This window comes from Bos javanicus, chromosome 2, assembly GCF_032452875.1.
Source record: "Bos javanicus breed banteng chromosome 2, ARS-OSU_banteng_1.0, whole genome shotgun sequence".
NCBI lineage: Eukaryota > Metazoa > Chordata > Mammalia > Artiodactyla > Bovidae > Bos > Bos javanicus.
The window spans coordinates 89,780,372-89,924,550 of NC_083869.1; the positions used below are offsets into that span (position 1 = coordinate 89,780,372).

The 144,179-nt window shown below is 41.6% G+C and overlaps 2 protein-coding genes across 10 annotated transcripts; both read left to right on the forward strand.

Moving 5' to 3' along the window:
• The first annotated feature begins 9,970 nt into the window (after window positions 1–9,970).
• On the forward strand, window positions 9,971–68,158 carry CFLAR (CASP8 and FADD like apoptosis regulator). Of its 9 annotated transcripts, XM_061381509.1 has the most exons (11): window positions 9,980–10,356; window positions 10,823–10,913; window positions 29,442–30,045; window positions 32,314–32,419; window positions 33,970–34,105; window positions 35,117–35,202; window positions 39,144–39,201; window positions 45,289–45,338; window positions 46,024–46,105; window positions 60,335–60,851; window positions 63,037–68,158. In XM_061381509.1, the coding sequence occupies exons 3-11, from the start codon at window positions 29,684–29,686 to the stop codon at window positions 63,173–63,175; spliced, it is 1,536 nt and encodes a 511-aa protein (XP_061237493.1). In that variant the 5' UTR covers window positions 9,980–10,356; window positions 10,823–10,913; window positions 29,442–29,683; the 3' UTR covers window positions 63,176–68,158. The 9 variants fall into 9 exon arrangements, with proteins under 9 accessions (XP_061237527.1, XP_061237493.1, XP_061237487.1 ...); XM_061381503.1 differs by lacking the exon at window positions 10,823–10,913; XM_061381525.1 differs by lacking the exons at window positions 9,980–10,356; window positions 10,823–10,913 and adding an exon at window positions 10,939–11,143.
• Window positions 68,159–102,067: 33,909 nt separating this feature from the next.
• On the forward strand, window positions 102,068–109,985 carry LOC133227153 (caspase-10-like). Its single transcript, XM_061381623.1, has 5 exons — window positions 102,068–102,209; window positions 104,739–105,092; window positions 106,620–106,713; window positions 108,840–108,973; window positions 109,616–109,985. Exons 2-5 carry the CDS (start codon window positions 104,746–104,748, stop codon window positions 109,698–109,700), a joined length of 660 nt encoding a protein of 219 aa, XP_061237607.1. The 5' UTR covers window positions 102,068–102,209; window positions 104,739–104,745; the 3' UTR covers window positions 109,701–109,985.
• Window positions 109,986–144,179: the final 34,194 nt, after the last annotated feature.

Below are 144,179 nucleotides of genomic sequence, written 5' to 3' on the forward strand. Positions count from 1 at the left end.
GAGCTAGAGGGTTTTCTTTTCAGGGAACATTCTGTGTCTTCAAATATTCCACAGACACAGAGTCTACCTAGTTGATTGTATGGATTTAATCTGCAGTTTGTGCGGCTGATGAAAAGGTTTTTGATCTTCTTCCTTAGGCACTCTGCCCCTGGAGCTCAATTGTGGTTTTATCCCCACATCTACCTGCTGGCCATCCATAAGAGTCTACTCCCAAGGCTGCCCTGGAGGACTTGGGTCCGCCCGAGTGATGACCAGAAGTGGAGATGGCATGGCTGCCTGGATCGTGGAGACTCCCATAGCACCAAGTGCACAGGGAAGCCGGTGGCCATGGGCACAAGAGATACGACTCTATTAGGAGTCTTTTCTAGCTTCTGGCAGCTGGTGTTTGAAGGGCTGCCCTCGCTGGGATCCTTCTCTATTGCTCAGGGGCCAGTGCTGGGGAAGAGAGAGCTACATTGATGGCTCCTCCCCCTGCATGTGAGTCAGCAGTAGCGCCCTGCTTCCAGAGCCGCCCCGTTTCCCTTAAAAGGCATTCCCTGCTGCAGAGTTCCTCCTTTTCTTCAGGTCATCTCCTCGCAATCAGTAGCAGTCCTCACCCTGAGTTTGCTCTCCAGTCTGGCAACCCACTCCACTACTCTTGCCTGGCAAATCCCATGGACGGAGGAGCCAGGTAGGCTGCAGTCCATGGGGTCGCTAGGAGTCGGACACGACTGAGTGACTTCACTTTCGCGCATTGGAGAAGGAAATGGCAACCCACTCCAGTGTTCTTGCCTGGAGAATCCCAGGGACGGGAGAGCCTAGTGGGCTGCCGTCTATGGGGTCGCACAGAGTCGGACACGACTGAAGCGACTTAGCAGCAGCAGCAGCTACATGCTCCAGCTCCCAGCTGCCATGTGCCATCGGTGGACGTGCATCCTGGGACAGGTTATGTAGGGCCGCGGCTCGGATTGTCTGTGTGGTTTTCACTTTATTCAGGCTGTCATGGATCAGCTCCTTCACCCTCTGATAGCCTCAAATGCTTTCCTTTCTGTCCCAACTGATTCCTCTGGATGTGGGAATCTCTCCTCTGCTTCAGCTCGGCCAGTGCTGACTCTCCTCTTCCTTCTTTCTTTCTTTTGTCCTACCCAGATATGCAAGTATCCATATAATTCTTTCCAGTGGTCAGGGACTCCTGCTAGTATTCAGGTCGTATTCTGTGAGAACTGTTGCATCTATAGATGTATTCTTGATACATCCATGGAGAGAGATGTACTCCATGTCCACCTACTCCTCCACCTTCTTGAGCCCCTTCTGTTTCTTCCTTTTTTACTGCTGACTACTGTTCCATTTTATAGATATACTCACATGGTTTATCCATTTGCCTTTAGGCGAGTATTTAAGTTATTCCTAGTTTTGGATTATTATTAGAGGAGCTGCTATAAAAATTAATATGCAAGCCTTTGTATATATATTACATATTATTTCTCTTGAGTAGTGCTTAGGAGGGCTTTTGTTTTATTATATGCTAAGTGCAGCCATGAAATTAAAAGACGCTTACTCCTTGGAAGGAATGTTATGACCAACCTAGATAGCATATTCAAAAGCAGAGACATTACTTTGCCAACAAAGGTCCGTCTAGTCAAGGCTATGGTTTTTCCAGTGGTCATGTATGGATGTGAGAGTTGGACTGTGAAGGAGGCTGAGCGCCAAAGAATTGATGCTTTTGAACTGTGGTTTTGGAGAAGACTCTTGAGAGTCCCTTGGACTGCAAGGAGATCCAACCAGTCCATTCTAAAGGAGATCAGTCTTGGGTGTTCTTTGGAAGGACTGATGCTAAAGCTGAAACTCCAATACTTTGGCCACCTCATGTGAAGAGTTGACTCATTGGAAAAGACTCTGATGCTGGGAGGGACTGGGGGCAGGAGGAGAAGGGGACGACAGAGGATGAGATGGCTGGATGGCATCACCGACTCGACGGACGTGAGTTTGAGTGAACTCCGGGAGATGGTGATGGACAGGGAGGCCTGGCGTGCTGTGGTTCATGGGGTCGCAAAGAGTCGGACAGGACTGAGCGACTGAACTGAACTGAACTGAAGTGTACTTTATAACAAATAGCTAAACTGTTTCCCAAGTTTTATTATGTTACATTTCTGCCAGTAACGTATGTTGTAGTTATTTCACATTCTTACTGATTCTTCGTATTGTCAACTGTTTGGATTTTAGCCATTCCTGTAGGCTTTTAATTTTCATTTCTCTGATAACTAATGATATTGAGTAGTTTCTCATACACTTATTGGCCATTGTGTATCCTATTTTGTGAGGTGTCTGGGCAAAGTTTTTGCCCATTTAAAAAATGAGTCATTTGATTTATTATTCAGAGTAAGAATTCTTCATATATTCAGGCTTTATGTCCTTTGAAGATATATATTGAAGCCCAAATCTATGGTTTGCCTTTTCATTTCTTTAAATAAAACAAAACAAAACATTTATTTATGTATTTGGCTGCTCCAGGCCTTAGTTGTGGCACCCAGGATCTTTAGTTGTAGCATGCAAACTGTTAGTTTTGGTGTTTGAGATCTAGTTCCCCGATCAGGGATCCAAATCCACGCTCCTCAGTGGAAGTGCAGAGTCTTAACCACTGGGCTGCCAGGGAAGTCCTATTTTTATTTTTTTTCAATGAGGATATTTTCAAGGAAAGATTTAAAATTTTTGATTTGTAAATGTTTTCTGCTATGAGTTGTGCTTGTTTGTGCTCTAAGAAATCTCTGCCTACTCCAAAGTTTCAAAGATTTTTCTACTCTGTTTTCTTCTAAGAATTTTATAGTATACAGCAATGAAAATCAATTAACTGTACTGACATACAACACAATAAATCTCAATGAACATAATATTGAGCATAAAAAGAAAGGCACAAATGAATATGGTTTGTTTTCATCTGTATAGAGCGCAAAAATAGTAAAAACTAAGCTATATTGTTTAGAGATGCATATGTAAATGGTAAAACTTATAAAGTCAAGAAAATTCTTATCTCCAAATTTGAGAGAGTGGTTACCTCTTAGGGGAGAACGTGGGTTATGATAAAGGATGGGCACACAGGGGGCTCTGAAATGATCCTATTTTGTGCCTTTGGGTGGCAGTTACATGGATGTTTGATTTACCATTCTTTATTAATGTATGTATTTATGTTTAGTGCACATTTCTGAATTCTTTTGCATTTCACAATCTTTAAACATTCAAGGAGCCTTAACTACATTATTATTCTTAACTCTGGGATTAAAAAAAAGAAAAGAAAACCTTAATAGAAGGGTTGGAAAATAGAAAAACAGAAAAATAAAGATGAAAGACAAAGAAAAAATAGGACAAAAAGTACAGAGCAAGTTCAGGAGGGGCAATGTAAAAAAGAAGGAAAAAATGAAAGGAAGGAAGGAAAATAAAAGAAACAGAGAAAAATGGATAGGACAGATCACCAGCTAAATATTTAAAGTCTCCTAGAACTTAAGGATGTATTTCCAGATTGAAGACTCTGAGTGTGAAGCACAGTGAAGTCAAATAGTGGATGTACAGCATGTACTGTGAAATTTCAGAATACCTAAGAATAATGAAAAGATGCTACATACTTCTTATACTAGTCATAGTCCTCCAGAAAAATAGGACCAATGATGTATAAAGAGATTTAAAGTGATTTATTTTGAGGAATCACCTCATTGGTTATGGAAACTACATCCTATGATTTGCAAGCTAAAAACCCAGGAAAGCCGGTGGTATAAGTCCCAGTTCAAGTCTGAAGGCCCAAGAATTGGGAACACTAACATTCGAAGGCAGTAGAGGATGGGAGAAAATAGTTACAAGTGAAAGTGAAAGTGTTAGTCATTCAGTCATGTCCGGCTTTTTTCAGCCCCATGGACTAGCCCATCGAGCTCCTCTGTCCATGGAATTTTCCAGGCAAGAATACTGGAGTGGGTTGCCATTCCCTTCTCCAGGGAATCTTCCTGACTCAGGGATCAAGCCAGAGTCTCCCACATTGCAGGCAAATTCTTTACCGTTTTCAATAAGGGACTTGTATCCAGAAAATATAAAAAATTCTGACAACTCAATAATAAAGAGACAAATAATTTTTAAATGGGTAAAGGATCTGAATAGACATTCCTCCAAGAAAAATATACAACTGACCAATAAGCTCATGAAAAAATGTTCAACATCATTAGTCATCAAGGAAATGCAAACTAAAACGACAATGAGATACCATTTAATACTCACTAGGTTGGCTAGAATCAAAAAGTCAGATAATAACAAGTGTTGGTATGGATGTGGAGAAATTGGAAACTTCATATACTGTTAGTGGGGATGAGAAATGGAGTGGTCACTTTAGAAAACAGCCTGGAACTTCCACAAATGATTAAATTAGAGTTACTGTATAAACCAGCAATTCTACTCCTAGGTATAAACTCAAAAGAAATGAATGTATGTCCATGAAAATACTTATACACAAATGTTTATAGCAGTATTCTAGCCAAAAACAACCCAAATTCCATCTACTAATGAATGTCTAAACAAAATGTGTTATATTCATACAAAGAAATATTACCCAGCCATAAAAAAGAACAGAGTTACTGATACATGACATAATATGGATGAACCTTGAAAAATCCTGCTAATTTTATGGGTGTGTTAAACCTACCTTGCACCCCTGGGATAAATCCCACTTGGTTGTGGTGGAAACCACACTTATTTTTAAATGTTACTGGATTCAGTTTGCTATTATTTTGTTGAGGACTTTTGCATCCATATACATAAGATACTGCCTGCAGTTTCCTTTGCCGTGATGTCTTTGTCTGTTTTGGGTATTATAGTAATAACGGTCTCATAAACTGAGTTGGAGAGTATTCCTTTCTTTTTATTGGTTAAATCGTGTCCTACACCCTGTCCCTACCCCAGAGCATATATTAAAGCCCTAACTCACATTCTGTAGGTTGTCTTTTCATTTTCCTGATTGTATCATTTGAAGCATGAAAGGTTTTAATTTTGAGGAAGTCACATTTATCTATTTTTTCCTTTGTTGCTAAGTCTTTGGGGTCATATCTAAGAATCCTTTGCCAAATCTAAGATCATTAAGTTTTACCCCTATGTTTTTCCTAAAAATGTATAGTTTTAACTCTAATGCTTAAGTCTTTGATTAATTTCACATTGATTTTTATATATGGTGTGAAATAGTGGTCCAACTTTATTCTTTGACCCATGGAAATATATTTGTCCCAGCACTATTTGTGGAAAAGACTATTTCTCCCATTGGATAATCTCAGCGCTCTTGTCTAAAATCAATTGACCATACATATATGGGTTTATTTCTGGGCTCTTCATTTTGTTTCATTGATCTATGTATCTATCCTTCTGCCAGTACCACACTATTTTATAATTCTTTTTTTTAAACTTATTCCTAAGTTTAGATGCCCTTTATAAAGTTGTGGATTCCCTGGTATCCATAGCCCTAATTCCTAGGACCTCGCAATGTTACTGTAGTCACAGATAAGGTCTTTAAAGAGGTAAAGTTAAAATGAGGCTTTTAGGATGGCCCTAATCCCGTACGACTGGTGTCCTTATAAGAAAACATGCAGAAAGACACCGGCATACAGAGGAAACGGCTTGTTGGGACACAGCGAGAAGACTGCCATCTAAAGTCCAGGACAGAGGCCTCAGAAGTAGCCAACCTTACTGATGTCTTGGCTTCAAATTTCTAACCTCTACAACAGTGAGAAATAATTTTCTGTTGTTTATGTTTCCTAGTCTGTGGTGTTTTTGTTATGGCAACTTGTTTTGCAGTGCATCCACTCCATGTGTGAGACTTCAAATTTTGGGGGGCTCCCACGTATAATCCCAAGCTGCAAACTGATATCATAGTCAGTTTGCATGAAAAAACGCAGTTCTGGCTTTTCTGTAACTTTTACAATGCTGTTTGTTTCACCTTGTGAGCCACAAGATTTTCCAGACCCCAGAGGCTAGACAGGTCCACAGGGCTCAAGAAATTCCAGAACCCACTCCTTTTCTTATCTAAAGTGCCACTTGATTTGGTGGTAACAGTTGGTATGCTTGCAGGCAGGTATGTAGTCCAGGAAGGGTCAGAAGTCGGTCAGAGGCCTGCTCTCCTACTTCTGAAGCCTGAACAAAACTGTTTCCATTTTAATTTGTCTAACACAACCCCAGCAAACTAATACACTCCTCTTCTGTTTTTTGGAAGAGTTTGTAAAGATTATTCTTCCTTAAGAGTTTGGTAGAATTTACAAATGAAACTGAGTCTGAGCTTTTCTTTGTGGGTAGATTTTTAAATTTCTTCACCTTTTAAAAATTAATTAATTATTTTTTTATTTTTGGCAGTACTGAGTCTTCATTGCTGCACAAGGGCTTTCTCTACCTGTGGAGAATGAGGGCTACTCTCTAGTTGTATAGATCTACAAAGTGACAATCTGAGTAATTGTCTATTTCTTCTTGAATCAGTTTTGATAATTTGTGTCTTTCTAGGAATTTGTCCATCTAGGTTGTCTAATTTGTTGTAGTACAATTATTCATAGTGTTCCTTTATAATCCTTTTGATTTCTGTTGGATCAGTAGTAATGTACCCTATTTCATTTCTGAGTAATTTGAAATTTCTTTTCCTCTTGGTCAATGTAGCCAAAGATTTGCAATTTTTTTCACCTTTTCAAAAAATTATTTTTGGGAACTTCCTTGGTGGTCCACTGGTTAAGAATCCACCTGCCAATGCAGTGGACATGGGTTTGAGCCCTCCTCTGGGCTCCACGTGCTTCAGGGCAACTAAGCCCAAGAGCAGCAACTACCGAAGCCCAGGCTCTAGAGCGCGTGCTCGGCAACAAGAGAAACCACTTCAGTGAGAAGTCCACACAACACAGCTAAAGAGTAGCCCCCACTCGCTGCAACTAGAGAAAGCCTGAGCACAGCAATGAAGACCCAGCACAGTTAAAAAATTAATAACTAAATTATTAAAAATCAGCTTTTTGCTTGTTTAATTGATTTTCTCTATTGTTTTTCTATTCCACTTTAATCTGTATTATTTTCTTGCTTCTGGCTGCTTTAGGTTTTGTTTGCTCTTCTTTTACCCATATCTTAAAGTCGAAGTTTAGGTTATTGATTTGAGATCTTTCTTTTTGCTTAATATGGACATTTAAAGTTATAAATGTCTCTCTAAGCACTGCTTTAGCTCTACTTCAAAAGTTTTGAAATGTTGTGCTTGATTTTCATTCACCTCAAAGTATTTTCAGATTTTCCTTTTGATTTCCTTTTTGACCCACTGGTTACTTAGGAGTGTGTTATTTATTTTCCACAGACTTGTAAGTTTTACCCATTTTCCCTGTTATTGGCTTCTAATTTCATTTCACTGTGGCCAGAAAACATACTTTATATTATTTCTGTTCCTTTAAATTTATTGAGGTGTGTTTTAGAGCCTGGCAGATGGTATAGCCTGGATAATATTCCATGTACACTTGAATATATATTCCTATATGGTGATAATGTACATTCTATTGCTGGGTGGAGTGTTCTATGGCTGTCAGTTAGGTCTAGCTGGTTTATGGCATTGCTCAAGCCTTCTATTTTTCTTTTTGACTATCTGTCTCATTCTGTCCATTATTGAAAGTAGAATGTCAAAGTTTTCAACTATCATTGTTGATTCTTCTATGTCTTATTTATTGTTGTAAGAACTGTTGGACCTATGGAAGTCTCCATAGATTTTTTATTTTTTTAAATCCAGCCTAGCAAACTTTCCTTTTGGTTGGATCATTTAATCTATTTTAATTTAATGTTATTATTGTTACTGGATTTGCATGGCTCATTTTTCTTTTGGTTTTCTATTTGTCATATGTCTTTCTTGTCCCTCTGTTCCTCTTTTGTTGCTTTCTTTTACATTAAGGAAATATATTCTAATAAAGCATCTTAATTTCTTTAATTATTTTTCACTATATATTTTTCAAATTGTTTCAGAGGTTGCTCTGAGGTTTACCATATATAGCTTAATTTATCAGAAGCAGCTTTGGATTTACACCAGTTAATTCCAGTTTTATATAGAAACATTACTCGTGTATAGCTGTACTCCCTTCTTCCTGCGTGACCACCACTTTGTGGCATTTTATTATATATATATATATAAAGCATCAATTAATGTTATACAACCAACAATGCATTGTTATTATACTACTTTACAGTCTGTAATCATTTCTTTATCCCAATGTAGCTTTTCTCCCACCCACCTCTTTTGTGCTGTTATTAGCAAATACATTACACGTATTAATTTTATGTTACAGGCACAATCATTCACTATTTTTTTAAATAAAAATTCATTTATACTGTCTCTTCTTATTATACAATTGCCTTTTCTGATGTTTTGTTTTTCTTTTGGTATAAATTTGAATTACTGTCTGGGATTATTGCTTTCAACCTGTTATTTGCTTTTGTCCTTTAGTATTCTTGTAAGACACATCTGCTAGCAAAAATTCTCTCAGTTTTTGTTTGTTTGGGAAACCATTTAACCTTATTTCACCAACTTATTTTCATAAGATTGTTTCTTGGAGCACTTTGAGTATGTTATGATATTGCCTTCTGGTTTCTCTTGTTTTTCCTTAAAAGTCAGTTATTAATCTTACTGGCATTAACTTGTAGGTCATGAGTCGTTTTTCTCTTGCTGATTTCAAGATTTCTTCCTTTGACTTTCAGCATTTTTGCTATGTTGTATTTGTAGATCTCTTGCATTCATCCCATTTGGAATTTGTTGAGTTTCCTAGATATGTGAGATAGCTTTTCAATAAATTTAGAAAGCTTTTAGCCATTAATTTTTGAATATTTTTTCTGTTGCTTCTTCACTCCCCTGTCCTTCTAGTACTCCTACTATGCACATGCTGGTGTTCTTAATGATGTCCACATTTCTCTGAGGCTCTTTTTATTTTTCTCTGTTCTTAGGAACATAATCTCTATCTATCTATCTTCAAGATAGCTTATTCTTTCTTCTGCCAGTTTGAGTTTCCTGTTAAGCCTCTAATAAAGTTATTTTAGTTATTGTACTTTTCAAATTCAGAAATTTGTTTGCTTCATTTCTATAATTACAAAGTCACATCCCTGCTCTAGGGGCTAAATATATCTCTATTGATATTTCTATTTGGTATGACATTATTGTCATACTTTAATCATGCTTTTCTTTAGTTTTGTGAACATGCTTATAATAGCTACTTTGAATTATTTTTCTGATAAATCCAACATCCTGTTGCTCTCAAAGGCATTTCCTGTTCCCTATTTTCCCGATGGTTGGATCGTACTTTCCTGGTTCCTTGCATGCCTCATAATTTTTGTTAGAAACTGGACATTTTATTTTATATTTAAAAAAATTTAAACAGTTTATTTTCTATTGGGATATAGCCAATTAACAGTTTTGTGATAGTTTCAGTTGAAAAGCAAAGGGACACAGGCATACATATACATGTATCCATTCTCCCCCAAACTCCCCTCACATCCAGACTGCCACATAACTTTGATCCACATGCTATACAATAAGTCCTTGCTGGTTATAAGTTTTAGATACAGAAGGGTGTACAGAAAACTGGACATTTTAGATAATATAGCAACTCTGGGTACTTGTTTACTCCTCACTCACCAGCCTCAGCAACCTCTTTTATTTATTATAAGCGTGCATGCTTATTTGTTTAGTGCCTGACTGGATTACTTTAGTGAAGTTTATCCCCTCCCACCTCCAACCCCCACCCCTTAAATTTTGCTAAACCTCTTCTGATGTTGTTATCTGGTATTATAGAAATCCAAGTAGGGCTCTGGGAAATGGAATATTTCCATTTGCAGTTATTTTTGCAACTTTCCTGTAAGTTTAAATATTTTTCAAGAAAAGTTCAGAAACTTAAAAAAAAAATCAGAAGAAAGTAGTTGTGAGCATTAAAGCATATAGCGCTTTTACATTTGCTTTTTATTATTTTCCAGTACATCAGCAACAAAACTGCTAGTGCTTGTTGCTAGAGACAACTAGAACTGCTTGGTAAGCAACCGCCCAGAGTTCATAGCAAACACGTAGAGAAGTAAAAACAGGAAATAGACGACAAGGGGGCTGTGGCCTGGCACCGGTTCTACTGGAAGGGCGGGTGAGTGGGGTCTAACACAGTGAATGTCGGACCATCAGACTTTCATAAAGTGAAAAGTTTTTATAGGATCAGAGACAAGTCCAGGGAGAGGAAGCCCAGAGCGCTTGCGGACTGGACAGGAAAGCCACGTCTGCTTTCAGACTTTCGGTTTCTTTTTCTCCATCTTGCCTGCGGATTTTCAGGCGTCGGAGTGAAGTCTGGGCTGCACCCAGAGGAGAGCCTCACCGCAGGCTGGACGGTAGGTGCACCCCCCCACCCCCACCCCCGACCCTCCCACGTTGCCTCTCGAGTTCACCCGGACTGGCGCTTCCTGGCACTGCGCCTGGGCGGGGGTGTGGGGCAGGGGGCAGGGGAGGGGTGGGACTTCTAGCAGGTGACTCAGTCCTGTAGAGAGAGAGAGAGAGAGATATATATTATGTTCATGAATTTTTAAGTTTTTAATTGGAGGACAGTTGCTTTACAGCGTTGTGTTGGTTTCTGCGGAACAACAACCAAGAATCAGCCATAAGTATAGTACATCCGCTCCCTCTTGAACTTCCCTCCCACCCTCCAGGCCCCCATCCCACCCCTCTAGGTGCTCACGGAGCGTGGGGCTGAGCTCCCTGTGCTATACAGCAGCTTCCCATTAGCTGTTTTACACATCGTAGGGTATAAATGGCAATGCTACTCTCTCAGTTCCTCCCACCCTCTCCTTCCCCTCGTAGATCTGTTATTTTCGGTTTGCCCCCTGGGCCCTAGACCAGCTGGAGCTGCCCCAATTCTCTGGAGGGCCGCCTGAGTCTCTTAGGATCCCAGGTACCCGTTTGGGCGCGGGATCGCCCAGACCCAGAGACTCGCCCAAGAATGAAGCCCCAGGACCGCAACTTTGGTGGCAGATCCCCAGTGTTTTGCAAACTTTGCTTAGGGACATCCCGAGGGTTGCTCCCTTCGGCGTGACCTGATGAAAAGTCTGGCAGCTTTCCTTTGGCAAAGTTGATGAGAACTGGGACTTTCTGTGCTGTAGTGTGTCTCCGCGGAAGCGTCTGGTAGGACGGGAATTTTTACTCTTTTGCAATAGCCTGGTGAAGTAGGTTAGGGCTGCCCTTTCTTAAAGCAGTGTGTGATGTGTGTTTTGGCAAACTGGAAGAACAGCTTCCCTTAGGAAAGTTCGCAATGACTGATGGATAAGACTTTTTGTAGAGCCTTGAAATAAACTTGTTCCTTCCTCCCCCGCTTTTTCCCTTAATAGGACCTGGGGAATGTCTGGTCAGGGCTTTTTTTTTTTTTTTTTTTTAAATATTAACAGTGGAAGGCAACAGAACAAAGGCCACTGAAATTCAGAACAAGTTTTTAGTTGAAGGTTACAGGAAGTAAGTTCAAGGACGCCAAGGTTCTCCAATAGTTTCATTTGTTGACACTTGAAATTTGTTTACACATTGAGACGAAGAGCCAGTAGGGAGCTTGTTGGACACCGACAAAATATGATTTAAAACTAGGATAGAGCTCTCAGGGTTGACCTGCTTCAGGTAAGAGATTTCAGATAAGATAAACGGAGTTCTGGGTAATTTCCCTTCAGTGATTCCCCTGAATAATCTTTAAAAAGTTTCTTTGGGAGAGCCAAAAAAAGAAAAGAAAAGAAAAGAAACTTGGCCTAACTCCAACACTTAGAAAAAAGACTAGGGTTTGTAAGGGAATTTTGAATGTGTTTGCCCTACAGAAGTTGCATTTTTAGTGTTAACACTTTTGTTCTACTTATAGCTTCTGGGTTGGACATCCTGATTAGAATGGTTTTTCCTAAGGACTTCATGTTTTATATTTGAAAGTGACATTTGCACTTCATTTAACACTGTTATTTATCATCTGGCACCCGCTCTCCAAGGTGAATCCACCTGCAGGCCCACAGGGGCCCCTTGCCCCTGCCCCCTGGAAATCTTGCACAACTGGGGAGTTCTGAGGGGATAGTCATGGGTAGTTTTTCTGAGTGGTGGCAGTGGACTTGTTCATAACTGAAAAGGAAGTATAGGTTTGGTCCCTGGGGTGACCTCAAGTCCCATTACCAGCAACGGCCATGCCCACTGCTGTCTTGGCTTGAGACAAGTAATCCCCCCACCCCCTGACCAACTCCAGGTGGGTTCTTTGCCCACACAAGGCAGAGTCTATTGTCTGGAGAGACAGCACGTAATGTGTACCTGTAGAGTTTTTAAGGTGTGGGGGCAAAGCGGTCTGGAGCAGGAAGTTTGTTTTGGGCTGTGGTTTCTGGCAGGCTGCCAGGCAGGAAGCCCACAGGAGCTTAATGCTTGCCTTGGAAGCCACAGCTAGGTGTGTCAGATGTTGTAATCCAGTTTCTGTTCTGTCCGAAGTATAGTAAATCCTCAAAGTTCCATTCAGAGAGAATGTTGGTAAGTCCAGTTTGTTCCTAAGTCCAATAAAGTTAGCCTGGGTACCCAACTAACACAATTGGCTCTACAGTGGTGGTGGTGGTTTAGTCGCTAAGTCGTGTCTGACTCTTGCGAACCCATGGACTGTAGCCTGCCAGGCTCCTCTGTCCATGGGAATTCTCCAGGCAAAAATACTGGAGTGGATTGCCATTTCCTTCTCCATGGCTATACAGTACTGTACTGTAATAGGTGTACAATACTTTTCAAACAAATAATACATAACAAACACAAAACCAAAGCTTTCTGTTTTGTTGTTGCTCTGGGGTAAATGATATAGTCATTAATCTTTTTTCTTCTTTGGTTTTTTTAAATCATCCATTCTTCAGTTTCTTTTTTTAAATTTTAATTTGTATTTTTTATGATAGGTCAAGAATTCTCTTACTTTCTTTTCTTTTTAATTTTGACTGCACCGAATGGCATGTGGGATCTTGTTCCTCAATCAGGGTTGGTATGATCTCAGGTGGCCTCAGCCTGCAGTGACTTGTAGGGGGGCTTCTGTTCTCCAGCCAGAGATTGAGGCTGGGTCACAGCAATGAGAGCACCAAATCCTAGCCACCTGACCAGCGGTCAGTGACAAGGCCCTGGTCCTTTGGTTTTGAGGAAAAGAATTCCCACAAAGACAGAAAGTAATGAAACAAGTTAAATATTTATTAGGAGGAAAAAGAGTACCATATGTGTGAATAGACACACGGGCAGACTCAGAGTGAGAGTCCCTGAATCTTGCCCTTGTGGCAGTTTTAATCACTGTTATGAGACATTTCTTCTGGGTTTCCTTTGGCCAATTATTTTGACTTGCCTGGTTCAGAGTCTGTATTTGGTATATCTCAAGATCCTCCTCCCATGTGTGTGTATGCATTCTTAGGTAAAATAGATTCTATCACAGAGGTGTTTGGGTAGACTATCTCTTGGCCTTCTTCTCTTTTGACCTCTAAGTAGCCTTTCTGCGCAGGGCCCAGCCTCCTCGCTGTCTCTTTTTTTAAGGACTAAGTGATATCATTTATATAGTAAACATATACTAGTCTATTCAGGAGATTTATGTGGGCTGGAATCATTCAGGGAGCCTCAAGGAGTAGAGAAACCTGAATTAGAAACCTGAATTAGGCTTTGAGAAAAGTTTGCCTGCGTGCTCAGTCGTGTCCAGCTCTTTGCGACCCTTTGGACTGTAGCCTGCCAGGCTACTCTGCCCATGGAATTTTCCAAGCAGTAATACTGGCATGGGTTGCCATTTCCTTCTCCAGGGGATATTTCTGGCCCAGGGATGGACCCCATGTCTCTTGAGTCTCCTGCATTGGCAGGTGGATTCTTTACCACTATGTCACCTGGGAAGCTGGAGAAAGGTTTAGATATTAATTTAGAGGTGGAGAGTAAAGAGGACATTCCAGATGGAGGAAAATATTCTTGCAAAGTTACAGAGTTAGGACAGAGATTAAAGTATTAGGGAAGGAGTGGGGGACAGTCCAGCTACATTTAGGAGTTTACCTGCTATGTAAGTTTTCTGTGGCTGCCCTCAGTCTTCCTTTCTTAATTGTCCTGCTATTCTTGTCTTAGAGTTTCTGTTCACAGGGAATGACTCTCCTATCACTTTACTCATCTTCCTCCTGCTTCAGAACCCAAGCCTCTTGCACTGAAAGCACAGAGTCGTAAACAGTGGACTTTCAGTGATGTTCCAAGAAAACATTTTAAAGCTTACAGTACAGTACTTTGAAAGTACAGTAGTCCAGTAAATAGTTGGCCTACGGGGGCTGGCATCAAGTGAACGTCCTGGGCTTGTGATACTGCACTACCGTATTCGATACAGTGTGTGCCCTCAGTCACTCAGTCATGTCCGACTGTTTGTGACACCATCGGCTGTAGCCACCAGGCTCCACTATCCATGGACTTTTCCAGGCAAGGATACTGGAGCAGGTTGCCATTTCCTACTCCAGGGAAGCTTCTCAAACCAAGGAATTGAACCTGCATCTCCTGCATTGGTTGGCAGATTCTTTACCACTGAGCCAACAGTGAAGCCCCCATTGAGCCTCTCCTAGTTCTTAAACAACAACATTGTTACCCCATAGAATTGCAAAATCTTCCTTTCACAAGCTCTGTCTCCTGGATCTGACAACCAGGTTCTAAGCTTGTTTCTCATTCTACCACCATCTTCATCTTGCTTCCTTGTAGATGATGTAAGGATGAGTAGGCATGACCCAAGTGCCCGCCTGCTGGGGCCCTGTGATGATGACCAGTCTGTTCAAGGCCTAGGAGGGTGAACTTGGCAGTCCTGGCCAGGACTCCTCTACAACTTAATGTAGATGAGTGGGAGCTTACCACATATGACAATACTCAAGAAGAAAGTAGGTAAGGGAGGGGAGATAATTTTGGGTGCTTGCGCTCTCTAGGGGAAGTTTGCCCTAGTGAAAATTTGCTTTGATTCAGGAGGAGTGGGGCCACTGCATTAAGTAGTTTTCCCTAGTGACTCTGCTCATGTTTCAGTATGGTTAGATGACTCACCATCTCCTTTTGGTCTAGATTCTTTCTCCTTCTGGGATTCTTTCATTCCCGCATTTTCTGCAGCCTGTATCCAGCTATTGTGAATCAGAGACGTGATGTGAGGTAATGTTATGTTGAAATTTGTAGGAGTTTCCATGAGAGTCATGGGGCTGAGCTTCATCAAAGAACTTTATAAGATATACCTTCTAATTTTATGTCATTTTATAATTGAGATCAACTATAATTTCTGGGCAATTTGCTATAATTAAAATGTATGATTGGGAAGCCAAATATAATAATTTTTTAATGCATCCTCTTAGTCACTGATGGGCTTCCCTGGTGACTCAGTTGGTAAAGAACCTGCCTTCAATGTGGGAGACTCGGGTTCAATCCCTGGGTTGGTAAGATTCCCTGGAGAAGGGCATGGCAACCCACTTCAGTATTCTTGCCTGAAGAATCCCCTTGGACAGAGGGGCCTGGTGGGCTACAGTCTGCAGGGGTTGCAAAGAGTCGACACAACTGAGCGACTAAGCACAGCACAGCCACTGATACATTATGTATTTTCATATACATAATGTATCAGTGGGTAAAAGTATGCATTAAATATTAAATTTAAAAAATGAAACATATGAAAAATTTAAAATGCGCAATAAATAATTCCAAAGTGGAATGCATTTATGCTTCTGCTTTAATACATGGTCTTCTAGACCGTTTCTGCAGCATTCCAGAAATCAGGACCCACGTGACGATCTGTTACTAAGCATGTTATTTTAAATAGTGGGCACAAAATGCCATCTTGTGTACTATCTTAGGGTTAAAATGCCTATGGATGGAGAAAAGCTGCTTTTGTTATATTGGCTGCTCAAATTGCCACACACAGAGCCCACATCCACAGGTTCTGTACACAAATGGAGGAGGAGGAGCATGGGTCCTGTGACGTTCAGCGTGGATGCACTGAACTCCCATAACGTGGTCAGGATCATGTAACCCTTTCTTCCTTTATCTCTTTAGAAGCTTCTGGATGACTCTCTCAGGCACTTCATCTTCATATCTCAGTGGGGATTCCCAGACACCTGAAAGTTCCAGGTTTACATGCTGCTTTCTGCAGCTGGGAAGGCAGGCTTCTCCACATTGCTACTCAGTTGTTTTGTATTGCTGGGAAATTACATCTGCTTGCATGCTGTGGGTCAGTGAACATGACTTGCTCTCCTGCCTCAGTGAACATGACCTGCCATGCCATGAGCAAAGCTGTACAAAGAAGGGAATACTAAGTGTATCTGTCCTGGAATAGGTTTAAGTATGCCGGGGACCAGTCATACTGGCAGTTATGCTACTGGGAACGTTACGTGCTTTTGATACCAGATGGTTTGCTGGCAAAGCTGGCATTCTGTGAGAAACATTGAAAAGCCTGATAAAGTGACATTTTACTGTCACCTACTGGGGCTATGCTGGGTGCCACAAAGCTTTATATACATAATATGGTGATGGAACAAAGGAGCTACTGACCAAGTCTGGGTGAGTTCTTCCCAGAAAAGCTTTACATGTAGGAAACACTTCAGCTGGCCCTGCAAGCTGAGCATGGTTTTGCCAGGTAATCCAGGCAAAGGTGCAAAGGTGTGGGTAAGAACTCCTTGTTGAGGTTGGTTTGAAGCCAAATGTGCGAGGTGTGTGTTAATGAGAGGTAGAGGCAGGTGCCAGACCTGGAAGAGTCTTGAATGCAAAGGAAATTGGAACCTGCGATGGGAGATAGGAGTCATTGAAAGGTCTGAAGTTAGGACAGTGCTTTGGTCCAAGCATGAACTTCAGAAAGTTCATTCTGATAGATCTCTTTGGAGATGGGGAGGCCACAGGCAGGAGGAACAGACAGGCCAGCGAGAAAGATGGATGCTAGGGCACCCCCTCATTTAAGAAGCAGGTACAGAAAGAGTGCTGAGGGGTTGGAGAAGGTTAGAGGGAAACAGTGTAAAATGTAGTCAGCCAAGGGAGAAGAGTTTCAAGGAAGAGTATCTAAATGCTTGGGTAAAAAATGACTTCCCTGTGACCATGGATTTGGCCACTAGGAGGCCACCAAGGCCTCTAGAAGAGCACCATCAGGTGAGGACACTCGGGTGAGGCGAGTGAGGCACTCATTTCAGGCCCATCATTTAAGGGGGTGTGAAAAATCGAGATAAATAATATTTTAATGCAAGATTTTGAAAAAATTGACATGAATGCCAAAAATCCATGATGAAGAAAATATCAGAATTCTCACTAAAGACAGTATCCACATTAATGAAGTTTCCTTTGTTTCAGGTTCCAGTATGGCACTGAGTCTCACTGTGTAAAGGGTGTGGGGTGGAGGGGACACCTGTGGAGGCATCTTGAGTTAATTGAGACACTGAAGGACCTGAAGCACGTGTTGCAGTCTCTCCCTTTCTGAAATCCCAGCTTCACATGAAAGGAGAAAGAGCGAAAGACTGGTTAAGTCCAGGGGATCTCAGGCGGAACGGGTTTTTTTGTTTTCTTTATTTTTAAGATGGAAGAGAATGAACATGTTTACAAGCTGAAGGAGGAGGAGTCCCTGAAGGTAGAGAGAGGTTGATGAAAGGGTGGAGACAAGAGGGCAAATGGGGAGTGGATGGCCCAGGAAGGTGTGGGACAGCAGGGGAAGGTGGAAGGTTGCAAGAGATCACTCAATCAACTGCAAGGTCAGTCGATGAGAAGTGGCTCCAGTGTGGTGTTTGGATAGAAGAAAGCTGTGAGGGTGGAAAGGGTGAAGGGGCTTTTGAAAGGAACTGACCGCAGTCCTGAAATAGCATGCCAAGCAGCAGTAAGGGGCCAGCTGATGTTGAAAACCACAAGAGTGTGGGATGATTTTTCCCATCCATTCAGCACGACTTCTACTCTAAATCTGTGAGTGGTGGACGCTCACCATCTGAGGATGGGATGCTGGCGTGACCATCCCGGTTTGCTGATGAGGAGTTTCGTGGACAGTGGAAATTTTAGTGCTCAAACTGGAAAGTTCTGGCATACCAAGGTATTGCAGAGCTGGTGGTGAGGAGGCAAAAGGGCAAGAGAATTGAGCTGCTAGCCAGAAAAGGGTTTGTAGCCCTTGCTTCTAGGTCCTATTTGGGGAGCTAAGAAAGTGAGGCCGTTGCCTTGAAGCAAATTCTGAAACTCTTTTCACTCATTCAAATACTAATTGAGTGCTTACTAGGAGTCAGGCACTGGGGTCTGTGCAGAAGATCTAACCACAAAGAAGACAACAGTGTTCTCTTGGAATATCCTTCTGTCAGTTGGTGTCAGTTGGTGCTCAGGACCGTTCTCACTTAGGTCTAAAGAGTGGAAAACCACAAACTGCATTTCCCAGACTCCTTTATAACGTACATGTGGGCAGGATCTGTAACCAAGTGGAGGAGAGACCAAGTAGCTGGTTGCTCTTGTTGGTTTCCCTGCTGGCAAGCAGGGCGGTGGTGATGGGGTTCAAGCAGCACATTGTTAAGTCCAGTCACCAGCTGTGGGGACAGAGGAGGCAGATGGGGGGCTGATTGACCCTCTGATCTTGGGATCATTGACTGAGCTGTTCTTTTTTTTTTTTTTTTTAAGATTTCTTTATTTTTGGCTGTGCTGGGTCTTCCTTGCTGGATGCGGGCTTTCTCTAGTTGTGGTGGGTGGGGGCTACTCTTTGTTGTGGTGTGCAGGCTTCTCATTGCAGTGGCTTTTCTTGTTGCAGAGCACAGGCTGTAGGGCACATAAGCTTTAGTAGTTACAGCACATGGGATTAGTTGCTCCTTGTGGGATCTTCCTGGACCAGGGATCGAATCTGTGTTCTCTCCATTGGCAGGAGGATTCTTAACCACTAGGCCACCAGGGGAGCCCCGAGGTGTTCTTCAGCTCTGTGCTACTGTTGACAGCCTCCTGCGTCCCCACTGCCTTGGCCAAGACGAGGTCTTTCTGGGAGCCCTGGGAATCTTTCTCAGAAGCTCAGTTAGGAGACCATTCCTCAAGTCCTTACAGCACTTTTGTAAGCTCCTGTATCCACCTATATCAATGTTTTTCAAAACACCTGGAGTGGTTTCTTCTTCTAGAAGCTGACACCCTTCCCTTTCCATTAACCAGTGGAAAGGAACCCTTATGACTTACATCTGCTTTATTTGGTGTATTCAGTGATCATTCGCAACTATTGAGAAGTGAAACTGGAACTGCTCTGACTCTGAAGGTGGGGGACAGTTTGTACCATTGTGGAAATTTTGTGTGGGTGAGGAAACGAAGGAGAGACAGTCATTAAATTAAAATTTGCCAGAGAGGGGGTGCCAGAAAGGGGAATTCCTTAAAAATTCTAGAAACACACACAGCTGCCAGTTTTGCCCTGCTGGGAAAGGTGAATGACTTAAGACAGTGGGTGTGAAAGAACACTAACAGAAGTCTCAGTCACTCGGAGGGCTGGGTTTTTGAAAGAAGGAAGGAGAAAGAATTGGGCTTGGACAGCTCCTTTGTCTCTGAGTGAGGTGAAGCCGTTGACTTCAGAGGAGGTGTGTGGTGCTGAACTAGGCAGCTCAGGCAGGACAGGGCTGGTAAGTAATGAGCACTCTCCTTTCCCCAAACTCTAAACAACTCATTCTACCTGCCACCCACCTCCGCATCCCTTCTACCCTATCTTTTTAAAATATATATTTATTTGTTTTTGGCTGTGCTGGGTCTTCATTGCTGACTTTTCTCTTGTTTCGGAGAGCAGGGACTATTCTTTAATTGCTGTGCCTGGGCCTCTCATTGAGGTGGCTTCTCCTACTGCAGAGCATGGGCTCTCGGGCACTTGGGCTTCAGTAGCTGGGACATGTGGACTCGGTACTTGCAGCTCCCAGGCTCTAGAGCACAGGCTCAATAGTTGTGGCCCAGTGGCTCAGTTGCTTTGTGGTATGTGGGGTCGTCCCAGATCGGGGATCAAACCCAAGCCTCCTGCATTGGCAGCTGGATTCTTTATCACTGAGAAACCAGGGAAGCCCCCCTTCTACCCTATCTCTTGAATCATGTTAAATAAAATTGGACTTGTTCTTTTTGATGGTAACTTTGGGATGCTTCTAGGCTTTCTTGTTCTAAGGATTGTCTATGTATACACCAAAAAAGCTCTGAAGCATTTTCAATGCTATGAGATAGTTTCTATATGGCATGCTCTGGTTGTTTCTATGCAGTACTTGTTAACTGAACTGGTAAGGGCTACATGCAGTAGAGAGAAAGAGAAACTCCTTTTTTTAGTTCAAGAACATATAGGGTTTCCTTTTAGCTAATTATTGTCTTCTAATTTTATTGCACTGTGGTCAGAGAATGTGGTCAGAGGTGTATTTATTTTACTGTCTGTATATCTATTGCTGAGCATATGTAGTAAAATATTACAAATTTAGTCACTTCCCCTCTGAATTTTTATCTAGTGATGTTTTGTTAATCCCACAACAGAAACCACTTTTCTGTGTTAATTATTCATTATTATTATATGTTTTAATATTTTTAATACACATATCCCTAAACAATATATGGTATTGTTACTAACATTTAGGGTCTTATGTAAGTTGAGAGTGCTCAGCATGTGTGCATGCTCAGCTGCTCAGTCGTGTCCAGCTCTTTTGCGACCCCCATGGACTGTAGCCTACCAGGCTCCTCTGTTCATGGGATTTCTGAGGCAAGAATACTGGTGTGGGTTGCCAATTCCTTCTTCAGGGGATCTTCCCGACCCAGGGATTGAACCTGCATCTCTTGTGGCTCCTGCATTGACAGGTGGATTCTTTACCGCTGCGCCACCTGGAAAGCCCCAAATTATTACTAACATTAAAGATCTTCAGTTCAGTTCAGTCACTCAGTCGTGTCCGACTCTTTGCAACCCCATGAACCGCAGATGCCAGGCCTCCCTGTCCATCACCAATTACCGGAGTTTACCCAAACTTATGTCCATTGAGTTGGTGATGCCATCTAACCATCTCATCCTCTGTCATCCCCTTCTCCTCCTGCCTTCAATCGTTCCCAACATCAGGGTCTTTTCAAATGAGTCAGCTCTTTGCATCAGGTGGCCAAAATTTTGGAGTTTCAGCTGCAACATCAGTTCTTCCAATGAACACCCAGGACTGATTTCCTTTAGGATGGACTGGTTGGATCTCCTTGTAGTCCAAGGGACTTTCAAGAGTCTTCTCCAACACCACAGTTCAAAAGCATCAATTCTTCTGTGCTCAGCTTTCTTCATAGTCCAACTCTCACATCCATACATGACTACTGGAAAAACCATAACCTTGACTAGATGGACCTTTGTTGGCAAAGTAATGTCTCTGCTTTTTAATATGCTCCCTAGGTTGGTCATAACTTCCCTTCTAAGGAGTAAGCGTCTTTTAATTTCATGGCTGCAATCACCATCTGCAGTCATTTTGGAGCCCAAAAAATAAAGTCTGACACTGTTTCCCCATCTATTTCCCATGAAGTGATGGGACCAGATGCCATGATCTTCGTTTTCTGAATGTTGAGCTTTAAGCCAACTTTTTCACTCTCCTCTTTCACTTTCATCAAGAGGCTCTTTAGTTCTTCTTCACTTTTGGTGTCATCTGCATATCTGAGGTTATTGATATTTCTCCCGGCAATCTTGATTCCAGCTTGTGTTTCTTCCAGCCCAGCGTTTCTCATGATGTACTCTGCATAGAAGTTAAATAAGCAGGGTGACAATATACAGCCTTGATGTACTCCTTTTCCTATTTGGAACCAGTCTGTTGTTCCATGTCCAGTTCTAACTGTTGCTTCCTGACCTGCATATAGGTTTCTCAAGAGGCAGGTCAGGTGGTCTGGTATTCCCATTTCTTGAAGAATTTTCCACAGTTTATTGTGATCCACACAGTCAAAGGCTTTAGCATAGTCAGTAAAGCAGAAATAGATGTTTTTTTCTGGAACTCTCTTGCTTTTTTGATGATCCAGTGGATGTTGGCAATTTGATCTCTGGTTCCTCTGCCTTTTCTAAAACCAGCTTGAACATCAGGAAGTTCACGGTTCACATATTGCTGAAGCCTGGCTTGGAGAATTTTGAGCGTTACTTTACTAGTGTGTGAGATGAGTGCAATTGTGTGGTAGTTTGAACATTCTTTGGCATTGCCTTTCTTTGGGATTGGAATGAAAACTGACCTTTTCCAGTCCTATGGACACTGCTGAGTTTTCCAAATTTGCTGACATATTGAATGCAGCACTTTCACAGCATCATCTTTTAGATTTGAAATAGCTCAACTGGAATTCCATCACCTCCACTAACTTTGTTCATAGTGATGCTTCCTAAGGCCCACTGGACTTCACATTCCAGGATGTCTGGCTCTAGGTGAGTGATCACATGATATGATATGCATGCTTTAGCAACTTTTTGCTTTAGCAGAAATATTTGTTTTATTTTTTGTCTGTTTGTGAGATTCATTCATAGTTCCTCATTTTTCATGGCTGTATTGTATTTTACAAAGGAGTGGGACATTTTATTCAGTCTCTTTTAGTAGACTTGTAGGTGGTTACCATTATTGTGTGCTAAGATTTACTGATGCTTGGAACATTATGTACACGTCTTGGTATTCTAAGAATTTTAAAAGCATATTCATTTAGGAATAAAATTTTCATGTCATAGAGTAACATATGCTTTCATCTTTATCAGGTATTGCAACTTGTTCTTTAAAGTGGCCAAATCAATTTATAATTCCTCTAGCAATGTGTAAAGTTTCTAATTTCACTATATTTTCTCTGACATGTAGTAACAGATTTGACCAATGTGAAATAATATCTCACTGTAGTTTAAATTTGCATTTCTCTGAATACTATTTTGCCTTCAATATCTTTTCATATGGTTTGTGGCTGTTTGGGGTTTCTTCTTCTGGGAATTGCCTATTGCCTATTTTCTCCTTGGGTTGCTTGTCATATGCTTATTGATTTGCAGAAATGCTTTCCATATTCTGGCTACATCTACAAAATCACTTTTGTATTTGTAGGTTATAATAATGTTCTTGGAGAATCTTTTCTAGACATTTTATGTCCAGGACTTTAGTACTTGTGGAATTGGCTTGTATATGGTATGAGCAAAGGATCCCAGTTTATCCTTTTTGTATGTATGGAAAACTGTTGTCTCAGCACCCTTTCTGGACATTAATATTCTTTCCCTCTTGATTTACAGGACCACCTTAGTTGTCAGTGTGTGGATTTATTTCTGAGTTCTCATCTGTGTATTGGTTGTTTTATTACCTATTCCTGTGTCATATTACTATACATTTATAATAAATCTTGATATCTGGTAAGGCAGCTTCATTCAACTGGTTGTCCTTAAAGCTTGTACTGGCTATTCTTGGCCCTTCTTCTCCATATAAGCTTAAAAATCAGCTTGCCATGGTCCATGGCAAAATTTTTTCAGTGTTTGATTGGACTTAAATTTGTATAAATTCATTTGGGAATTGATATCCTCATGATATTGAATCTTCTGTCCATGATTATCATACATTTCTTCAGTTATCTTTGTCTTAACTGAAGTCTTCCTTAAAGTTTTATAATTTCTTCTTTAATGTCTTGTGTATCTTTTGAAAGTTTTTTTTTTGTATACCATATAACTTTTGCTGCTTTTGTAGATAGTATCTTTTTTAAAAAATTTACATTTTCTTCCTATTTTTTTGCTAATGGATAGAGATATAATTGACTTTCATTTATTAATCATATAATCCAAGCCTTAACCTCTTATGAATTCTAGCATTTTGTCTGTTGGTATACTTGGGTTTCCTATGTAGAAAGTCTTACTGCTTGTGAAGATTGGTATTTGGTTCTCTGGTTCCTATACTAATGCTCTAATTAAGGTTTTTTCTTATTTTAGTGCTAAGCTCTGTCCTCTAGTACAGTGTTGAATAGAAGGGTGATCATTCTTGTCTTGAGCCTCGTTTTTAAGGGAATGTTGCTAACATGTCACCACTAAGTATAATATTTGCTGCTGACTTTTATTTTTCTCGTATTAATAATTACTATTAAACTAGTTATAAATTGCTGCCTCATAAGTCCCTTGCTTTAGATCCATAGATCACTGATTTTAGAGAATTCACATGTTTATTATATTCAGTCTCCATACTCACAAGCAAGGTAAAACTGTCCATTTATCTAGGTCTTTATTAATGTCTTTCCAATAATGTTTTATAGTTTTTTTTCTGTTAATGTTTTGCGTATCTTTGTTAGACTCATTCCTACATATTCTCTGTTTTTATACTATGTATGTGGCACATCTTAAACAGCTTATCACTGGTTTTTAGCTGTTTTATCCTTTTGCTTTCCTACAAGTTTGCTTTCTTACATGCTCAACTGTATATTTGAGCAAACATTTTTTATGTTTTCTTTAGCATTTCGGTGTGTATTATAGTCATTTTTTCCATATTATCTAGTGCAGTTTCTCAGTTTTGGCACTGTTTTATTTAGGGCTGAATAATTCTTTGTTGAGGGGAATATCATTGTGTAATATTCAACAGCATCCCTAGCCTCTGTCTTGTAGATGCCAATAGCCCCACCTGGTTATGATGACCAAAAATGTCTCAAATTGAGTAAAAATTGTCAAATGTCCCTGAAGAGCAAAACTGCCCCTGATTAAGAACCATTAAGTTGGCCTGTCAAATTTCAAAAATTGCCCTTATCTTCTTGAACCTTTGAAAATACTTATTTTTTGTTTTTATTTTTTAAATTAATTAATTTATTTTAATTGGAGGCTAATTACTTTACAGTATTGTGGTGGTTTTTGCCATATATTGACAGGAATCAACCATGGATATACATGTGGCCCCCATCCTGAACCCCCCTCCCTCCTCTCTCCCCATCCCATCCCTCTGGGTTGTGCCAGTGCACTGGCTTTGAGTGCCCTGTTTCATGCATTGAACTTGGACTGGTCATCTATTTCACATATGGTAATATACATGTTTCAATGCTATTCTCTCAAATCATCCCACCTTCACCTTCTCCCATAGAGTCCAAAAGTCTGTTCTTTATATCTGTGTCTCTTGCTGTCTTGCATACAGGGTCATTGTTACCATCTTTCTAAATTCCATATATATGCATTAATATACTGTATTAGTATTTTTCTTTCTGACTTACTTTGCTCTGTATGATAAGCTCCAGTTTCATCCACCTCATTAGAACTGATTCAAATGTATTCTTTTTAATGGCTGAGCAATACTCCATTGTGTATATGTACCACAGCTTTCTTATCCATTCATCTGCAGATGGACATCTAGGTTGCTTCCATGTCCTGCCTATTGTAAACAGTGCTGTGATGAACATTGGGGTACATGTGTCTCTTTCAATTCTGGTTTCCTCATTGTGTATGCCCAGCAGTGGGATTGCTGGGTCGTATGGCAGTTCTCTTTCCAGTTTTTTAAGGAATCTCCACACTGTTCTCCATAGTGACTGTACTAGTTTGCATTCCACCAATAGCATAAGAGGGTTCCCTTTTCTCTGCACCCTCTTCAGCATTTATTGTTTGTAGACTTTTTGATAGCAGCCATTCTGACTAGCGTGAGATGGTACCTCATTGTGGTTTTGATTTGCATTTCTCTGATAATGAGTGATGTTGAGCAGAAGATACTTATTTTTAAACTCTTTCAGACACAGGTTCCTAGTATGTGAGTTTTACTTTGTCTACTGTCATGGTGCTTTTTAGTTTATGCAGGTGATTTTTAATCATAGACTCACCTTCAGCAGAATGTATGTCTCATATCCTCTGGGTTGGGAAGGTGACCTTATGGGGGTGGCTTGGGTTTTGCCTCTCAAGACCTTACTGAACTTCCTTAGTCTGAAAGTAGTTTTTATGTTAATTTCTTGGTTTGGGATTAAAAGAAACTGTAACAAAGTAGTGAGTATTTGGACTGTAGCCCCACTTCTCCCTTTCATGCTCCCTTCTTTCAAGTGCCAATCGCTGCTGGCCTCAGTTCACTGTCCCCAGCGCCGCCCCAACACATAAGCACTGGTATTTTGCTGCATCTGGTTGGCCTGGGTCAGCACAGGATCTGTAGTTTTCCTTTTGATATTTTCTTTGACTATGCCAGATGCTACCACTGAGTAATTTGGATTTTGCTGCCAAACTATACTTCCATTAGTACAGAGGGAAGACAGCACGCCAGTTCTCTTGCTGAGTGTGCGTGACTGGCAGAAGGCAGCCTTGGGTGTAATGGCTAGAGGAAACGAACTGAGCTGATCATATTTTAAGAAGCAATTATCTAATTTTGTTAACTCTTAATGGTATTATTATATCATTGATGGTTATGAATTATAAAAATTACTGTGTTTAAAAAGGGAATTGAACATTTCTTTTCTAATAGCTCTGTTTGATTCTTTTTCAGTATGTCTAGTGAATGTACATAACATCTCATTCCTTTTTTAAAAAAATAGTTTTGTTTACTTTTGGCTGTGCTGACTTTTCTCTAGTGGCAGCATGAGGGAGCTATTAGTGGCTTCCCATGGCAGTGGCTTCTCTTGTAGTGGAGCACAGGCTCTAGGGCTCACAGGCTTCAGTAGTTGCAGGGCATGGGCTCAGGAGTTGCGACTCCCAGGCTCTAGAGCACAGGCTCCATAGTTGTGGTGCATGGGCTTAGTTGCTCCACAGCATGTGGAATCTTCCTGCAGCTGCTGCTGCTAAGTTGCTTTAGTTGTGTCTGACTCTGTGTGACCCAATAGACGGCAGCCCACCAGGCTCCCCGTCCCTGGGATTCTCCAGGTAAGAACACTGGAGTGGATTGCCATTTCCTTCTCCAATGCATAAAAGTGAAAAGTGAAAGTGAAGTCACTCAGTCGTGTCCGACTCTTCGCGACCCCATGGACTGCAGCCTACCAGGCTCCTCTGTCCATGGGATTTTCCAGGCAAGAGTACTGGAGTCGGGTGCCATCGCCTTCTCCGGAATCTTCCTATCAGGGATCAAGCCTGTGTCTTGGATTCTTTACCAGTGAGCCACCAGGAAAGCCCCTCATTTCTTCTTGTGTTTACTTATTTTATACTTTCTAGTGTGTATAAGTATTTTACAGATTAATTTATAATAATAGCAACTGCAGAATTATGACTTTTAATGAATAGAAAAAGAACTTGCCTTCCTTTTTTGGAAACTAATAGGTAGGTTTAAAGTCTTGTTAGCCTGTGAGTAGAGTACAGATTTAGCCTCTGCAAAACACATAAAATTAGCATTAAGCTTTCAGATTAGAAAAATAATGAAGTAGTCTGAGTACCAGTTTTTCTACTTTGAGTAAACAATCATTTTAAATTTCATTTCTCCAGTTATTCAGAATGGCTGTGTTTAAGTGAGGCTTGGATGAATGAACATGGGATTGGCATAGACACATTAATACTTATTAACAAGCCTACATTAACTGAAGTGTCTATTTTATTAAAAACTAACCCTTTTAGACTATCAAGAGGAAGGCTAGTGTGAATGGTGTGCATGAATGGCTTATTTTAAAATAAGATATTTAAAATTTTTTTTTAATCAAATTTTAAATAAACATAATTTTGTTAATTTCAGACACTAAAGTACTCCTTAATATTTCCATTGGTGGGGAACTCCGGAACTCTAGGGAAATTGTGCTTCCTCTAAGAATCTTTCAGTTTTTCTTATTTTTGACAGCAAGGGCTATTTAACATCCCATATATCCCTTTTTGCTTTGATTACCAGGAAGCTCAGGACACATTCAGGGTCTGCTAAAATCTGTTTAGGCCTTTCTGGCCTGCATATTTGCATTGTATTCTTTATCCCTCCACCTCATTTTGACTTTCTAATCTAATTATTTTCCTCCTTGTTCTCATATAAATTTTTTTTCTACTTATGTGTTTGTTGTAAGATGCTTCATCTTTTGTAACCCGAGATTGTATATTAATAAATAAAATAGAATCGGTGTTCCTTTCAGTAAATCCTGCTAGTTTAATACACGTGTACACAAATATGCAGCAACAGTTATCAACCTACAGTTAGGTTATTTCCCAATTATTTTTTGCTAAGATTAGCTTTTAATCTGAAATGTTCTCTGCTAGAAACCAACAGGGTATTGTACCAGAACATAAGAGCTTATTTATTTATTTATTTAAAAATTTTTTTATTTTATTTTTTAACTTTACAATATTGTATTGGTTTTGCCATATATCAAAATGAATCCACCACACGTATACACGTGTTCCCCATCCTGAACCCTCTTCGCTCCTCCCTCCCCATACCATCCCTCTGGGTCATCCCAGTGCACCAGCCCCAAGCATCCAGTATCGTGCATGGAACCTGGACTGGCGACTCGTTTCATATATGATATTATACATGTTTCAGTGCCATTCTCCCAAATCATCCCACCCTCTCCCTCTCCCACAGAGTCCAAAAGACTGTTCTATACATCAGTGTCTCTTTTGCTGTCTCGTATACAGGGTTATTGTTACCATCTTTCTAAATTCCATATATATGCGTTAGTATACTGTATTGGTTAGTATACTGTTTTTCTTTCTGGTTACTTCACTCTGTATAATAGGCTCCAGTTTCATCCACCTCATTAGAACGGATTCAAATGTATTCTTTTTAATGGCTGAGTAATACTCCATTGTGTATATGTACCATAGCTTTCTTATCCATTCATCTGCTGATGGACATCTAGGTTGCTTCCATGTCCTGGCTATTATAAACAGTGCTGCGATGAACATTGGAGTACATGTGTCGTAAGAGCTTATTTAAAATAAAATATAGCTATGAAACTTTAAACAGTGATCCCCATTTATAACTTAAATTTTGAAAGAAAATAGGTTGAGTTCCAATGGAAGAAGTTAAGAATACACCCATGGCATGAACATCCCACCATTCCCACCCAGTTCCTGCATCTTTCTGCAGATCTGTTCAACCTCCTTTTTTCTACTGATGCACTCAGCAATGCTAGTGACAATTGCTGTCCAGCAATGTGTTGTGAGTATGGGATTCTGACCCTCCTAAGGGGCTCAGGGTCCAAAGAGGTGATCAAAACTTGGCAAGGCTCATGTTCAGCCATGGTGGCAGGTCCTGTGAGCAGTCATGGTGACACTGTGTAAAGTGCCTGTGACTTTGGGAGGATGGCAGCAGGTGTGAATGAGGGGTTTTCAAGTAGAACAACTGGGAAAAAAGGGTGAGGTAGAGACAGAAACCGGTTTTCTCCCATCATTTTTGACACCTTGCAGAGTCCCCTTTGCTAAGATTTGTGTTTGTTCAAGCCTACTGGGAGTTCACCAAAAAGGGGTTAACCCCCGTGACCTCAGTTTCTGTGGTCTAGAGAGCAGCCTAGTCATTGGGCTCTTCCTCTGCCCCTCACCATTCATCTGTCACTTCGTCATTAATTCCTTAGTAGTGATTTTCCACTTACCACACTTTATACTCTGATAAATTCTGATAAAGCACGTGGGATTTTTTTTTTTTTTTGAAATAATGTCTCTGGTTTCATTTCTTTTAAAATGTAGGTTATCTTCTTTGTCTGTCCTGATTTTGGGATCAGTTGCTTTGTCTCCGGAAAGGATCACTTCTGCAGACTTAACAACATGAGTTTAATCTGCTAAATTAGACCAGCAAGAAAAGAAGAGCCTATACCTGGACTTTGAGGCATATGTTATTTTGCTTGGAGGATTAAAAAAAAAGTTCCCTTTTAACCACAGAACTCCTCCATTGGAAAGGATTTTGAAAGAAATGAAGAAAACCACCAGAAATGAAATCAGTAGCTTCATGGCCTTCTATTGACTGGACTAGACTTTTCTTCCTGCCATTCCTTGGAATGACACTGTACAGGATGTCTGCTGAAGTCATCCATCAGGTAGAAGAAGCACTTGATGAAGAGGAGAAGGATACACTCCTTTTTTTGTGCCGAGATGTTGCTGCAGATGTGGTTCCACTGAATGTCAGGGATCTTCTGGATATTTTAAGAGAGAGAGGAAAGCTGTCTTCTGTGAGCTTGGCTGAGCTGCTCTACAGAGTGAGGCGGTTTGACTTGCTCAAGAGGGTCTTGAATATGGATACCCCGACAGTGGAGGCCCTCCTGCGCAGGCACCCACATCTGATTTCAGACTATAGGTAATTCATCAGCCCCTCCCGAGGCTGCACCAGTAGAAGGGAGGGAGGGAAGAAGATCTAGACTTCAGAACCATAGAAACATAGAGGACATTAAGCAGGTTCATCCCTTTATCTACCCACCGATCTTATTGCCCTGTTGATGTTCATTCTTCTGAAATGTTTGAATCCTTAGTACATGTTTGCTTAAAGTAACTGTGTAGAAGGTCAGATTGAAACTGGAAAGGACAGATGGTATGTGTTTGCCTGATGGGTAGAATGGTAGAGAGACAAATGACTAAGATGAGATCTGCTGTGTTCTTTGCTAGCCTGTGATGTCAGAGCTGGGCAATTTCCTGTTCTGAGAAAAGAAAACAACAAGCCTGACAGTAATCTTCCTGACCTTTGAGAGCTTTGTGATCCTTCCTGAATTTCCTCCGGTCTTTCCCCTGCCAAGGAAGTTAGTGGGTGAGCTAGCTTTCAGTGAGTTTCTGTGAGGTTCCTACTCCCGGAGGCTCTGGAGAGCCCAGATTGAAGGTTTCTTCAATTAACCACATCTAGACTCCCTTAAGTTCAGAGAGGAATGGCCATTGGAGCTCCCTTTAGTTCAGACAGCCTTTGAATTGTTCCTTCCTCCTGGTCTGTCTACAATGCAGAAGATCCGGGTTCGATCCCTGGGTCGGGAAGATCCCCTGGAGAAGGAAATGGCAATCCACTGCAATAGTATTGCCTGGAAAATCCCATGGACAGAGGAGCCTGGTAGGCTACAGTCCATGGGGTTACAAAGAGTCGGACACGACTGAGCGACTTCACTTTTACTTTTCTGGTCACAGAACATTCTCTTGAAGGCTCAGAGGAGCACAGAAAGGACAGGAAAGGCTGCATTTCTGGGGAAAGAAAGATAGTTTGTAACCTTAAATTTGTGATTCTTTTTTTCTCTGGACCACTGGGTCTTTAGTTATATCATTATTTGGAGATATCATCATTTGGAGATGATATACATGATTAAAAACTGTATTAAAGAGAGTTGCAATCAGTGTGGCCCTTGGAACGTGGATGAGACTTGAGATTAAAGGTCTGTTTGAAGCCTCAGAACCAATAGCCTCAGCCACATAGTCTGAGCCGGCCACTGCCATCAGTTGGGCCTTCATTTTCCTACTTGTGAAACCAAGAATAATATCTGATTTCACAAGTGTGTTTGTAAGGATTGATTGTGATAATTTAGTTTGTGAAGTACTTTTAAAAATTATTATATTTTAAATTATGTAAAGAACTTTTTAAAACCAGGTAGCACTCTACCAATATAAGGGTTAATTATCGTTGTTGCTGTTTTTCTTAATCATCTTCCATTTCTCCAACCATTATATGATGTCAGAAATCTTAAAACTTTTCAGGAGGCACTGACTGGGTTTTTGTGAAAAAAGTCAGGCGACTCTCTCCATCTTCTGTTTCCTTGCTGTAGTGAATGGAGGCAGTTTGGGGACCTTTGAGTAGAGAGGCCAGGGAATGCTAGATTCATTTATTCATCTATTGAGTGGGCTTTATTGTGGGTTGACATATGCAAGGTTTTTGGTAAGCGCTAAAGCAAAATGAAGAATCTTCCATCCTCAAGAATCTGAGAGTCTAATTGGGAAAATGGGCTTCTAAGCAGTGATGACAATGACCAGGCACTAATGACAATCATGAGATGTCCTTGGGAGCCCCGATAAAGCTTGCTGGTACTCCAGCTGTAACAGAGGTGACTAAGTGAGGAGGGGCTTTCTACACAGTCACAGTCTCCAGGATATAGATGCCTTTTACCTTTTGAGTTCTGGAGCAAGCCAGGACAGCTTACACGTTACTTTGATTCATGATCTTGTGATTCAAAGTATTGTCCCTGTATTAGCAGCTTCAGCATCACCTGGGAATTTGTTAAACTGAGGGGATGAGATCATTTTGAATTCTATTTACGTCTTTCATCTTAGTCATTTAGGTTCTTCATTTATTTCACTTATAACTTCTGGGAGAGCTAGGGGATTCTTTGGGGAAGTTTTTATTCTCTTGTTCTTTTCATAGCAGATGGAAAAAGAGGTACCATGTTCTACTGAAAACTCAGAAGGGATAAGTTTCCTTTTTGAATTTGCTTAAGATCTCCTGGGGTGATCTATGCTTTCTGTTTTCTGGGGGACACATTCAAAATAGGGGCAAGAATTAGTCTTTTAACCAGTTTTTGGCCTAGAGGAGACCTACGCTCTTAGTATTCTCACTAGGACTTGTGTCTGAATTTACTAAAGAACCTTGTCTGGTTTTCAGGGTGCTGATGATGGAGATTGGTGAGGATTTGGATAAATCTGACGTGTCCTCATTAATGTTCCTCATGAGAGATTATACGGGTCGAAGCAAGATAGCCAAGGATAAGGTGAGTTTTCTTTCTTTTTCTTGATTCATGTTCCCAAGAGTCTTATCAGAGGTTGGGAGTTGTTCTCTATGGTATGAAGAGAGGGAATCAGGCACTTAAGCAAGGAGGCCCAAATTGAGGGTGAAGGTGGGAAGGGAGAAGAATATGAAGGTTTTTTCATAGTAACACTGATGGGAAGAAAATTGGTTCCTGAATTGAGAGGCAATAGAGTGATGTTGGCTGGTGTGGCCCTGGGTGTGTGTTTCCTCCTTGTATTTTATCCTTTATTTGTATAAAATCATAGGCCTGGCTTATCCTTCAGCTTCTCTCCCTGGTTTGGCAGATCATCTGGGAAGGTTAGGAAGTCCCATCTGTTCACACTGAGCGGAAACAGATGGGAAGTGCTGGCCCGTTGCCATCTTGCTCTCTGCTGTTCCCCTCTCCTCAGCCAGTTCAGGGTCAGTGTGGAGTCATCAGGCTTTGGGGGAGATGGGCAGGGGAAGGTCCTTGAGACTGATGAATCCACAGAGTGGCAGAAGTATAGATTTGCAGTTCAAAATGAGCTAGGGGTGAAATCTCAGGGATGCTATGGTCACTGGAAAAGTAGATCCCAGCTGGCCTGATATGTACTTCCAACCTGTGGACAGGCCAGGAAAAGCTCGGGTCTCTAGTATCAAGGATCTGCTTCTGAGGACTTTGGTAAATCATTGCTTAAGAATCTCCTCATGTTTCTTAATGATTGTTGTTTCATTTCTGAGATCTAGGAATATAGGGCAACTGTGTGCCCCTATTATCAAATGCAAAATGGAAAGTAAAATAAAAAAAAAAAAAAACTCATTTTTTGGCGTCCCCTAGTCCACTTGTTTCTCAATCATTTATGTAGATTTAATTATGATTATTAATTGAAAAATAAAGATAGCACATTAGTAACCAAATGTTAAACAGAAAGAAAGTAAAACCAAAAGTGATGCCTATTTCTGAAATGTAGTTCTTTCACAATCCCTATGTTCCAGGCTGAACAAATAGCAAAATACCCTCACCTTGTAATTTTACCACCTCATGTCTGTCCACTGTATCAGAATGAACTGGAATTTCCAGCATTGATTAAAATATTTCAGGAACTTCAGGGCTATATCATTTAGAATTTTTCTAGTAAAAACATTTCCCCAGCTACCGTCTCACTTCCCTTTTTCAGTAAATCCCTTAGAGTTTTTCAGTATGACACCAGCCTGACTTTTGGGAAGAGAATTAACACAGGAGGATTTTATTTTCAGGCCTGCTTTCTTAATCCTTCATGCAAAAAATGACTCATGCATCTATTCCCAACCTAGGTGCAGGTTGGCCCCCTCAAAGACTTACCTCTTTTCTGGGTAAATTCCAGGATTGTAATTTGCTCATGGTCTTGGAGAGACAATAAAACAAAGCACTCTGGTTTAGGATCCTTGAAGGTCACTCAGAGGACTCCTCTGGTCACATTTTCTTATTGTTATAAATTATGCAGCCTGAGGTTTGCATATGAGGCCTGATGGTCAGCCGTACTGACATTTGTTTTTTGTTGATGGTTCTCTTAGAGTTTCTTGGATCTTGTGGTTGAATTGGAGAAGCTAAATCTGGTTGCTCCAGATCAACTGAATTTATTAGAAGAAAGCCTAAGGAACATCAACAGGATAGACCTGAAGACAAAAATACAGAAATACAAGCAGTCAGGTGAGCAGCATTTTGGCCCTCTCTGTGGCCTAATGAAGTACCTATGTGTAGTGGGTTAGGTTGGTAGAGATTCATGTGTACAGTGGGTGGATGGAACAGAACCCGAATGTCCATGGCCCTCACCAGCCTGAGGCTAGCAATCAGAATCCTTTATATCCTCTATACCCTATATCTGTCTGCTAACTTCATCAGCAAGCACCCCTGACCACAGAGTCTTGGCCCTCTGCAAAATGCCACCAAGCAGTTCTTAACAGTCTGGTCTTTAAGAAGGAGTCTGCACCCCAACTTTCTGCACTGGCTGGTGGCACTGTGTGTACTCAGGGCTTCTGAGTCTATGCCAAGCCCTGCTGCCTTGCCTGACCACCATCCAAGCTCTGGAGACATCCTGTCCCTGGGGTCCTGTAACTGCCTTGCATATAACCTCCTCATGGAAAGGGGCATCTTTTCTGCTGAACCCCTTCCATAAAGGGGACCAGCACACATTGGCCTTCTCTCTCACAGCACCCCTTCCCATGTCTTTTATTTATTTATTATTTTATTTTATTTTTAAATTGGGGGCTAATTACTTGACAATATTGTGGTGGTTTTTGCCATACATTCACATGAATCAGCCATGGATGTATGTGTCCCCCATCCTGACCCTCTGTCTCACCTCCCTCCCCATCCCATCCCTCAATTCCCCTGTCTTTTAGACTCACACTCAGTATGGGCTCTGCTAGCAGTCTACCACCACCATAGAGCCTGAGGGCATGACTGATACCCAGTGATCTGCACACAGCCCTCCCCCATGCCCATGAATGATTCAAGATCAAGAATAGGAGTAGCACTTTTAGTCTGTTCTTAATGACATTGGGAGAAGAGTCATCTGATCTGACATTTTGAGTTCAGTAAGTGGCTGGAAAGTTTTGGGTATTTTGAAAGATCATGACTGACTCTGAACTGAGCCATTGTTGAAGATTCATTTGATGATAATTTGTCAGTCTTAACTCAGTGCCTCTCTTCTGCTTGCAGCTCAAGGAGCGGAAACAAATTATGTAAATGCTCGCCAGGCATCTCTGCCAAACTTGAGTGTTAAAGATCCTTCATATAACCTAAGGGTGAGTCTGGAGCAAATGTGTGGAATCCTGGCATGAAACAGTTTCAGAACTTTGACAAAAATGTACATATTCTCCTAGCATGTATTTCATTTAACATCTGAAAAAAATTGTGACAAATACGCATTTGTTTATAAAATATGTATAAATTCTTATAATTTCAAAGCTAATGTGTTTATTGAGATAACTTGGAAAATACAGAGAACTATATATAAAGGAAAGAAGATAAATCACCTCCATGTTAACAGTTGTTCCCCTCTAGTCTTTTTTCCCTGTGTGTTTATGTATCCCCATACACAAACATTTTTTCCATTGTTTGTGTGTTCCTTTGAAAATTTACATTTTTATTTTTTAATATTTATTTGTTATTCACTTGGCTGCACCAGGTCTTGGTTGTAGCATGTGAACTCTTTGTTGTGGCATGTGAGATCTAGCTCCCTGACTGGGGATCAAACTTGTGTCCCCTGCACTGCAAGACAGATTCGTAACCACTGGACCACCAAGGAAGTCTAGAGAATTTAACTTTTGAAATAAAAATAGGTAGGACATGCCCATGGACAAAAAACTCAAAAGGTGCTAAAATGATTTTTAAAGTCCGTTTCCTCTTACCCAGTTCCTTTCCCCAGAGGCAGCTGTTGTTATCCATTTTCTTCTCTGACCATTTGGAGGTAGTCTATGCACATATCATATTAATTTTTACTTTTTTTCTTCTGTACAAATGGTAGCATGCTATGCCCACTGTCCTGACCTGAGAATTCTTAGAAATTTTTTCGTATGAATCATATGGGACTGCCTCTATTTAATCATTGTTTTTAGAGATTGGACATAGTTTCCAAGTGATACTTTCTAGCTGTATCGCAATATGTTTTATAAATATGGATGTAGATTTTTTCTAATCTTTTGTTATATGACAATACTTCAAAATAAATATCCTTGTGTTTACCTCTTTGTGCATTTGCTTTTCATTGAGCTTATTTTAGTGATTTCAACAAAAGTGTAAAAGTGTTTTTGTCACTGAGTGACTGATTTGTGACCGTAAATAACAGATAGTCACTTCTGGTGATTGTGTTAGTCAGTGGTGCAAGGTCATCATCAGAAAAATTGTTTGGTTAATCTTTTATACTGAGGATTTAATCTCATTGTAATCTCATCCTCATGCACATATAAGGATATATGGAATGTGTAGTCAGGACCACAGTTTATCATTTGTGATTAAATCATAAGTACTTTCATAAAAGTATGTGATGAAAATATTGACTATACCTATAATAAAAATAGTTTTGTGGAGGAGATAAGTTGTAAGACAGCATTAGGCAATAGAATTTCTGAACTCAGATGGATGGTGGTAGGGATTAACTGCCCAACCCTCTCATTAAATAAATAAGGACATTTAGGCCTAAGTAACCTAAGGGCCTCCTTTGAAGTTGAACTGATAAAAGAATCGGCCTGTAATGCGAGAGACCAGGGTTCAATCCCCGGGTTGGGAAGACCCCCTGGAGAAGGGAAAGGCTACCCACTCCAGTATTCTGGCCTGGAGAATTCCATGGACTATATAGTTCATGGGGTTGCAAAGAGTCAGACACGACTGAGCAACTTTCACTCAGGCCTAAGGAACATTGATTGCCCACCGTACCTGCCGCCAGACCTAGGCCCATCCATACTTCTTCTACACCATGGTGCATTTTTTCCAGAATTAAATATGCTTTTCTTCGTCCTTCTGAACCTCTGTGATACCAAATCATGAGAGAAGACTGATTTAGGATTCAGATCCCGATTTTCTGAACTTTCTTTGCTATGGCGTATCTAACAGAAATTATACTGTCATTCTTAGTTAAAAGTCTGCTGTATTTTTATTATTGCCTTTCTACTTTGTTAATGCAAGTAATTGGATTCACTGTCTTTGTGGCTTTTTAGGAACCCACATGCTCTGTAAATTTTGCCTTAAATTTGCTATATTAATCTGTGGCCTTGGTCATTCATTCATTTAGTTAGCAGGCACCATGGCATATGAATTCCGTGAATTCCTCACAAGATTTAGGAGCCTGGATGTTAACTCATACAAGTTTGCAAAGGTGCTTTTAAAATTTCAGTAGCATTTGCCATCCCAAGTTCCAAAGATTCCTGAGTGCCCTTAGAGAAGTCTTACCCGCTTATCCCACCCTCAGTGTCCTATCTCTTTATTCTAAATGCCCCATCTCTTTATAAATTTTGTCCAAATTTAGCCCCTGAGTTCAAATACTTCCCTTTATGTGACAAAATACCTTTGGAAGTGTTAAAGTTGATTTCCAGAGATATAAACATTTCCTTGTTATTATTGATTGATTTATTTATTTTTTATTTTATTTTATTTTTAAACTTTACATAATTGTATTAGTTTTGCCAAATATCAAAATGAATCCACCACAGGTATACATGTGTTCCCCATCCTGAACCCTCCTCCCTCCTCCCTCCCCATACCATCCCTATTTATAATTTAATTCTGTTTTGGTCAAATAATTGCTCTGAATGATTTCTGTCCTTTAGAACTTATGGCACATTATACAGTCTACTTTGGTGAATGCTATATGCACTTTGTAAAAAAAAAAGAATGTTCTCAACTATTGAGTGAAATGTTTGATACATTTCAGTTAGTTCAAGCTGGCTGAATGGTTTTCAAATACATTCTTTATCATTATTATTAAAAAAATTACAGTGGCATTGTAGGATACGTGATACCAACAGATGAATTAACAAATTGTGGGACTTTTCTGGCTGTCTAGTGGTTAGGACTCTGTGCTTCCACTGCAGAGGGCACAGGTTTGAGCCCATGTTGGGGAGCTAAGATCTTGCAAGCCACGCGGTGCAGCCAAAAAAAAAAGTTGTAACTCTGTACTGTAATGTTTTTTATATTTATCTAGAGTAAATCTAGCTTTGATTTGATGTTATATTTCTTTAATCGTATGTAAAAGTGAATGCACACCCATGTGGGGTTTCAAATTCTAACATCATTATCCTCTGGCTAAGTCATTGGTTATTACTAATAAAAGCAATTTATGTGTTTTCTTTGATTTAGATGCACAGACTTAGCTATAGACACAGCTTAACAAATAGTGTACTTCTCTCTTTTGGCTAGGATAGCTTCAGAGGAGAGCTGTCATTTGAAAGCTGAGCGTATCAGATGGTTGACAGTGTGTGTTATGTGTGCCTTACACAGGACCTGTCATCTGGGAAGAGAAAGGGTCTGTTCAATCTTTCATTCTCTGATTCATCCCATTCTGGCCCTAAGAGAGGGTGGCTAATGTTCAAGAGCCACACCCACATGTGGCTTATGCATAGCTAGGCATTATAGAAAAATAAAAACTGGACATTTATTAAGCACTTCCATATGCTTAAAAGTCACTGTGCTGAGTGTCTTGTATACATTTAATCCTGAAAAATATTTATAAGGTAGGTACTATTATTGTCCTCATTTTGAAGATAAAGAAACAGACATATAGTTAAAGAATTTGCTCAAAGTTACATAGCTAATAAGTGGCAGAATTCTACCCCCACTCTTAATCATACCTGTACCTTGCCTCTGTGTTAAAGATCAGGCTGAATGATGTGATCTTTAACACAGAATTTTGAACGTTGCAAGTTCCAACAGCTTGTTCTAACTTTGAGTTATTGTGGCAACTCTCCTGTACCATGACGTCTGACTTTATTGAGCTGTTTTTGAAACATTCTAATATGCTAGTTGAATATATTTACACATTTATTGTATTTTCACTTTGAATTGCTGCTTTGGTCATAGACTATAGTTTTATGGAATTAATGTCTCTTGCTAGTTTTCTTTAGATAATTTAACAGTGAATGTGATACTTTAATTTATTCCTAAGAATCCTATCAAGATATTTAAAGAGGTGTAATATAATATGCCTCTGAAAAATGAACGGGGAGTGTGACCTTGTTTTTTATGTTTGAAGCTCCAGAATGGCAGGAGTAAAGAACAAAGGCTTATGATGGGACCACCTGACATTCAAAGTAAGACCAGCTTTTCTTTATATTCACTTTTAAAAATGCTTGATAATTCAAGTACAAAATGTTGCATGTTTAGAGTTGGCCATTCCTTTATCTACATATTTTAATTAAGGTCTCAAAATGAACAGTTAAACTCTTAAAATATATTCATTGGCATTTCTAGTTATCCATCAAATTAGCTTCAGTTCAGTTCAGTTCAGTTCAGTCCCTCAGTCGTGTCCGACTCTCTGCGACCCCATGAATCGCAGCACGCCAGGCCTCCCTGTCCATCACCAACTCCCAGAGTTCACCCAGACTCACGTCCATCGAGTCAGTGATGCCATCCAGCCATCTCATCCTCTGTCATCCCCTTCTCCTCCTGCCCCCAATCCCTCCCAGCATCAGAGTCTTCCAAGGAGTCAACTCTTGGCATGAGGTGGCCAAAGTACTGGAGTTTCAGCTTTAGCATCATTCCTTCCAAAGAAATCCCAGGGCTGATCTCCTTCAGAATGGACTGGTTGGATCTCCTCGCAGTCCAAGGGACTCTCAAGTGTCTTCTCCAACACCACAGTTCAAAAGCATCAATTCTAAGGCGCTCAGCCTTCTTCACAGTCCAACTCTCCCATTCATACATGACCACAGGAAAAACCACAGCCTTGACTAGACGGACCTTTGTTGGCAAAGTAATGTCTCTGCTTTTCAATATGCTATCTAGGTTGGTCATAACTTTCCTTCCAAGGAGTAAGCGTCTTTTAATTTCATGGCTGCAGTCACCATCTGCAGTGATTTTGGAGCCCAAAAAAACAAAGTCTGACACTGTTTTCACTGTTTCCCCATCTATTTCCCATGAAGTGATGGGACCAGATGCCATGATCTTCGTTTTCTGAATGTTGAGCTTTAAGCCAACTTTTCGCTCTCCTCTTTCACTTCCACCAAGAGGCTTTTGAGTTCCTCTTCACTTTCTGCCATAAGGGTGGTGTCATCTGCATATCTGAGGTTATTGATATTTCTCCCGGCAATCTTGATTCTACCTTGTGCTTCTTCCAGCCCAGCGTTTCTCATGATGTACTCTGCATATAAGTTAAATAAACAGGGTGACAATATACAGTCTTGGCGTACTCCTTTTCCTATTTGGAACCAGTCTGTTGTTCCATGTCCAGTTCTAACTGTTGCTTCCTGACCTGCATACAGATTTCTCAAGAGGCAGATCAGGTGGTCTGGTATTCCCATCTCTTTCAGAATTTTCCACAGTTCATTGTGATCCACACAGTCATAGGCTTTGGCGTAGTCAATAAAGCAAAAATAGATGTTTTTCTGGAACTCTCTTGCTTTTTCCATGATCACATTAGCTTATTTGAATGTAAATACCTCTGACTTCATTGTTTTGGCTATATATTTTAAGGCATGTGACATTTATGCCTCAAACAGAACTCTAACAAGGCCATGTTAAACATTAATCTAGCCATGGTCATAAGCCATGTTAAACCAATTACATAGGAGCAGAAAGAAAAAAGGTTACTAGGATCTTGTTTTCGGAGAAGGCAATGGCAACCCACTCCAGTACTCTTGCCTGGAAAATCCCATGGACGGAGGGGCCTGGTGGGCTGCAGTCCATGGGGTCGCTAGGAGTCAGACACGACTGAGCAACTTCACTTTATTATTTCACTTTCATGCATTGGAGAAGGAAATGGCACCCCACTCCAGTGTTCTTGCCTGGAGAATCCCAGGGACAGGGGAGCCTGGTGGGCTGCCGTCTACGGGGTCGCACAGAGTCGGACATGACTGAACTGATGCAGCAGCAGCAGGCTCTTGTTTTATAGCGCATTTAATAAATGTAGATTCTGTAAGATGACATTCTCCACCTCTACAAATAAAAGAATTAAAAAAAAACCCTAGTCATCTGGCCCTATCACTTCGTGGCAAATATATGGGAAACAATGAAAACAGTGACGGACTATTTTCCTGGGCTCCAAAATCACTGCTGATGGTGAGTACAGCCATGAAATTAAAAGATGCTTGCTCCTTGGAAGAAAAGCTCTGACCAACCTAGACAGCATATTAAAAAGCAGAGATATTACTTTGCCGACAAAGGTCCATCTAGTCAAAGCTATGGTTTTTCTAGTAGTCGTGTATGGATGTTAAGAGTTGGACCATAAAGAAAGCTGAGGGCTGAAGAATTGATGCTTTTGAACTGTGCTGTTGGAGAAAACTCTTGAGAGTCCCTTGGACTGCAAGGAGATCCAATCAGTCCATTCTAAAGGAAATCAGTCCTGAATATTCATAGGAAGGACTGACGCTGAAGCTGAAACTCCAGTACTTTGGCCACGTGATGGGAAGAACTGACTCATTTGAAAAGACCCTGATGCTGGGAAAGATTGAAGTCAGGAGGAGAAGGGGATGACAGAGGATAAGATGGTTGGGTGGGATTACCGACTTGATGGACATGAGTTTGAGCAAGCTCTGGGTGTTGGTGATGGACAGGGAAGCCTGGAGTACTTCAGTCCATGGGGTCACAAAGAGTCGAACGTGACTGAGTGAGTGAACTGAGTCAACCAAAAGATTTAAGGGATGTAAGATCTCTCTCATCACTCTTAAAACATCAGCTCTTGATGCTATCATTTTCAAGAAGGGTGCTTTTTGCTTGTCTTGAGTTCTCCTTGAAAAGAGGGCTGAGTCTTACTGTAGTGGATATAATTGTACTTAAGATGCGGGGCTGCTTAGACAGGTAAGGAGGGCTCAGTCTTCCCTGAGGAGCTTGGAATTTGTCCTATGTGCAGTGGCGATCCTGAGTGTACCGAGCAGGGTGGTGGCCTGATGGAAGCTTCCTTTATGTGGCAGGCCCCTTGCCAACATCCCCTGACTCAGCCCATATACTGTCTGTGTGCACCTCCAAACATTCTGCCCACATCAGCCAGATGGAGCAGGTCATGCCCATCATTCCATGCATAAAAGTCGGCCCTCCAGCCAGAGCTGTTGAAGAATGAGTTAATTTCTGACAGCATGTTTCTTAAAACACCGGTGAGGTGGTAAGAGTTAGCTGTTTAAATTGGGAGAACTGGTAGATTTGGATAGGAGTTTAAAATAATCAGAGCTCTTTCCACTGGGCTCTGTGATGGCTGGTTTATCCTTGATGGTAATTATACAGGTGAGGTAGATGAAGCTCTCAATAGCCCTGAAGATCCTTAGGAGAGCTGGTTGCCTGCTCTTGCCTGGATATGGTTCATTTGCTGGTAAAAGAGAAAAGCATCCTGATAACTTGCCCTCAATCTAATAGAAGTTTAATCAAACCAAGTGTTCCTATTATTTCGGACTTCCAAATAGATTTCAACTGGATGATGATTACAATAACTGCAATTTATTAACACTTTTAGTAAGTGCTAAATACCCTGAGAAGTTTCCTAAAAAAAGGCAATGCCAAAGAATGCTCAAACTACCGCACAGTTGCTCTCATCTCACACGCTAGTAAAATAATGCTCAAAATTCTCCAAGCCAGGCTTCAGCAATATGTGAACCGTGAACTTCCAGATGTTCAGGCTGGTTTTAGAAAAGGCAGAGAAACCAGAGATCAAATTGCCAACATCTACTGGATCATCGAAAAAGCAAGAGAGTTCCAGAAAAACATCTATTTCTGCTTTATTGACTATGCCAACGCCTTTGACTGTGTGGATCACAATAAACTGGAAAATTCTGGAAGAGATGGGAATACCAGACCACCTGACCTGCCTCTTGAGAAACCTATGTGCAGGTCAGAAAGCAATAGTTAGAACTGGACATGGAACAACAGACTGGTTCCAAATAGGAAAAGGAGTATGTCAAGGCTGTATATTGTCTCCCTGCTTACTTAACTTAGATGCAGAGTACATCATGAGAAACGCTGGACTGGAGGAAACACAAGCTGGAATCAAGATTGCCAGGAGAAATATCAATCACCTCAGATATGCAGATGCCACCACCCTTATGGCAGAAAGTGAAGAGGAACTCAAAAGCCTCTTGATGAAAGTGAAAGAGGAGAGTGAAAAAGTTGGCTTAAAGCTCAACATTCAGAAAACTAAGATCGTGGCATCTAGTCCCATCACTTCATGGGAAATAGATGGGGAAACAGTGAAAACAGTGTCAGACTTTATTTTTTTGGACTCCAAAATGACTGCAGATGGTGACTGCAGCCATGAAATTAAAAGACGCTTACTCCTTGGAAGGAAAGTTATGACCAACCTAGATAGCATATTCAAAAGCAGAGACATTACTTTGCCAACAAAGGTCTGTCTAGTCAAGGCTGTGGTTTTTCCAATGGTCATTTATGGATGTGAGAGTTGGACTGTTGAAGAAAGCTGAGCACTGAAGAATTGATGCTTTTGAGCTGTGGTGTTGGAGAAGACTCTTGAGAGTCCCTTGGACTGCAAGGAGATCCAACCAGTCCTTCCTAAAGGAGATCAGTCCTGGGTGTTCATTGGAAAGACTGATGCTGAAGTTGAAACTCCAATACTTTGGCCGCCTCATGTGAAGAGTTGACTCATTGGAAAAGACCCTGATGCTGGGAGGGATTGGGGGCAGGAGGAGAAGGGGACAACAGAGGATGAGATGGCTGGATGGCATCACCGACTCAATGGACATGAGTTTGGGTAAACTCTTGTAGTTGGTCATGGACGGGGAGGCCTGGCGTGCTGTGGTTCGTGGGGTCGCAAAGAGTCGGACACGACTGAGCGACTGAACTGAACTGACCTGAAGTACCCTGAACTAAGATGGACATATTACATAGATTATTTTGTGTGTTTTCTTTTAATTCTGTTAAGCCATGATTATTAAAATATAAAAAAGTGAAAATTTCCTCTTAATTCTGAGTATCAGACATAACCACTATTAATGTTTGATCTATGTACCTCTAGTAAGTATATGGAATATACACACACACATACATGATTTTAAGTACATTGGCTCAATATTAAACATATTATTCAGTAATCTGTTTTTCACTTAATATATCCTGCATATCTTTTCATGTCAAGAACATAAAATCTCTGTTATCTATTTTAACATTGCATAGTATTCTATGTACCATTATTTATTTAACCAGTTTCTTGTTAGTAGACTTTCAGGCTCTTTCTAGCTTAGGGCCGTTACAAACAGTCCTTCAGTACCTCTCCATGACATTTTTGCACACTTTTTCTGTTATTTCTTATGATAAACTTCTAGAAGCAGAACATTAGTTTAAAGGGTATTGCTAATTGTCCCTTAAAAAGTCTGTTTCAGCTTATACAGCATTACCATTTGAAAGTGCTCATTTCCCAAACTTGACCAACACTGGCATTTTCTTTGCCTGTCTTTAGATATTATTACTCATTTGTGCAGCAATCTTATAAATTAGGTGCTTATCTCAGAGATGAACAAAACAAGACAAAACAAAACCCCAAGAAACCCCAAGACTTCAGGAAGAAACTTGCCCCAGATCACAGAGCTTACTAGTGATGGTGCTAGGGTTTCAGCCAGCCCTTCATGGCTTTAAAATGGGTGGCTTCTCCACTTCCCTGGGACTAGTAAAGTCATTTTTTATCTACTTTGCTTTAAGCTCATCTACATTTGCTAAGCCCACTGTCTGATATCTTGCCGTTGACATTTTATTTTACAATCTTCCATTGACACTGGATTAAGAAAACGTGGCCATCTCTTCCATTAAGTGGTAAACTCACAAAAGCTTTTCCTTCTCTGAGTCTCTAAGGCTGCTCCCTTGAGGCATTGTGTGCAATTTCAGCACATGCAGTAAAGTTATTGATATATTAATTGGGAAGTAAGTTTATCAGATTCTCCCTATCAGGTTAAAAACTCCCCGTCACTGGGTTCTTACCTGGAAGAGGGCAAGGGAGAACCTTCTTTACTTCTATTTAGGTGGTTTTTCTACACAACCCGTTTGGCATGGGGACTTGTGTTTTGTTCTCAGTTAGTTAAGTGTTTCAGTGTGAGGTTAGAAGCTTGGGGCTGAGTATAGCTGGGGAAAGAAGAGATAGTAGTGGGGAAGAAAATCGGGAAAGAGAACAGGTGTGACATAAAAGCTAGCAGGGACTAGGAACAGCCTTAGTTCTCCTTCAGTTTTGTAAATGATTTCTCTCTCACCCCCAGGAGAACCAGTGAAGAGACCCATTCAGGAATCAGGAGCATTTTTGCCTCAGGTACAGAATAAATAATCTGACTTGGTAGTGTAAGCACAGTATCTGTGGAGAACACTGATGGCTTTACAAATATCTGTCTATTAAGAATTCTTTGTGACAGTAGGATGCTGAGGATGCTATTCTGAGAGCGCTTCTGTTCTAAAGGGGAACCTTGGATGTAGCAAAGAAAAAGATGTTGAAGTGGATTGCATTAGTGAACTTTGGAATACAGGAAAATTCCAAGTGGCATTTCTCTTCTCAGCTGAGTGATTGCTGAGTAAATAAGTAAGCAATGACTCCAAACCTTGACTTGTTATGACTTTTTCTATGCTGGTACGTCTTCTCCATAACAGAAGGCAATAAAAGGCCTCCTTTTGTGTTGGTTTGGAAAAATATCACTTGTATAAACGCAGGTTGCTGTGGAAACTTATGACCAATCTTTTCTCTGTGTTTTATGTTATCTTTATCTCACAAAGCTAATGCGTAAAGGGACTGCAGGTTTCATTAAAGTTAATTAGAAACTAAAATAACTGGTTGATGTTGAAGGGAAATGTCAGTCATGGTGACTTCAGCCTGTGCCTATTGAGTAACTCATCTGCCAAAAGGAAATTTAAGGAAATCCAAAAGAAAAGATAGTATGGGGGGAGGACCTTGAGGTAAGAGAACAATGTTTAGCTTCTTTGACAATCCCTGCTTTCCTTTCCAGCACATAGTAGAAGAGAGATATAAGATGCAGAGCAAGCCCCTGGGAATCTGCCTGATAATTGACTGCATTGGCAATGACACAGGTAGGTGTGAAGGCTTCAGATGAATTGATGCTCCATAGTGAGATTGAGGCACACACAAGCAGTATTCATCAGAGGCATCAACACTAGCTGCTGTTTAACAAACCACTGCCCAAAAATGTGGTTTCACACAGGAAGGGTAGTTTCTTACTCATGTCTGGTGGGGATGGGGCTGGGGAGCTTCGTTGCAGGTGTACATCAGTGGTGTCATTGTCTGAGGGCTTGGAGTTGTCTTTGGAACCTCTATATATGGCTGGTGGATGACGGAAGTGAATGGAGAAGCTCAGAAGGACCTTAGGGACAGGCTTGAAAGTGATATGTATCATTTCTACCCACAATCCTTTGGTTAGAACTCATGGCCCCATCCAACCACAGTAGACAAGGAACTGAGTCTAGCTGTGTGTCAGGAGGAAAATGAAAGGGAGTTGGAGGAACCCATAGTGCTGTCTCTGGCACAAAGGCAAATTTTGTGAAAGTTGGGGAGGTCTTTTCTTTTCATGCTAGATGCTGCGGCAGGAAGGAGTCCTGAAATCCAAGGAGGGGTTAAAAATGGAAGGTTTTTCTGGGCTTCAGTATTATCAGATGCCCCATCATTTCACCTAGATAGGTCTTTAAAGCTTTTCTGGGGAATATTAAAAATAGGATAAATTTGTGCTCATTTAGAGGCACTGTGTCTACCATCCTGAACTTTGGTTATTGGCCTGAGTCTATACTGCCTGTTTATCCTTGTTTGGATCTGAATGGATTTTTTTTGCTTAGCTGTTGGATGTCTGACTCGAACTGAATCAATCACTGGTGATGCATCAAAAAATAATGAGAAGAGCTTATATAAGTGCAATAAAATTTGGTTCCATTTTTTATCTCTTTCTTGAAAGGATTGATCGTTTTATTTCCAGTTTTCCAGCTTCTCAACATTCTCTTGGAATGAGTCAGAACTGTGTTTTTTTAGGCTCACTTAAAATGTTACCATGGTGGAACTTGCCTGGTGGTCCAGTGGCTATGACTCTGCTCCCAGATCAGGGGGCCTGGGTTCGATCCCTGATTGGGAAACCAGGTCCACTTGCCGTAACTAAAGATCCTGCATGCCCCCCGAAGATCAAAGATCCTGTGTGCCACCACTAAGACATGGTGTGGCCAAATAAGTAAAAATAAATACGTATATATTTAAATATTACCATGGTGAGTTTTATGGGAAGAGAATCCAAGAAAGGTCCAATTAGCAACTATTACACTGAATTTCCTGGGATTTCAGATATGATCTTACTTTCTCCTGTCCTGTATTTAGTTAGATGTGAGAAATGCTGTCTCTTGAGCTATAGATGGGTCCTGTACTTATTTATTTTATTTTTCTTAAATTGAGGTGTATTTGATGTACAAGATTTGTTCTTTCTGTTTTAGCCCTTGCTGCTGCTGCTAAGTCGCTTCAGTCGTGTCCGACTCTGTGCGACCCCATAGACAGCAGCCCACCAGGCTCCCCCGTCCCTGGGATTCTCCAGGCAAGAACACTGGAGTGGGGTGCCATTTCCTTCTCCAATGCACAAAAGTGAAAAAATAAAGTGAAGTCGCTCAGTCATGTCCGACTCCTAGCGACCCCATGGACTGCAGCCCACCAGGCCCCTCTGTCCATGGGATTTTCCAGGCAAGAGTACTGGAGTGGGTTGCCATTGCCTTCTCCAGTTTTAGCCCTTCAGTTCAGTTCAGTTCAGTTGCTCAGTCGTGTCTGACTCTTTGCGACCCCATGAATCGCAGCACGCCAGGCCTCCCTGTCCATCACCAACTCCCAGAGTTCACTCAGACTCACGTCCATCCAGTCAGTGATGCCATCCAGCCATCTCATCCTCTGTCACCCCCTTCTCCTCCTGCCCCCAATCCCTCCCAGCATCAGGGTCTTTCCAATGAATCAGCTCTTCGCATGAGGTGGCCAAACTACTGGAGTTTCAGCTTCAGCATCATTCCTTCCAAAGAAATCCCATGGCTGATCTCCTTCAGAATGGACTGGTTGGATCTCCTTGCAGTCCAAGGGACTCTCAAGAGCCTTCTCCAACACCACAGTTCAAAAGCATCAATTCTAAGGCGCTCAGCCTTCTTCACAGTCCAACTCTCCCATTCATACATGACCACAGGAAAAACCATAGCCTTGACTAGACGGACCTTTGTTGGCAAAGTAATGTCTCTGCTTTTGAATATGCTATCTAGGTTGGTCATAACTTTCCTTCCAAGGAGTAAGCGTCTTTTAATTTCATGGTTGCAGTCACCATCTGCAGTGATTTTGGAGCCCCAAAAAATAAAGTCTGACACTGTTTCCACTGTTTCCCCATCTATTTGCCATGAAGTGATGGGACCAGATGCTATGATCTTCGTTTTCTGAATGTTGAGCTTTAAGCCAACTTTTTCACTCTCCACTTTCACTTTCATCAAGAGGCTTTTGAGTTCCTCTTCACTTTCTGCCATAAGGGTGGTGTCATCTGCATATCTGAGGTTGTTGATATTTCTCCCGGCAATCTTGATGCCAGCTTGTGTTTCCTCCAGTCCAGCGTTTCTCATGATGTACTCTGCATAGAAGTTAAATAAACAGGGTGACAGTATACAGCCTTGACGTACTCCTTTTCCTATTTGGAACCAGTCTGTTGTTCCATGTCCAGTTCTAACTGTTGCTTCCTGACCTGCATACAGATTTCTCAAGAGGCAGATCAGGTGGTCTGGTATTCCCTTAGTATTCACTTAAGAATAAGGAAATGCTTTCTCAGAAAGAGATTGTGTGATCGTCCTCCCATTTTGGTTGTAACCAGTTTTGTTTCATTCATTAGCAAGAAGTTCCCAACTGGACTTGGTGCAGAATGTATAGCTGTTGTATGAGGAGAATCACAAAGATAAAGCCATGACTTGTGATTTTCATGGCTAAATTCCAGTGTCTACCTCCCTTGTTGAGTTATGAACCTCTTGTGGGCCGGGACTGAGTGTGTATTTGTATTTTTCTGTGTTATAGAGATGTGATCAGAGTTGAGCCCTGGGATACCACCATGTAGGTGGGAATCATGGCTTTGCCGTGTCCTAGTTTGTTACCTGGGGCACTTTTTCTAGCCTCTCTGTAGCTCCATTTTCCTTCTGTAAACTGAGTTCATAACAGGACACACCTCATAGGGAGATTAGGAAGAGTGAGTGAGTCGTACTTGTAAAGAACTTAGGGCAGTGCCTTAAACACACACACACATACATTTAGCAGGCATTAAAATATCCATTTTGTGGACATTAGTTAATGTTACTTGTCCATTTTGTTTGTTTAATTTTAGTTGTAAATTGCTGGGCTAGAACTTGCCGTGGCTTTGAGCTTAGCACATGGAGCCTGACCCCAGATCAGTGAGGGACCAGAGAACTGGGATCCAGAGGCCTGTATCAGTATCTGCAAAATAGCTCAAAGATATTGTCTGTTGATGGGTACACAGGACTTTGCCCCAACACTGTTCTTGACTTTGTTTCTCCCTGGTCTCACATTCCCTCCATTCCTTCCTTTCCTGATTAACAGCTGCTTGAATCTGCCCATTGGAACTCAGGGAGGGTCATGGAAACTGGGTGAAGGCTGTTTTCTGTAATCAAAGAAATGCAGGGCCCCACAGGGCCCTGCACAGTATCACTCCTATCCCCATTTTCAAGATGAGCAACCAGAGCACAATAAACTCCCTTTCTAGCTTTTCTCATTAAGTAATAGAGCTGGGATTTGAAAGCTTGACTGCAAAGCCTCTGTTTTTAGCTACTCTGCTGTAAGTGCCATGAGGGTGGTAAGCTTCTGCTGTGTGTCTTCAGAACCTGAAACTGGGTGGCACATTAGAGTTCAGTAAATATTTGTTGGGTGAGTGAACGAAGGAATAAGCTCTATTGGTCGTGGTATGTTTCTAAAACCATTCCTTTGTACCTGTAGAATTTAGCAGACTCCCTTACACCTATCTGTTCCTGTCCTCACAAAAAAGTGAGACTTCTATCCAGAGTATGTGATTTCCCCAAAGCTTTATAGATTTATTCTTCCTTTATTCCATAAGCGTTTATTGAGCACCTACTATGTGCAAATCACCACGCTTGGCCCTATGTGAAGCAGGTATAGAGGCCACAGGTAGAGACTGGCCTCAGAGCCATATTGTGAACAAAGATAAGGTTATCATTTGGCGGCTCATTCTTTTTAAAAATTTTTTTAACTTTTTTTTTGTTTTTAAGTGGCTCATCCTTGAGAAGAATCTTTAGAGAAGTCAGTAGCCTCTTCTTGGAGCAGATGTAGAGGCTTAAGGATTTGGGCTAATCATCTCCGTTCAGTGGCTTTGTGCTTGGTGTCCTCAGGGTTGTGTCACCTGTGTCAGAGACCTAGCAAAGCTGGACTTACACGAGCTCCTGCTTCAAGGTGCCCTGACAGAGCATCTTGTTAAGGAGGGGAGAAGTGAAAGCCCCAAATCACAGACACGTGGACTCTGGACCTTGACCTTGGGCTCTGGCTGGGGTTTTTAGGCTGAATGAAAGATGGTGTTTGCAGATTTTAAGAGGATGTATTTATTCATCTTTTCTCCCTCACTGTTTCTGAAAAGCTTGAAGATTTTTGTGTGCTCTTTTAACTAGGCTAAGATGTAGATTTCTCTAACAGATGCTGCACATTTTTCTGGGAAATTTGCGCAAGTAAACTTTCTCTTCTAACAGAGCAGCAGTGGTTCTGAAAGCCGAAAGTTGATCACAGAGAGAGCTTCGCAAGGGTGTTGACTGGAGCTTGGCTGCTCCTTGGGGTTATGCAGCCCCTTTCCTCGATTTCACTTAATGGAATGGGTGACAACCCAAATCAGCAGCATTTTCCTGTACTGATAGATATAAACAAATCTCAGCAAGGGGAATCGGAGCAGCCATGGTGGCCTCTGCTGCTGAGCTTTGAAAACATGTGGAAGTCTGACACCTGAGATGGTGATGGAGGCTACATTCCCTTAGAGCAGCCACTGTTGCCTGCCAGCTTGAATGCCAAGGAAGAGAAGCCTCGCCCTCTTAACTCCCATGGCATTAGCAGACTATTAAAGATCCTTCCCTGGGAATTGGGCAGGGGGAGAGTGTATGGAACCAGGAAGTCTGTGGTGTATGCTTTTTTTTCCTGGGCATTCTTTTTTAGTGTGGCTGTGCTGGGTCTTTGTTCCTGGGCAGGCTTTTCTCTAGTTGCAGTGAGCAGAGGCTACACTCTAGTTGCAGTGCATGGCCTTCTCATGGCAGTGGCTTCTCTTCGTGAGGAGCATGGGCTCTAGGGCATGTGGGCTTCAGTAGTTGCAGCTCCTAGGTCTAGAGCACAGGCTTAATAGTTGTAGCACATGGGCTTACTTGCTCTGCGGCACGTGGGATCTTTCCAGATCAGGGATCGATCCTGTGTCTCCTGCATTGGCAGGCAGGTTCTTTACTACTGAGCCACCAGGGAAGCCCTTTCTGAGCATTCTTATCCTCTGAGACTTAAGCAACCATTCAGTTGGAAACCTAGAATCACTAATGAAATTTCCCTTTAAATCAATGTGTGTGTGCGTGCATGTGTGCCCTCAGCCATGTCCGACTCTTTGCGAACCCCTGATCTGCAGCCCTCCAGGCTTCTTTGTCCATGAATTCTCCAGGCAAGAATTCTGGAGTGGGTTGCCATTCCCTTCTCCAAGGGATCTTCCAGACCCAGAGATCGAACCTGCGTCTCCTGAATTGGTAGGCAGGTTCCTTACCACTGAGTTACCTGGGAAGCCCTTTAAATCAGTGCTACAAAGCAAACCCTTTTTTCACAGACAGCACAAATCTAGGATATAAAGAAGAATTTTAGGTCCACAAGCCCTTATTGGAGACCCTTGTATTTCAAAATTTAAAAGTTCAGAATGATGATATGGTACATATACTGCAATTTATAGAACATTCCAGTGGGGTCTAGGGTAGTGCCCCATAATCTGTGATTATTTCTACAGCAAAAGAAATGAATATTTGCGCTAAGTGGAATAAAGGCTATAAATAGCTTTTCATTAGTTCAGGAAAGATTTTGTTACAAAACAAGTTAGGGAAAAGAACTTAAGTTCTTCAGAGCTTCTGGAGTTTTGGGATCGTGGAAAAGGTGTGGTGGGTATGTGGAAAAGCAGAGGACTTTAAGGCTGCCTAAGGAACCACAGAAGCCTCTCTTGACATGCACTTGACATGTTTATTATTAATATTGTTTTCTCCTAAGAAAAGCTAATCCTGAAGGAATTACTAGTCATCATTTGTAGCTTAAAAAAAACGTTTGTAAAGTAGCTTATAATTTTGTGTGTCCAGTAAATGGATTGTCCAGTAAAACCCCTGATCGGTGTATCTGAACAAATGGAAAGTCAGGTTTATGCAAGCCCTACCCCCCTTCACTCCCCACTTCCTTTCTCACTCTTCTGTCTTTATTCACCATTTTCCTTCCACTTGGAGGCCTGTCCTTTGCCCTGCTGTTTTTTTGGGGGGAACCACAGCTGAATTACATCTTTCCCATAATTTCCTCTTCAGGTGTCTTGGACCACACTGACTTTCCCTACTCTGATCTCTTATTTTACCTAAACTCCTGCTGCTCTATGTGACATGTCAGTCATTGTTTTATGCACATTTATACACATCCGAGCACTCTGAGTCCAGCCTCCCAGCACCCGGCTCACTGCCACCCCCTCTCCTATGTGATCATTCTGCTCCATGCCCTGACACACGTGGGGTGGCCACCAACCACGGCCGCAAGCACCTTCGTCCCACACTGTCCACGATCCACACTGATGCCCAAGGCCCCGGCAGAGCTGTCGAGGAAACCTCCTGCGGCAATGGCAAGCACCCTTTGGCCCATGGGGGCTCCTTTTCCGCAGGGGATTCCGCCGTTACCCCATGTTGGTGCACTTCACTGGCCGTCCACTTCACCTCCGAAGAAAACAGTCTGTAAACAGACGTGAAACCCTTTGGTGATAGAGGAGCCCAAGATTGGGCTAAAAGGAGACTGTGGTGTGCGATTACCCCTGGGGAGAATTCCTAAGGGAAGTTGATGACAGGTTGGGGAGAGGGGATGGAGTGTATCCTGGATAGATAGTTTGGAGGGAATGGGAAACTGTTGGATGTCATAACTAGGTGAGGTGTGTGTAGAACAGGGAGCTGTGTGTGTGTGTGTGTGTGCCCACGTGCCCACCTTTGGTTAGGAGTTGGGGAGGGAGGTCTTCTGGGTAAATCTTGCATCACTGTCGTAGGACTGAGAGCCGTGGTCAGGCAGGTGGAATACCGTGTTGGTTGGGTAGTCCACCCTGGCAGGCATCTCTGCCTAGAGCATACCTACAGCCTCCCATCTGGTTGGCAAGGTTTTCCCTGCTGGCCCCACTGGTATCTGCGTGCTCTCTCACTTCCACTGCGCTGTGGTGTAACTACCAGCACAGGTCCACATTCATCTTCACTCCTATGCCTCCTGGGTGCCTTGGTCTGCCTCCCAGAGCCCACTTAAGACCAGGACCCTCTTGGAGCCACCACCAGTGCACGAGAGTCACAGCCAGCCCAGGACCTGGCACAATGTCTAAGCCTCCCATAGCAGTTGCTGGCATGAGGCACGTGGTAAGGAAGGTGTGCTCATGGCCACTGGCCCCACTCGTAGATGTAGATACCCCTCCTGCACCTCCTGCTGTGGCCACCATCGTGCAGCTGCTCACACCCACGGCGACCACCCCAGCCCACACCTAACCCCACCCTATCCAACCCCACCTCCTTACCACCACCAACAGCAGGAGCCCTAGCACAAGCCCAGGAGCATCACTGCAGCCACGAGGGGCACCAGCCACAGCCCCTCAGCAGGGAGGAGGGCAGGCACTGGGAGGCCCCAGGTGGGTCATGGTGGAAGCAGTGCTGCTGAGAGGCCAAGCAGTGGTGAGGGCATCCAAGACGGAAGAAGCTGGTGGTAGACAGCTTGGAGTGGGCAAGGTTGCCACTGTGGCCAAAAGGCGTGTCCTGGGGACAGTGGAGGTGGCCTGATCATGCTTGGGCTAGAGCTGCAGGGCCCCAGGGGGCTGCTGTCACAGAGCTGAGGCTGGCGGAGCAAGCGTGAGCTAAAAGGGTGGTAGGGTTGTGCCAGGGAGATCAGTAGGTGGCAGGGGGAGAAGAAGAAAGGCTTCCTTGACCGGGAATCAAACCTAGGCTGCAGTGAATCCTAACCACTGTACCACCAGGGAGCATCAGGGGTTTGTCCCTGGCCTGCTCCTGCTGAACCCAGCACCTCCATGCCACCCGCTCTGTGCCACCTTGGTGCCCACACCTGGCCCAAATGAAGTAGGACAAAGGCCAACAGAGTTTTGCCAAGAAAACCCACTGGTCATAGCAAACACCCTCTTCCAACAACACAAGAGAAGACTCTACACATGGACATCACCAGATGGTCAACACCGAAATCAGATTGGTTATATTCTTTGCAGCCAAAGATGGAGAAGCTTTATACAGTCAACAAAAACAAGACTGGGAGCTGACTGTGGCTCAGGTCATGAACTCCTTATTGCCAAATTCAGACTTAAGTTGAAGAAAGTAGGGAAAACCACTAGACCATTCAGGTATGACCTAAATCAAACCCCTTATGATTATACAGTGGAAATGACAAATAGATTCAAGGGGTTAGATCTGATAGAGTGCCTGAAGAACTATGGACAGAGGTTCATGACATTGTACAGGAGACAGGAATCAAGACCATCCCAAAGAAAAAGAAATGCAAAAAGGCAAAAGATTGTCTGAGGAGACCTTACAAATAGCTGAGAAAAGAAGAAACGCCAAAGGCAAAGAAGAAAAGGAAAGATACATCCATTTGAATGCAGAGCTCCAACGAATAGCAAGGAGAGATAGGAAAACCTTCCTCAGTGATCACTGCAAAGAAATAGAGGAAAACAATAGAATGGGAAAGACTAGAGTCTCTTCAAGAAAATTAGAGATACCAAGGGAACATTTCATGCAAAGATGGGCACAATAAAAGGACAGAAATGGTATGGACCTAACAGAAGCAGAAGATATTAAGAAGAGATGGCAAGAATACATAGAATAACTATACAAAAAAGATCTTCATGACCCAGATAATCACAATGGTGTGATCACTCACCTAGAGCCAGATATCCTGGAATGTGAAGTCAAGTGGCCTTAGGAAACATCACTATGAACAAAGCTAGTGGAGGTGATGGAATTCCAGTTGAGCTATTTCAAATCCTGAAAGATGATGCTGTGAAAGTGCTGCACTCAAATATACCAGCAAATTTGGAAAACTCAGCAGTGGCCACAGGACTGGAAAAGGTCAATATTCATTCCAATCCCAAAGAAAGGAAATGCCAAGCAACGTTCAAACTACCACACAATTGCACTCATCTCACATGCTAGCAAAGTAATGCTCAAAATTCTCCAAGCCAGGCTTCAACAGTATGTGAACCAAGAATTTCCAGATGTTCAAGCTGGATTTAGAAAAGGCAGAGAAACCAGAGGTCAAATTGCCAACATCCTTTGGCAATTATAGAAAAAGCAAGAGAATTCTAGAAAAATATCTATTTCTGCTTTATTGACTATGCCAAAACTTTTGACTGTGTGGATCACAACAAACTGTGGAAAATTCTTAAAGAGATGGGAATAGCAGACCACCTGACCTGCCTCCTGAGAAATCTGTATGCAGGTCAGGAAGCAACAGTTAGAACTGGACATAGAACAACAGACTGGTTCCAAATTGGGAAAGGTATACCTCAAGGCTGTATATTGTCACCCTGCTTATTTAACTTATATGCAGAGTACATCATGAGAAATGCCAGGCTGGATGAAGCACAAACTGGAATCAAGATTGCCAGGAAAAATATCAATAACCTCAGATATGCAGATGACACCACCCTTATGGCAGATACTAAAGGGGAACTAAAGAGCCTCTTGATGAAAATGAAAGAGGAGAGTGAAAAAGCTGACTTAAAACTCAACATTCAGAAAACTAAGATCATGGTATCTGGTCCCATCACTTCATGGCAAATAGATGGGGAAACAGTGGAGACAGTGACAGACTTTATTTTCTTGGGCTCCAGCATCACTGCAGATGGTGACTGCAGCCATGAAATTAAAAGACACTTGTTCCTTGGAAGAAAAGCAATGACCAACCTAGATAGCATATTAAAAAGCAGAGACGTTACTTTGCCGACAAATGTCCGTCTAGCCAAGGCTATGGTTTTTCCAGTAGTCTTGTATGGATGTGAAAGTTAGACTATAAATAAAGCTGAGTGCTGAAATATTGATGCTTTTGAACTATGGTGTTGGAGAAGACTCTTGAGAGTCCCTTGGACTGCAAGGACATCCAACCAGTCCATCCTAAAGGAAATCAGTCCTTAATATTCTTTGGAAGGACTGATGCTAAAGCTGAAAGTCCAATACTTTGGCTACCTGATGCGACCCTTGATGCTGGGAAAGATTGAAAGCAGGAGGAGAAAGGGGACGATAGATGATGAGATGGATGGCATCACTGACTCGATGGACATGAGTTTGAGCAAGCTCCAGGAGTTGGTGATGGACAGGGAAGCCTGACGTGCTGCAGTCCATGGAGTTGCAAAGAGTTGATCACAACTGAGCAACTGAAATGACTGATATTCTTTGCTTCTCCAACAAGGGTGTGGGCTTCTTGAAGAATAGGAACTACATGGTTTACTTCATCTGTATCCTGTAACCATAGTGTTTCTCTAACACAGGAAGAGGAACTTTGTAAAGCATGAGTTTTGAGGTCAAGCAAGTTTTAATAGATGAGAATAATTTGTTCCCCTTTAGGAGCTTTGTGATGCATGTTGGCCTTAAAGCTTCTGAGCAGTCTTTACTTCTGAGTAAAGAAACCTGGTTAAGTCTTGTCAATCTTGCATTTGTCCTTCATGTTTGACCTCAAAACTCCCCTTTCCACTAAGAATATAATGCACACTTGTGTTGCATTCATCTGCTTTGTAATAACTTGAGCTTGGTTTATTAAAGTTACTCAGTAAGTGATTGTAAATAGACTGGTGAAGCAGCCACCCTTTCTTTTATATTCTATACATTTATTTAATGAATCCCAGTTTGTAGGTAGTATTAAGATAAATGTGAGCTCATTTCAGTCAAAACACATTCTAACTGAATGGAGTCATGACATTTTACTGTATTTGATTTTTTGGATTTCATCTCAGTAGTCCCCAAACTGGTGGGCAGTGCTGATTCTAGCTTTTCCCTAATAGCCCTGTACTGTCAGGCCAGAAGAAACCCCTTTCAGGAAGTTAATAAAGGAACAGCTGAATTTTACAGAGCTAGGGCTGGGTCAGGTGTGGAGTTTCCAAGATGAGTAGGAGAAGTGGGACTTCTGCAGTCGGTTGAAGTTTTATTTTCCAAACTCAACACCCACATTTTTCTTCCTCTAGTTGCAAAGAAGGACAGGGAAGTTACTGTTGATGCATGGGGGTGCAGAATCTGAATCTGGCTACTGAGTCCCTTTTAGTTAGCTTTCACCCTAAGGGGCTTCCCAGGTGGCACTAGTGTTAAAAGAACCTGCCTGCCAATGCAGGAGACATAAGAAACATGGGTTTGATCCCTGAGTTGGGAAGATCTCCTGGAGGAGGAAATAGCAACCCACTCCAGTATTCTTGCTTGTGCAACCCTATGGGCTGTAGCCTGCCGGGTTCCTCTGTCCATGGAGTTGCACAGAGTCAGACACGACTGAAGTGACTTGGCACACTGGTTTCTAAGGAAGTAGATTTCATGCAAGAGAGGCATTGCAGGCAGGCTCTATGATTTGTGGTGAAGTGGCTGCCTTTATATTCTTTAAAACTAATATCTTAAAAATTTTTTTATTTTCTTACTTTATATTTATTTTTGACTGTACTGGGTCCTTGTTGCTGCACATGGGCTTTCTCTGATTGTGGTGAGCAGGGGCTGCCCTGTTGTGGAGTGCTGGCTTCCCGCTGCAGTGGCTTCTCTTGTTGCGGAGCACAGGCTCTAGGCACACAGGGTTTGGTAGTTGCAGCACGTGGGGTTACCTGCCCCATGGCATGTGGGATCTTCCTGGACCAGGGACCGAACCCATGTCCCCTGCATTGGCAAGTGAATTCTTAACCTCAGGACCACAAGGGAAGTCCCCAAACTAATATCTTATATTTGAATAAGCACTCACAGTTTGCAAAGCATCTTGACAGAAATGTCAGTGAATCCTTACAGCCACCCTCTGGAGGACATGGTTTAGTCACTGATCCATTTTATAGATGAGTAAGTTACAGATGTCATTTCTTCAAAGTCACACTATCATGAACTTCATCCTGTATACACTGGCTTATATCCATGTTCTTGCTGGGTCAAGAAAACACAACAGCTAGCCTCAGTCCTCCCGGAGAAGGCAATGGCAACCCACTCCAGTACTCTTGCCTGGAAAATCCCATGGACGGAGGAGCCTGGTAGGCTGCAGTCCATGGGGTCGCTAAGAGTCGGACACGACTAAGCGACTTCACTTTCACTTTTCACTTCTGTGCATTGGAGAAGGAAATGGCAACCCACTCCAGTGTTCTTGCCTGGAGAATCCCAGGGATGGGGGAGCCTGGTGGGCTGCCATCTGTAGGGTCGCACAGAGTCGGACACGACTGAAGTGACTTAGCAGTAGCAGCCTCAGTCCTCATCATCTGATAGAGAAAAAGGTGTGTTATTAATGGGAAATGCCAGCTGGGATCTCTTCAGACTGTGTCCATTGGGTGAGTGTTGCCTGAATATTTTAAGGATCCTCTGTCTTTGTCTGAGGCCCATCCAGGTCTGGTGTTCTGATTGGCCTTATGCTTGGCCTTGAGGACCTGTATGGCTTTTGGATCCACTTCCAGCTTTATTCTTTTTCCTTCTCTTCTAGACCGCAGATTCCCATCTCCTTCTTAGCTCTTCTGTTAGTGTAAGTTAGCCTTCTTTCAGGACCAGACAAGGTTTAGACCCGTATGTGGGTGGAAGAGTCAGGACTGAAACTCAGACCTTGTGATTCCAAGGCTTTCTCTTTTACCCAGTTTCATGCAGTGGCCTGCTGACTGCCTTGCGACAGCCCAGCCAGAGCCTGCAGGCAGCCCAGATCAAAGCAAGAAATTAAGTAAGGTGCAGGATAGCATGGGTTCTGTTCAGCCCCTGCATACAAGGATGGAAAGGGAGGAAGTGGCTTTCTTTCAAGGGCTTTGATAATGGAGTCAATCTATCAGTGAAAAGAGGCTTTTGAGGAGACTAACAAGTAAACAAAAGAGTTTTGAGTCTGGTGTTTCTCTGTTTGCTTCTGCCCCCTAGAGGAGAGAATGCTCCATGATTGGAGAGTGACTCCTGAAAGGGAGAGTTTGGAATAAAGCAGAGGGGATAGCACTGGGGTCCCTGTCCAGGTTCTCTCATGGTACAGCCCCACCTGAGCACAGAACTGGGCACTGAAGCCTTGCCTACACCCTCAGAAACCTTGCCTAGCGAGAGGTGCTGCTGCGCCTTGTCTACCACTCCGGGACCCTATGTAGACAAGTGAGGTTGCTTGTCATAGGATTTTAAAGAGATTGGCACCTTCTTTATATCTCTTCATTATGGCGTTTTGTACACACACACACACACACACACACACACACACACATATATACATATAATTCATTGGTTTTTTTGCCCTTAACTCCTGGTCTGGCAGAAGAACAACAGTGAATAGCTTAACTACATTCTTGCTGCTACTACTGCTGCTAAGTCACTTCAGTCGTGTCCAACTCTGTGCGACCCCATAGACAGCAGCCCACCAGGCTCCCCCGTCCCTGGGATTCTCCAGGCAAGAACACTGGAGTGGGTTGCCATTTCCTTCTCCAATGCATGAAAGTGAAAAGTGAAAGTGAAGTCGCTCAGTCGTGTCCGACTCCTAGCGACCCCATGGACTGCAGCCTACCTTCTCTGCTCAGGACCTTTAAAGCCTCAGAAAAGAAAATGTTAGTTGCTCAATCGTGTCCAACTCTTTGCAACTCCATGGACTGTAGCCCTCCAGGCTCCTTTGTCCCTGAAATTCTCCAGGCAGGAATACTGGAGTGGGTAGCCATTTGCTTCTCCAGGAGATCTTCCCAACCCAGGAATAGAACCTTCACTGCAGATAGATTCTTTACCGTCTGAGCCACCAGGGTAAAGCCTCAAACTATGACACAAAAAGCAGAAACAGACCATGTTTAGAATTGTGATCCAGTGTCTCTTGAGCTTTCCTTACTCCTGTGTTTTTCATCTTTCTTTTTCCAGACATTCTTCGGGACACCTTCACTTCCCTGGGCTATGAAGTCAAGCATTTCTTATATCTCACTGTGAAAGATATAACCAACATTCTACGCCAAGTTGCCCAGATGCCCCAGCACCAAGACTCTGACAGCTTTGCTTGTATCCTGGTGAGCCGAGGGGGCTCCCAGAGCGTGTTTGGCGTGGATCAGACTCACTCTGGGGTCCCTTTGGATCATATCAGAAGAATGTTCATGGCAGACACGTGCCCCTCTCTCTCAGGGAAGCCAAAGCTCTTTTTTATTCAGAGCTATGTGAAATCAGAGGGCCAGCTGGAGGACAGCAGCTTCCTGGAGGTGGACGGGCCGTCAGTGAAAAGTGCAGACTCCAAGGCCAGACAGCCTGGGCCCTACCAAGATTTGATTCACCGAGAAGCTGACTTCTTCTGGAGCCTGTGCAAAGCAGATGTGTCCCTGCTGGAGGGGCCCTCCAGCTCACCCTCATTGTACCTGAAGTGCCTCTCCCAGAAACTGTGGAAAGAAAGGTGAGCCGCCCAATCTGTGATGGATCCTGGCCCCAATTGTTTATTTTCTGCTGCCAAGATGGAAGGGCCTTCCCAAGTGGTGCTAGTGGTAAAAAAAACCCACCTGCCAACACAGGAGGCATAAGAGATGTGGGTTCGATCCCTGGGTTGGGAAGATCCCCTGGAGGAGGGCATGGCAACCCACTTCAGTATTCTTGCCTGGAGAATCCCGTGGACAGAGGAGCCCGGCAGGCTACAGTCTTTAGGGTCGCAAAGAGACGGACATGACTAAAGCGACTTAGCACGCACACATGCGCCAAGATGGAAGTGCCGCTGTTTGATGCCCTTCTCTTCAGGGGGATTTTTTTCATTCCTTGTTGCGGTTGCCTTAAGAGTCTGAGATAGATTCTGCACAGTTTATGAATTTATGCTTCTTACTGGGAAGAAAACCACCACCACCACCACCACCACCAAACCATGAGATATAGATGCTGAAAGCAGAACATAACAAGCAGTTTTAATCCATCTTACCAGAACCAACCTGTTAACCAAATCTCAATATATTACCTTCCAGATCTTTTTTGGATCCCATACAATTATACATAAGCATGTGTTTTAAGCCAAAATGAAATCATAATCTACTGTTACTTTATAACATGCTTTTAGTTTGTGTAACAGCTTATTTTTACATGTCAGGAATCACATTTCTATAGCATTTTACTACCTGCAGAGTAGTCCATAATATGGTTACAGCATAATTTCCTTGGCCAGTCTTTAGTCTTTGCGCAATATTTTGCATTGGGCAATGTTTTTACATCTTTTTAGGTCAGTATTTGTGCTTATTCTTAATTGTTTTATTGAAGGGAAAATTCCAAGAAGTGGAATTACTGTATCAAATGACAAGATGTTTTTACATCTTTTTAGGTCAGTATTTGTGCTTATTCTAAATTGTTTTATTGAAGGGAAAATTCCAAGAAGTGGAATTACTATGTCAAATGACAAGCATTAAATTATTAAATTACTGTGTCAAATGACAAGCATTAAAAAATATGTTTATTTATTTATGACCTCACTGGGTCTTCCTTGCTGCACTCAGGCTTTTCTTTAGTTGCAGAGAGTGATGGCTGCTCTTCCTTGCAGTCTGCGGACTTCTCATTGCAGTGATTTCTCTTGTTGCAGAGCACAGGCTCTAGAGTACGGGCTCAGTAATTGTAGCACACAAGCTTAGTTACCCTCTGGCATGTGAAATCTTCCCAGATCAAAGGCTTGTCCCCGGCATTGGCAGGCAGACTCTTAACCATTGGACCACCAGGGAAGTCCAATAAGCATGTTAAAAACCTTTGATACATCTTATCAGATTGTCTTCTAGGACAGTTAGACCAGCTTTTAAAAAAATTTTGGCCATGCCATGTGGCTTGAGGGACTTTAGTTTCTCAATCAGAGATTGAACCCAGAACCCTGGTAGTGAGAGCATTGAGTCCTAACCACCAGACTGCAGGGAATTCCCATAGGGCTGCTTTTATGAGACTGTCTACATCCCTGAGTTTTCACTAATACTGTGTGCTCTTTTATTTCCCCACGTCTTGACAATTTGATGGGTAAAAAATGGTACCAGATAGTACAGGTTTGCAAGTCTTTGTTGCTTGGACATTTTTGATGATTATTGGCAAGAATACTTTTCTAAGGGAACCATCAGCGGTCTGGTGTTCCTTTAGGGGGAAGCAAGCCTCACTGTGCCTCAAATGAAGATTAGTAGTCCCTTTTCAGTTGCCCACTAATTACAATTTAGAGTATCTCCAAGTCACTTGTGAAAGGCATCTTTCGTCGCTTGGGGGACCCCAGGAATAAATCTCAGGGCCTGGGACACCTAGCCTCCTCAAGGATGGCTCAACAGTAAAGGGAGGGCTAGAGCAGGGGTGACTCAGCCTTCTAAGTGGAAATGCCATGGGCCAGCCACATCGTTGGCCTGTCCTTTTACATTCATCCTGCATTTGCACAGAGTTGCCTCTTGGGGGAGGGGACTGTGGTCGTCAAACCAGACTGCTGCAAACCTATTTAGATCATTTGCTAAGCAGCTTGTAGACTATTTAGAAAGGGACAGTTTTACAGCACTTTCATATCTGTGAGTTGATTTCATTCTGATGATAATCTGTCTCCTCATTGATAATTGCATGGGATTAATTTTTGCCTTCTACGTTCCCTCCAGAAAGCACTCGCTCCTGGAACTCCACACTGAACTCAACCGCCTGGTGTATGATTGGAACAGCAAAGTGTCTGCTAAGGAGCGATACTACGTCTGGCTGCAGCACACTTTGAGAAAGAATCTCTTCCTCTCTCACAAATAAAAAGTCAACATCACGGCGGGTGAGAACCTGCTTCCTGTTGTATCTCCATATGGCAGAAAGTGCAGAGAACAGGCTGTCTTGTGTCTCTTTCCTTGGGCTTCCCTGGTGGCTCAGTGGTAAAGAATTCACCTGCAATGCAGGAGTGAGTCACAGGAGACGCAGGTTCAATCCCTGGGTCAGGAAGATCCCCTTTGAGGACGCATGGCAACCCACTCCAGTATTCATGCATAGAGAATCCCATGGACAGAGGAGCCCAGCAGGCTACAGTCCATGGGGTCCCAAGAGTTGGACACAACTTAGCAACTAAACTACCACCATCCAAAAACAGTAGAGCATTTTTTGCAAATGTTCATGAAACATTTACCACAACAGACTATATTCTGGGCCATAAAATAATATATTTAAGAGGATTGAAACCACACAAAATATATTCTCAGACTATGAAGAAATTAGCCTAAAAATAGCATCTGAAAAATCTACAAATATTTGGAAATCAGACAGCACACTTATAAATACCCCTGTTCAAAAAAGTCTAGGGAAATTGGAAAATGTCTTTAATTGAATACAATGAAAATACAAATAGCAAAATTTGTGGCATACAGCTAGTAAGATTGATCTCTAGTTCGGCAGAGTTGGAAAGAATCAGACACGACTGAGCTACTGTGCATTCTAGCACACATGCACTAGAATGATAAGGGAAAAGGCACACAAATTAGGAGTGTTAGTAAGGAAAGACACCACTACAGATTCCATAGGGACATTAAAGCTGAAATATTTATTGGCAGATTTATGCTGATAAACTTTTATGAAATTGACTATATCCTTAAGAGACAAACTGCCAAAGCTCACTCAAGGTGCAAAGAATCACATGGACAGAGGAGCGTGGCAGGCTACATGGGATCTCAAAGAGTTGGACATGGCACATATGCATACCTTTCCTCCTTGGATTGGAGAGCATGACCTGGAAGAGTATTATTGCTTAAAATATCCCGAAAGGGGGACCTCCCTGGCAGTTCAGAGATTAAGACTCTGTACTTCCGCTGCAGGGGACTTGAGTCTGATCCTTTGTTGGGAAACTGATCCCATGTGCCACTTGCCACTTGGAGGGAAAAAAAAAAAATACAAAGCAAAAAACAAAACAGCAATAAAAGTTATTTATTAAATTATATTAAATTATATTATGTTGTCTGTTTACTTTTGTCACTTTTGTTAATACCATTTGTCAGCTCACAGATTTCAAGGAGAAGAGCGTTAAGGGTTTGCTTGTGTGTTTTGCTCACTGGCAAGGGTTATGGAGTGGAGTAGAGGTACTTTGATTCCAGGAGCAGGCCTTCAAGATGAGAGGAATAAGGACTTGCCATCCCTTGCCTACTTCACAGAATTGTTCCAAGGATGAAATGAGAGAGCCTTTATGATCATACCCAATGGCTGCACTGCTGATGCCATGCGCACATAGCTGTTATTATTAATAGCACACTGTGGAGGAGTTATTTTGAAAACGTTGAATCAAAGCTTGAAAACTGGTAAGGATTTTGGCAGGTTGAGATGGAGAAGAGAATACGTTGCAGAAGAAACAGATCAAATGAAGGAGCAGGGGAAATGCAAGGCATGTTTTAAAAACCATGAGTGTAACTTTTAGCTGGAGTGTAGAATGTGAACAATGGTGACAAGCCAGGAGATGCCTGGCATGTGGTTGGCATGTGAAAAGCTGAAAAGACTAAAAGAGCTGTCTTTTAGTCAGCTCTCATGTAAGTTATTTTTCCTTACTTTAATGGTGGAGTTTGAACTACTTTGACACTTTTGTTTATAAACATTTGATTATTAAATGCCTTATTTCATTGAGTATAGTTTTTAAGTAAAGTTTTTTAGGCATGCTAAAAGAGAATTATATTAGGAGAATATAATTATATTAGAGAATTATATCAATATAATGGATATTCATGTACCCACAACCCAGCTTAAAGGAAATGTTCTAAAATCTTCAGAGAAGACTCTGAAGATATTGCTTAAGTAATAGCCCTAAATATAAAAGAGATAAATATATTAAAATACTTCAAACTTTATAATAATCCCCCAACTGAAAATTCATCCAGTGTTCAGTAATAGGGGCATAATTATGCTGAAAAGTCCAGTGGTTGGAATTCTATATAACTGTTAAAATTATATATACAAATAATAAAGGCTTACATAAGTTGTTCTTAGCTCATCACACAAATTATCTCATTTAATCCTCAGAACAGCTCAATGAGGTAGGTATTTTTGTCCCCTTTATTATTTATTCCCACTTTATAGATGAGGAGAGTGAACACAGTAATATTAAGTAGATTATCCGTGGTCACCCTAGCTGAGGATATAAACTCAAGCCATAATCAGAGCATTTAAAAAAGTATTTATTTATTTATTTGGCTGTGCCAGGTCTTAGTTGCAGCACATGGGATCTTCAGGCTTCATTGTGGCATGCAGGGTCTTAGTTGCAGCATGCAGGAATTTTTAGGTGTGATATGTGGGATCTAGCTCCCTGACCAGGGATTGAATCTGGGCCCCCTTGGGAGTGTGGGGTCCTAGCCACTGGGCCAGCAGGGAAATCCCAACAGAGCCTTTACTTTTATAGTAAGTATATTTAAAGCAAAAACAAACAAACAAATGTCTCAGGAAAACAAAAGCCCAGAAAGAAATATTCCAAAAGTGGTATACTGATGACAGGACTATGGCTGATATTTTTTGTTTTCCAAACCCTCATCTCTACATATTTGAGAATACTGCTTTCTAGAGTAAAGACTAGGTAATTCTTTCAACTTTTGACTCATTGGTTCTTCGGTGCTAAAGAAACAACTCTTCTCTAGTTCTGTCTTCACTTCTCTGTCTGGTCTTTAGTCTTTTTCAGTAGCAGGATGCCTATTCTCAGGGCTGCTGTTCTAGGCCACTGGCTAGAAGGACTGACTCATCAACCTCAGTTCCATTGCAGCCCCCAACCCCTTCCATCCTTTTCCATGAATGAGCCATGGTTGGTGTCACTTGACACCTTCTGTCTGCAGTTTGAAATGGGGATCTCTTTGCTAAGATTCTAGGAGCAAGTTTTCAGGATTGAGGTCAGCCTTGTCAGTTTGTCTGTGTAGCAGACCCTGCTTACTGTCCCAAATACCATTCTCTTTATCCCTAGTAATAGAAGTCTTAATTTGATACTGAGCACAAAGCCTCACAGAATACAGCCTAGATGTCCAGGTTGTGCTACCATTAAAGAGTTCAGTTCAGTTCAGTTTAGTCGCTCAGTCGTGTCCGACTCTTTGAGATCCCATGAATCGCAGCATGCCAGGCCTCCCTGTCCATCACCAACTCCCAGAGTTCACTCAGACTCACGTCCATCGAGTCAGTGATGCCATCCAGCCATCTCATCCTCTGTTGTCCCCGTCTCCTCCCACCTTCAATCTTTCCCAACATCAGGGTCTTTTCAAATGAGTCAGCTCTTTGCATCAGGTGGCCAAAATATTGGAGTTTCAGCTTCAGCATCAGTCCTTCCAATGAACACCCAGGACTGATCTCCTTTAGGATGGACTGGTTGGATCTCCTTGCAGTCCAAGGGACTCTCAAGAGTCTTCTCCAACACCACAGTTCAAAAGCATCAATTCTTCGGCGCTCAGCTTTCTTCACAGTCCAACTCTTGCATCCATACATGACCACAGGAAAAACCATAGCCTTGACTAGATGAACCTTTGTTGACAAAGTAATGTCTCTGCTTTTTAATATGCTGTCTAGGTTGGTCATAACTTTCCTTCCAAGGAGTAAGTGTCTTTTAATTTCATGGCTGCAATCACCATCTGCAGTGATTTTGGAGCCCCAAAAATAAAGTCTGACACTATTTCCCCTGTTTCCCCATCTAATTGACATGAAGTGATGGGACCAGATGCCATGATCTTAGTTTTCTGAATGTTGAGCTTTAAGCCAACTTTTTCACTCTCCATTTTCACCTTCATCAAGAGGCTCTTTAATTCTTCTTCACTTTCTGCCATAAAGGTGGTGTCATCTGCATATCTGAGGTGATTGATATTTCTCCTGGCAATCTTGATTCCAGCTTGTGCTTCCTCTAAACCAGCGTTTCTCATGATGTACTCTGCGTATAAGTTAAATAAGCAGGGTGACAATATACAGCCTTGACGTACTCCTTTTCCTATTTGGAGCCAGTCTGTTGTTCCATGTCCAGTTCTAACTGCTGCTTCCTGACCTGCATATAGGTTTCTCAAGAGGCAGGTCAGGTGGTCTGGTATTCCCATTTCTTGAAGAATTTTCCACAGTTTATTGTGATCCACACAGTCAAAGGCTTTGGCATAGTCAATAAAGCAGAAATAGATGTTTTTCTGGAACTCTCGCTTTTTCAAGGATCCAGCAGATGTTGGCAATTTGGTCTCTGGTTCCTCTGCCTTTTCTAAAACCAGCTTGAACATCTGGAAGTTCACAGTTCATGTATTGCTGAAGCCTAACCCTCCTACAAATGCTGTAGACCTGAGTTCAGTCCCTGGGTCTGGAAGATCCCCTGGAGGAGGGCATAGTGACCCACTCCAGTATTCTTGCCTGGAGAATCCCAATGGACAGAAGAGCTGGTGGGCTATAGTCCATGGGATCACCAACAGTAGGACACGACTGAAGTGATGTAGCACACATACACACGGTTTGGCTTATACCTTGTTATTTGATTAAAATATTTATGCCTGTTTTAAGTTTAAAATAAAAGTTTGCTTAGATCATTTTAATTTGTAATTATTGTTTTAAAATGTATGTATGGTTAAAAATGTAATGTTAAAACCTGAACTGATCAGCCTGATATTCTGTGATGACCTCAAGGGGTAGGATGGTAAGAGGAGATGGAAGTTAAGAGGGAGGAGTTATGTATATACACTATGACTGATTCATTTTGTATGGCACAAGTCAACATTGTAAAGCAATTATCCTCTAATTGAAAATAAATAAAAATAAAATTTAAAAACCTGAGCTGACCTAAGTTTTTGATATGTCTGGTGGTGTCATTTATTTTCTTTTATATTTTTGTGTTAGAGAGATGGAGATGCTTTCTTTGTTAAGACATTAGTAGGACTTGGACACTGTCCTCATAGGAGAGGTAATCCTCATAACAGATGTAATCCACAAGGAAGAGTTCTAACTGAATTATTAATATAGACCACCTTTTGGACCTGGTTTACAGTGGGTAAGAGTTTGAAAAATACATACACAGAACTGGGTATAAAAAAGAAATAGTAAATCTGCACATATGTTTAGGATTACCAAAGATAATGACTGCAAAGGACCCACTGTTTGTAAATCCACAATTTCTTGTTTCCCAGCCAGACCCTTTCTTGTCTACAGCATCCCCAGAGGCGGAAATGTAGTACTCAATCAAGACCATTAAATGAAATGTCTGATTTTTCAAGAATTTATTCTCTCCTCTATTCCAAGAAACACTTACACTAAACATCTTCTTGTGCCATACCAAAGCTACCAGACCCATGCATTCAAATTTTTCCACTTTGGCTCTATCAAATACTTGATAAGCAAACATTCAAGAAATACAAATTCTCTTCAACAAATTCCTCTGCAATATCAGCTGGTATATACCAAGGACCACGGATTAATTGAACTCCCCACTAGATACATGGAGGGTCACCTAAAACATAGGTTACAGGTGAACAAGTACTTGTATATAGGTGTTCATAGCAGTAAATTCACAGCAGTTGGAAGCAACTCGAATGTACATCAGCAGATGAATGGATTAAGCATACGTGGTATATCCATAAAATACAGTTATTTATCCATAAGAAAAAATTAAGTACTGATCAATGCTACAACACAGATGAACCTTGAAAACATTATGCTAAGTAAAAGAAGTCAGGAACAAAAGGTCACATATTGTATGATAGCATTTATGTGAAATACCCAGAATAGGTAAATCCATAGAGAAAAATAGCAGATTAGCAGTTGCCAGAGACTGGGGTAAGGGGGTATTGGGGAAAGACTGCTTACGCGGGGACAAGGTCTCCTCTGAGGTTCTTAAAATGTTTGGAACTAGATAGAGGTAATGGTCGCATTAACACTGTAAATGTGCTAAATGTCACTGAATTGTACACTTTAAAATAGTATATTGTATGTGAATTTCACCTCAAATTTTTGAAAAAATGGGAAAAAAAGAAGATTAAGATAATTTATTAGTTGTTCCACAAACATTTCTCCCCAACTTTTTTTCTTTTTTAAGACAACTTATTTTTTAGAATAATTTTAGGATTACAGAAAATTTGTACAGAAAGTACAAAGTTTCCATATACTCTCCCACTCCCCACAATTCTCCTCTATTAACACCTTGCATTATTGTAGTACAGTTGTTACAATTGAGGAACAATATTGATACATTTGTATTAAACTAAAGTCTACTAGCATTTATATTAGGGTTCACTCAGTGTTGTACAGCTCCTGGTTTTGACAACTGCGTATCAGGTATGTACCATTAATGTACCATACGGAACATTTTCACTGCCCTAAAAATACTTTGTGCTCCACTTACTCATCCTTCTCTCCCTCTACCTTCTCTCCCTGACTACCACTGATCTTTTTACTTTCTTTATAATTTTGCCATTTATAGAATGCCATACAGTACAATAGCCTTTTCAGACTGACTTCTTTCACTCAATAAAATGCATTTAAAATTTCTCCGTGTCTTTTCACAACTTGATAACTCAGTTCTTTTTACTTCTGAATAATACTTCATTGTTTAGATATACCAGAGATTGTTCACTCACTTACGGAAGGATATCTTGGTTGCTTCTAAGCTTTGGCATTATGAATAAAGCTGTTAGAAACATTCGTGTGCTGATTTTTGTGTGAATGTAGGTGCTCAACTTATTTGAGTGAATACGCAGGAGAGAAATTGCTGTATTGTCTGGTAACCCTATGTTTAACTTCCGAAAAAATGAAAAGACTGTATTCCTAAGTGGCTGTACTATTTGGCAGAGTTCTTTTGCTCCACATCCTTGCCAGCATTTGGTGGTGTTAGTGGTTTGCATTTCAGCTATTTTAGTAGATCTGTAGACTCTTGCCTGGAAAATCCCATGGACGGAGGAGCCAGGTAGGCTGCAGTCCATGGGGTTGCACTGAGCGACTTCCCTTTCACTTTTCACTTTCATACATTGGAGAAGGAAATGGCAACCCACTCCAGTATTCTTGCCTGGAGAATCCCAGGGACAGAGGAGCCTGGTGGGCTGCTGTCTATGGGGTTGCACAGAGTCGGACATGACTGAAGCGACTTAGCAGCAGCAGCAGTGATATTATATGTATATATATATATTTTTTTAATTGAAATATAGTTGATTTACATGTTATATTCATATTCTTTTAATTTGCAATTATTTAATAACAAGATGATGAGTACTTTTTTAATCCTTATTTGACATCCGTATATCTTCTTCCAACCAGGAACTGAACCTGGGCCCTTGGCCCAGTGAAAGTATGGAGTCCTAACTACTAGACTAACAGGAAATTCCCCATATATCTTCTTTGTTGAGATATATATCAAAATCTTTTGCCCGTTATTTTTATTTTTAATTGGAAGATAATTGCTTTGCAGTGTTGTGTTGATTTCTGCCATATGACAATGCAAATCAGTCATAAGTATACATATAACCCCTCCTTGAGTCTCCCTCACACCCTCCCATCCCACCCCTCTAGTTGGTCATAGACCACCAGGCTGAGCTCCTTGTGTTATACAGCAACTTCCCACTTGCTATCTATTTTACGCATGGTAATATATATATGTGTATATATATGTATATATATAACATATATACATATAATATGGATTCTTTACTGTCTGAGCCACCAGGGAAGCCTGTGTGTGTGTGTGTGTGTGTGTGTGTGTGTGTATACGCATACATATATTTCAATGCTATTCACTCAACTCATCCCACCCTCTCCTTCCCCTCTCAGGTCCATAAGTCTGTTCTCTATGTCTGCCTCCATTGCTGCCCTGCAGATAGGCTCATCAGTACCATCTTTCTAGATTCCATATATATGTGTTCATATATGATATTTGTTTTTCTCTTTCTGACTTACTTCACTCTGTATAACAGGCTCTAAGCTCATTCAGATCAGTTCAACTGACTCATACTTGTTCCTTTTTATGGCTGAATAATATTCCATTGTATATATGTACTACAACTTTATCTATTCATCTGTCGATAGATGTCTAGGTTGCTTCCATGTCTGGGCTATTGTAAATAATACTGCAATAAACACTGGGGTACATGTGTCTTTTAGAATTATAGTTTTCTCAGGGTATATGCCAAGGAGTGGGATTGCTGGGTCATATGGTAGTTTTATTTCTAGTTTTTAAAGGTCTCTGCACACTGTTCTCCATAGGGGCTGTATCAATTTACATTCACACCAAAAGTGGAAGAATTATCCCTTTTCTCCACATCCTCTCCAGCATTTATTGTTTGTAGATTTTTGGTGGTGGCCATTCTGATCAATGTGAGGTGATACCTCATTGTAGTTTTGATTTGCATTTCTTTAATAAGGAGCAATTTGAGCCTCTTTTCATGTGTTGGCCATCAGTAAGTCTTCTTTGGAGAAATGTCTGTTTAGGTCTTCTGCCTATTTTTTAATCAGGTTGTTTGTATTTCTAATATTGAATTCCTTCTATATTTTGGAGATTAATCCTTTGTCAATTGCTTCATTTGTAATTATTTTCTCCCATTCTGAGTGTTGTCTTTTCATTGTTTGTTGTTTCCTTTGCTGTGTAAAAGCTCTTAAGTTTAATTAGCTCCCACGTGTTTGTTTTTGTTTCTATTTCTAATATGCTAGGAGGGGAGTCAAAGATTTTACTGCAATTTATGTTAAAAAGTGTTCTGCCTATGTTCTCTTCTAAGCATTTTATAGTTTCCGGCCTTACATTTAGGTCTTTAATCCATTTTGAGTTTATTTTTGTATATGGTGTTAGGAAGTTTATGCATCAGTTCAGTTCAATTCAGTCGCTCAGTCATGTCTGACTCTGTGACCCCATGAATCGCAGCACGCCAGGCCTCCCTGTCCATCACCAACTCCCGGAGTTCACTCAGACTCATGTCCATTGAGTCGGTGATGCCATCCAACCATCTCATCTTCTGTCGTCCCCTTCTCCTCCTGCCCTCAATCTTTTCCAACATCAGGGTCTTTTCAAATGAGTCAACTCTTCGCATGAGGTGGCCAAAGTATTGGAGTTTCAGCTTCAACATCAGTCCTTCCAATGAATACCCAGGATTGATCTCCTTTAGGATGGACTTATTGGATCTCCTTGCTGTCCAAGGGACTCTCAAGAGTCTTCTCCAACACCACAGTTCAAAAGCATCAATTCTTCAGCGCTCAGCTTTCTTTATAGTCCAACTCTCACATCCATACATGACCACAGGTAAAACCATAGCCTTGACTAGATGGACCTTTGTTGACAAAGTGATCTCTCTGCTTTATAATATGCTGTCTAGGTTGATCATGACTTTTCTTCTAAGGAGTAAGGTCTTTAAATTTCATGGCTGCAATCACCATCTGCAGTGATTTTGGAGCCCAGAAAAATAAAGTCCAGTTTTCCCAGCACCACTTATTGAAGAGGCTGTCTTTTCTCCATTATGTATTTTTGCCTCCTTTGTCAAAGATAAAGTGCCCATAGGTGCATGGGTTTATCTCTGGGCTTTCTGTCTTGTTCCATTGATCTATATTTCTGTTTCTGTGCTAGTACCATACTGTCTTGGTTGCTGTAGTGTTGTAGTATAGTCTGAAGTCAAGAAGGTTGATTCTTCTAGCTCCCTTGTTTCTCAAGATTGCTTTAGCTATTGGGGGTCTTTTGTGTTTCCATACAAACTGTAAAAATTTTTATTCTAGTTCAGTGAAATACGCCATTGGTAATTTGATAGAGACTGCACTGAATCTGTAGATTGCTTTGGGTAGTATAGTCATTTCACAACATTGATTCTTCCAGTCCAAGGACATGATACATCACTCCATCTGTTTGTGTCATTTTTTATTTCTTTCATCAGTGTCTTATGGTTTTCTGCATACAGTTCTTTCATTTCATTAGGTAGGTTTATTCCTAGGTATTTTATTCTTTCTGTTGCAGTGGTGAATGGGATTATTTCCTTAATTTTTCTTTCTGAGTTTTCTTTGTTAGTGTATAGGAATGAGAGGGATTTCTGTGCATTAATTTTGTATCCTGGGAATTCATTAAATTCATTGATTAGCTCTAGTAATTTTCTGGTGGTATCTTTAGGTTTTTCTATCTATGATATCATGTCATCTGCAAACACTGAGAGTTTTACTTCTTTTCTAATCTGTATTTTTTTCTTTTCTTCTCTGATTGCTGTGGCTAGGACTAGTGGCAAGAGTGGGCACCCTTGTCTTCTTCCTGATCTTAGAGGAAATACTTTAAGTTTTTCACCATTGAGGATAATGTTTGCTGTGGGTTTTTCTTACATGGGCTTTTTATTGAGGTCAGTTCCTTCTATACCCATTTTCTTCAGAGTTTTTAATCATAAATGGGTGTTGAAATTTGTCAAAAGATTTTTCTGCATCTATTGAGATTATCATATGGTTTTTATCTTTCAGTTTGTTAATATGGTTTGTCACATTGATTGATTTGCATATATTGAAGAATTCTTTTTTTTTTAAATTTTATTTTACTTTTAAACTTTACATAATTGTATTAGTTTTGCCAAATATCAAAATGAATCCATCACAGGTATACATGTGCTCCCCATCCTGAACCCTCCTCCCTCCTCCCTCCCCATACCATCCCTCTGGGTCTTCCCAGTGCACTAGCCCCAAGCATCCAGTATCGTGCATTGAACCTGGACTGGCATCTCGTTTCATACATGATAGTTTACATGTTTAAATGCCATTCTCCCAAATCTTCCCACCCTCTCCCTCTCCCACAGAGTCCATAAGACTGTTCCATACACCAGCGTCACTTTTGCTGTCTCGTACACAGGGTTGTTGTTATCATCTTTCTAAATTCCATATATATGCGTTAGTATACTGTATTGGTGTTTTTCCTTCTGGCTTACTTCACTCTGTATAATAGGTTCCAGTTTCATCCACCTCATTAGAACTGATTTAAATGCATTCTTTTTAATGGCTGAGTAATACTCCATTGTGTATATGTACCACAGCTTTCTTATCCATTCATCTGCTGATGGACATCTAGGTTGCTTCCATGTCCTGGCTATTATAAACAGTGCTGCGATGAACATTGGGGTACACGTGTCTCTTTCCCTTCTGGTTTCCTCAGTGTGTATGCCCAGCAGTGGGATTGCTGGATCATAAGGCAGTTCTATTTCCAGTTTTTTAAGGAATCTCCACACTGTTCTCCACAGTGGCTGTACTAGTTTGCATTCCCACCAACAGTGTAAGAGGGTTCCCTTTCCTCCACACCCTCTCCAACATTTATTATTTGTTGGAGATCGCAGCCATTCTGACTAGGGTGAAATGGTACCTCATAGTGGTCTTGATTTGCATTTCTCTGATAATGAGTGATGTTGAGCATCTTTTCATGTGTTTGTTAGCCATCTGTATGTCTTCTTTGGAGAAATGTCTATTTAGTTCTTTGGCCCATTTTTTGATTGGGTCATTTATTTTTCTGGAGTTGAGCTGTAGGAGTTGCTTGTATATTTTTGAGATTAGTTGTTTGTCAGTTGCTTCATTTGCTATTATTTTCTCCCATTCTGAAGGCTGTCTTTTCACCTTGCTGATAGTTTCCTTTGATGTGCAGAAGCTTTTAAGGTTAATTAGGTCCCATTTGTTTATTTTTGCTTTTATTTCTGATATTCTGGGAGGTGGGTCATAGAGGATCCTGCTGTGATGTATGTCAGAGAGTGTTTTGCTTATGTTCTCCTCTAGGAGTTTTATAGTTTCTGGTCTTATGTTTAGATCTTTAATCCATTTTGAGTTTATTTTTGTGTATGGTGTTAGAAAGTGTTCTAGTTTCATTCTTTTACAAGTGGTTGACCAGTTTTCCCAGCACCACTTGTTAAAGAGATTGTCTTTAATCCATTGTATATTCTTGCCTCCTTTGTCAAAGATAAGGTGTCCATATATGCGTGGATTTATCTCTGGGCTTTCTATTTTGTTCCATTGATCTATATTTCTGTCTTTGTGCCAGTACCATACTGTCTTGATAACTGTGGCTTTGTAGTAGAGCCTGAAGTCAGGTAGGTTGATTCCTCCAGTTCCATTCTTCTTTCTCAAGATCGCTTTGGCTATTCGAGGTTTTTTGTATTTCCATACAAATTGTGAAATTCTTTGTTTTAGCTCTGTGAAGAATACTGTTGGTAGCTTGATAGGGATTGCATTGAATCTATAGATTGCTTTGGGTAGTATATTCATTTTCACTATATTGATTCTTCCAATCCATGAACATGGTATATTTCTCCATCTATTAGTGTCCTCATTGATTTCTTTCACCAGTGTTTTATAGTTTTCTATATATAGGTCTTTAGTTTCTTTAGGTAGATATATTCCTAAGTATTTTATTCTTTCCGTTGCAATGGTGAATGGAATTGTTTCCTTAATTTCTCTTTCTGTTTTCTCATTATTAGTGTATAGGAATGCAAGGGATTTCTGTGTGTTGATTTTATATCCTGCACCTTTACTATAATCATTGATTAGTTCTAGTAATTTTCTGGTGGAGTCTTTAGGGTTTTCTATGTAGAGGATCATGTCATCTGCAAATAGTGAGAGTTTTACTTCTTCTTTTCCAATTTGGATTCCTTTTATTTCTTTTTCTGCTCTGATTGCTGTGGCCAAAACTTCCAAAACTATGTTGAATAGTAATGGTGAAAGTGAGCATCCTTGTCTTGTTCCTGACTTCAGAGGAAATGCTTTCAATTTTTCACCATTGAGGATAATGTTTGCTGTGGGTTTGTCATATATAGCTTTTATTATGTTGAGGTATGTTCCTTCTATTCCTGCTTTCTGGAGAGTTTTTATCATAAATGGGTGTTGAATTTTGTCAAAGGCTTTCTCTGCATCTATTGAGATAATCATATGGTTTTTATTTTTCAATTTGTTAATGTGGTGTATTACATTGATTGATTTGCAGATATTGAAGAATCCTGCATCCCTGGGATAAAGCCCACTTGGTCATGGTGTATGATCCTCTTAATGTGTTGCTGGAGTCTGTTTGCTAGTATTTTGTTGAGGATTTTTGCATCTGTGTTCATCAGTGACATTGGCCTGTAAATTTCTTTTTTTATGTGTGATGTCTTTGTCTGGTTTTTGTATCAGGGTGATGGTGGCCTCGTAGAATGAGTTCAGGAGTGTTCCTCTTTCTACAATGCTTTTGGAAGAGTTTGAGAAGGATAGGTGTCAGTTCTTCTCTAAACATATGATAGAATTCACCTGTGAAGCCATCTGGCTCTGGGCTCTTGTTTGTTGGAAGATTTTTTATCACAGTTTCAATTTCAGTGCTTGTGATTGGTCTGTTGATAATTTCTATTTCTTCTTGGTTCAGTCTTGGAAGGTTTTACTTTTCTAAGAATTTGTTCACTTCCTCCAAGTTGTCTATTTTACTTGCATATACTGCAAGGAGATCCAACCAGTCCATCCTAAAGGAAATCAGTCCTGAATATTCATTGGAAGGACTGATGTTGAAGCTGAAATTCCAATAGTTTGGTCACCTGATGGAAAGAACTGACTCATTTGAAAAGACCCTGATACTGGGAAAGGTTGAAGGTGGGAGGAGAAGGGGATGACAGAGGATAAGATGGTTGGATGGCATCACTGACTCAATAGACACGAGTCTGAGTAAACTCCGAGAGTTGGTGATGGACAGGGCATGCTGCAGTCCAAGGGGTCAGAAAGAGTCAGAACGAGTGAGTGACTGAACTGAACTGATTTGCTCTTAGTAGTCTCTCATGATCTTTTGTTTTGATTGATTTGAGCCTTCTCCCTTTCTTTCTTGATGAGTCTGGCTAATGGTTGGTCAATTTTATCTTCTCAAAGAACTAGCTTTTAGTTTTTGATCTTTGCTATTGTTTGCTTCATTTCTTTTTTATTTATTTCTGCTCTGATCTTTTATGATTTCTTTTCTTCTATTAACTAGGTGGGAGGTTTTTTGTTGCTGTTCTTGCTTTAGTGTAAAGTTGCCTTGAGAACCCCATGAACAGTATGAAAAGGCAAAATGATAGGATACTGAAAGAGGAACTCCCCAGGTCGGTAGGTGCCCAATTGGCTACTGGAGATCAGTGGAGAAATAATTCCAGAAAGAATGAAGGGATGGAGCCAAAGCAAAAACAATACCCAGCTGTGGATGTGACTGGTGATAGAAGCAAGGTCCAATGCTGTAAAGAGCTATATTGCATAGGAACCTGGAATGTCAGGTCCATGAATCAAGGCAAATTGGAAGTGGTCAAACAGGAGATGGAAAGAGTGAACGTCGACATTCTAGGAATCAGCGAACTAAAATGGACTGGAATGGGTGAATTTAACTCAGATGACCATTATATCTACTACTTCGGGCAGGAATCCCTCAGAAGAAATGGAGTAGCCATCATGGTCAACAAAAGAGTTCAAAATGTAGTACTTGGATGCAATCTCAAAAACAACAGAATGATCTCTGTTCATTTCCAAGGCAAACCATTCAATATCACAGTAAACCAAGTCTATGCCCCAACCAGTAATGCTGAAGAAACCGAAGTTGAACGGTTCTATGAAGACCTACAAGACCTTTTAGAACTAACACCCAAAAAAGATGTCCTTTTCATTATAGGGGACTGGAATGCAAAAGTAGGAAGTCAAGAAACACCTGGAGTAACAGGCAAATTTGGCCTTGGAATATGGAATGAAGCAGGGCAAAGACTAATAGAGTTTTGCCAAGAAAATGCACTGGTCATAGCAAACATCCTCTTCCAACAACACAAGAGAAGACTCTACACATGGACATCACCAGATGGTCAACACCGAAATCAGATTGACTATATTCTTTGCAGCCAAAGATGGAGAAGCTCTATACAGTCAACAAAAACAAAACCAGGAGCTGACTGTGGCTCAGATCATGAACTCCTTATTGCCAAATTCAGACTTAAATTGAAGAAAGTAGGGAAAACCACTAGACCATTCAGGTATGACCTAAATCAAATCCCTTATGATTATACAGTGGAAGTGAGAAATAGATTTAATGCCTAGATTTGATAGATACAGTGCCTGATGAACTATGGATGGAGGTTCGTGACATTGTACAGGAGCCAGGGATCAAGATCATCCCCATAGAAAAGAAATGCAAAAAGGCCAAATGGCTGTCTGAGGAGGCCTTACAAAGAGCTGTGAAAAGAAGAGAAATGAAAGCAAAGGAGAAAAGGAAAGATATAAGCATCTGAATGCAGAGTTCCAAACAATAGCAAGAAGAGATAAGAAAGCCTTCCTCAGCGATCAATGCAAAGAAATAGAGGAAAACAACAGAATGGGAAAGACTAGAGATCTCTTCAAGAAAATTAGAGATACCAAGGGAACATTTCATGCAAAGATGGGCTCGATAAAGGACAGAAATGGTATGGACCTAACAGAAGCAGAAGATATTAAGAAGAGGTGGCAAGAATACACAGAAGAACTGTACAAAAAAGAGCTTCACGACCCAGATAATCACGATGGTGTGATCACTCACCTAGAGCCAGATATCCTGGAATGTGAAGTCAGGTGGGCCTTAGGAAGCATCACTACGAACAAAGTTAGGGGAGGTGATGGAATTCCAGTTGAGTTATTTCAAATCCTGAAAGATGATGCTGTGAAAATACTGCACTCAATATGCCAGCAAATCTGGAAAACTCAGCAGTGGCCACAGGACTGGAAAAGGTCAGTTTTCATTCCAGTCCCAAAGAAAGGCAATGCCAAAGAGTGCTCAAACTACAATACAATTGCACTCGTCTCACAAGCTAATAAAGTAATGCTCAAAATTCTCCAAGCCAGGCTTCAGCAATACGTGAACCGTGAACTTCCAGATGTTCAAGCTGGTTTTAGAAAAGGCAGAGGAACCAGAGACCAAATTGCCGACATCCTTTGGGTCATAGAAAAAGCAAGAGAGTTCCAGAAAAACATCTATTTCTGCTTTATTGACTATGCCAAAGCCTTTGACTTTGTGAATCACAATAAACTGTGGAAAATTCTGAAAGAGATGGGAATACCAGACCACCTAACTTGCCTCTTGAGAAATCTGTATGCATGTCAGGAAGCAACAGTTAGAACTGGACATGGAACAACAGACTGGTTCCAAATAGGAAAAGGAGTACGTCAAGGCTGTATATTGCCACCCTGCTTATTTAACTTATATGCAGAGTACATCATGAGAAACACTGGACTGGAAGAAACACAAGCTGGAATCAAGATTGCCAGGAGAAATATCAATAACCTCAGATATGCAGATGACACCACCCTTATGGCAGAAAGTGAAGAGGAACTAAAAAGCCTTTTGATGAAAGTGAAAGAAGAGAGTGAAAAAGTTGGCTTAAAACTCAACATTCAGAAAACTAAGATCATGGCATCTGGTCCCATCACTTCATGGGAAATAGATGGGGAAACAGTGGAAACAGTGTCAGACTTTATTTTGGGGGGCTCCAAAATCACTGCAGATGGTGATTGCAGCCATGAAATTAAAAGATGCTTGCTCCTTGGAAGGAAAGTTATGACCAACCTAGATAGCATATTCAAAAGCAGAGACATTACTTTGCCAACAAAGGTCCATCTAGTCAAGGCTATGGTTTTTCCAGTGGTCATGTATGGATGTGAGAGTTGGACTATAAAGAAAGCTGAGCGCTGAAGAATTGATGCTTTTGAACTGTGGTGTTGGAGAAGACTCTTGAGAGTCCCTTGGACTGCAAGGAGATCCAACCAGTCCATTCTGAAGGAGATCAGTCCTGGGATTTCTTTGGAAGGAATGATGCTAAAGCTGAAACTCCAGTACTTTGGCCACCTTATGTGAAGAGTTGACTCATTGGAAAAGACCCTGATGCTGGGAGGGATTGGGGGCAGGAGGAGAAGGGGACGACAGAGGATGAGATGGCTGGATGACATCACAGACTCGATGGATGTGAGTCTGAGTGAACTCCGGGAGTTGGTGATGGACAGGGAGGCCTGGCATGCTGCAATTCATGGGGTCGCAAAGAGTCGGACATGACTGAGCGACTGAACTGAACTGAACTGAACTGAAGTTGTTTATTTGATGTTTTTCTCATTTCTTGAAGTAGGATTGTATTGCTATAAATGTCACTGTCAAAACTGCTTTTGCTGCATTCCATAGGCTTTGGGTCATCGTGTTTTTGTTGTCATTTGTTTCAAGGCATTTTTTTTTTTTTACTTCCTCTTTGATTTCTTCAGTGACTTTGGTTATTTAGAAGCATATGGCTTAACATTCATGTTTTTGTAATTTTTACAGTTTGTTTTCCTGTAATTGATATCTAACTTCATAGCATTGTGGTCAGAAAAGATGCTTGATTGATTTTAGTTTTCTTAAATGTACCAAGGCTTGATTTGTGACCCAAGATGTGATGTACCTTGGAGAATGTTCCGTGTGTATTTGAGAAAAAGTGTATTCTGCTGCCTTTGGATAGAATTTCCTGTGGATAGCAATTAGGTCTATATGTGTTATTCAATGTGTCATTTAAGGTTTGTGTTTCCTTATTAATTTTCTGTCTGGATGATCTGTCCATTGGAATAAATGTGTCTTAAATTCTGCTATTATTGTGTTGCTATCACTTTCCCCTTCTATAGTTGTGCATTTGCCTTAAGTATTGAGATGTTTCTATGTTGGGTGCATACATATTTATATAATTGTTATATCTTTTTGGATTGATCCTTTGATCATTATGTAGTGTCCTTCCTTATCTTTTGCAGCAGTTATTTTAAAGTCTATTTTGCCTAATATAAGTATTACTACTTCAGCTTTCTTTTGATTTCCATTTACATGGAATATCTTTTTCCATCCCTTTATTTTCAGTCTCTATGTGTCCCTAGGTCTGAAGTGGGTCTCTTGTAGGCAGCATATACACAGTCTTATTTTGTTATCTATTCATCCAGTCTGTGTCTTTTGGTTGGGGCATTTAATCCATTTACATTTAACAAAGCTATTGATATGTATGTTTCTATGGCCATTTTCTTAATTGTTTTAGGTTTGTTTTTTGTGAGTTTTTTCCTTCTCTTATGTTTCCTGCCTAAAGAAGTTCCTTTAGCATTTGTTGTGAAGCTGATACTGTGGTGCTGAATTCTCTTAGCCTTTGCTTGTCTGTAAAGCTTTTGATTTCTCCATCAATTCTAAATAAGATCTTTGCAGGATAGAATAATCTTAGTTGTAGGTTTCCCCCCTTTCATCACTTTAAATATATCCTACCACTCCCTTCTGGACTGTAGAGTTTCTGCTGAAAAATCAGCTGATAGCCTTATGGGGATTCCTTTTATGTTATTTTTTACTTTTTTACTTTCCTCTTGATGTTTTTAATATTTTTTCTTTGTATTTAGTTTTTGTTAGTTTGATTAATATGTGTCTAGTGTTGTTGCTTGGAGAATCCCAGGGATGGGGGAGCCTGGTGGGCTGTGATCTATGGGGTCGCATAGAGTCAGACACTGAAGTGACTTAGCAGCAGCAGCAGCAGCAGTGTGTTTCTCCTAGGGCTTATCCTCTATGGGACTCTCTGTGTTTCCTGTCCTTGGGTGACTATTTCCTTTCCCATGTTAGGGAAATTTTTGACTATACTCTCTTCAAATATTTTCTCAGACCGTTTCTCTTTCTCTTCTTCTGGGACCCCTATAATTTGAATGTTGGTGCATTAAATCTTGTCCCAAAGGTCTCTGAGACTGTCCTCAATTCTTTTCATTCTTTTTTCTTTATTCTGCCCCTTCACGGTTATTTCCACCATTCTATCTTCCAGCTCACTTATTCATTCTTCTGCCTCAGTTATTCTGTTACTGATTCCTTCTAGAGTATTTTTAATTTCAGTAATTGTGTTGTTTATCACTGTTTGTTTATTCTTTATGTCTTCTTGATCCTTGTTAAATACATTTAATACATTCAAATAAAATAAATACATTAAATAAAACACATTTAATACATTATGTGTTAATAGTTTAGTCATGTCTGACTCTTTGCAACCCCATGGAGTGGTAGCCTGCCAAGTTCCTCTGTCCACGGAATTTTCCAGGCAAGAATACTGGAGTGAGTTGCCATTTCCTTCTACAGGGGATCTTCCTGACTCAGGGATCAAACCCAGGCCTCCTACATTGCAGGCAGATTCTTTACCATCTGAGCTACCACAGAAGCCCATTAATACATTAAATAGAATAAAATCCATTCTGCTTTCAAGATTTTGGAACTTCTTTATTATAATTACTCTAAATTCTTTTTCAGATGGGTTTCCTATTTCCTCTTCATTTATTTGGCCTTGTAGGTATTTACCTTGCTCCTTCAGCTGTAACATATTTTTTTGTCATCTCATTTTTTTTTTTTAATGAGTGGGACTGTGTTCCTCTCTTATTAATTGTTGGCTTAAGCTTTCCAGCACTGGAGTTTGTAGGCAGTTGGGTAGAGCTAGGCCTTGGTGTTGAGATGTGGACCTCTTGGATAACTCAGTGTAGTTAACATTCCCTGGGGCCTGATGTTCTTTGTTAGTCCAGCAGTTTGAACTTGGTGTTCCCACCACAGGAGCTCAGGACTGATCACTGGACTGTGAACCACAATCCCACAAGCCGTAGTTCAGTTTAACTCAGTTCAGTTGCTCAGTCATGTCCACCTCTTTGCAACCCTGTGGACTGCAGCATGCCAGGCTTCCCTGGCCATCACCAACTCTTGGAGTTTATTCAAACTCATGTCCATCAAGCCAGTGATCTTATCCAACCATCTCATCCTCTGTCATCCCCTTCTCCTGCCTTCAATCTTTCCCAGCATCAGGGTCTTTTCCAATGAGTCAGTTCTTTGCATCAGGTGGCCAAAGTATTTGAGCTTTAGTTTCAGCATCAGTCCTTCCAATGAGTATTCAAGACTGATTTCCTTGAGGACTGACTGGTTTGATCTCCTCATAGTCCAGAGGATTCTCAAGAGTCTTCTCCAACACCATCGTTCAAAAGCATCAATTCTTTGGTGCTCAGCTCTCTTCATGGTTCAACCTTTACATCCACACATGACTAATGGAAAAACCACAGGCCAAGGCAAAAAAAAAAAAAAAAAGGAAAGGATCAGAATAATAACAAAGAATAAAAAAATTATAAATTTAGAAAACTAACAGATATATTAGAGAAAATATGACTCTATAAGAAACAGGTACTGGAGGGTAAAACCAAACTTCAGTGGCAAAGAGAAAAAAATAATAACAAAAAAACAAAAGGAAGTACAGCAATAGCAAAGAGTTGAAAATAAAATTGATTTGGAAAACCAGCAGATATATTAAAAAAATTAAGAGCATATGTATGAAACAATCATTGGAGGGTAAAATCGGAGTCTGATAGTAAAGACAGAAAAAAATACTAAAAAAAAGAGAGTAGAACAATCATAAAGAATAAAAACATGTTTCAAAAACTAACAGAAATAATAGAAAAATAAGAATATATATGAAATAGCCACTGGAGGGTAAACTCCACTGTGTGTCTGCATGCTCAGTATTGTCTGACTCTTTGGACCCCATGGGCTGTAGCCTGTCAGGCTGCTTTGTCTGTAGAATTTTCCAGGCGAGAATACTGGACTGGGTTGCCATTTACTCCTCCAGGGGATCTACCCAAAGATTGAATCCACATCTCCTGTGTCTCCTGCACTGGCAGGCAGATTCTTTACCAGCTGAGCCACTGGGGAAGCCCAAACTCCACTGGCAAACAACAACAACAAACCCTGAACAAAACACACATGGAAGCAACCTAGATGTGCATTGACAGATGAATGGATAAAAAGTTGTGGTACATGTATACACCATGGACTCAGCCATAAAAAGAAACCCATTTGAGGAGGTTCTAATGAGGTAGATGAATCCAGAGCCTGTTATAGGGTAAAGTAAGCCAGAAAGAGAAAAACAAATATCGTTTATTAATATATATATATGGAATCTAGAAAGATGGTACCGATGAACCCATTTGCAAGACAGCAAAGGGCTTCCCTGGGGGCTCAAATGGTAAAGAATCTGCCTGCAATGGAGGAGACCCAGGTTAGATCCCTGAGTTGGGAAGATCCCCTGGAGAAGGAAATGGCAACCCACTTCAGTATTCCTGCTTGGAGAATTCCATGCACAGAGGAGCCTGGTGGGCTACAGTTCATGGGGTTGCAAAGAGTCAGAAATGACTGAGCGACTAACACTTTCACACTTTCAGTAGAGAAGTAGACATAGAGAACAGACTTGTGGACACAGTTGGGGAAGGAGAGGGTTGGACAAATCGAGAACGCAGCATTGAAACACATACATTACCATATGCAAAATAGAGAGCCAGCGGGCATTTGCTCTGTGAAGCAGGGAACTCAAACCTTGTGCTCTGTGACAACCTAGAGGGGTGGGATGGGGTGGGACGCAAGACGGAGGTTCAAGAAGGAGGGGGCACAAGCGTGCTGATGTGTGTGCTAAGTCGCTTCACTCATGTCTGACTCTTTGCCACCCTATGGACTGCAGCCCACCAGGCTCCTGTGCCCATCGGATTCTCCAGGCAAGAATACTGGAGGGGGCTGCCATGCCCTCCTCCAGAACATATGTATACTTATGGCAGATTCCTGTTGCTGCATGGCAGAAACCGACACAATATTAGAAAGCAAGTATCCTCCCATTAAAAATAAATAAATAAATGATTTAAAAGGCAGAAAAATATCTTGGTTGTGGGGAGCAGGGCTTAGGTAGGGAAAGGCTAAGCAGTGGTGGGGCTTAGTCAGAGGTGGGGTTTAGGTGGGGGTGGGGTCACACCAGGAAGCTTCCCTCCCGAACCCTGAAGCACTCCCCTCAGCTGGCTTGGCGTTTTCTCCTCCCTTTTCCCTGTCATATCCAGAGAACGTACCCAGGCAGAGAGGGGCCCTCGGAGTGGGCACCAGAGGGCAGAGGGAGTCCCAGATGGTGGAGGGCTTTTGGAAGGTGGAGGGGGGCCCCTGAGGATGTGGGGGTGCCCTGGAGGCTCCCTGGGGCTGAGTGTATGGGGAATGCCAGGTGCTTCCCCCAGTGGCTTCTCAGACCTGGGGATCCCTCCCCTTCCCTCTGATCTCCAGGGTGGCTAAACCACGCTTCTTCCGTCCCCTTTCCTAACTTCCCCTCAGCCACTATGTTAACCTCCAGCCTGGACTTCTCTTCCCTTCCTGGCTCCCCCTACACTGTGCCTGGTCATGGGGCAGGGGGGCGGTCCTCCTGTTCCCCTGGTTGTTGAATGTTCCCTGCCAGCATCTGGTGAGTATCATAGGTATGAGGAGACATGGAAATCTGTGTCTGCTGCCTCTGCCATCTTGGCTCCACTCCTTTTGCCCATTTTTAAATGGTAGTTTCTTGCTGTTGTGTTTTAAGAGTTCTTTATATATTTTGGATGTAAGTCTTTTATCAGATGTACGTTCTGCAAATATTTTCTTCCAATCTGTGGTGTGTCTATTCATTTTCTTAGTAGTGTCTTTCACAGAGAGAAGTTTTATTGAAGTCCAGTGTACCAAATATTTTTTCATGGATTGTGCTTTTGGTGTTGTATATAAGAAATCACCAAATCTAAGGTCACCTAGGTTGTCTGTTAGTTTTATTCTACATATTGTAGAGCTCTGCCTTTTACATATAAGTTATGATCCAGTTTGAATTAATTTTTATGAAAAGTGTAAGATCTGTATCTATATTAATTTTTGCATGTACAGTTGTTCCAGTACAAAAACACGTTTCTCCACTGAATTACCTTTGTTTCTTTGTTGAAGATTGGTTGGTTATATTTCTATGGGTCAGTTTCTGGGCTCTTTATTCTGTTCCACTGATCTATTTGTCTATTGTTTCTCTAATATGTCTACTGTAGTTCTATATTAAGTCTTTTTTTAAAAAAACTTTTAATTTTATACTGGAGTATAGCCAATTAACAATGTTGTAGCAGTTTCATGGCATGGCAGAGCATCTCAGCCATAAACATACGTGTAGCCATTCTCCCCCAAACTTCCCTCCCATGCAGGCTTCCACATAACATTGGTAGAGTCCTCTGTGCTCTACAGTAGGTCCTTGTTGGTTATACATTTTAAATATGGCAGTGTGTAAAACTGTTTCATACTGTTTTTTGACTATGCCAAAGCCTTTGACTGTGGATCACAATAAATTGTGGAAAATTCTGAAAGAGATGGGAGTATCAGACCACCTGACCTGCCTCTTGACAAACCTGTATGCAGGTCAGGAAGCAGCAGTTAGAACTGGACATGGAACAACAGACTGGTTCCAAATAGGAAAAGGAGTATGTCAAGGCTGTATATTGTCACCCTGCTTATTTAATTTATATGCAGAGTACATCATGAGAAACGCTGGTTTGGGGGAAGCACAAGCTGGAATCAAGATTGCTGGGAGAAATATCAATAACCTCAGATATGCAGATGATACCACCCTTATGGCAGAAAGTGAAGAAGAACTAAAGAGCCTCTTGTTGAAAGTGAAAGAGGAGAGTGAAAAAGTTGGCTTAAAGCTCAACATTCAGAAAACTAAGATCATGGCATCTGGTCCCATCACTTCATGGCAAATAGATGGGGAAACAGTGGCTGACTCATTTTCTTGGGCTCCAAAATCACTGCAGATGGTGACTGCAGCCATGAAATTAAAAAATGCTTACTCCTTTGGAGAAAAGTTATGACCAACCTAGACAGCATATTAAAAAGCAGAGACATTACTTTGTCAACAAAGGTCCATCTAGTCAACACTATGGTTTTTCTAGTAGTCACGTATGGATGTGAGAGTTGGACTATAAAGAAAGCTGAGCATCGAAGAATTGATGCTTTTGAACTGTGGTGTTGGAGAAGACTCTTGAGAGTCCCTTGGACTGCAAAGAGATCCAATCAGTCCATCCTAAAGCAAATCAGTCCTGGGTGTTCGTTGGAAGGACTGATGTTGAAGCTGAAACTCCAGTACTTTGGCCACCTGATGCAAAGAGCTGACTCATTTAAAAAGACCCTGATGCTGGGGAAGATTGAGGGCAGGAGGAGAAGGGGACAACAGAGGATGAGATGGTTGGATGGCATCACTGACTCAATGGACATGAGTTTGGGTGAACTCTGGGAGTTGGTGATGGGCAGGGAGGCCTGGGGTGCTGCAGTCCATGGTATTGCAAAGAGTCAGACGAGACTGAGCGACTGAACTGCACTGACATGTCCACCCCAAACTCCTTTATTATCCCTTCCCTGCCTCTCAGTACCGTAAGTTTATCTCTAAGTCTCTGAATCTGTTTCTGTTTTGTAAATCATTTCATTTGTGTAATTTCTTTTCAGATTTCCCGTATGAGGATATCATATTGTATTTCTTTTTCTGTCTGACTTCACTCAGTACAACAATCTCTAGGTCCATCCATGTTGCTACAAATGACATTTTTTCACTATTTTCAATGGCTGAGTAATATTTCATTGTATAGGTATATACCACATCTTCCTTATCCATTCCTCTTTTGGTGGACATTTAGGCTGCTTGTCACATTGTAACTCAATTTTTAGTTTTTTAAAGAACTTGTATACTGTTCTCCATAATGACTGTACGAATTTACATTCCCACCAACAGTGCAGAAGGGTTCCCCTTCTCTCCACACCCCCTCCAGCATTTATTTTTTGTGGATTTTTGGATGATAGCCATTTTGACTTGTGTGAGGTGATATCTCATGGTACCTTTGATTTGTATTTCTCTAATAATTAGTGATGTTGCACATCTTTTCATATGCTTCTCTTGGCCATCTGTATGTCTTCTTTGGAAAACTGCTATTTAGGTCTTCTGCTCATTTTTTGATTGGATTGTTTGTTTGGACATTAAGCCTCATGAGCCGTTTGTAAATTTTGGAGACTAATCCCTTGTAAGTCACATCACTTGCAAGTATTTTCTCCTAGTCTATAGACTGTCTTTTCATTTTTTTTATGATTTCCTATTGTTATTCAAAACTTTCTTGAGTTTGGATTTCCCTGGTGGTCCAGTGGTTAAGAATTTACCTGCCAATGCAGGGGACACGGGTTCTGTCCCTGAGCATGGAATATTCCATGTGACGAGGGGCAAATAAGCCTGCACTCTAGAGCCCTTGCTATGCAACTGCTGAGCCTGTGTGCCCCAGAGCCCATACTCTGCAACAAGGGAAGGCACCACAAGAAGCCCACATACTGCACTGGAGAGTAGCCCCTACTTGCCGCAACTAGAGAAAGCCCACACACAGCAACAAAGACCCAACACACATCAGATCAGATCAGATCAGTCGCTCAGTCGTGTCCGACTCTTTGCGACCCCGTGAATCGCAGCACGCCAGGCCTCCCTGTCCATCACCAACTCCCGGAGTTCACCCAGACTCACGTCCATCAAGTCAGTGATGCCATCCGGCCATCTCATCCTCTGTCGTCCCCTTCTCCTCTTGCCCCCAATCCCTCCCAAATAAAATTTTTTTTAAAAAAAGCTTGATTTTGACTAGGTCCCATTTGCTTTTGTTTGTTTTATTTCCATCATTCTGGGAGACAGATCTAAAAAGATACTGCTGCAATTTATGTCAGAGAGTATTCTATCTGTATTTTCCTCTAGGAGGAAAATAGTATCTGGCTTACATTTAGGTCTTTAATCCATTTTGAGCTTACTTTTGTGCCTTAGTGTTAAAGAATGACCGAATTTTTCTTTCTTTTTTTTTACATACAGCTGTCCAGTTTTCCCAGCACCACTTGTTGAAGAGACTGTCTTTCCACCTTTGTGTAGCCATGCCCCCTTTGTCAGACTAATTGACCATATGTGCATGGGTTTATTTCTGTGCTTTCTATCCTGTTCCATTGATCTCTGTTTTTATTTTTGTGCAAGTACCATACCATATTTTGTTGACTGTAACTTTGTACTGTTGTCTGAATCTGATCCTGATTCCTCCAACTTTGATTTTCTTTCTAAAGATTGCTTTGGCCTATATTAAGCTTGATGTGCCTGGTGGGTAAGTTGGGAATTTTGAGTAAATACATCTGTATTTTTTGTTTCATTTTATACAGAGCACATATTATTGTAACTTCAAAATATAAGATAATTGCTTTTTGCTAAAAACATCTTTTAATATATATAAACACAATGTATTCACTTTAAACATAAATGACATAATATTTTAACACTGTTCACTTTTTATTTATGCAGTCATTCCTATACCTATATGTCTCAGTGTGATATTTGAGTCATTTCCAGTTTTTCACTGTTTGTATGATGATACAAGAAATATCTTTTCCTCCTTAGTTGGTAAGGACTTCCTGCCCCAGACCTAGGATTCGTACTCCCTCTGCTGGCGTAGGTAAGTCCTCTTTCAAGACTGAGCATTATTATGTCTCTTGTATCTTCAATCTCTTACTTTCTTCTTTGATTCTTCAGTCTGAAAACAAACTTTGCTTTCCCCTTCAAATAAACTCCCTTTCTTTCAAGCCACTGCCTTCTATGAAGTTTGGTGGTGGTGGTTTAGTTGCTAAGTCATGTCCAACTCTTGCAACCCTATGGACTGTAGCCCACCAGGCTCCTCTGTCCATGGGATTTTCCAGGTAAGAATACCGGAGTGGGTTGCCATTTCCTTCTTCATCTATGAAGTTTAGGTTAATCTATATTCTCCATTTCACCTTTCCCATTTATTCCATACTCCCCTGCAATCAGGATTTCACATTACTCATTTAAACAAACCTACAAGATCCATGAGTCACACTAACCATACTTACCAAACCAGTGGTCCTTAGATTCTATGGGGTACTTAAATGTGTATATCCCCAAAGATCACTCTCTTGTTTTTTCTCTATTTTTCTTTTGACAATGTTGTAGCTTCAATGACTACTCCTATGCCAATAACAAGATGGATATTTAAGCTTAGACTCTTCAAGTTCAAATCTCACCTTTTAACTTCCTGGTAGACTTTCCCACTTGATTTTCCCTCTGGTACCTCAAACTCGGGCTTCCCAGGTGGCTCAGTGGGTAAAGTATCCACCTGCAATGCAGGAGATGCAGGTAGACGTGAGTTCAATCCCTGGGTCAGGAAGATCCCCTGGAGAAGGGCATGGCAACCCATTCCAGTATTCTTGCTTGGAGAATCCCATGGACAGAGGAGCCTGGTGGGCTACAGCCCATGAGGTCACAAAGAGTCACACTTGACTGAAGCAACTGAGCAGGCATGCATGGACCTCAAACTCAGTATATTCCAAACATAAAAAAATCTCCATTCCAAAACTGCTCTTCTACCTGCATCTCCAGTTTTAGGTAACAGCATCATCCCAACATCATTTTCATCCCAGTCTACCCTCTCATATGTTTCTATATCTGGCTAGTAACTAAATCAGGTTGGTTTTGCATCTACAATGTCTTTTCCATCTGGCCACATCATTACACTTCCTCTGCCTTCATTACTCCATTGAACTATAATAGCTTTCTCACTGAAATTGCCCCCAGTATCTCAATCCTATGATCACATGTTAGGGAAATTAAAATGCAGATAGTCTTATTCAGGCTTTGGAAATAGAGGAGCAGGCCTCTGACTAACTTCTGAATTGCCTGGAACCTACCACCTGCATGCAAGCATAACAATTGTTACCATAAAGTCAAGTGGCACTTTAGATAATGAAGGGTATAATATTTAGATAATAAAGGTCTTAGAATTTTTTAAGCCCTGGGGATCTAGCCAACATCATCCCCAAACACCAGCACCACCACCAGAATCTAAGGAATCTTCTGACACAAGGTGAATTAAATAGCGCTGTAAAAGTTAAAGGAAAACCAGAGTTGCGCTTTTTTGCACCGACAGATAATCACATCAATTTTCGGACCGAGGCTATAAGTAGGAACTCCCAAAGCCACAATGCAGACTCTCACCCGTGGGTTGGACGCTGTGTCTGAGACCCTTCTCAGTTCAGACTCCAGATTGCTGTTACTTCGGACATTTCCAGCGCTGTTCAAGTCTAGATGTAAGTTTCTGTGTAATTTGGTGCTGTATATGCTGTTAGTTCTCTCTATTGTTTCTATTTCTTTTCTTCTAATGACTGTGTATTGAAATTTAAACTTCTATTAAAAATTGAAATTATTTATTTGTTTGTAAACTAGAGGTCTCTTTTTATAATGAATTCTTCTAACCTAAAACGAAAGTAAAACTTTTGGCAAAACATCATGTCATACATAGCAACCAAAAAAATCTTTCTCGATATGTCTTTGTCATTTTTCCTCCTTAAAAGCCTTCAAGATTCTCCACTGCATACACAATAAGACTATGGCTGGAGGTTGGGATGAGGGACAGGATGGGAGAGTAGGGTGCTGCTGGTTTTAAATCTTGGAGTCTAAATGTCCCGAGAACTCCAGTGTCCAAGAGGAGAAGAGAAAATCTTGGCTCAAGAAGAGAGAGGGAGAATTCACCCTTTCTTCTCCTTTTTTTGTTCTGTTTGGACCCTCAATGGCTTGGATGATGCCCACCTACTTTGGTGAGGGCACAATTTTTTTTTTCTTAGTCTATTGATTCAAATGTTAATCTCTTCTGAAAAACATCCTTATAGACACACCCCAAAACAAGATTCACTTGATCTCTGGGCATCAAGTGCAATCTAGTTGACACATAAAATCAACTATAACAAGGCTGTTTGTGACCTGGGATTTTGACATATCTTAGATCTTCCTTTTTTTTTCTCTCTCTCTATTGAGCTATAATTCACATTTTATAAACTTCATCCTTTTAAAGCATACAATTCTGTGGGTTTTAGTATACTCATGGCTGTGCACTCATCACCAGGACCTAATTTCAGAATATTTTCATCTACCAAAAAGAACCCATACCTGTTAGCTACTATTCCTTATTTCTCCCTGCCTCCTAGTCCCTGGATTACCACTTTCTGTTTCTACACACTTTCTTATTCTGAATATTTCATATAAACAGATCATTCAATATGCGGCCTTCTGACTTCTTTGACTTAGCATGTTTTCAAGGTTCATTTTTTTGTAGAATATATAAAAGGACTTCATTTGCTTTTATGCCTGCATAGTATTTCAATGTATGGATATACCACATTTTGTGTGTCTATTTATCAATCGACGAGCATTTAGATAGTTTCCACATTTTGGCTGTTATGAACAATGCTTCTATGAGTATTCATGTGTAAGTTTTTGTGTGGATATATATTTGTAATTCTCAGGTATAGACATGAAAGTGGAATTGTTGGGCTATAAGGTCAGAGTTGAATTGCTAGTAACTCTTATGTTTGCCTTTTTGAGGACTGCCAAACTATTTTTCAAAGTGGCTATACAACTTTACATTCCCACCAGCAGGGTATGAGGGTTTCACACAATCACCCCTCTGTAGCTTGGTTCAAATATTTCCCTTGAGTACTTAGGGTACTAGGATAAACTTTTTAAAATTTTCCTTCAGGTGTCTCTATTCTACTTCTGCCTTTCAGGCTTAGCTTAAATACCTCCTCCTACAAGGCATCCCCATCTGGATTCTTGCCTTGTTTTGCAGGGCTCCAATAGCACTTAGATGAGCTCCTTTTGTGGCATTACCTGCCCAGGTGTTACAGAAATTACATGACCTCATACGGAGTTAGTGGCAGTAGTAGCCTTGGGATCCAGAACATAGGATTTGGAGTTAGAGAGGCCTAAGTGTCAGTTCTGAATTTCCAACGCTTCTTAGGATTGGGATGATGGCAAAGTACTTTTTCTCTCTGAACTTTGACTTCCTCATCTATTGAATGTGGATAATAACACCTTAGAGAATTCATGCTTTACACACAGGAAGAACTTGCTAAATATTTAATATTATTGAACAAAAGTTGGGAAAGTAATGTATTTCATGGACCAGGTGAGAAGCGATAGTTTAATCAAGTTGCCTCCCCAAATGGTAAAATATGTTCAATTGAAGAAATGAATAGAAGACCAACACTTAGACCTTGTCTGTCTTTTGGTTATCTTTTTTTAAAAATTGTAGTAAAATATACATAGCATAACATTTATCATTTTAACCATTTTCAGGTGTACAATTCAGTGGCATTAGTATAGTCACATGGTTATGCAATCACCTCCACTCAGTCTTGTCTTTCTTAGACACAGAAGTTCTTCAGATCATGCCTAGGATTTGGAAATGGCACTCTAATAATTTATTTCAGAGATAAAATATCTTTCTAAACTTTTCTATTTGGAGCTCTGTGCATTTGATTTAGCTGAACTATTGTGTGGTGTCTTAAAGCCAAACTCCCTGGTTTAAATCTTGGCTCTCTCACCAGCTCCTTTTGTGATCTTGGGCAAATTGCTTAATTGTGTCTTAATTTTCATGTCTTAAAAGAGGAATCGCAGTATTTATTTTAGAGAGTTGTTGGGATAATTAAATGAGTAAATAGTTGTCTGGCACATAGCAGTTGGGATACAAGTGTTGGGTACTGTTTTCACAATGTGATATAATGCCTTTGAAGTCTTTTTCCTGCTGAACTGAAAGTGCTGGAAGGGCATAGACATCACCAACTTCACCTACTATTAATTGAGTTCCTTGCAAATACTTCCAAAAACGCTTTTAGTCCAGCCCCTGACCCCTCCGTGTTTTTTTTTTTTTAACCTTAAATTTTTTTGTTGTTTATTTGCACATGTCCTAAGATGGCTGACAACTATTTCATGAGCTATTTGAGTTTTAGTGCATTTGGGGAAGGAATGGTTAGGAAAAACCAATACTTCCTTTTTTGACTCATTGTGGTGGTGGGGGGAGTGACCCCACGGAAAGGCTAGAGCATTAAGTGCCTTCCAGAAATTCATCTGTGGGGGCTCTTGGCTTTCCCTGGGAAAATCCCCAGCTCTACAATGGGAAGGTTGTACATCTGCCATTAGGAGACGCTATTTAAGTATCCTAACCCCAGGAAAGGGGAGGAAGCAAGGCAAGTGAATTAGAGATGACAACAGCAATGCATAAAAGTTACCAAAATTAAATGATCCAGTTTTCATTTGCTGGGTCAGAAACTAGTTGAATTCTCTTTCCATACAAAGGGGAGCTTCCTGGAACTTGGAGCATGAAGAGGATTCTGATTTCTTAAGTTCTGTTTTCAGAAAATTGTTCCACGAATTTTTAATCTCCAGAGGTTCAGTGAAATTTGATCAGAAGTTACACTGTCAACGCGCCACCCCCACCCCACCCCGGGCTGCGTCTCATACGTCAGCCTTTTCCCTTGCTTGATGTCTTAGAAACTTGCAAAAACTTCCATATTGTCAGCAAAGGCAGTATTTTTGCCTGGATTTACTAACTGTACCAGGGGGAAAAAAGTTTAGAAAACCCCTGGAAGGCTCCAACACAGCCCTTTCCTGGTTGAGATTTGCTAGTTCATAAACGGAGATAAAGTCTGGCAGACTCGCCAGAGCCAGAGATCAGAATCTTTAGGAAACTGCAGAACAAATTTACCGTGTTAGAATACATCTCCAGGAATCCAGCCATATTGCTTCTAGTATCAGAGTGTTACAACAGGGGAAGACCCTATGGATGATCACATTAAAAATGCCTCTTTTTTTGTTTGTTTTTAACAATAAAAGTAATATATACTCACTGCATAAAATTTGAGAAACTCAAACAAGAGCCAAGAATAACATTTATATTGTCTGTAATTATACTGCTGCTGCTGCTGCTAAGTCGCTTCAGTCATGTCCGACTCTGTGCGACCCCATAGACCACAGGCCACCAGGCTCCCCCGTCCCTGGGATTCTCCAGGCAAGAACACTGGAGCAGGTTGCCATTTCCTTCTCCAATGCATGAAAGTGAAAAGTGAAAGTGAAGTCGTTCAGACCTGTCTGACTCTTAGCGACCCCATGGACTGTAGCCCACTAGGCTCCTCCATCCATGGGATTTTCCAGGCAAGAGTACTGGAGTGGGGTGCCATTGCCTTCTCCGGTAATTATGCTACTCTTTGTTACTGATTTTTTTCCTATGTTCTTCCTTTAGAAAGCCTTTTCTTATTTTGAAATACTGTTGCATAATGAATATATACCTCAAGTTCTTAAAGAATGAATAACTACATGGAAAGTTTTGTCAATTCACTGTTGCTCTTATTAGAATGATGTTATGACATTTACTGCAGAAAATACCATAGTTGATGAACTAGCCATCATGGAAATACTGACTTCCATAATTTGTCATTTCCTGATACATGCATTTCCCATACATAGAATAGTGCTCAATCCATTAATATGAGGTAACTGGTTTTCCTTAACAAACAGTAAACTTTTAATATTCAGATTACCTGTCCCTTGCTGCAAACCTCTGTATAGCCTTGCTCTCCCTCTCTCCCATCATCCTCTTCTGCTTCCTTGGAAGTTCTCACATGGTCACCTGAGATGCTATCTCCCAGGCTTGAAATCCTAGTAATTCCCACCAAATAAACCTAACTCTCAACTTTTAGGTCGTGTGTATGTTTTTTTCAGTTGACAGTTTTGGCTGACTGATGAAGGGACCAGAGCAGATTCCTCTCCTTTGCCTGAACTCTTTGAGGACCTGGAAGCTTGTGCCCACCAGCCTCCTCAGGAGTCCAGGGAATTCTGAGTCTCTCTTGGTTCTAGGATCTCCCATCTTTGGTCTCTGATCCTAAGTTGTATTCAGTGGGGGAAAATGTTACCTTGAAACTTGGTTTCAAGAAGAGGTACCTGGGTCACTCAGTTTTAACACTGAGTGGGAATACCCTCAGTCGGAGGTCTAGGAAGATTTTGCTCGAGCAGGGAACCCTCAGTGTTAAGGCACTGGGAAGACCAGCTTGGATACTGAGTGGTGGATACTCTCAGTTTAGAGACTAGGAAGACAGCTCAGTTAAACTCTGAATAAGGTAGGACTGGGATATTGGGAGGAAGACTTGGACTGTCATTTTTCATTGAAATGGCTACCTTACTAGAGTTTGTCGAAATAAAACCAAAATTTATGAGAGCTTTTGAGCTCCAAAGAAGGGACTCTTTCCTCCTGGCTGGCCTTTCTCAGACAACTGAGAAACTTGCAGGAGTGGTGGAGGCAGGTTGGCCCTATAGGGAAATGCACTCACATAATTAACAATCTGCTCAACCAGGGACGCAAATAATCTGAGATCTGAGCACCCATGGAAGTCTTATACACCACTGGGATACCCGAGGCATGAAAGAGGTGACAGAAAAACTCTGGGGCTAAACCAGAGGAGCAAGCCCCTAAACAGCACACTGGGCCCACCACATGGTCGTCAACAGCAATTTTATGTCAACAAACTGATTTCAGAATGGGAAACAAGGTTTTCAAAACAAAAGAAAAAAGAATGAAAGATCACCAGCCTCCAACTAATACCCCAGCCAGGTTCCTGTACAATACATCTGGAGATTATACTTCCAAGTATCTAATTGGCTGGGGAAATTATACTAAAGGAGACATCAACTTAAAATGGCCAAATTAGGGTTCTTTTCACATTCCAAAACTGATTTTTTGCATACGCAGTCAGAAAAAGCCAGCCGTAAAATCAAACAGACTGAATGGAATGCTTATTTTGATTGGTATTTAGAAGCTTCTAAAAGAGGAAATGATACAGTAACTTCTTTGGAGGAAACCAAAGAAAGGTTGTTTGAAACTATATCAGAATTTTAAAAAGTTTCTAGGGTTAATCCTATCTCTCGCTCTGTTCCTCCTTTGGCTGTTGTTGTTCAGTCACTAAATCTCGTCTGACTCTTTGAGACCCCGTGGACTGCACCATGCCAGTCTCCCCTGTCCTTCACTATCTCCCAGAGTTTGCTCAAACTCATGTCCTTTGAGTCGGTGATGCCATCCAACCATCTTATCCTCTGTCGTCCCCTTCTCCTCCTGTCCTCAATCTTTCCCAGCATCAGGGTCTTTTCCAGTGAGTTGGCCCTTCTCATCAAGTGGCCAAAGTATTGGAGCTTCAGCTTCAGCATCAGTCCTTCCCATGAATATTCAGGGTTGATTTCCTTTAGGATTGACTGGTTTGATCTTGCTGTCCAAGCGACTCTAAAGACTCTTCTCCAGCTCCACAATTCAAAAGCATCAATTATTTTGTGCTCTGTCTTCTTTATGGTCCAACTCTCACATCTGTCCATGACTACTAGAAAATTATAGCTTTGATTATACTGAGTTTTGTAAGCAAAGTGAAGTCTCTGCTCCTCCTTTATCTGAACTGCCTAACCAAGAAGCTTTCTCTCTCTCTCTCTCTCTTTCTCTCCCCTGTTAACTCCACCTCCTATCATTTCTCCTTCCCCAGTAAAGGAAGGCAGAAAATCAGAAGTAATCATAGCTCCCTTCAGGGAGAAACCTATTACTGGAAGAGGCGAGCCGTCCTCAGTGTTTACTTGTACACCTTGGACCCAAACAAAACTTAGAGCTCTAGCTAAGGAATTTTCTAAACCTAGTCAAGATCCAGCAGGATTTGCTAAGGAACTTGAGCTAACCATTTGAATCTATAAGCTGGTGTATTTAGAGCTGTATCAGTTAATACATCTATTGGTTTCTGAAAGTACAGCAAAGGAATGGATAGAGAGAACAGGGTGGAAAGACTAGCAGATTTTGATTTACATACCTCATAGGATTGAGATAACTGCAAAAGGAATTAGTTCATTAATAACTCAAGTGTATTCCAGAGCTTTTCCCACAAGCAGTGAATTGATGACAAATTCAACAATGTAAACAAAGACCAGATGAATTATTCCAGATTACTAAGAGAGGTTTGAGAAAACTTTTAAACAGTATTCAGGCATGACACCTGAATCATTCTCTAACCACCAAAACAATCCTTTATTCCACTCTGACTTTCTAGAAGGTTTGACGAAGAAGTGGCTACTTGAATTGAGACATAATTTAGGTTGGTCTGCATTATAGACAAACACCCTTGCCACGCTGGCAGACAAACTTTTCAAAACCACTAAAAAGAAAAAGACACCTTTATAAAAATTATGAAACTTCAGTTGTGCCAATTAAGTAAACCAGGACAGTTGGTGGTTAACAAATCTGTTTGATCCACAACTGACAAAGAAAGCTTTTACTGCAACTGGCCTGGTCACCTAAAAAGGGACTGCAGCAAATTTAAAAGAAAATTTGAGGACAGACTAAATTGGGCTACTCTGAGTGGAGGACAAGGGGGGTCTTTCCCCTCCTCCTTTCTAATACCCTTGGGGAAGTGGAAATTAATATTCAAGGAAAATCGATTAAAGCCCTAATAGATTCTGGAGCCATCTCTTCAGTTTTGTGTGTGCCTAGTTGTTCAGTGGTGTCCAACTCTTTGCAACCCCAAGGACTGTAGCCAGCCGGGATCCTCTGTCCATGGGGATTCTCCAGGCAAGAATACTGGAGTGGGTTGCCATGCCCTCCTCCAGGGGATCTTCCCAACCCAGGGATTAGACCCAGGTCTCCTGCGTCGCAGGTGGATTCTTTACTGTCTGAGTCACCAGGGAAGCTGTACCAAAATCAAAGGCTCCCTTCCTTGGAGTAATACTTCAGTGCAAATGGTGGGGGTTTCCAATGCCTCCAGCAAGGCTTTTAAAGCACTGCCTTTAGAATTTTACTTATGAGAACTTAAATAGAAAACACTCTTTTTTCCCAGTAGAAATTGCCCCTATTCACCTGATAGTTTATTAGAAACTTATGAAGCCCAGATTTTGTTTACTGCTAAGGGAGAAACGTTTTTAGACCTAAAAGATCAATCAGATTTCTCTCATCACTTAATGTTCATGGTCCATGATAAAGGTGCTGCAGAAAAAGAAAAATTGCTAGCCTTGGTACCTAAAGAATTATGGGCATGTAATTCCACTAAGATAGGGAGAATACATTCTACATCACCCGTTAAAACTACCATGGACCAAAATAAACCCCTGCCCAATATTCGCTAATATCCATTGAAGCAGAAAGTTATAGAGAGAATGAAAGCCTTGACATCAGCTCACATTAATAAAGGACTTATTGTGCCTCGCACTTGTCCTTGTAACACTCCCATTGTGCCAGTTGAAAAACCTAATGGCAAGGGTTGGGGATTTGCACAAGATCTAAGATCTATCAATGCTATTGTTATTCCTTGCCACTCTGTGGTTGGTACCTAACCCCTACACCTTACTATCCTGTATCCCTAAAAATAGTGACTTCTTTTCAGTGACAGATCTCTGCAGTGCATTCTTTAGTAGCCCTGTACATCCTGATAATCAATATCTTTTTGCCTTTGCTTGGAATGAATGGCAATATACGTGGACTGTGGTGTCACAGGGCTACACTGACAGCCCCACTTACTTTTCTCAGGTATTAAAAGCAGATTTAGAAGTTCTAGTTGTTCCTCATAAATCAGTCTTAATACAATATGTAGATGGCTCTCTGTTGTGTTTAAGTTCCTTAATAGTCAGTGAGACAGGCTGTACTTGCTCTAGAAGGTAGCTTCAAAAGGACATAAAGTGTCTATAGAGAATTTATAGTTTTGTAAAGCTAATGTAAAGTATCTAGGGCATGTGATATTTAAAAATGGGCTTTTAATTGATCTAGACAAAGTAATGGGCATTTTGGCCTTCCCCGCTCTGAGAAAAAAAGACAACTAAAGAGGATTTCTAGGTCTTGCGGTCTACTGCAGGACTTGGATTCCAAATTTAATAGCTCAACCTTTATATGATTTACTTAAACAAGATCAAACCGAACCTGTTTACTGGAACAGAACACTCTAAAGCCATGGAGACCCTAAAGGGCTTCCTGGCAAAGACCCCAGCCTTAGGGCATTTACCCTTTTTCCTCTTTGTCCATGGAAACAAGGGAACTGCACTAGGAGTATTAACCCAACAGCACCGTGGCCACTGTCGACAAATAGGATGCACAGCTAGATGCAGCAGCCAAGGGCCTTTCTCCTTATCTCTGAGCTATCACTGCAACAGCTCTGATCTGTCAAACCACAGAGGAGATAGTTATGAATCACCCTCTCACTGTCTTTGTTCCACACTCTGTGGAAGCCTGACTAAACTCTCATCACACACAGCATTATTCAGCAAGTCGATTAATCTCTCATGAGATTGTCCTGCTCTCACCAAATATAACTCTCCACAGGTGTAACAAACAATGCAGCTACCTTGCTCCCAGAAAAATTGGATAATGCAAAGCATGATTGTATTGCCTTAACTGACAATCTTTTATACCCTAGGATTGACTTTCAAGAGAGTCCAATGGATAATCCTCATTTTATATTATTCACTGACAGTTTATATTTACAAGGGCCTCATGGAAACTACCAGGTTGGCTATGCTGTTGTTTCCCCAGTGTCTGTCTATCTTTGAAAATGGTCATTTGCCTAATGTCTCTTCCGCTCGACAGGCTGAGTTAATAGCACTAACCAGAGCCTGTCAGTTGGCAAAAGGAAGATCTGTCAATATCTACAAGGAGAGCCACTATGCTTTTGGAATGGCATATGATTTTGGTATACTTCGGAAACAAAGAGGGTTTCTAACATCCTCAGGACAGCCTATCAAAAATGGGAAACAAGTAGTGGAGTTATGAGACGCAATTCCGCTACCAAATGTGCTTGATATTATTAAGGTGTCAGGCCATTCAAGGACCGACACTGCCCAGGCAAAAAGAAACTTTAGCTAATCACGCCGGCAAGGCAGCAGCCTCTCAAATTGTTCATGACCAACTAACTACTGCCTTTCCCTTTCAGTCTCCCAGTAACCTCTCTAGCATGTTATTAAGATTTCGGAGAACAGCACCAGACAAGGAAAAATACACCTAGATACAGAAAGGGGGAAGATTCAACCCTAAAAGAGAGCTGTGGATAGGTCCAAACAGGAAGCCTGTCCTTCTGTTTGGAGCTTAGTATCCTGTTTTACAATATATTCATGAGTTAACTCATTGGAACCCAAATAAGATGGTGTTATGGGGTAAACAATATTTTTGGAAACCTTCTTCTACTACGGCTTGGGAAGATCTATTCAGGATGCAGTGCATGTCCAAAATATAATCCAGGAGAGCCATTGCATAAGTTCTCAGGGGAGTTTTCCATTACCTACAGGCCCTTTGGAAATGTGGCAGGATAGGTTTTATACAGATGCCTCCCCTGCAAGGTTATCAACATGTTCTTGTTATGATCTGTATGTTTTCATACTGGGTCGAGGCATTCCCAAGGAGAAGGGCCATGGCACAATTGGCAGAGAAGCGGCTTTTAGAAAGAGTGGTTCCCATCTGGGGAATCCCTCGGAACTACATAGTGACAGAGGAACTCATTTTACTGGACAAATTGTCAAGGAAGCTTGCAAAATTTGGCCAATTATGCAATACTTCCATTGTACCTATCACCCCCTGTTTTCTGGGTTAATAGAAATGCAAATGGAACAATTAAAAATCAGTTGGCTAAAATTACAGATGCTTATTCCTTATGCTCACCTAAGGCTCTTCCATTGGTCGTCCTCAACCTCAAATCCACTAATTTTGGCAAACATCATTTCTCTCCCCTTGAGATTGTTACAGGGAGACAAATGAGATTGGATGAAGGATCATATGATCCTACATTACTAAAGGCAGATATATTACAATATTGCAAGTGTTTAATCAAATTATTGGCAGATCCTTCCAAACTTGTTTCTGAAGCTTATCACAGTAATCTATCTTCGAATGAAAATCAGATGTCCTATGACTTACAACCAGGAGATTCTGTATATTGGAAAAGATGTCATTTAAAGGACTCCCTCCAACCTAGATGGAAGGGCCCTTATCAGGTTCTTTTAACAAGCTTATGTACAGCAAAACTGAAGTAAATTGACACTTGGATTCATCTTTCTCCCCTAAAAAGGGCTTCTGTACCAGACTGGCTTGTAGAGAGAGTTGGTGAGCTCAGACTCATCTCAAAGCAGTGCTCTGATAATAATAAAGTACCAATGCCAGAATGATCAGAAGGCAACGTCAGAAGCAGACAGCTGTGCCAAGATGCTAGACCTGACAGGTAGGATTGTTCATTACGTTTTCTTCTTGATTTCTTGGATTTGCACATGAATCAAATCTTTTTGCATCATGGGCCCTCTCTTATGAAAATTTTAGAAATCAATTAAATTGTTGGGTTTGTGGTCAATTACCTGCATCCAGTACCTCTGGTTTATCTTGGTGGGTTTCTCCCCACAAGGCTCTGACTGGATGGCTCTTAGAAAGTTTATTTTAGAAAAAAAGAATTATAGTTTGATCTGGGCTACTACTGATATCACTCAATGGGACCCACTCACTTGGCCAAACTAACATGCATATTCTGACCCTGGCCATAAATATGAATTTTCCCTTAAGGTTACTCAAGCTCAACTGGAAGAAGAAGCTACATTTCAGTCAAAAAATGTTAACTCTAGACTGTTAGGAAGGACACTTCCTCAGTTATGGGTTGGGTTTATCTGGCTAATACCAGGCTCTGGTCATCTAAGCCTAAAGGCCCCCCAATCTGGGAACAATTAAATCATACTAAAGATAATCAGCATTATAACACTAAAAAATTCGGCTGGATGCCTTATGAAAATTGCCAGTGTATCATATATTATTTCCCTTAAAGATAGTGATTGGTTCGGAACAGATTGGATCAGACGACCAGAAATATACTGGGTGGCGGCTAATGGGACTTAGTGGCTTTGTGCGACAAATCTCTGGCCCTGGCTTCCAACAGGATGGCTAGAAAGGTGTACTTTAGGATTCCCTTGGGCTCAAGTCCACTTACGTACAAATTTAGATGTTACTCCAGCAAATTTACCATCAATATGAGCCTGATGGCCCAAGAGATCTGTATTTCACTTAGCAGCTGTTTTTGTGCTCTCAGTAGGATTGGAAAAAGTTATTTCTCACACTAAAGCCTTAACAGAATTCACTTAAAAGGCCTTAAATGATAGCAACCAGTTTATTAGCTTTCTAAATTTTGAGGTATCTATGATGAGTGAAGCTGTCTTATAAAATTGTGTGGCCCTTGATAAACTTAACAGCATCTCAAGGGAGCACTTGTGCCATCATTCAAACTAGTGTTGTGTTTGCATACCAGGTGAATCTTCTAAGGTAACACATTTAATGAGTCACATGAAAAATCAGATTACTGCCTTAGATGATCCACTTTCTAACCTTGGTAATCTTTTAGGAAGATAGTTTGGTTCTGGAAGCTCATGGCTTAAATCCCCACTTGTAACTTTAATAACTTTATTAGCTGTATTACTTGTAATCTGTCTACTTTATAAGGGTCTTCTTGCATTATACACTGTGTAACCAGGCTAGGCCAAATTAATGATAGCTAAACATCTTAAAGAAATAGTTACATTTATAACATAGAATAATTGTAATAGTGTGATTCTAGGTATGGGAAGAAGCAACGAGGGAAATATCTCCTGGATCCTAATAGGTTAGAAGATAGAGGATCCAGAGAATCTTTTATTATCTATCAATGGGTCTAATCCAGAAACTAACACCTGGAGTGACATATCAATAAGAATTTTCACCTGATCTGGGATGAGCCTCCCAGCACAGTGGGACAAAAAGATGGTCTTGAAATGTCTCCCAATATGGTCGAATTTCCCACCATGGAGAGGGACTGTGAAATGAAATATTATTATTTCCTGCTATACCAGGAAACAATATCACAGCCATCGGGGATTTCAATCTTCCACATGTAAATTTCTGAGCCCAAGTAGAACAATACCTCTATTTGGCAGCCATCAGCCACTTCCCCAGTAAGCGCTGAGGAGCTGGATGTGTGGGTGTGTGTCGGGGGATGTGTGGGAGAAAGTTTGCCACCCCTTATGGTGAATGAAGAATTAAGGATGTGAACAATTAAGAAGCAGGATTTGGCCCCAGATAGCTGAGATGTATATGAAAGTAATGAATTCAGTGAACCCAGATGCTTGCATATTCCTATACATAGAAGGGCACTAAATCCTTTAATGAAAAATAACTGGTTTTCCTTAATTAATAATAATCTTTTAATATTCAGATTACCTGTCCCTTGCTGCAAACTTCTATTATATAATAGAATATTATGGAATATATAATATATATAGCCTATATGTATATTATATATATATATATAGTAATATATAACCTGGCTCATTCCCTACTCAACCCACCCCCCACCCCCCACCAACCCCCACCTACTCCTCAAACGGTTCTCTCAGGGTCACCTGAGATGCTGTCTCCTGGGCTTGAAGTCCTAATAATTCCCACCAAATAGACCTAACTCTCCCTGTGGGGACATTTTGATTTGGGAGAACTCAGGGTCAACTGAGTTCCAATGAAAACTCTCTCCAGACTTCCTAAAAGGGTTAACAGTGTTTGAATCAAGTTTTCTGGGCTATAGGTTTTTGAAGTGACCTCCCAGTGAATTTCATCTTTCAACACTTCTAGAGAAATCTAAGGTCTGGAACAGAGAAGGTTAAAACTGAGGGAGGGCCTGGGAAGTTGGGGTGCTATGTTATCCTCATTCTCTAACCTGTGACCCCCACCTCATTATATCTTTCAGGCAGGTCATGGCATCACCAAGCCAAAGTTTGAATTCCACTTTAGATGATAACCGGCAAGTGAACTTTCGAGAGAAGCTTCTGATTATTGACTTGTCCCTGGAGAATCGAGACGTGGAGTGCTTGAAGTTTCTCTGCCAAGACTACATCACCCTCGGAAAACTGGAAAAGTGCAGAAGAGCCTTGGATATTTTTGAGTACCTGCTGCAACAGGAGCTGCTGAGTGAGGAAGACCCCTTCTTCCTAGCAGAGCTCCTCTACATCATAGAGCAGAAGATCCTGCTGAAGCACCTTGACTACACCAAGGAGCAGGTGGAATGTTGGCTGCAAACCCGCCGCAGGGTCTCCCACTTCAGGTGATCAAGATCAACATGGCAGGGCCATTGGGCTTTGAAAGGCAGGGGTTAAGGTCTTTAATCTTAAGATTAAAAATGAATTCGATTTGAAGCTTTTTTTCCCCCTTATCTACCTCCTTGGATGGTATGGTGATTCTAAACCAGGAGATTTCTCAGCTTCAGGTGCTGATGAGAAGGGAGGCTGGGAGGGCAACAAAGCTTTGAAACCCAGCTCAGGGCCTGAGAGGGGCCTCCTTTTGTTTTGCTTCTCACTGAGGAAGGAGGCCCAGCTCCAGGCAGCAGGCCCCACCTCCAGCCTTCCTCTTTGTCAACGTGGGTGCTCTCAGCCTCCTCCCTCCTGTGAGTCACTGGTATGTCCGCCATTCGAAAAGAGAGTAATACATGTGCTTAGTCGCTCAGTCATGTCCTACTCTTATTGACCCCGTGGACCGTAGCCCGCCTGGCTCCTTTGTCCATGGGGATTCCCTATGTAAGAATACAAAAGCAGGTTGCCATGCCCTCTTCCAGGGGATCTTCCCAACTCAGGGACTGAACCCAGGTCTCCCACATTGCAGGCAGATTCTTTACAAGCTGAGCTACCAGGGAAGCACACTTGAAGCCAAATTGACAAAATGAAAAAGGAGATGTGTCTCTAGGGTAGGGAGGGACGTCATTTATGCCATGTCCAATTTCCCCAATTTGGGGGTGAAACCTGGACAGGTAAAATATAGGCATTTTGCCCAAAGAGGTAAAATAAAGGCAACAGACCTGAGGCAACACGTTATAAACTGTCCACTGACATAGTATCTACATCAAACAACCTCACAAGGAGGAGCCTTTGTGATATTATTTTATAGCTTGGACGATTAGAATGCTTCAGGTCTTAACGCTTGAACTGACTCCTAGAACCTGAGCGACCCTTGGGTCAGTGAGAGAATTCTGGAAATTATTATCTCCATTCTGTTGGTTAAAAAGCTGAGGAATGGTCTTGGGCATACAGAACTGTTAATATGTGAATGAAGTATTCAGTTTTTCTTTTTTTTGGCCACACGGCCAGGTAGGTAGGCTCTTAGTTCCTCCACCAGGGATTATACCTATGCCCAACACTGGACTGCCAGGGAAGTTCCTAAATTCAGTTTTTCCAATTGTTGAGTGTATGGCTTTCCAGAAGCTGGGATAGTTTCCTTTCTGTAAGTGAACTTCATATTCACTGGCATTGGGTGCTCCCTGATGAGAGCCTATAAAGAAAGCCTGATTTCTGGAATGGAGTCTGGAGAAGGGTGGGCATGCCACAGTGGTGTTCTACACCTTCTTAGTGGGATGTGAATCAGCACTGGACCTGGAATCAACAAGGCTCAGAGTCGAATAGGTCAAATGGAAATACTAAAAGTTTCTGTTTTTAAATCTATAAAATGAGATTAATAGTTGTCTACTCACAGGGCTGTGATTATTCAGATGAGAGATAACGTTTGATAAAAGCTCTCCATTTTCTGCCTGTCCTCTGCAAGTGTGAGGCTTTAATTTGTTTTTTTTTGGTCTATGTCTTAGAAACCTGCTCTACGAACAGTCAGAAGGCATCAGCTCAGAGAACCTCCAGAGCATGATCTTCCTTCTGAATGAGTCAATTCCAAATGTCCAGATGGTGAGTGAGCCATACCCGATGGGATCTTTGTGAACATTGCCTTAATCAGTGCTTGGGATGATGTTGGAAAGGGAGACAGTATTAAACAAGGGTTAGAAACATGGATTGTGATGTGCCTGGAGTCTAGTTCTAGACTAACTCCTGAATGTAGGGCAAGTGACTGAACGTTTCTGAGTCTCCATTTTCTAATACAGCCTATTATAGACAATTATACTACTTCCTTCCAGGACTGTGAAGAGGATTAGATGAAATAATGTACATAAACTATTAGTGGGGGCCTATATTTTGCACATAGTGCGTGTGTGCATGCTAAGTCCCTTCAGTCATGTCCAACTCTTTGCCAGCCTTTGTACTGTAGCCTGCCAGGCTCCTCTGTCCATGGGATTCTCCAAGGAAGAAAACTAGAGTGTGTTGTCATGCCTTCCTCCAGGGGATCTTCCCAAACCAGGCAGGCTCCTACGTTGCAGGCAGATTCTTTAGCACTACGCCATCAGCGAAGCCCTTTGCATGTAGTAACCATTCAGTAAATGATTGACTGCTATGGGCATTCACTGTGTCTTATGACACAGAACTGTGCAGGGCACCACAGAGGAATGAGGAGGTGGTAGCTAATGGCAGAGTGGGATTCTGTTGTTCATCACCTCCATTTGTTGAGGTTTTCGAGGGAGACTATGCTCTTCAGTGGACTCTTCAGTGTCTTCCATGAAGAGTTTTGTGAAAATCAAGTGAGATGAATGTTTGAGGGTGTTCTTTCTACATGGTTGTACAGGAGCTTGGAGCCAATAGTAATTTTTAAAATATTAACATAATGCTGTCTGCTGATATTCTTGTTAGGTTGATCATAATTAAGGGCTGGAAAATAACTGTACATATCTCTTCCAGGCCACAGAACTTTTTATTTTTTGAGTTTCTAATAGCTTGTGACAAGCCAGTTATTTAATTTGGGAAGGGGCCAATTTTCAAATTTTACCCTATAACATTAATTTTGTCATTCAGCTGTTATTTTCATTAGGTTTTAAGTTATATAATATTTGATTAACACCCAAAAAAGATGTGTAAAATGTATGGAAGTTATAAAATGTAGAACCAAGTGAGCAGCCATGGATTCCCTGTCCAACTCAGAAATGAGCACATCACCCATGCGAAAAGCCTGAGTGTAGCCCTCCCATATCACATTCTTTCCAGACTAACTGGTTATTATGGACAAATTTCTTCTCTCTTTTTTTTTTTTAAACTTTTTGGCTGTGCTGTGTGGCATGTGGGATCTTAGTTCGCCTGACCAGGGATCAAATTCTTGCCCCCTGCCTTGGGAGGGAAAAGTCTTAACCACTCTTCCCTGGGACTGCCAGGGAAATCCCAATAATTTCTTTTTTAAAGAAAAATCATTGAGGAGTGGAAGCTGTTTTACATGTAACAAGGCCCATGTTTCCTGGTGTCAGACCTGTAGGTTAACTAATCTGCAGTTTAATTCTCTGTTTTGGCTATACTCTTTGAGTCCCTCCCCCACCTCCCACCCCCCACCACCACCTTTTCAGGGGCCTCAGGGATTTTAGCCTCTTGTGACTTTCCATTGTTTCTCTCTTCAGTCTTTATCCCAAAGATGGGCTGTGGGATCCTCGGGAATGGGGACTGAGTCTTACTCATTGTTAGAGCTACAAAACATTGCATAATTAGTGCTCTGCCACTTACTGGCTCTTGACCTTGGACAAGTTACTGAATTTCTCTGTGCCTCAGTTATTTTATCTTTAAAATGGAGATAATAATAGCATCTACTCATCAAATTGTTTCTGAGTAGTTAGTGAGTTGTGTATATTTGGTATGTGGTATCCCTGGGTCAGGAAGATCCCCTAGGGAGGAAATGGCACCCCACTCCAGTATTCTTGCATGGGAAATGCCATGGGCAGGAGCCTGGAGGGTTACAGTCCACGGGCTCCCAAAAAGTTGGACATGACTGAGTGACTAACACGCATACACACATTGATATAGATTGTATAGAGACTTACAGTTTCTATACTGTCTCTTTCCCTATATTATTTAGGTCCTCCTGGATATATACTCTGCCTTATTTATTAATGCAATGGATAATCAGTAGGCAAGTAAAAGTGACTTCATTGATTCTCTTGCAGACCTCTAGAAGTTTCTTGACGTGTCTGGAGAAACAAGCTAAAATAGATGAAGATAATGTGACATTACTGGAGAATCTCTGCCAAAAAATTGTGCCAAACCTTATGGAAAAGCTACATAAATACAAAAGAGAGAGGTAACTAGCTTATGCTTGCTTGCTTGTTTGTACCAAACCATAAGAATTCTCAAATCAATTGGCCATGTATGATGTTTACACATCACTCTGATAATATTCTCTTGAAATCTATTTGCTCATTCAGCACATGTTTATTGAATGCATATTTTGTACTAGGCACAGTTTTAGAAGTTGGAGCTACAGCAAGGTATAGAGCAAAGCTCCTATCCTCTTAGCTCTTATATTCTAGTGGGAGAAAGTGGTTTTAGACAAATGTCTTCTTCTGATTCTTAAATAGAAATGAAAATAACAGAATGGTTTTGAATGAAATGACATAAAATAGGAGGCAGAATGGCACAGGAATTAAAAGTGGAACGCATGGAGTCAGATTGCCAGAATTCCACTTATTAATGGTTCAGAGGCCCTTTCCTCAGCTCCTCTGTGTCTCACTTTTCCCATCTGTAAAGTGAGGACAATAATTGTACTTGATTTGTGATTTTTTTTTTTTTTTTTAGGATTAAATGACGTAATTCCTTAAAAATGCATGTCTGGCACAGAGTAAGCAATCAATACTAGGAATATGTTTGTTAGAAAGTCATAAAAATTTTCATATTCTCAAATATTACTATCAGAGAAGAATTTTATTTCTTTTTTGTTTTCCAGAAATGAAATTAAAAACCAGATGCTTCAGGCTGCTTTCACACTATGTAAAAAAGCAGTGTTCCTTGCACCACAGAAAAAATGGTGACCATGGAAGAGAGTTTTGATTGGATCTTAGACTTGAAAGACCCTTTGGTCATTGCTTCCAGCCTCCCAGGCATCATAGAAATCAGTGGCAGTTCATTCTAGTAATAAAACTTGCCCTGTTTTCTAACACAGATTCTGTGTCTTTTTTTTTTTTTTTTCTTTCTGATAAGTCTAAATAGTAAAAGCTCTCTTTACTGAAGCCTTGGAGTGTAGTCTTGAATTTAATTGTGCACCCTGAGAAAAAAGAGATTAGCCTCGATTTGGGCATCTGTGAAATAAAAGGTGAGACCGGGTATATTTTAAGATTCCTTTTAGCTTAGAACCACTGTCCATGGCTTTGACTGAGCTTCAGTTTCCCTTATATATGCCCACCTATTGTTATAATTCTGTGTCCCCTCCGCACAGGCTTGTTTTGGACATTGGTTGATGATGAGATGGTGTTTCACTGCCCCTCTCTCTGTCCTCCCCTAAAATTTGGTCCATGCCACACTCATTTCTTGTTTGGTGTGAGGAAGGTGTTTGTGCAGGAGCTGCTTCTCTTGGGTCGCGAGCGGGATTGGCTCTTGGGAGATGACAGCCCAATGTGAAGACAGACACATTCAGCTGCTCTGGGAGCAGAAAACTTACAATCTTGTATTAAATTCCATGTTGGGGTCAGGACATTTCAGACGCAGAACACCAAACCAACTAAAGCAAAGAAGAAAATTGGTTGCTTCTTTCACCTGAAAACACATAAATGGGAAGACTCCCTTCAAATGTGGCCTGAATTAGGCTGAAATCTGCACACAGCATCTCTCTCGGCCAGGGTCCTCGGGGTTGGTCCCTGGTCCCTGTAGAAGATTAGGGTCCATGGCTTGGAATTCTCAGGTTTATTGTCAGGGCCAGTGGTTAATCTGTATCAAACCTGCTCCAATGCATCCTCTCAACTGGAAACCTCTGGTGAGATGTTGTATGTGATAAGTTGTTTTTCTTTTTAACTTTTTTTTCTGGCAGGATCTGAGTCTTGTCCAAAGTCTGACGTTTGCTCTTAAAGGTGTGGTAAAAGTGACATATTTATATCTTTAAGCAGAAACTAAATTTCTGAAAGTAGAACCCTTTTTAAAAAACACTAAGGGAATTTCCTGTTTAAAGAAAGACCCATTTGGCATTTTAAACATTGTATTTAACATAACTTTTGCATATACAAAATTTTAAAAGAAAGTTTTTCTATTAACAATTTTAGATTGTATTACAGTTTACTGTTTAAATGTATTTTTGAACAGGTGCTATCTTTACATTGTTCAAAGATACGAAAATATGAAAAAGTGTTCCAGAAGAGTCTTGCCCCCATTTCTGTCCACTGAACGTTCCATTCTCCCTCCTCTTTATCCCATAGATAATTTCAGGGTTTCTTATTGCAAATGCAAATACAACAAATACAAATATAGGTGCGTTTTACAGTAGGCATTTCTTAAACTATACACTCAACACTGTGACACTCACATCTCTCATGTGGTCTTATTTAAAATGTTTGTTTAAGGTGCCTGGACATATTGGTACAATTCTTGACTGGGAATAACTTTATGAACTTTGTGAACCAACCACTTGTAAATAGTAGTAATTGCCTTACCAATAAATAAAGAAAAATTTTCCCTGTTTACTTCCGAGTGGTATCTGATTTTACTTAATAACTTTTTTCTGCTTATATAGTGATATATGTTCATTGTGGAATATTTGGGAAATACAAGAACACACAAAAAAGGAGAGTTCATTCACTTATAATTTTGTTTTGGCATACACTTTCCCTTTATTTCACACTGCATTTGTCCTTGATCTTCCCTATCTCCTTTAAGTGAGTCTCACCTCCATGACCTGTCAATCAAGAATCCACAACACTTTGTCATTACCAGTATCTGTACTTCCATCCAAGTCTCAATTTCAAGTGTGCCCCTCTCTGACATCCACCTTTCCTGTTCAGTCATTCGGTCTCACTTCTTCTGGGACCCTCCCTCTAGCTGTCTTCAGTGCTACCAGGGCCTCCAGTCAGTCCACTGGCCCTGTCTGCCATCTTTCCAATGCCAACATTGCCCCTCCCTCCCTCTCTCCCTCTTTTTCTGTGAGTCATCATTAAACTCACTTTCTTGCACCATCCCTCAACACCCTTGCCTTTAGAATCTAAACTCTAGAATCCAGACTCTGGTTGATCCCATAAGTCTGTTCACTCCATGTTTGTCCTAAAATTCTTGGCTGTGGCTGGTGTAAAAAGCCACAGACCAGGTCAACATTGCAGACCTGGTCTCATTTAAAGCCAGTGACTACAAACCTCAAAGAGATGTTCAGTGTCTCCTGGAAATCCTGTGACACTTCCCTAGTTCTGACAGGCTTTTGCTTTCTCAGATTATTTTACACCTTCTTTGGTCTGCTCAGACCTTTGTCATCCTCACGTCCCTCACGTTCATGTGACCGTCTCATTAATTTAAGGAAAGTGATCGGAAGAGACTTCTACCTTCTGCCATCAAGTCTCCCTGCCCACCTGCTCATTAAGCCTCCTTTGCTGATTTCTCTCCCGTCAACAACGGGTGAGCTGCCCTTGTTACTCCCAAGAGTTAATGACTTGTATAGGGACAGTGCCTTCCTGCTTACTCAAAGCTGTCACTCCACACCTTCCTTCCTATCTCCATTACCCCCAGTCCTCCCCAGATTATTCCCCTCAGGATACAAAACATGCTGTAATTTCTCCTTCCTTCAAAACAAAAACAAAACTGACCCCCCCCCCCCCCCCCCCGTCAAAACAAAGCCTATCTTCTGTAGGAGGCTCTGAAGTAAACTCTGAGTGGAGGATTCTTGTTTGCTCAGGAAGTGCTCTCTGAGACACCAGAGGTTTGCTCAGGAAGTGCTCTCTGAGACACCAGAGGTTTGCTCAGGAAGTGCTTCCTGAGACACCAGAGGTTTGTTCAGGAAGTGCTTCCTGAGGCACCAGCAGGAAGAGGGGAGCAGGATAGGGAAGCGGAGGAGGCGGGTAAAACTGAGGCCAGGCCTCTGTTATCTCAGCCTGGTCTGGCTGGAGAACTCTCGACTGGAAATCATCCGTAGAGTCCCACTCTACCAGGGGCCAGGGAGCCAGGCTTTCACCTTCTCTCAGCCCCCCATCCTTGGCTAAGAGCTGCCCCAGGTTGGGGAACTTAAAACTTCCAAGTAGAGGGCAGTCCCTAAGATAGTCCCTCACACAAAGATGTGAACCTTTAGAAGCATCCCCTCTCAGCTGGCAAGCTCATGGGGATAGGGGAAGGTAGGGGGCAAGGTGGGGAGCCTAGGGGGATTAAAGAGGGTGAGAGGAGACCTGTGAGGAGCACTGCCAGCACCCCCTGCATCCCTCTTGAGCCCACATCCTCAGGTCTGCCCAATGTTTGCATTGGGCCACAGTAAAATCTGGGGCCCGTAAATCATATGTATGAAGATAAATACCCAATAAACCATTCTCTTCTCCTGCTGCTTTGGAATGACTTGAAAGGCCAGGTTAGGATTTATTATTTTTGTGGTGTGCAGCATGTCTGCCCCTGCGGTCCCCAGCCCGCCCCTTTTCTGCCTACCCTCAGCTCCTTCCAGATGACCCAAAGCCCTAATATATGCAAAGGAACATGAAAAATGTCACAGAGTTAGCTCAGTGTTCCCTTAAGCCCAGAATTTTGTGGGAGAATTTTCTATGCTCTCAAACTGAAAGGTCAGATCTATTTCTTAAAAAAGCCTTACCTTTTCTTTACTAACCCACTCTAGATATATCATTTGTGAATTTATCTAAGCAGAAACACTCTCTTCTCCAGACTATTTTAAACACATCAAAACAATGTTGAAAAACTAAAGAATGAACCACAAACTGGGACATGATATGTGCTATATATCTGTCTATCTACATAGATAGATAAATCTGAAAAGGGATACAGAAATACATGGAACCAGTACCTGCTATAGTTTCGGTGGTAGTTGCTTCTGGGGTGGTGATATAATTAACATTGCCAAGGCAGAGATAATTTTGTTGGCTCACTTTTTATTGTCCTGAGCCATCCTGTGGCAAAGTAACCACTCTGATATATAACCTGGAACAAGATGTCTGCAGATGGGAAACTCCCTTGCGATGCCTCTGAGTGCCCCAAGCCTGTTCTGATAAATTAGCATAAACCAAGGGGTTCAAATGCAGACCCAATTTTCTGCATCTGTGAGCCCCACTCCCACCCATGGCTGCTGCTATTTCTCCAGCTCCCAAATGCACAATCAGAAGCTCAGCACTGTATCTGATCACTCTGCATTGCTGCTTATTTCATCATTTGAAAGAATCCTCACCATTCCCCACCCCATCCTCACTCATGCCTTCCTAGCACCCCAGATCCGGCCGCCCTGCCAGGAAATAGTGAGTTTGTTTTGGCTAGGGGCTTCTTGCTGCTGCTGCCAAATTAGCAACTCCAGGCCTTGGGTCTAGCCACTTGCTGAGGCTAAAAATGAGAACTCTGTAACAGTGATAGAGAGGTGTTACTGTTCCCATTTTATAGATCAGAAAATCAAGGCTCAGAGATGCTAAGCAATAAACAAGATCACACTGTGAGAAAGTAGGAAGGACCAGATTTCAACTCTATTCAGTTCAGCTCCAAGTCTATGATCCTGACCTTTCTGAGTGCAAGACACTGCTTTTGTGAAAATATTTCCTGAAGGACGGAAGCCTGCATTGGGTAATTTACATCCTATCTTGTTTCTTGGGAGCTTCCGTGGTAGCTCAGTGGTAAAGAATCCGCTTGCCAATGCCTGACAATGCAGGAGTCTCAGATTTGATACCTGAGTCAGAAAGATCCCCTGGAGATGGACATGGCAACCCATTCCAGTATTCTTGCCTGGGAAATCCCATGGACAGAAGAGCCTAGTGGGCTACAGTTGCAAAGAGTCAGTATGACTTAGCGACTAAACAACAATAACAACAACTCTGTTCTTGGAAATGGAAGGCTGGCCTCTCCACTTGAGTTATCACCCTGAAATGGTCTAGGACAAGACAATTTAATCCACAGTTTCAAGCCTGTGAGAAATGACTTCACCCAGATTAAAGATAGAATATGAAAAAGGACAGTTCTGATATTTATAGGAAACGTGATTCATCCTGCCAGTAACTGGAGGCACAACTGTCTGTAGAAGAGTTAGATGGATTCAGTCTTCTCAGGCTCTAGTACTGGCTCCTTAGGTCTACCATCCCTGCGGGTGATGAAACCACTCCCCCTTGTTTGCTCTTTGTGTTCAATAGGAAGTTTCTGATGAAAATAATTCAGCAGCCGGAAGAGAACACATATAAGAACACTGAACAGGCTCTCAGATTTCAACAATCACCCCTTCTGGGTCCATCTACACCTTGTTGCCAAAATCTCGGCTGCCTGCCCAGCGATGCCAAACAGAAATACGAAAACAGCTTGGAGGAAACAGAAAAGAGTAGCCTTATTATTTTTACCAGGCAAAAGGGAAACACGGAAGACTAACGCCTCAAGAAGTATGCTCCTCCTCTCTCAGGAAAAGGGAGAAGTTTTATAGCCTCCTGAAGGTCCTATATTTTTTCTTTCTTTTTTTTTTTTTTCGCAAATTTTCAAAACGGCCACAGCTGGCATCAGGCAACTCAGCAATGAGATCTGGTGTCCCTGAAGTTATCTGCCCATGACCTTCTTTCTGAAATGCAGAATGGTACAAAAGAGTATGGGGGGGAAGAATGCCAGGTTCAGAGTACAACTCATATGAAGTCAGAGAGTAATTAGCTCTGATTAGCTTTGTTTCCCCACTCCATTACTCTTGCCTGAGAAATCCCATGGACAGAGGAGCCTGGTGGGCTGCAGTCCATAGGGTCCCAAAGAGTCAGACAGGACTGAGCGACTTCACTTTCACTTTTCACTTTGATGCATTGGAGAAGGAAATGGCAACCCACTCCAGTGTTCTTGCCTGGAGAATCCCAGGGACAGGGGAGCCTGGTGGGCTGCCGTCTATGGAGTCGCACAGAGTCGGACACGACTGAAGCGACTTAGCAGCAGCAGCAGCAGCAGTTTTGTTTAGCTTTGTGAATGACAAGTCTAGCTACAAGTGTTTGTTAGTAGCAACAGCTAAAGAATAACCAAGATTGTTTAACTCTTATAGGCCTGTTTGGCCGGTGTATGCCAAAGGCCATTCATTCATTTCTGTTTTTTGCTGCAGCACTCTGATGCCTGGCCTCCCAGGTTACAGGCAGGGCAGTGTTTAATAGTCCTGCCCAAAGACCAAGGTACTTGAGAGCTAGCATGTCCTGAAGCAAGATGTCATCCCAGCCCCTTGCCAGGAAAATCCCATGGACTTGCTGCTACTCCCTTGCAGCAAGTAGCACTTCTCTATTTTGAAGCCATAGAGTTTAGAATTCTCAACTCATCTCTCTTCTATACTCTCTCTTATTGTTCCTACTTTTGTCACACATGTGTGTTTATCTTTCCTTTCATCATAAACATCCTTTTAAAAGTCCTGTTTCTGTTTTTTTTTCAGTACATAAGTAACTAAGGATGAAAATCTCTAACAAAAGTTGCAAAGCAAAACATACTTTAGGAACACACTGAGGAGGAATTTTAACCTGTTAGGGAGAATAACTTCACCACATCTTTCAAAAGTTGCACAATTCTAGGACAGAACGATTCATTACTCTTCCAAGAATTTTCCCCAGAAATCGTCATGTTCATCAAAAACACATGTTCATTACTGCACCATGTATAGTAGTCCAAACTGGAAATTACCCATAAACTCCTCAAGTTGAAAATTATTCCTTACAGAGAGGAATGGCTAAGTAAAATTTACATGTATATGATGATATGCTAGGTATGAATTGAAAGAATGAACTATGATTCTACGTGCAGACCTGGAATGATGCCCATTATATCTTGATAAGTAAAAAGAAAGCAAGCTGTAATATGTATGATTATAGCCCCCAACTGAATGTTGCTGTTGTTTGGTCACTCAGCTGTGTCCGACTCTTTGCAACCCCATGGACTGTAGCCCTGTCAGGGCCCTCTGTCCATGGGATTTCTCAGGCAAGAATACTGGAGTGGGTTGCCATTTCCTTCTCCTGGGAAGCCCCAATTAAATATTACTATATGTTAATATATATACAAATATATATGGGCTTCCCTGGTGGCACAGTGGTAAAGAACTCGCCTGCCAATGCAGGAGATGCGGGTTTAATCCCTGAGTCAGGAAGATTCACTGGAGGAGGAAATGGCAACCTAATGCAGTATTCTTGCCTGGAGATTCCCAGCGACAGAGGAGCTTGGCAGGCTGCAGTCCATGGGGTCGCAAAGAGTCGGACATGACTGAGCTTGCACGCATATACACGTATATATTGTACATATATCATACAAATATACATATAATATATACATTATATATTACAGCCCAGTCAGAAATGGAAACCACATCTGCAATTTAATTTGAAAGGGGAAATGTAATAGGAAGAATGATTAACTAGCTGAAAAGGTTAGCTGCTCAAGGTAAAATGCCTCTAGGGCTGAGGCTGAGTACCCAAGGAGGAAAGAAATTTGGAAGACTCCTCCCCGTGACCCCAAGGTTGGGAATCAGAACTGGTTGAAGAAGATGTGCTGTGTCCACGGATGACAGAGTATTTCCCTGGAGGGGATAGAGGGGTGGAGGGGGTGTGTGTGTCACAAGCCAGAGTTTGTCTACAGTTGGTAAGTGGGGTTGGCGGGCGGGGGACTGCCCACTGGGTGCCCACCCAGTTCTCAGGTCCCACAGGTCCTCTGCAAGCCTCTGGCAGCTGTGCCTGACGGGAGAAGAGGAGCAGCCCCACTAGGAAGAAAAGTTTCTCTCTCTCTGCTTTTGCTTGCCCTGTCCCTCCAGCGCCTTCTACCTACAAGTCTAAGAGTGTGCCGGCTGGCAAAGGTATTTCACAGCATGTAGCTATAGAATCATCAAGCCAGGCTAATAAGAGTGGATTTGAACTGAGAGGCAAAAGACTGTTTGCTTCTGGCATGATATACTGATCCTGCTTCTGTAAACAAAATGGTATATGTGACATATTATGCATATAGATGCTATAATAATAATTATTCACAAGTATTATGTGTTTACTCTGAGTGCCAGGAGCTTTTCTAAACATTTTGCAAGTATTTGTATATGCTTAGTTGCTCAGTCGCGTCCAACTCTTTGCGACCCCATGAACTGTAGTCCGCCAGGCTCCTCTGTCCATGGGGATTCTCCAGGCAAGAATAGTGGAGTGGGTTGTCATCCCCTCCTCCAGGGGATCTTCCCAACCCAGGGATCGAACCCAGGTCTCCTGCATTGCAGGTGGATTCTTTACTGTCTGAGCCAACAAAGGTTGTTAATATCTCTACTGAAGCATCAAGTTGTTCAGTCATTGCCCAAGGTCACACAGCTAGCAAGTAGCATATCAAGAATCACGATGACTTTACAAGCAAAGAAAAAAGACTAAAAGAATCAAGATGTTATCAGTGGTGACCTCTCAAGGTGGCGTCGAAAAGGCCACAGGAGAGGTTTTCACTTTTTTATTGGTGCTTTAAATAACTAAATGCAGTGATAAAATGACTGTTTTTTTTTAATTTTGTTTTTGTATCTCGGTGAGGGCCACCTCATGAGAAGAGTTGACTCATTGGAAAAGACTCTGATGCTGAGAGGGATAGGGGGTGGGAGGAAAAGGGGACGACAGGGGATGAGATGGCTGGATGGCATCACCGACTGGAACGACGTGAGTCTGGGTGAACTCCGGGAGTTGGTGACGGACAGGGAGGCCTGGCGTGCTGCGGTTCATGGTGTCACAAAGAGTCGGACACGACTGAGTGACTGAACTGAACTGAGGGGTCAGGGTGGTATTTTTCCAAGAAGTAACTAAAATAATTAGGAAGTAACAACTCCCCGTGCCAGGCAGTAAGAAGCGAACAGTCTTAGGAGAAGGGCAGGCAGTGTGTGAGGGAGGGAGTGGCAGTGTCCCGAGGGACAGATGGGAAGAGTTTGAGTCACCATGAGCCCTGGCAGCTGGTTCACATTGTGTGCGGTGTAATCTGTGCCTGGCTTCTTGCCTACCGTCCCCAGCCCTACAGCTTCAGAGAGTAGGTTGCCTGAGGGAACACGTATTTATGGAGCACTTATAAGGTAATATCCATAAGCACCACTCTGCAGGGCAACCTTATCAGATCGTCATTTTAATCTCTATTTCCCCCATGAAAAGACCCAGCCTGGGAAGCAAAGAAAGGTGTCCAGGTCCTCAGCGACAGGCCAAGTTGAATGCTGATCCGTCTGATTCCAAAGTTCAAGCGCACCCAGCTGCTTTCTAGGTAGTAAAAGGCTAGGCTTCTTTCCCCCAACTGCCTCTGGAAGGCTGACCCTGGTGGCTGACCCAGCAGATTTAGATCCTTCCCCGGGGGCTTCCCTGGTGGCTCAGAGGTTAAAGCATCTGCCTCCAATGCGGGAGACCCGGGTTCGATCCCTGGGGCCGGAAGATCCCCTGGAGAAGAAAACGGCACCCCACTCCAGTATTCTTGCCTGGAGAATCCCATGGACGGAGAAGCTTGGTAGGCTACAGTCCATGGGGTCCAAAGAGTTGGACATGACTGAGCGACTTCACCTCCCCCTTCCAGGGATTGAAGGCTGCAGGTTAAGGTGTCAGTAGAGGGAGAGCCAGGCCAGAGATGCTGACATTGGCTTTCAATGAACCATCATTTGTCCTTCCTTCTAGGAGCTGCTCCTGAGCTATGTCCACGTTCAGACTGTGTGGAGTTGGACCTGGGCAGACTGTGCAGAGCTGGCCACTTAAACTTTGGGAAGTGAGCTTGGAATTTCCAGAGAAAGCTTCAGGGGTAGAGAAGTGGTGGTCACCACTGCAGTGCTCAGTCCTGACACAGATGCACTGACTAGAGTTGGTGCTAATTGGGATCCACTCACGCTCTCTTTGCGGACAAAGGTCTGTATAATCAAAACTGATTTTTCCAGTAGTCATGTACAGCTGGACAATAAAAAAGACTGAGCACCAAAGAACTGATGCCTTTGAACTGTGGTGCTGGAGAAGACTCTTGAGAGTCCCTTGGTCAGCAAGGAGATCAAACCGGTCAATCCTAAAGGAAATCAACACTGAATATTCATTGGAAGGACTGATGCTCAAGCTGAAGCTCCAATATTCTGGCCACCTGATGCAAACATCTGACATATTGGAAAAGACCCTGATGCTGAGAAAGATTAAAGGCAGAAGGAGAAGGGGACGACAGAGGATGAGATGGTTGGATGGCATCACCAACTCAATGGACATGAGTTTGAGCAAACTGTGGGAAATGGTGAAGGACAGGGAAGCCTGGCATGTTTCCTTCCATGAGGTCGCAAAGAATAAAACACGACTGAGTAACTGAACAACACCACCTTGCCTTTGGTTATTAGTCCACTCTAGTTACCAGCAGGCTGGGTACGCATGGAGAAGGGCAGTGTTTAGCCAACTTCTTCTAGGACCTAGTCACCTACAGTGTGGTCGCCAACTTCAGAGGAGGGACCACCAGTGATACTGGATGGTGCACAGTCAGACATTAAACCAGGGGACTACAAAGTGAAAAGTTCTTCTCTTTATAGTTCTCTTACGTCATTAGGGAAAGAAATCCATTGTTGGGACTTCCCAGGTGGTCCAGTGGTTAAGAATCTGCCTTCCAATGGAGGGGACAAGGGTTCAATCCCTGGTTGGTGAACTAAGGTTCCTCATGCTTCGGGGCAACTAAACCTGTGCACACAGCTCTGCAATGAAGACCCAGTGCAGTCAAAACAAAAACAAAAACAAAAAAACCCAAAAAAACAAAAACCCACTGTCACTGCCAATCTACCTATTTTGTCTCAAACTTTGCTGTTTTTTTTTTTTTCCTTTTTGAGCATACACGGCATGCAGAAGTTCCCTGACCAGATATCGAAACTGTGCTCCCTTCTTTGGAAGCATGGAGTCTTAACCCCTGGACCTCCAGGGAAGTCCCTCATTTCTCTTTTTCATCAAGGAAAAAACTAGGCAATGGTATCTAACTAGAGGTTAGTAAACAGTGTCACATTTTAATTTTATTTATTTTTACAGCTCCTTTTCTGTAGCAAATGTAATGCTTCTACATTTACAGTAGTGACATAAAATTTCCTTTTAATATTTATTTGGGTCAAATTTTATTTAAGTAAAGAAAGAGAATCAGGTAAAAATTAAATAAATAAAAGAATGAGTAAATGGGGAATAGGAAAGAAATTGTTGAAGTCATTCAGGAATGGCTGAAGTGGGCAATGTGGTGCCATTCATGAGGAAGCCAGGCTGCTCTGAGAAGCAGCACCTAAATGGCCCAGCTGATGATTCAGCTATGGAAGCCCAGACTCTTTTGGGCAAGTTCTGGAATGAGGCTTGGTTAGAGATCAGTGATTTTGGTGTAACATAGGACTTTTTTTATATCTGAGTCTCACTGCACATGTTCTTTTTCAGTCTGGGAAACTGTGATGTGTGGGAACAGACTACCACCAGTTGACAGGAAGCCTGACTTTTCTTTTTGGATGCAAGGAAGTGTTTGGTAGCCAAGGAGACATTTGTTTACCAGTGGGAGATCCCAAAGCCCCCCATTTCCTGGTTCTTCTTCCTACGGTACCCCTTGGGACATTTAAAGCTGTTTCTCCTGGTATTTAACTCCACGTTTATATCCAGCATACTTAGAGTCTGTCTTTTAATTAATCAATTTTATCGTGTAGGTCACGATCACTAATTGTGTTATTTGAATCTCCTATAGCCCTACTGCTTTTTCTCTCTGCCCTGTCAGTTACAGAGAGGCGCACAAATATCTCATACTCCCACTGTGGACTTTCTACTTCTTATTTTAGTTCTGATCACTTTTGCTTTATGTTTACTTTGATGTTATATAATGATACCAGTTTTACATCCTGATACTTTTAGTGTTTCAGTGTCTTTACATTTAACCTCTGTCTGTTATAAGCAGTGTATTGTCAGTTTTGTTTTTTGTTTGTTTTTATTTGTTTAAACAAAATCCGGTCCTATAAATCTTTTCTTAAAATTAGAATTTGTAGTCCATCTCTGTTTAATGTACTTATTTATATAATATGCATAGCTTTTATAATTCATGTGCAGTTTTGTGTTTTCCTTGTGTCTGATCTGTAAAGTTTCGGTTTTATCCGTGTGCAAGAGCTATAAACCTAATGCATCTGTATGTAGCTTTATGTTTCTATATAAATACTTAGATATTATAATAAATGAAGTAAAAATTGGAAAAAAATACAAAATCAATACAAAACAAACACCGAAGAACGATGTGACGTGACTTTTCAATGAAAGAATAAATTGAGCTAAAAAAAGCATCATTTATTGCTACATTTCACTTAAATCTTCATAGTCTTTGACTTTCTTCATCAGATTCTTCACCATTTGGAGTCTTTTCAAAAGGTCTCAGTTTCTTTTCTCCTGCAGGATCCTTTTCTCTACCTTTATGGAAACATCTAGCAAGGTCTATGAGGAAAAACAGAAAAACAGACAATAAATGTCATTTCTTAAAAATGTAAACACTTTTTTTCGACATAATTAAGATTTATACAATTTTCACACAACAGTAGGACACAATTTCTATTCAAGTTCCCACAGACTGTAAACTAGAAAACACTGGAACATATCCAAGGATGTAAAACAAGGTACAAACATTTCATGTTCTAAAGATATTGAAATTGTACAGAGTATGTTCTCTTATCACTGTGTAATTATGTTAGAAATCAGTATCAAAAGATACTGCTGATAAAGAATCCTCCTGCAATGTGGGAGACCTGGGTTCAATCCCTGGGTTGGGAAGATCTTCTGGAGGAGGGCATGGCAACACACTTCAGTATTCTGGCCTGGAGAATTCCATGGACTGTACAGTCCATGGGGTAACAAAGAGTCAGACATGTCTGAGTGACTTTATTATTCTTCATTAAATAGAGTAGGGAACCCAGAAGGGGGAGCGCTGTTATGGCCTGAGATAGTCAGTTCAGTCGCTCAGTCGTGTCTGACTCTTTTTGACTCCATGGACTGCAGCTTACTCCAATTTATGTCCACCGAGTCAGTGATGCCATCCAGCCATCTCATCCTCTGTTGTCCTCTTCTCCTGCCTTCAATCTTTCCCAGCATCAGGGTCTTTTCCAATGAGTCAGTTCTTTGCATCAGGTGGCCAAAGTATTGGAGTTTCAGCTTCAGCATCAGTCTTTCCGATGAATATTCAGGACTTATTTCTTTTAGGATGGACTGGTTGGACCTCCTTGCAGTCCAAGGGACTCTCAAGAGTCTTCTCCAACACCACAGTTTAAAAGCATCAATTCTTTGGTGCTCAGCTTTCCTTATAGTCCACCTCTCACATCCATACATGACAACTGGAAAAACCAAAGCCTTGACTAGATGGGCCTTTGTTGGCAAAGTAATGTCTCTGCTTTTTAATATGCTGTCTAGATTGGTCATAACTTTTCTTCCAAGGAGTAATTTCAATTTCATGGCTGCAGTCACCATCTGCAGTGATTTTGGAGCCCCCCAAAATAAAGTCTGTCACTGTTTCCACAGTTTCCCCATCTATTTGCCATGAAGTGATGGGACCAGATGCCATGATCTTAGTTTTCTGAATGTTGAGCTTTTGGCCAACTTTTTTATTCTCCTCTTTCACTTTCAACAAGAGGCTCTTCAGTTCCTCTTCACTTTCTGCCATAATGGTGGTGTCATCTGCATATCAGGTTACTGATATTTCCCCCAGGAATCTTGATTCCAGCTGTGCTTCATCCAGTTTGGTATTTTGCATGATGTACTCTGCATAGAAGTTAAATAAGCGGGGTGGCAATATACAGCCTTGACATACTCCTTTCCATTTTTGGAACCAGTCTGTTGTTCCATGTCCAGTTCTAGCTGTTGCTTCCTGACCTGCATACAGATTTCTCAGGAGGTAGGTCAGGTGGTCTGGTATTCCCATCTCTTTCAGAATTTTCCACAGTTTATTTGTTGTGACCCACATAGTCATAGGTTTTGGCATAGTCAATAAAGCAGAAATAGATGTTATTCTGGAACTCTCTTGCTTTTTCTATGACCCAAAGGATGTTGGCAATTTGATCTCTGGTTCCTCTGCCTTTTCTAAATCCAGTTTGAACTTCTAGAAGTTCATGGTTCATGTACTGCTGAAGCCTGGCTTGGAGAATTTTGAGCCTTACTTTGCTAGCCTGTGAGATGAGTGCAATTGTGTGGTACTTTGAGCATTCTCTGGCATTGCCTTTCTTTGGGATTGGAATGAAAATTGACCTTTTCCAGTCCTGTGGCCACTGCTGAGGTTTCCAGATTTGTTGGCATATTGAGTGCTGCACTTTCACAGCATCATCTTTTAGGATTTGAGATAGCTCAACTGGAATTCCATCACCTCCACTAGCTTTGTTTGTAGTGATGCTTCCTAAGGCCCACTTGACTTCACATTCCAGGATGTCTGGCTCTAGATGAGTGATCACACCATCGTGATTATCTGGGTCATGAAGAACATTTTTGTATAGTTCTTCTGTGTATTCTTGCCACCTCTTCTTAATATCTTCTTCTTCTGTTAGGTCCATACCATTTCTGTCCTTTATTGTGCCCATCTTTGCATGAAATGTTCCCTTCGTATCTCTCATTTTCTTGAAGAGATCTCTAATCTTTCCCATTCTATTGTTTCCCTCTATTTCTTTGCATTAATCACTGAGGAAGGCTTTCTTATCTCTCCTTGCCATTCTTTGGAACTCTGATCAAATGTGTGTATCTTTCCTTATCTCCTTTGCTTTTCACTTCTCTTCTTTTCTCAGCTATTTGTAAGACCTCCTCAGAAAACTTTATTGCATTTCTTTTTCTTTGGGATGGTCTTGATCCCTGTCTCCTGTACAATGTCACGAACCTCTGTCCATATGAAAGGGTAACAGGCAAGAAGGCCAGGGGTCTCCAAACGGAGGATGCAAGTGTCAGACATTTTTATCTCTCTTAATCATCAGGAGGAAACAAACTAGTGATATTTTTTTCCCTTCTCTATACAAATTTAAAAGGAGGTTTCTCTTAAAATACTGTATTGCCATAATGACACCTGGTTTCACCTGAAGTTTACTATTCTCAAACCTTGAGTTAACCAATGCATTTTTCTTATGGAAATGTTTGTCTTAAGCTATGTTAATATACAATGCATTTACCCCAGACTCTGTCTTCAAGTCGGTTCTGCCTAATGGCTCAGAACCTACTTGACAAACCAGTATGTTATAGTCAGACACTGTTCCCCTAATCTATGTAAATGAAACTATTTGTATGGTAATGTGCCCTTCTACAAGATTCAAGTCATTCGTTTTATGGCCCGGGATGACTCATTTGGTGCCAAGATTATCCCAAAATACATCTTATGGATGAGGGGCCTGGTGCCATTCTGAGTTTTAAGAAATTCCTTTCTTTCATTAACAGACTGCTAGTGACTATAAATGGCACCCCACTCCAGTACTCTTGCCTGGAAAACTCCATGGATGGAAGAGCCTGGTAGGCTGAAGTCCATGGGGTCACTTAGAGTCGGACACAACTGAGTGATTCAGTTTCACTTTTCACTTTCATGCATTGAAGAAGGAAATGGCAACCCACTCCAGTGTTCTTGACTGGAGAATCCCAGGGACTGGGAGCCTGGTGGGCTGCCATCCATGTGGTCGCACAGAGTCAGACACGACTGAAGCAACTTAGCAGCAGCAACAGTAGCAGCAGCAGCAGCAGCAGTGACTATATAACATCCAGCTGAAGACTACACAAAAGCTCTGAGTGATCAAGCTTTGTCTCTGGCCCCAGCTTGAATACTTCTCCTCTGGAGGCCAAGGATCCTGGAGCCTTTTCATGGTTCAACAACAACCTTTCATCTTGGGGGCTCATCCAGGATCCTGCAGGACAAGGTAAGGATGCTTGGAGCTCTAGTTCTTTGTTCTCCTAGCGAACACGTTTTCTGCTGTACTTTACTAACTCTACGGTGTGGTTGTGTGAATGAATGAAACACCCTGTGTGAAGTAAGTGAGGAGCCCTGCTCTGCGGTTCCACAGGGATCTCATACAGCTTATGGCAGAAACTTGTCGGGGGTTTATACCAATCTGCCAATGCCAAGAGGCACCCAACGTCTCCTTTGGGGACCTGCCAGAAATGGGCAAAAAGTGTGGACCGAACTCTCCTTTCTCGGTCAAACTTTTCGGTCTCTTTGACCATTTCATAGCTCCTTGGGAATTAGAAGTACTGACCTAACCTATCGGATCATAGACTTAGAAGGGACTTGTGATCTATGCTGTTACTGTGTACTATTACTTAGGTCCCAAACTTGGATTGGTAGTCAGGAAGCACCTAGCCTCGCTAGGAATCGTAAGTTCAGAAGCTAGATGGAGCTCTAGCTCCAAGAGCATCTCTGAGGTTAAAGGTTACTCAGATTGGAACTACAATGGGTTTTTCCCTTTGGTAATGCTGGCTCTTAGTGGACCAGAGGAGGCTCTTATACTGGTGTGGTGACACTTGGAAGGAACATCACAGTTTTATGTTCATATCTGTCTTATTGTGGTCAGGAATATACTCAGGGTAACGAATGTTTCCCCCAGTGGTCTTAGGTTGGGAGGGATTCTGGAAGGTTACTCTGATTGCACTCCTGTTGGCATAAGAGATGAACAAGATTTTAATGGTGAGGAGCTGGATGTCAGTCAGGGATGCTATCAGGTCTACCCCTGGTGCATCCCCACCCCATCTCAGTGGTAGAACCGGGAGGGATGAGTATGATGCCTGCATCGGTAAGGGACAGACTAAATCCAACTAGGAAAGAAAAGCTTTTGGTGTGAAGTCTGTCTGCACCCCCATCTAGAGCAGGGAGGGATGCCTCTGGTAGAAAGATGGCGCTGGTCGCTTTTTTTTTCTTACAGATGGGAGCTAACAATTCCGGCCTCACTCCTTTGAACTGTATCCTGAAAAACTGGGATAGATTTGATCCCCAGGGCTTAAAGAAGACACACCTGGTCTTCCTATGTGATACTGTATGGCCACGGTACCCACTGGAGGACAGCGAATGGTAGCCAGTTGGAGGGTCTCTTAAGTATAATACTGTTTTACAATTAGACCAGTTCTGTAGAAAACAAGGGTAATGGGTAGAAGTAGCATATGTGTTGCCCTTTTTCTCTCTGCAAAATATGCCAGACTTGTGTCCTAAGGATATAGATTTGTGTGTGACACCTTCAGCTCCCTCCTGTCTTCCTACTTCGCCCTCATACCCTGGGCTCCCAACTGAGCAAACTGAAAGCGAGAGAACCCGCCCCCCCCCCCCACACACACACACCCAAGAAGGATTGCCTTGGTCTTAGTGGAAACCCAAACTGAGATTCAAACGGCCCAAGTAGAGGTCCAAACAACTCCTGTCTCAGTACGACCTCAGACTACTCTGGTTTCAATAGAGACTCAGACCATCGAAGTAAGAGATGAGATGGAGGACAGGAGACAAAGAGATAAAGAAAAACAGGTTTCTCCAATCTACCCCTGGGATCATATGCGCAGAGCAGCCACAGGGGCTGAGGGACAGCCACACAAGCTGTTGCCTCTTCATGAAGCATCCACCGGGAGAAATAATCAGTCTATGAGAGTTAATAACTAAGAAATAAAAAGAATCAATGAGGATCTGGGAGACTATTTAGAGGACCCAGAAAAATATATTAAAGCTTTTAAAGGTTTTACTCTGCTTTATGACCTTACTTGGAAGGATGCGTTGTATATCTTGGGACAAACGCTGACTCCCGACTCAAAAAGTCGAGTTTTGGGAAAAGCGGTTGCTTATGGAGATGAATGGCTTGGTAATGAATCAGTAGGGAAGAAGGAGGATGAGATAACCACCCTCCATACTGGGAATCAGGCAGTCTCAATTACAGAACCAGATTGGGACTACAACACAGCTAAAGGAAGATGGGATAAGAGTCATGTTGTCGGATGTATTCTTGAAGGACTCAGGCAGGTGTGTTCTAAGCCTTTAAACTATGGCAAATTGGCAAACTTAGAACAGGAGGAGAAGGAAGCTCCTGGTAAATTCCTAGATAGACTGAGAGAAGCCCTTTGCAGATTCATTGAGACTGATCCCGAAAGTGAAGAGGGAAAAGTGATCTTAAAGGATAGATTTCTCACTCAGTTGGCTTTAATAGCCTTAAGCTATTAAAACAGGCATATGGACCAAATCAGTCTTTAGATAATCGGTTACAACTGGCTCGGACAGTCTATTATGGTAGGGAATATGAGGAAAAGAAAGAAAGGCAGAAAAAGACAAAGGAACAGGTGGAAGCTTTCACAATGGCTACGAGAACCGTTCTTAAACAGCCTGAGAAAAATGCCCAGAGGGACCCAGGTAAAAAGGGATGGGCTTTCTATTACTGTGGAAAGGAGAGGCACATCAAGTGGGATTGCCCTCAGGAATCTAAGCTGCCCCCGGCTCCCTGTCTGGTCTGCAAAGGACCACACTGAAAGAGAGACTGCCCTCAGAGGCGTAGGTCTCAGGAGTCAGACTCTCAAGGCAATCAGAACTGAAGGTGTCCGGGGGTCCCCACACAAGCTCCCGTCCTAATTACACCTGAGGAACGCCGGGTATTATTAACTGTGGGGGGCCAATCCGTCGATTTCCTTTTAGATACAGGGGCAACTTACTCTGTGTTTACTGAAGCCCCTGGCCCAGTTTCTTCCTGATCCGCTTCCATAATGGGACTGTCTGGATGAGCCAAAAGGTATTATTTCAATTATTCTTTAAGTTGTAACTGGGATTCCGTGCTATTTTCACACGAGTTTCTGATCATGCCAGAGTCTCCCTCACCCCTATTGGGGAGGGATATACTGAGCAAATTCCATGCCTCTGTTTTTATGAATATGGAGCCCTCCCTTTCTCTCCATTTAATTGAACAAAATGTAAATCCTAGAATATGGGCTGATGGAAAATCTGTGGGTTGAGCACAAAATGCTATTCCTGTAGTTGTCAAGCTCAAAGACCCATACTTATTTCCACATAAGAAGCAGAATCCACTGAAATCTGAGGTTAAGGAAGGGTTAACACCCATCATCGAAAATTTAAAGGAGCAGGGACTATTATTTCCCTGTAACAGTCCATGCAACACTCCTATTTGGGGTATAAAGAAATCAAATGGTAAATGGAGACTAGTTCAAGATTTACAAATAATAAATGAGGCTGTAGTTCCTTCACACCCATGGTGACTAATCCTTATACTCTACTGTCTGAAATTCCTGAACGGGCCAAATATTTCTCAGTAACTGATTGGAAAGATGCCTTCTATTCAGTGCCTTTGGTGGAGGAAAGTCAATTTTTATTTGCCTTTGAAGACCCTACGCAGCCAGTTTCTCAGTTAACCTGGACGGTTTTGCCCCAGGGATTTCGTGACAGTCCTCACTCATTTGGACAAAGTTTGTCACAGGATCTACAAAACTTTAATAACTCTGAAGCAGTGGTGTTACAATATGTAGATGATATTCTGATCTGGAGAAGGGAATGGCAAACCACTTCAGTATTCTTGCCTTGAGAACCCTATGAACAATATGAAAAGGCAAAATGATAGGATACTGAAAGAGGAACTCCTCAGGTCAGTAGGTGCCCAATATGCTACTGGAGATCAGTGGAGAAATAACTCCAGAAAGAATGAAGGGATGGAGCCAAAGCAAAAATAATACCCAGTTGTGGATGTGACTGGTGATAGAAACAAGGTCCGATGCTGTAAAGAGCAATATTGCATAGGAACCTGGAATGTCAGGTCCATGAATCAAGGCAAATTGGGGGTAGTCAAACAGGAGATGGCGAGAGTGAATGACGACATTCTAGGAATCAGTGAACTACAATGGACTGGAATGGGTGAATTTAACTCAGATGACCATTATATCTACTACTGTGGGCAGGAATCGCTAGAAGAAATGGACTAGCCATCATGGTCAACAAAAGAGTTCAAAATGCAGTACTTGGATGCAATCTCAAAAACAACAGACTGATCTCTGTTCATTTCCAAGGCAAACCATTCAATATCACAGTCATCCAAGTCTATGCCCCAACCAATAATGCTGAAGAAGCTGAAGTTGAACAGTTCTATGAAGACATTAAGACCTTTTAGAACTAACACCCAAAAAAGATGTCCTTTTCATTATAGGGGACTGGAATGCAAAAGAGGGAAGTCAAGAAACACCTGGAGTAACAGGCAAATTTGGCCTAGGAATACGGAATGAAGCAGGGCAAGGCTAATAGAGTTTTGCCGAGAGAACGCACGGGTCATAGCAAACACCCTCTTTCAACCACACAAGAGAAGACTCTACACACGGACATCACCAGATGGTTAACACTGAAATCAGACTGATTATATTCCTTGCAGCCAAAGATGGAGAAGCTCTATACACTCAGAAAAAACAAGACTGGGAGCTGACTGTGGCTCAGACCATGAACTCCTTATTGCTAAATTCAGACTGAAATTGAAGAAAGTAGGGAAAACCACTAGACCATTCAGGTATGGTGACCTAAATCAAATCCCTCATGATTATACACTGGAAGTGAGAAATAGATTTAAGGGCCTAGATCTGATAGATACAGTGCCTGATGAACTATGGACAGAGGTTCATGACATTGTACAGGAGATAGGGATCAAGACCATCCCCATGGAAAAGAAATGCAAAAAAGCAAAATGGCTGTCTGGGGAGGCCTTACAAATAGTCGTGAAAAGAAGAGAAGTGAAAAGCAAAGGAGAAAAGGAAAGATATCAGCATCTGAATGCAGAGTTCCAAAGAATAGCAAGAAGAGATAAGAAAGCCTTCCTCAGTGATTAATGCAAAGAAATAGAGGAAAACAACAGAATGGGAAAGACTAGAGATCTCTTCAAGAAAATTAGAGATACTAAAGGAACATTTCATGCAAAGATGGGCACAATAAAGGACAGAAATGGTATGGACCTAACAGAGGCAGAAGATATTAAGAAGAGGTGGCAAGAATACACAGAAGAACTGTACAAAAAAGAGCTTCATGACCCAGATAATCACGATGGTGTGATCACTCATCTAGAGCCAGACATCCTGGAATGTGAAGTCAAGTGGGCCTTAGAAAGCATCACTACAAACAAAGCTAGTGGAGGTGATGGAATTCCAGTTGAGCTATTTCAAATCCTGAAAGATGATGCTGTAAAAGTGCAGCACTCAATATGCCAACAAATCTGGAAACCTCAGCAGTGGCCACAGGACTGGAAAAGGTCAGTTTTCATTCCAGTCCCAAAGAAGGCAATGCCAAAGAATGCTCAAACTACCACACAATTGCACTCATCTCACACGCTAGTAAAGTAATTCTCAAAATTCTCCAAATCAGGCTTCAGCAATATGTGAACCGTGAACTTCCTGATGTTCAAGCTGGTTTTAGAAAAGGCAGAGGAACCAGAGATCAAATTGCCAACATCTGCTGGATCATAGAAAAAACAAGAGAGTTCCAGAAAAACATTTATTTCTGCTTTATTGACTATGCCAAAGCCTTTGACTGTGTGGATCACAATAAACTGTGGAAAATTCTGAAAGAGATGGGAATACCAGACCACCTGATTTGCCTCTTGAGAAATCTGTATGCAGGTCAGGAAGCAACAATTAGAACTGGACATGGAACAACAGACTGGTTCCAAATAGGAAAAGGAGTATGTCAAGGCTGTATATTGTCACCCTGCTCATTTAACTTCTATGCAGAGTACATCATGAAAAATGCTGGGCTGGAAGAAGCACAAACTGGAATCAAGATTGCTGGGAGAAATATCATAACCTCAGATATGCAGATGACATCATCCTTATGGCAGAAAGTGAAGATGAACTAAAAGGCCTCTTGATGAAAGTGAAAGTGGAGAGTGAAAAAGTTGGCTTAAAGCTCAACATTCAGAAAACAAAGATCATGGCATCTGGTCCCATCACTTCATGGGAAATAGATGGGGAAACAGTGGAAACAGGGTCAGACTTTATTTTTTGGGGCTCCATAATCAGTGCAGATGGTGACTGCAGCCATGAAATTAAGAGATGCTTACTCCCTGGAAGGAAAGTTATGACCAACCTAGATAGCATATTCAAAAGCAGAGACATTAGTTTGCCAACAAAGATTCGTCTAGTCAAGGCTACGGTTTTTCCTGTGGTCATGATGTATGGATGTGAAATTTGGACTGTGAAGAAAGCTGAGTGCCAAAGAATTGATGCTTTTGAACTATGATGTTGGAGAAGACTCTTGAGAGTTCCTGGACTGCAAGGAGATCCAACCAGTCCATCCTAAAGGAGATCAGTCCTGGGTGTTCTTTGGAAGGACTGATGCTAAAGCTGAAACTCCAGTACTTCGGCCATCTCATGCGAAGAGTTGACTCATTGGAAAAAACTCTGATGCTGGGAGCGATTGGGGGCAGGAGGAGAAGGGGGTGACAGAGGATGAGATAGCTGGATGGCATCACTGACTCGATGGACGTGAGTCTGAGTGAACTCCGGGAGTTGGTGATGGACAGGGAGGCCTGGCATGCTGAGATTCATGGGGCCGCAAAGAGTCGGACACGACTGAGAGACTGAACTGAACTGAACTCCTTGGAAGAAAAGTTATGACCAACCTAGATACCATATTGAAAAGCAGAGACATTACTTTGCCACACCCAAGGTAAGAGAAACCCAAGTAAGATGGTAGGTGTTGCAAGCAGGCATCAGAGGGCAGACACACTGAAACCATACTCACAGAAAACTAGTCAATCTAATCACACTAGGACCACAGCCTTTTCCAGCTCAATGAAACTAAGCCATGCCCTGTGGGGCCACCCAAGATGGGCGGGTCATGGTGGAGAGGTCTGACAGAATGTGGTCCACTGAGAAGGGAATGGCAAATCACTTCAGTATTCTTGCCTTGAGAACCCCATGAACAGTATGAAAAGGCAAAATGATGGGATACTAGTCAGGAAACATTTAACAGGAGGCTTCCTGTGTGCTGTTTTGGATCTGTCAGGAATTCTCTGTTCCTTATTAATTCCTGAATATTCAGGAATTAAGAGAGGCAAGCCTCTCCCAGGACTGAGGAATCCAGGCATTTCCTTCATTAGTGCTTCTATATGGTGATAAGCACTCTCTTCCTTCTTGTGAACCATACGGTAATAGTGATTGTTTACAACTCTCTCTCTCTTTAATATGGATCGCCTATGTTTTGTAAGTCTGGAATTTTAATCTTTATCTTTGCTGAGAATAACTACCTTGTAAGACAGTATATATGCCCACACCATGTTGATTAAAACACCTTTGCTCCATCAGAGCTCTGGTCCCCGTGTCTTTCTTTCTTTCTCGCTCACTCGCTCACTCCCTCTCTTTTTCAGGCTGATCCCCTGGAGCGCAGAGGCTCTCTGAGTTCACTTTCCTGCCCGGCCTTCTAAGACCCTCTCGAGAAGGTGCTCTGCGTTTTCACCCCATCGAGAGGGCGCCTGAGGCCTCCGTGAACAGAGCAAGTCCCGTGTCAGGGGCTTTATTGGCTTTCTGCATAAACCAAGGAATATCAGTCTCTTTCTCTCCTTTACTTTCTTATCATCGACTCCGGACCACCAAGTTCCGGTCCATTAAAGGACCTCAACAGATACTGAAAGAGGAACTCCCCAGGTTGGTAGGTGCCCAATATGCTACTGGAGATCAGTGGAGAAATAACTCCAGAAAGAATGAAGGGATGGAGCCAAAGCAGAAACAATACCCAGTTGTGGATGTGACTGGTGATAGAAACAAGGTTCGATGCTGTAAAGAGCAATATTGCATAGGAACCTGGAATGTTAGGTCCATGAATCAAGGCAAATTGGAAGTGGTCAGACAGGAGATGGCAGGAGTGAACGTCGACATTCTAGGAATCAGCGAACTAAAATGGACTGGAATGGGTGAATTTAACTCAGATGACCATTATATCTACTACTGTGGGCAGGAATCCCTTAGAAGAAATGGTGTGGCCATCATGGTCAACAAGAGAGTCCAAAATGCAGTACTTGGGTGCAATCTCAAAAAGAAATGATGCTTTTGAACTGTGGTGTTGGAGAAGACTCTTGAGAATCCCTTGGACTGCAGGGAGATCCAACCAGTCCATTCTGAAGGAGATCAGTCTTGGGTGTTCTTTGGAAGGAATGATGCTAAAGCTGAAACTCCAGTACTTTGGCCACCTCATGCGAAGAGTTGACTCATTGGAAAAGACCCTGATGCTGGGAGGGATTGAGGGCAGGAGGAGAAGGGGGCGACAGAGGATGAGATGGCTGGATGGCATCACCGACTTGATGGACATGAGTTTGAGTGAACTCCAGGAGTTGGTGATGGACAGGGAGGTCTGGCATGCTGTGATTCATGGGGTCGCAAAGAGTTGGACACGACCGAGCGACTGAACTGAGCTGAACTGAACCCAGAACTAGACACAGATAATTGGCCACAAACCCAACAATTGGATTGATTTCTAAAACTAGCATAGGATCAGGCCTATGATAGAAAAGCATTTGATTTATATGAAAAGGTCTAAGAAGTCAAGAAAACATTGTAAATGATCATACGAATCAGTTTCAGCATCTTGGGCAAGTTGTCTACCTCTGATATCGTCTTTTCATCCTGGTGTAGTGTAGTGTTTTTCTCTGTTTGAGCATCATTTTAAGGTGAGATCAGGTCAGCTGTCTTTTTTATAGGCCAATCTAGTGTAGGGGACTTTGGAAGTGGGAATTAATCTAAGAGTTAATTTTCCTTCAGTTTCATTGTGAATAAGCTAGTTAAGAGTACCTGATTAAAAAGTCCTTTCATCCTGGTTGGAGACAGTCTCTTAAATTGTCTTTTTTCAGTCTTGGCTGCAGGTCATGAGGCATCTGATCTTTATCCAAAGATAGATTGCTGAGATAAGCTTTAGAAACAAACTTGGGTGTTTTTTAAGAATTCAATTAAATTTTACATTAATATCACATAACAGCAAAGATCTATCTAAGAAATGAGTCTTACTACATGCAGACCTCCATTAACAAACTGGGATTTAACATATATTGAAACATCTTTTTCTTCCTAAAATTACCTTCATTTTTATCAAATATAACCAAATTAAGTTTAGCTTGTTTACAAAATAGGTCTGTTCTCACTAATTTTAGTCTGATGATTTATATAACCATAAGTGATCATAGACTTTTTATTTTGCTGAAAAATTTTACAGAGTCGCAGACTGAACTTTTAAAATAAAACAGGGCTGGGAAACTCACACCACAGGCTTATCACAGATTTTGTCTAACAAATCTAGGTGAATTCTTTCTTTTTTAAGGTCTCAAAAATTCCTTGAGATTTTTGTACCTGTTAATGAGATAACCTTCTTAGCTCATTTGATAAACTTACTGGAAACCTAAGAGTTTCAAATTTCTGGAGGAGTCAGATAGAGAGAAAATATAATTGCTTTGTTTATAACATATAATTTTACCAAGTTATTTTCATAATTAGTTTGAGAGGAAGGTTTTCTCTACTCCCAGAAAACACAAGATTCAAACCTATAATTTTTCAGACAGAAACCATAAAAGTTATAAGCATATTTTCTGGTTCATTCAGTCCTTTGTTAACTTTTGTGAAGTCATCAGGTTTTTCATTAGAATACCAGGACATATCAGATGGTTAAGAGCACCATATAATTTCTAGAATATCAGTATTAGTAATATTTACATTATAACATGAGAGGATTTATTACTCATTTGATAATATTTTTCATGTATTTTAACCAACAAAATAAACACAGCTTAATATCTCTCTTTGGGATGTTTCAGGGGCCCTCTGAAGCACCCTAAAGTTAGCTAGAAGTCAAAGGAACTTCAAAAGAATTCAATTTAGGAAGCTTTGTCAAAAAAATCAATTAAAAGGGTTTAGAACATTTGGTCAGATTTAGTCAATGTTGATGGGTGTATCATTTAGCTTGTTGATATGTCAGGATGGGCGTATTATATACAGAGGCTCAAGGTCTAGTGAAAGTCGACTCTGCCATCTTGGACCTAACCAGTTTTGGCTTTAACCAGTTTTTCTATGGCTGTGTCATTTCTAACAAAATCCATTTATCTAACTATTTGTAATCCAATTTTAGAAAATCCTGATTATGCATAACTCTTTTTAGTATTTTTTCATACCTTTTTTACTGAAAACATAGTTTTTACTTTCCTTTAGCAACCAAGAACTAACTTTTATATTAGCATTTTATAGATTGGTGAGCATAAATACCAGTGATAATTTTTAAAACCCTGTTTTTTTAGAACATTTTAGGACGGCACCAAACATTATTCATTTATAGTCCCAAGTCTTTTTAGTTTCTCTGTAAAAGGAAATCAGTGTTTAGTAGTAAATGTTTCAAAATCTTATTTTATTTGGAAATGATCTAACTATTCAATAGACTTCTAACACTTAGCACACTTAGCACAACCCTTAGAAATTCAAGTTACGCCAATCTGGGGAGACTATTTTAGACAGATATTCCTAAAGAATAATTATTTTTAATAGAGTTTATATAAAAGCTCATATCTCATTTACATTTTTTAGAAGTTTCTTCACTCAAGGTAATTTCCTTGTTGACAAACTTGTAACAGATATGATACTATTTAACTTATATTAATTTTAGGTACAATAAAAATATTTTACTTAATGTTAATTACTCTAAGACATGGTCTATATTAGATAGGTCAACAAACAAACATTAATATAAGGTATTTAATATTGAATATTTTCTAGTTCACATGAACCTGGAATTTATTGTTTATTTTAGAATTATTTGATTTGTAAGCACTTTTTTTTAAGCCAATTAAATAAAGCTCATTTACAAATTAACCTCAAAAATATTACCCAGAGACAAAGACATACCAAGACATATTTAGACAGACACAATGTAAGATCTAGCTTCATTTTCTAAGCTTAGTCATGAATTAGATATTACAATATAAAATTTAGTAGTTTATAAAAAACAGTTGGAGTAAATAAAATTTTTAAAGGCTTTTTTCCATTTTTTTTCATTCTCAAGTGTTAGAGATGGTCTAGATAAGTGTTCTTGAGAGCCCTTGTCTCAAGGTACAGGGAAAGAAAATCAAGTTTAACAAAATGGCGGCAGGTCTAAACCAAATGGTGGCCAGAAAAAGCAAAATGGCCATCAAAAATCAGAACACAGAGTTAAAACACACACATACAAACGTGGCAGTCCTCATCAGACACTCTCTTAAATACAAGAATACAGTCTCTCAGAAAACCTCCTATAGAGACACAGAACTTCAGATCCAAGTATTAACAGAGTAAAGGAAAATATTTCAGATCTTCAAAGATTTCAAAGGGAGGAAAGGAAGCCAGGTTGAAAGAAGAAGGGGGAGGAGGAGGGTGAGGGGGGCAAAAGGGGTGGCCTTACAGACGTTTCTTGCCACCTGCAGATACCCAGGCATTATGGAACTTTACCCTGGGCCTCCAGAGAAGGGAGGACTGGAACTCGGGCCTACTGGAAATCAGACCAGAACAGAACCAGAATTCGAGTTCTCTGCCAAGGGGAGGTGATCAGTTTCCAATTCTCAGCTCAGGCTGAGGCCCTTCGACCAGATTCCTGTGTCCGGAACCGGGGGACTAGAAAAAAGGGGAAGGATAGGAAGGATTAAGGAGAGGAAAGAGAGATGGAAGGGGAGAGAGGTCAATAAAGTCTCTTGTTCCTTACCGGTCGGGGCACTCTGGCCAGTTGTCTGCGTCAGGAGGAGACCAGGGACAAAAGGGTCTCAGTTGCAGCCGCTGGGTCTGGTCCATCGGCGGGCAAGCTGTCCCCTGAGTACCTCAAGTGGTCAGGATGTCAGTCTCAACAAAGAAGAATCCCACCAGAGTCGCTATTTGTTGCAGGAAGGGGGACCCCTTCCAGGGCCTGAAATTGGGCTTTTGTCTAACACTCGGAAATGAATTGTCCGAGGAGACACATGTGCTGACAAAGCAAGAGATTTTATTGCGAAAGGGCATCCAGGCATAAAGCAGTAGGGTAAGGGAATCCAGGAGAACTGCTGTGCTATGTGGCTTGCAGTCCGGGTTTTATGGTGATGGGATTAGTTTCCGGGTTGTCCTTAGCCAATCATTCTGACTCAGAGTCCTTCCTGGTGGTGCACGCCTTGTTCAGCCAAGATGGATGCCAGAGAGAAGGATTCTGGGAGGTCGTCAGACAGGTGGTGTCTCCTTTTGACCTTTTCTGAACTCTTCTGGTTGGTGGAGGCTTATTAGTTCCCTTTTCCTTACCAGGACCTCCTGTCGTGAAACAACTCATGCAAATGGTTACTATGGTGCCTGGCCAGAGTGGGCGGTTTCAATCAGTGTGCTTCCCTTAACAGATTGAGGCTTTTCCCTGTCATAGTGAACAGGCTAAGGAGGTTATAGAGATTTCAATCCATGAAATTATCCCCAGGTTTGGGCTGCCACGGAGCCTTCAGAGTGACAATGGCTCCGCCTTTAAAGCTGCGGTAACTCAGGGAGTATCTAAAGCGCTAGGAATAGAATATCACTTACACTGTTCCTGGAGACCCCAATCCTCAGGAAAGCTTGAAAAAGCTAATGACATTATCAAAAGACATTTGCACAAATTAACTCAAGAGACACAGGACAATTGGATTAAAGTCCTACCCACAGCTTAAATGAGGACTCAAACTGCCCCCAAAGCGGGAGGGACTGTCCCCCTTTGACCGTATTTATGGATGGCCTTTCTTTTGCACAGACATTATTATAGACCCTGAAGCCTTGGAATTAACTAGTTATGTAACTCAGCTCTCAGCTTTTCAACAGGCATTAACAGAACTCCAGGAGACAACTCCTGACCCAGCCTCTGAGTCAAGCAAGGCTCTATTTGAGCCAGGAACCGAGGTCCTCATAAAAACATTGGGATCTGGGGTCCAATCCCTCAAGCCTCTCTGGGAAAGCCCTCACCAGGTTATTCTTTCTTCTCCCACAGCTGTCAAAGTGCCAGGAATTGATTCGTGGGTACATAACACCTGAGTTAAGAGGTGGCACCCTGACCAGAACTAAGTGACTTCATTTTATGTTTTTAGTTTCTATGCTCTGACTTTGTACTTTTCAGACGGGCCTGATAATCTATGTGAGCCTACTTCTGCTGACGCCAAAAGTCCTGAGTCTGCCATTTGATCTTCAAGACAATGCCTTCCTGTCCTGGGCTCATTCCTACGCTGAATTCCACCATCAGTCTAACTGCTGGGTCTGTGGAGTGCTCCCCTCTTCATCAGTGGAAGGCTTCCCGGGGTGGACATCTCCACTTCAAAAAGAAGACTTTCTCCAAGTCTGAGAATACCTTCAATGACAATCATTCGTGATGACTCTTCTTCATCTGATGACATCTAACAACCCTAAAATGGACTGGTGCAACACTTTGTACTTTAACTATGGACATAACGTGACTTTTAATTTTGATTATACATTGTCTCGGTTTAATGACTATTTTGCTACACATAAGGCAAATGGGTCTAGATCTAATGGTTTTTTACCTGACCTTTATCAAATATGGGATGAGGTTATATGGCTAACTGCTGAAAAAGGACGTCTAATGTCTACTGCCCCTATATGCTGGGAACAAACAGAGCTATTCCCAAAAGTTAGCCAACAATTTAATTACAGTGGTTGGAAACAATTGGGATTTTTGCCTCAGGAAATATGCAACGTAATCATTCCCGTGTTTTCCAACCCCAGTTCAGGTCCTCCCTTTGTCTGGCCAGACACTAATTGGGACTGGATATCTCAGTCACACTGGCTTGCTCCAAATGGGACTTATTGGATATGTGGCTCTTACCTATGGGCATGGCTTCCCCATGGTTGGATAGGGAGATGCACCCTAGGTCTAGCCTTTACTCACGGCTTTATATTTTCAGAGCTTCCGGAAAAGCCTGTGAATTTATCCCACCTTAAAACTCGGTGGACAAGGTCTGTATTTCACTGATGTGATTATTTGGCTGCAGTGTTTATCCCCTCTTTGGGAACTACAGATGTTATGCTACGAGTGGATGCTTTGACTGATTTTACTCAACAGGCATTACAAGAATCTCAAAAAGCTATTTCAGCTCTTAATGCTGAACAAGCACAAATTAGAAATGTGGTTTTACAAAACAGATTGGCTTTAGATATTCTGACAGCTGCACAAGGAGGAACCTGTGCCATTATTCATACCCAGTGCTGAATATATAAACCTGATATGAGCACTAATGTTACTCATTTTACTAAACACATGAACAAGATTTCTGGGGCTATGGATACTCCTGAAGCCTCAATTGCCTCACTTTGGGAGACGTTAACTAGTTTCCCATGGTGGAAAACTATCTTAATTACAATAATTATGGTTGTTTTGTTTTTGCTGTTTGCTCCCTGCATCTGTAACTGTGTAACTGGATTTGTTTCTAGTCACATGAAAGCTTTTAAGTTAAAAATGGTTACTCAAACTCCTGCTACTGCTGCAGACTCTTCCAACTACTACTCTGGGCCCCTAGATCAGAAGGCCTCAGTATGACGGTTAGGAAAATATGTTGCCTCACCAATTTAGGAACAATGCCCCTTGTGAGCTTGGAAGCAGTTATGGAATGAGAACAATGCCCCATTTCACTAGGCAACATAATTCTCCTAAAAGAAAAGCGGGGAATGAGAGGGTAACAGGAAGGAAGGCCAGGGGTCTCCAAACGGAGGAAATAGGCTGCAAGTGTCGCGCCTGGAAGGCTGTAGTCCATGGGGTCGCGAAGAGTAGGACACGACTGAGCGACTTCACTTTCACTTTTCACTTTCATGCACTGGAGAAGGAAATGGCAACCCACTCCAGTGTTCTTGCCTGGAGAATCCCAGGGACGGTGGGCTGCCGTCTGTGGGGTCACACAGAGTCGGACACGACCGTAGTGAGCTGCTAAGTCGCTTCAGTCGTGTCCGACTCTGTGCGACCCCACAGACGGCAGCCCACCGTCCCTGGGATTCTCCAGGCAAGAACACTGAGTGGGTTGCCATTTCCTTCTCCAGTGCAGGAAAAGTGAAAAGTGAAAGTGAAGTCGCTCAGTCGTGTCTGACCCTCAGCACCCCCATGGACTGCAGCCTTCCAGGCTCCTCTGTCCATGGGATTTTCCAGGCAAGAGTACTGGAGTGGGTTGCCATTGCCTTCTCCATTTAAATTTGTATACAGAAGGGAAAAAAATATCACTAGTTTGTTTCCTCCTGCTGCTTAAGAGAGATAAAAATGTCTGACTGCTGCTGCTGCTGCCCCTAAGTCGCTTCAGTCGTGTCTGACTCTTGTGTGACCCCATAGACGGCAGCCCACCAGGCTCCCCTGTCCCTGGGATTCTCCAGGCAAGAACACTGGAGTGGGTTGCCATTTCCTTCTCCAGTGCATGAAAAGTGAAAAGTGAAAGTGAAGTCGCTCAGTCGTGTCCGACTCTTCGAGACCCCATGGACTACAGCCTTCCAGGCGCGACACTTGCAGCCTATTTCCTCCGTTTGGAGACCCCTGGCCTTCCTTCCTGTTACCCTCTCAAACCTTGAGTTAACCAATGCATTTTTCTTATGGAAATGTTTCTCTTAAGCTATGCTAATATACTATGCATTTACCCCACTCTATCTTCAGGTCGGTTCCACCTAATGGCACAGAACCTACTTGACAAACCAGTATGTTATACTCAGACACTGTTCCCCGAATCTATGTAAACAAAACTATTTGTATGGTAATGTGCCCTTCTACGAGATTGAAGTCAATCGTTTTATGGCCCAGGATGACTCATCTGGTGCCAAGATTATCCCAAAACACATCTTATGGATGAGGTGCCTAGTGTCATTTTGAGTTTTAAGACATTCCTTTCTTTCATTAACAGACTGCTCGGTTCAGTTCAGTTCAGTCGCTCAGTCATGTCTGACTCTTTGCGACCCCGTGAATTGCAGCAAGGCAGGCCTCCCTGTCCATCACCAACTCCCAGAGTTCACTCAAACTCATGCCCATCAAGTCGGTGATGCCATCCAGCCATCTTATCCTCTGTCGTCCCCTTCTCCTCCTGCCCCCAATCCCTCCCAGCATCAGAATCTTTTCCAATGAGTCAACTCTTCCCATGAGGTGGCCAAAGTATTGGAGTTTCAGCTTTAGCATCATTCCTTCCAAAGAACACCCAGGACTGATTTCCTTTAGAATGGACTGGTTGGATCTCCCTGCAGTCCAAGGGACTCTCAAGAGTCTTCTCCAACACCACAGTTCAAAAGCATCAATTCTTCGGCGCTCAGCTTTCTTCACAGTCCAACTCTCACATCCATACATACCATACCACAGGAAAAACCATAGCCTTGACTAGATGGACCTTTGTTGGCAAAGTAATGTCTCTGCTTTTGAATATGCTATCTAGGCTGGTCATAACTTTCCTTCAAGGAGTAAATGTCTTTTCATTTCATCACTGCAATCACCATCTGCAGTGGTTTTGGAGCGCAAAAAATAAAGTCTGACCCTGTTTCCACTGTTTCCCCATCTATTTCCCATGAAGTGATGGGACCAGATGCCATGATCTTCGTTTTCTGAATGTTGAGCTTTAAGCCAACTTTTTCACTCTCCTCTTTCACTTTCATCAAGAGGCTTTTTAGTTCCTCTTTACTTTCTGCCATAAGGGTCTTTCCATTCTATTGTTTTCCTCTATTTCTTTGCATTGATCACTGAGGAAGGCTTTCTTAGCTCTCCTTGCTATTATTTGGAACTCTGCATTCAGATGCTGATATCTTTCCTTTTCTCCTTTGCTTTTTGCTTCTCTTCTTTTCACAGCTATTTGTAAGGCCTCCTCAGACAGCCATTTTGCTTTTTTGCATTTCTTTTCCATGGGGATGGTCTTGATCCCTGTCTCCTGTACAATGTCATGAACCTCTGTCATGTTCATCATGCACTCTGTCTATCAGATCTAGTCCCTTAAACCTATTTCTCACTTCCACTGTGTAATCATAAGGGATTTGATTTAGGTCATACCTGAATGGTCTAGTGGTTTTCCCTACTTTCTTCAATTTAAGTCTGAGTTTGGCAATAAGGAGTTCATGATCTGAGCCACGGTCAGCTCCTGGTCTTGTTTTTGTTGACTGTATAGAGCTTCTCCATCTTTGGCTGCAAAGAATATAATCAATCTGATTTCAGTGTTGACCATCTGGTGATGTCCATGTGTAGAGTCTTCCCTTGTGTTGTTGAAAGATGGTGTTTGCTATGACCCATGTGTTCTCTTGGCAAAACTCTATTAGCCTTTGCCCTGCTTCATTCTGTACTCCAAGGCCAAATTTGCCAGTTATTCCAGGTGTTTCTTGACTTTGCTCTTTTGCATTCCAGTCCCCTATAAAGAAAAGGACATCTTTTTTGGCTGTTAGTTCTAGAAGGTCTTGTAGGTCTTCATAGAACTATTCAACTTCAGCTTCTTCAGCATTACTGGTTGGGGCATAGACTTGGACTACTGTCCAAGTTTTTGTCCAAAAATACTGTCCAAACTATTGAATGGTTTGCCTTGGAAATGAACAAAGATCATTCTCTCATTGAGATTGCATCCAAGTACTGCATTTCAGACTCTTTTCTTGACTAGATGGCTACTCCATTTCTTCTAAGGGATTCTTGCCCACAGTAATAGATATAATAGTCATCTGAATTAAATTCACCCATTCCAGTCCATTTTAGTTTGCTGAGAGACTGAACTCACAGCATAGCACATATATTACAAAGTGACCACCACCATACATCTAATTACCATCCATTCCCCTACAGTTGACCCCTTTCTTCCCTCACCCCTTGACTCTCCTCCCTTCTGGTAACCACTAATCTAGTCACCTTATCTATGAGTTTGTTTTTGTTTTATTTGTTCTTTTTTTTTTTTTTTTTAGATTCCACAAATAAGTGAAATCACATGGTATTTTTCTTTCTCTGCATAACTTATTTCACTTAACATAATACCTTCAAGATCTATGCATGTTATTACAAAAGGCAGGATTTCATTTTTTTATATGGCGTAGTAGTGTTTCATTCTCTTTATCCATTCATCCATTGTTGATAGGTTGATTCCATACCTTGAGTATTAGCAATAAAGTTACAATGAACATATGAGTGTATATATCTTTTTTTTTTAAATAAAATTTTATTGGAGGATAGTTACTTTACAATGTTGTGATAGTTTCTACTGTACAGAAAAGTAAATAAACTGTGCATGTTATATATCCCCCTTTTGAACTTCCTTCCCATTTAGGTCACCACAGAGCACTGAGTAGAGTTTCCTATGCTATAAGTAGGTTCTCATTAGTTATATATTTTATACATAGTAGTGTATATATGTCAATTAATGCTTTTGTGTTCTTTGGATAAATGTCCAGAAGTGGAATAGCTGGGTCATACAGTAATTCTATTCTTAAATTTTTGAGGTATCTCCATACTCTTTTCCATAGTGGCTACACCAATTTACTGTCCCACTAATAGTG

What these genes read in the sequence shown, in the direction of transcription:
- CFLAR (XM_061381509.1), top strand. Translation starts at nt 29,684, where the DNA reads ATGAAATCAGTAGCTTCATGGCCTTCTATTGACTGGACTAGACTTTTC. An exon ending in ATCCTTCATATAACCTAAGG is followed by an intron (nt 35,203 to 39,143) that starts GTGAGTCTGGAG and finishes TTATGTTTGAAG; the next exon opens with CTCCAGAATGGCAGGAGTAA. An exon ending in CTGCATTGGCAATGACACAG is followed by an intron (nt 46,106 to 60,334) that starts GTAGGTGTGAAG and finishes TTCTTTTTCCAG; the next exon opens with ACATTCTTCGGGACACCTTC.
- LOC133227153 (XM_061381623.1), top strand. Translation starts at nt 104,746, where the DNA reads ATGGCATCACCAAGCCAAAGTTTGAATTCCACTTTAGATGATAACCGG. An exon ending in CAATTCCAAATGTCCAGATG is followed by an intron (nt 106,714 to 108,839) that starts GTGAGTGAGCCA and finishes ATTCTCTTGCAG; the next exon opens with ACCTCTAGAAGTTTCTTGAC. An exon ending in CATAAATACAAAAGAGAGAG is followed by an intron (nt 108,974 to 109,615) that starts GTAACTAGCTTA and finishes TTTGTTTTCCAG; the next exon opens with AAATGAAATTAAAAACCAGA.